The sequence below is a fragment of the Salvelinus sp. IW2-2015 genome, linkage group LG2 (assembly GCF_002910315.2).
Source record: "Salvelinus sp. IW2-2015 linkage group LG2, ASM291031v2, whole genome shotgun sequence".
Taxonomy (NCBI): domain Eukaryota; kingdom Metazoa; phylum Chordata; class Actinopteri; order Salmoniformes; family Salmonidae; genus Salvelinus; species Salvelinus sp. IW2-2015.
In genome coordinates, this window is record NC_036839.1 from 22,624,535 (window position 1) to 22,741,125 (window position 116,591).

Consider the following 116,591-nt stretch of genomic DNA (forward strand, 5'->3'; position numbering starts at 1 on the left):
GGCAATTGTTACTGGTTAAATAAGTAAAATGAATAAGGGCAGTGAGTTTGTTTGGCCCTTTTTTAGGCTGGCATGACGACATGTCAGAAGAATTCTTGAAAGTTGGAAGTGGTCATTTTATTTTTTCCTCAAGCAGGCTAGTTTTAACTCTGTGTAGTAAGACATTCCCTTAGCCTGTGCCTGTACAAGGACAAACAATAGCTGCTTTTCAGTGATTATGCAGTTTCATGAGTTGGTTTACAATACAGTCGTCTTGAAAATACCATATTTTTAAATACAGTACTAGCATATTCATGTCATATTTGTACATTTTACGTAGGGAAGTACGCAAAGAAACATGACGCAGGAAACACGTAAGCCTGACAAATTATGCAACAAAAAAGCAACCTGTGTATTAATAAATATTTAAAAAATTTCTATGAATTAAAGATTCATGCTTTCATGACAGTCGTGCAAAACCTCAACAAATAATTAATAATCTAGGATTACAGGAACCTGTTTAGGACAGGAGAAATGTACAGATAGTGGTTATTTTACTCATACTGGCTAAAACAGGGAAACGTAGTTCCTATGTTCTCGACAGAGACCAAGCACAAACTGTGCCCAGCTCTTTATTCTTTGTTAATCAAGGGCTCTTTAAAAGCGCAGAGTGTGTCAGGGCCAGAGAGGGGTTTGCCCTCCATTACTTGTCTGGCTCATCACTCTCTCCATCTCTCTCTCCCCATCGATTGGAAGAGCAGAGAAAAGAGTGCTTCTCATTGCTGTTAAAGGCCCTTTGGGGGTCCCAGAGGGACTCACATGGCCCTTCGATCAACTGCATCTAGGCAGCTAGTGGGGTTTGCTGATGAGCCCATTGTGTCTGCATCCCAAATGGCACGGAGTCTGCCTGCCCTGATGGTATGGAGCATCACTTAGCCATTAACTGATGTTTATTTAATCAACTCTGCTACACTGTAGGTGCTCGCCCCACTGTATGTTTCTGACTGAGTTCAAAATCTAGACACTGCACAGATGTTAGGTTATCAATCCATCGAGTTTCAATTATTAATTTTCACAGTTTTAAAGGAGAGAACCGACGATCTATATAACATACACTACATTCCGGTACACTAGCCTACATCTCTAAGCCACTATAGGGACTCGCAAAAGGAGACCAGGCCTACTTCATGTATATCGTGGAGACTAATTCACATGTAGCTTGTAATTCTTTCACAAAAACAATTCTCCAGTGTGAGGTAAAACAATACAAGATAGAAACCCTTTTTGTTTTCATGTAAAATGTATGAAATGTACAGGTTTGCTAAATGGTCCTAAACTATAGTACTCTGTTTGTGAACTACATCGGAAGAACAGTTGCACTTCTTTATGTAAAATAGATGAGTAGGGGGGATTGTTTTGGAACTTTCTTGGAAAACCTGCTTGCGAAGGTAGTTGACTATAATCAGTGCAGTGGTAGGCCTACTCAAAAGATAACACCACAGATTCTGTTTATTCTACACAGTAAATAAATACAATCTAGTTTATTTTCATAAATGTCTGACCAAAGTCTTATCAATGTACCTTCCAGTCATCTCTCTGTCTCTAATAATCTTCCCTCACCCTCACACCCTCTCTCTCGCTCAATCAGGTTTTAGCACTGATCCCGATTTGATGGGCTTGAGCCACTTACCGAGGACGCAGTGATCAGATTGAGGCTGATCAGATGTCACATCACTGTGGAAATGTCCAGTCTTAGAAAGCCACTTAACCTTCAGCCCACCCACTTCAATCCTCCCTGGAAATAATAGTGCAGGCCAAATAGCAGACCTGGGTTCAAATAGTATTTGAAATAATTTCCAACATCAACATACATTTGACCATACAGACAGCTAATTACTGCATCAAAATTGATCCCCTCTCTAAGAAACAAGATGTGGCAGACAGACAACTAATGCATATAGAGGTTTTAGTCCAGCACCACAGGGCCAGGACTCACTGTAGTTTGTTGCTTTCATGCAGTACGAGCGGTAGGAGACACCCTAACTCACAGTGGTTCCTGGTTTGTGAAGAAGAGGAATGTTTGATAGGAACATTTAGACAATGTTATAAATATGATGTAACACTAACAGGCAATTTCTCTTTTTGACATTAAAATACGTYACTTAAAAGCAATTGGGACAACACAATATATTTTCTTTGGGTTATCTACAGATTATTATTTCATGAAATACAACTAATGATGAAATGTGGTCTATTAAGGTCAATTAAAATACCAGTGAGTAGGATACAGGAACAGATATTGGGAAAACGCGAAAGGTGTCGATCCTCACGTTCACCCCTGATTAGACCCAATCCTGATCTCTCTCAAAGAGCTGTCACACTGCCCTTGATCCTCTGTATTACACAACAGACTTCACCTAGTGGACACACACACACACACACACACACACACACACACACACACACACACACACACACACACACACACACACACACACACACCTTGCGACGGAGAATGTATTGTACTACCACTTCATTGAACCTTAACAGCCCTCCAGTGGAAAAGCGATGTTACTACATCTACAAAGAGGGCTGTGGGCAGCAACACGTGCTAGCTGAAAAATAAGAAAATCGTGATTGAATGATGATCTATTAGGTAATTCAAAACTGTATTATACAATTAATACTCAGGACTGTAATTGGAAATGTGGATGTTTCATTGTGCAGATCTCAGTGCTAAAATCAACACCATCACCATGTGAGTAACAACGGACAGTGTTAGCTAACGTTAGCTAGCTAGCTAAATGTTTACCAGTTCATTATTTTAACCATAAGGACAAACATAAACCAGCCAACTAGCTGCATTTGATTAGCTAGCTATTAGCTAGGATCATAAAAATCGTGGTAAAAATTAATTAATATGTCTGTCAAAGAAACCGCCAGCTAGCTAGCCACTTTAAAAAGTGAAAGTGCTTCCGTTTTCCAGTTCTTACCATTTCCATACATGTTTTTGCTCATGAAATTCATAGCAAAGAAAAAAAGTTTCATAGCAAAGATGGTGGATAAATGAAGACAGTTCACACAGGCCGTTTACCATTGAAAAAAATGGTCAGTTCCGGTCTCCTTAACTGAGTGTGTCTCCCATAGACACCAAATGTAATAGCAGCTGGGTCTGGTTTACTTAGTTAATTGACTAAGTAGACCAGACCCAGCTGGTGAGGTGTCTTGCTTCCTCTCCCGTCTCTGATTCATAGCACACCTCACTTATTACGTTTCGGTGTCGAAGAACCTGATTGTCTGTCAAAATCAATCGACAGGTGGCGTGCACGTGCAATGTATTAAATAATCGCTTCACACCATATTTCCACTTCGACCAAGGTAAACTGACACAGGATAAATTGTCAATATTTATCGACAAACTAGTTGATATTCTTCGTTCCAATTATGTTTGTTAGCGCTATAAAGAATGTTGCTGCTTTTAATGTATTGCAAACACCTGTAAAAATAGTTTTTAGCTGCGTTAGGCTATATTTAGTAATGCCGTGGGGATGTTAGTTATTAAATGCTAGTTAATAACTAAATGACTAGTCATGTCCACATATATTCAAACCGCATCTATTAATTTATGGCCTTCGTCAAAGTGCATCAGCTCCATCTGATAGTTGGATGTATGTTTTTCAGAACATGTGGTATCCCTTCCCAATGCTCATGCCGTTGTCTCTGTCGCCGGAGCCACAGCGTCCATCAGATATTTCTCAAACGCCCTATGCATCAGGGATGATTCAGATGCATATGGTACCTTGTGACCAACGTTTCTTTCAAAATGCAATGAACGGGTTGGCTGGTAAGTCAGAGGGAAGTGCTTTTAAAGATGCAGTATGCAGAAATCGCGCCGCCATTTTCTGGTTGCAAAAATTATAATAGTTTGCCAAACTTCGTTTGTGACAAAACAAGTATTGGATAATCATTGTACTATACTAAACCGCTGTGAAATATATTTTAATTAAACCAAAAATATTGTATTTTCAGCTGTTTGAAACTGGTGAACAAGACAGAAAGTAAAATATGCAAAAATTAAAGTACAGATATAGAGCACAGAACAGATCTCTCACTTGACTTTCTTCCAATGAGAATGAAAGATTTATAACTCACATTTCTATGTGCATTTGGTCATGTCACCAAAAAATAACAAATTGCAGCTTTAAAACCACTGTTTAAAACCCCATCCTCCCAGTGGTGCAGCGGTCTAAAGGTTAGGGGAGGGTTTGCCCGGGGGCTTTCCTTGGCTAATCACACTCTAGTGACTCTTTGTGGCGGACCGGGCGCCTGCAAGCTGACTTCGGTAGTCAGTCGAAAGGTGTTTCCTTCGATACATTGGTGCGGTCGGCTTATGGGTGTTGAGCAGTGTTTTTTAAAAGCAGCGCGGCTTGTCCGGTCATGTTTCGACCTTCGCCTCTCCTGAGCCCATTGGGGAGTAGCAGCGATGAGACAAGATCGTAACTACCAAATGGATATCATGAAATTGCGGAGAAAAATGTTAAAATATTTTTTTTAATTAAGCATAAGAGGGATGCTTCCTCTTGCAACCCAAAACTCATAACCAATGGAATGCACTTTCACTTTTTAATTTGAGCTTTCCAAATTCATTACAAAATAATATTATGTCCAAACCATTTGTGTTCTCCCTCATTGCCTTGGGAAATGACATGCATTAATAATGTGCCTTTACCTCAATAGACCCTCCATCTTTGTCGATAGAGGACTGCAGGAAATTTCTTCTCAACAGGTATAGAGCATGTCTATTAGTCCCAGCACATTCTTTATGCTGTAATGTGAGAATCATGAACATGAAATAGTCTATTGTGCATCCCATTTCTCAACCCTTCTGCTGAAGTGTGCACTTGCACACACTCCCTTTCATGGATTTAATAATGGTTGAAATTCTGTCCAGCCAACACTTACACCAAGCCAATGCTTTTAAATTCAAGAATAGGAGTGTGCAAGTGCATACTTTGGGAGAGGTTTGGAGTATTGGGAAGCAACCTAGGTCTAACTCTGCATGTTACAGGTCTGTATTTGACCTGGTGAAAGTCACCCATTTCCTGGAGCTGACAGACCCCAAGCTGCTGGGTTGGTACTTATCTCTGCCTGTGGAGGACAGGAAGCTCATACAAGGTACAGTAGGGACCAGGGAAGGTTGTATAATAGACAAACAAAAACTCCCAATAGTGTCGTTATGGTTTTGCCATCAAATTACAAAACACTTGTATAGAATCCCTATCCAGGGCCACCAATTGACTGTAAAATATGAATCCTATTGACAGCCTACTTTCTGTAGTCTCAGTGAAAACTGAGCCACGTATTCATTGTCTTTCCCTTTCAACTTTCTGTTCCACAGAGGAAGGAGGACTCCATCGGTTTCTGCAGAGGCATCCGGCTCTGAATGTAGCCAGACAACTGGTTTATGTGAAACGTGAATTATGGCTCTGCTTGACTTTAACTGTTTTCTGTTGTAACCCTGGTTGAATTATCCTTGAGCACTGGCGTACCAGTGCTCATAGCATATGAACACATAAGCCATGTCAAAATGTTTAGAGTTAGAGGAAATGAGCTTTAAAACTGCAAAATTCTCTCAGCCTCATGGCAAAATGTGTAGATTAGCAGGAAATTAGCTTTTAAAACAGCAGGAAATTAGCTTTTAAAACAGCAAACTTTTCTTTCAGCCTCATGACGATGTGTAGAATATCATGAGATTAGTTATAAAAATGTACATTTTTCCTCTCTGCCCCATGGCAAAATGTGTAGAATTGCAGGAAATGTGCTTTAAAACGGCAGGTGTTTCTTTCTATCCCATGGCAAAATGTGTAGAATTACAATACATTTTTCTGAGAACATGGCCCCTTAAACCTTGCAGGGGGCCTTGTGAAACTGCGGTACACCACTGTCCCAGAAAAAGAACCTACATATCATAATTACATATACCTGTAAACTGTCTTTACTCTGTATATTAATAGTTGTATTATAATTTTATAACACTTTATATTTGATGTTACATTTTTTCTTTTGTGTACAGAACAGGTGAGAGGTTGCTGGAAACCGCCTGCTGTTACACAGACGATGTCTTCAAACCTAAACAAGTATGTTTTTTCTCCTGTCAATTCAGATAACTACATTTGTTGGTCACCAGGTGTGATTCTACAACCATTAGTTGACTAGAGGAAAAATAACAATTGTCATAAATTTTGCATGGTTTCTGCTGTTCTCAGATCCAGAAGGCCCACATTCTATGGTGTGATTCAGTGTCCCAACTGTGGAACCAGTTGTTCTTCAGGAGCTAAGATATGCCGACGCTGTAGCACACCTATCCAGAAGGAGATCCCGGCATGCCAGTCAGGTGTGGTTTAAAATCATAATTCAAAACATAGACTGTTATATTTGCTTTGTGTGGACAGATTTGTTATCTTGGAAGGAACATGCCCATTCATAGTCAGTCGTATACTAGTGCACAGTCAATGGGTAATATTAAATGTCTCTCATTCCACACTAGCAGTTAAGTAACAGTACTTTATGAATCCCACAGTTACATTGATTTCATCACCACAGCATAAGTTGTTTGCCTTTAGCTCTGTTTCTTTATTTTGATACAACCATGTTGTTGTCTTCCTCATAGAAGAGGAGAAAGAGTTAGGTCTTCTTCCCAACAACGTGAAGGAGGAGCTAAATCTGTTAAACTGTTCAGGGCACGGAGGAGTCCAGTCAGTCCAAGTCCACCACCAGGCGGAAGCAGGGGCAGTGCAGCAGTTCAGGGGATGTCAGCCTCAGTCCTTTACTACTACTACCTTCCCATCCACAACAGTGGACTGTCTGGTCAACCTTCAGGATAGCTTCCAGTCAGCCTGTGGTGATACCAGTGGCGGCCATATTGGAGCCACAGAGGATTCTCCAGGCCAACAGGAGGCGCACTTCTCCAAGGTCCAGCTGCTCTCTCAGCTGTGGGAGGAAGGGCGGTGGCAGGATGGCAACAACTGCAGTAGTGTGGGGGTATATAAGGATCCGTCTGCCCAGACTAGCTTCTCTCTGGATATGGAGCTGGAGATACAAAGCCAGAGAGGAATTAACAGGAGCCAGTCTTCCATCGAAAGCCAGGAAGGTGAGTCCATGGCCAACTCCATGTCCATGCATGACCAGATGGCAGACTTCCCCATTTTGTACCGGGAGACTCCTCCAGAGTACTACAGCTTCAACAGCACTAGGATGGACCGCACAGAGTGGAACGACACCAGCATCAACACCAGCCAGTTAGCGGAGCAGGACCGCGACGACTCACTATCACTCATGGCCACCATGGAGAGCACTGAGCAGCCTAGCAGACCAGTGGAGGTGGAGCCACCTGAAGCCAGTATGGTGTCTTCCTGCGCTGGAGACCGCAGCGAGCACTGTGATTGGACCTACGACAACTGCCCCGGCAACCTAGCAAATGAGGAAGAGGCCTCAAGATGCGAGCTAGAGAATAACAGTGTCGACTACCGGAGCCTCGTGAAAGAGGATGGGAGTATTCTTATGTATGAAGCAAGTAATGAGGGGACACCTGACTTAAACCTGACACCCCCACAAGGTCAAACCAAGAAGAACCAGTCCGGTTGGTCTAGAGAGAGTCTCAGTGCACCCCAAACCCTGAAGAAAGAGGAGCTGTCCATCTATGAGGAATCCTTCATGTCAATAAGCCCTGGTGGGGCAGCGGCGGCCGTCGTGACCACAACACAGCATGAGAACGGTATGTCTGCGTTCTCTCTAGTCAATCTGAACCAGACTTTTGATCTCTCGCCTTCACGGGTCACAGAAGCCAGACTGAGCACAGCCGACCATTCGACAAATACTTGGCCTGCCGTCGCTAAACATGATGTGTTGGTTGGTATTGACCACAGTCTAACAGGCTGCAACCAGAACACACAAACTCAGGGCACAGCTACAACTGACAAGTCTGTCATCACTGAAGTCCACATGGCAGACCTGGAGTATCTCACTGAGGTACAGTTAACGCTCCTCCTGTAATATTTATAGTCATTCAGATTTCCTTTTTACTGAAATACATTTCTTCAATATCTAAATGTCTTTAAGGAATTCATCAAGCTGAAATTTTCTCAAGAGGAGCTGAAAGAGCTGAAAGAGCAAATGACGAGGTATTTTAGACACTTAATTCTGTTATGTTATACGTCCACTTCAGATTTTTCTTAGAAAATCTCCATGGTTCTATTCTTCTATCTGCTGATGTGCTGACCATGGCTATGTCTGTTGCTGCCTGTATCAGCTCTGCAGGCGGTGTGAGTGTGAGAGATGGAAGAGGCTGCGACAATGCGGACCGTGGTGAATGTGACTGTGGCCAGCGTGCCACGCGGGCAGAGCTGAGCCTGCTGGCCCTGCAGTATGGGATGTGCCAAAGGCACTGCTGGAGACGCTACTACACCTCACCTGAGGGAGACCGTCTGTTCCAGGGGTAAGGGACAGGACAGGAGATATGACAGCTTGGCACCTTACAAAGTTGTGCAGAACTGTCATACATAATTTATGTCCAGGGTAAGGGACAGGAGACAGCAGGGCACCTCACAATTAAACTCATTGATTTATTCAATGAGTTTAAAATATCATTGGACATGTGTCTGTTAGTGTTATGTCTATCTGATCGTGCATCTCTCCTGTTGATCATTCAGTTAGGCACTATTATGGTCATGTAGCTGTTGAATACACTTGCCCTGTTATGGAAGCTCTAAAAAGCCTCTTAATTTAACATTTGTTTTTAGTCCAGGAAAGGCTTAATCTGGATCCAGGAAACCAACACTATATTATTCCTATGTTGACATTCCAGTATGTAAACTCAGCAAAAAGAACCGTCCCTTTTTCAGTACCCTGTCTTTGAAAGATAATTCGTAAAATCCAAATAACTTCACAGATCTTCATTGTAAAGGGTTTAAACACTGTTTCCCATGCTTGTTCAATGAACCATAAACAATGAACATGCACCTGTGGAACGGTCGTTAAGACACTAACAACTTACAGACGGTAGGCAATTAAGGTCACAGTTATGAAAACTTAGGACACTAAAGAGGTCTTTCTACTGACTCTGAAAAAAAACTGAAGAAATATGCCCAGGGTCCCTGCTCATCTGCGTGAACGTACCTTAGGCATGCTGCAAGGAGGCATGAGGACTGCAGATGTGACCAGGGCAATCAGACTGTCCGCAATAGGCTGAGAGAGGCTGGACTGAGGGCTTGTAGGTCTGTTGTAAGGCAGGTCCTCACCGGTAACATCGTCGCCTATGGGCACAAACCCACCGTCGCTGGACCAGACAGGACTGGCAAAAAGTCGCTGTTTTGTCTCACCCGGGGTGATGGTCGAATTCGCGTTTATCATCGAAGGAATGAGCGTTGCACCGAGGCCTGTACTCTGGAGCGGGATCGATTTGGAGGTGGAGGGTCCGTCATGTTCTGGGGTGGTGTCACAGCCCCAGAAGAGTGGAAGAGTGTGGTAACATCTCACAGCAATAACCGGCAAATCTGGTGCAGTCCATGAGGAGGAGATGCATTGCGGTACTTAATGCAGCTGGTGGCCACACCAGATACTGACTGTTACTTTTGATTTTGACTCCCCCTTTGTTCAGGGGCACATTATTCCATTTCTGTTAGTCACATGTCTGTGGAACTTGTTCAGTTTGTCTCGGGTTGTTGAATCTTATGTTCATACAAATATTTACCCATGTTAAGTTTGCTGAAAATAAACACAGTTGACAGTGAGAGGATGTTTATTGAGTTTATATCCCCACCCCCTGCCCTGTAGGACTGAGGGTCCTCCTGAGAGCCTGGTGAAGGTGCTGCAGGTCCTGGAGGTAGACTACAGAGAGATGAGGAGACAGGTCCTGTCAGGTATACCCCTGGACCAGCTCAGACCCCTGTCTGTCGACTCCCAGAGGATCACCTCAGGGACCAGCTACGTCCCCCAACATGTACATTCCCTCTGGTGCCCTTCCTTCCTCTCAGTACATCTTGTTGGTACTATGCAGGGTGGATCTCATGGTTGTTTTTCCCCTTTTCAGATAATTGACGAGTCTTTGGGAAATGCTCTGTCTGAGTATGTATTTGACGAATTGAATAATGAGTGAGTGAGTGAATGAATGAATGAATGAAGTTGGCTGTTTTTAAAAGTTTGTTTTCTATCCTCCAGTGCCTCAGGTAGGAGCTCCCAGCAGTTGCAGGTAGAGGATGCCCGCGTCGAGGACGTCAGTCTAGGTGGTGATGGACAGTTAAACAGACTGGTGTCTCAGTCTGTTTTATCAGTCCTTGGACAGGATGATGGGATGGTTGGCAGGATCAAGGCAGAAGGGCCTGTTGTTGTGCCCGTTGGTAACCCCAAGGCTGAGGACTGCAGGTCTGTGAAGGCGATCATCCTCCGACACCAGCAGCCTGAGGTCAACCGGAGGCCCAGGCCAGGTAATGAGACCTGTTTATTCATTCATCAATGGTTTATTTGAATAGGGAGGGATCGATACAAACACATTGGCTCATTGAATGTATAAACATACAATGCGTTGCACTACAGTGTTCTCAAAGCTGGTTCCGATCCACCTGGATTTCCGAACTCTCACACTCAACAGGTGGAACCAAAGACCACAACTCCAGCGAGGCGTGGTTCGATGCAGAGGAGGACCTTGAGCCTGATGGTGTAGTGCTGAAGGAAGGAGGTCTGGCTGAGGTCCTGGTGGAGGAAGGAAATGGCAAGAATAGGGTTGAGGGGGAAAAGCCGCATGACAGACATACCCCTAAAGATTTTTCGTTCACACTACCTACCGGTACATAAGGATTTCATAACACATTCATAACCCACACCTAACAAGTTCATAAGCAATGTTCATAAACATTAATTCATATTTATTTAGGAGTCGTTGGGGAGAAGGATCAGAGCTCCTTCCTGTGCGTCACAGACCTACCCAGTGATGTAACAGAGGTAAGCCTCAGCATGTGACAATGTCTTTAACTCGATCTTTCTTCAATTCCTTGCATCCGTTGCGTCAAACGTTTTGGAGAAGGTCCAAGGTCCCGTCCCTTGGACCTTCTTCAATGCTGTTTGAAAGGAAGCAAGGAGATTGGATGTGAGGAATCTGGGATAAAAATGGGAAAGTTAGAGTGATTTGGTCACCAGGGGCCAACAGACCCTAATACGTTTCCTGTCTGTCTTCATAGAGAGAAGTTATGCTCTGGTTTGAGAAGTATCAGGCATCTGAAGTGAGCATTTCCACCTTCAGCAACAACCTCCGGTAAAATAAAATCAGTGACCCTGTAGAATGAAACTAAGTTAAGGAATGTATAAGCGTTCCAAGGCAACTTAACTGTTACATCAAGATTTCGATATAATAACATCAACAGAATTTTGTATAAATATATTGTCCCCTCACATGAAGCAATGGAGTACATGTCAATGTTAACACCTCTCTCTGTTCCATGCAGAGTTGCCATAGTGACTGTGAGTGGTCCAAAGATGGCTGACAGTGCAGTGAGTGAAATGGACAGGTGCAGTATGCATGGACACACGGTGCATGTGGCGCACATCTGCAGCCCAAGCCACACTGGTAGCCAGAGCCAGGATCAGGGGCGGCAAACCCAGCAGCAGCAAGGTCCCTCAGCCAGCACCAAGGCAGGGCCCTCTGGAGACACCCCATGCACCCAAGACTCCAAGAGGAAAAACACCCATATCACCACCCCTCTGATGGTTAGGTTCTCTACAGTTTTTGTTTTGTTGTCAGGGATTGTAGATGGGAATATTATTTGTTTTCAACCTGTTGCAATGCGTGGATTGCTCCCAGATTGATTGGTCAATAATGATTGCTTCTCATGTCTTTGGTCTCTGTTTTCGTCTGGGGTCTCTCTCCAGCCCCTGCAGCTCAGCCTCCAGAAGAGGACCACCGTGTGTGACTCCCCCACGGCGTCGGGGACCTGTGTGCCCCAGCACTACGCCACCATGGGTAGCTTCGATACACTGATGGCCCGTTTGTCAGTGCGCCACCCAGAGGCGGGGAGGCAAAGGATTGTTGACGCCCTGCTGGAGCTGAGGGCCAAACACCAGGGGTTCCTCAGCGGCCTGCCTCTCAAGACCATTGTAAACATGACCTCTGACCTGTTGACACGATAAGGACTCCACTTCCTATTCTATTGTTGATATTTGCCTTTATTGAAACACAGGTTTGCCCAAAGCCAGGCTTTTGATTTACTTGAATGTAGTACACAATTTATCCACTGTTTTGTTTGTTCCTCACATAGGTAATGTTATTACTCTACTCTTTTGCTACAATACTTAGTGAATTATCTACTTTTGAACCTGAAACGTGCAAATTAATATTTTTTTTGTTTGCAAATTGTTAAATTACAATTTACTTGTTAACTTAATTCAAATCACGGTAGAATTGCAAAGGAGTTTTGCAGAATGTTTTATGTTCTGTTTCAGTTAAATAAATCTGAAAACCTGAAATGTTGTTCTTGGATATCAGGGTAGGTTGTTTTAAAAATAAAAAAATKGTTTTGTTCTCAACAGGACAATTTGCTTAATTATGTCTGGAAGTGTAGTTCACGTATCCTTCCAGATTCTACGATTTTCCCCTTTGTCCACCCTTTCAGTATTAGAATACTGTTATTGACAAAGCTACAGTGCCTTCAGAAAGTATTCATACCCCTTGACTTTTTCCACATTTTGTCAGACTGAATTCAAAATGGATTAAATAGATCTACACACAATACCCCATAATGACAAAGTAAGCATGTTTTTAGATTATAATTTTTTTCAAATGTATTAAATTAAATGCAGAAGTATCTCATTTACATAAGTGTTCACACCCCTGAGTCAATACTTTCTCGAAGCACCTTTGGCAGTGATTACAGCTGTGAGTTTTTCTGGTTAAGTCTAAGAGCTTTGCACACCTGGATTGTGTAACATTTGCCCATTTTATTATTTTCAAAATTGGTTGGTGGTCTTTGTTACAACCATTTTCAGGTTTTGCCATAGATTTTCAAGCTGTAACTCAGACACTCAGGAACATTCACTGTCTTCTTGGTAAGGAATTCGTGTAGATTTGGTCATGTGTTTTAGGTTATTGTCCTGCTGAAAGGTGAATTGATCTCCCAGTGTCTGGTGGAAAGCAGACAACCAGGTTTTCCTCTAGGATTTTGCCTGTGCTTAACACCATTCTTTTTTCTTTTCTTTTTAATACTCCCCAGTTCTGTACGATTACAAGCATACCCGTAACATGATGCATCCACCACTGAGTATTTTCCGAAGTCACTGTACTTAGCTGGTGTCTGCCTGTTGGATGTATAATTTCAGTTTGGATACTGTTGCTTTAATAAAAGAGACTTTAGTTTGGGATGTTGTGTGGATTGTGAATTTTGAGTTTCTCTCAGCCCCAGCTGGCCTTGATGTGCTTGTATAACATGCATAGGCATACATCTCTCTAACTGAAACGTGAGAATTTGCATGATAAAGGCCAGCAGGTGGTGCAAGCTTCCAGGTTTTGTTGATCGCTGAATACTAGACTGAATAATCTACTGAGCCAGGCCAGTGAGGTGTAAACCATAGGGTATTACTGCGCATGTTAAAGTGGTGCTGGTTACATGAGCTCCCCGATCATTAGTAATCAATCAAATTTATTGATAAAGCCCTTACATCAGCTGATGTCAAAAAGTGCTGAACAGAAACCCAGCCTAAAACAGCAAGCAATGCAGGTGTAGAAGCACAGTGGCTAGGAAGAACTCCCTAGAAAGGCAGAACCTAGGAAGAAACCTAGAGAGGAACCAGGCTATGAGGGGTGGCCAGTCCTTTTCTGGCTGTGCCGGGTGGACATAACAGAAAATGGCCAAGATGTTCAAATGTTCATAGATGACCAGCAGGGTCAAATAATAATACTCAGTGGTTGTAGAGGGTGCAACAGGTCAGCACCTCAGGAGTAAATGTCAGTTGGCTTTTCATAGCTGATCATTCAGAGTATCTCTACCGTTCCTGCTGTCTCTAGAGAGTTGAAACAGGTCTGGGACAGTTAGCACGTTCGGTGAACAGGTCAGGGATTTCATAGCCGCAGGCAGAACAGTTGAAACTGGAGCAGCAGCACAACCAGGTGGACTGGGGACAGCAAGGAGACCTCAGGGCAGATGGTCCTAGGGCTCAGGTCCTCTGAGAAAGAAAGCGAATTAGAGAGAGCATACTTAAATTCACACAGGACACTGGGTAAGAGAGAAATACTCCAATATAACAGACTGACCCTAGCCCCCTGACACATAAACTATTGCAGCATAAATACTGGAGGCTAAGACAGGAGGGGTCAGGAAACACTGGCCCCATCCGACTATACTCCCGGAAAGGGCCAAACAGGCAGGATATAACCCCACCCACTTTGGCAAAGCACAGCCCACACACCATTAGAGGGATATCTCCAACCACYAACTTACCATCCTGAGACAAGGCCGAGTATAGCTCACGAAGATCTCCCCCACGGCACAACCCAAGGGGGGGGTGCCAACCCGGACAGGAAGATCACGTCAGTGACTCAACCCACTCAAGTGACGCACCCCTCCTTGGGATGGCATGGAAGAGCGCCAGTGATTCAGCCCCTGTAATAGGGTTTGAGGCAGAGAATCCTAGTGGAGAGAGGGGAACCGGCCAGGCAGAGACAGTCAAAGGCGGTTCGTTGCTCCAGTGCCTTTCCGTTCACCTAGACCCTATGCACGCTCCATTGTATCTAACGTGTGGTAACATAATTTACATTTACATTTAAGTCATTTAGCAGACGCTCTTATCCAGAGCGACTTACAAATTGGATTTGTAATTTAACAGAGACAAGTGACTTCTGAATGTGCATCAATATATTTCCATCAATATATTAGCTGTATACTTGCTGGGATAATACATTTTTAGACTGGGCCAATAACCTTTTTGAATATTCTCAATTAGCCTATTCCCTTCAAATGGCAGTCAAGTAAACCCTTAATTGTGACCTATTATGCTATGGCAACCACACGGCAATTGGCTGCTATTATGTATGACGCATCGCGGAGTGCCTGGATACAGCCCTTAGCCGTGGTATATTGGCCGTATACCACAAACCCAGAGGTTCCTTATTGCTATTATACACTGGTTACCAACGTAATTAAAGCAGTAAAAACAAATGTTTTGTCATACCCATGGTATACGGTCTGATATACCACGGCTGTCAGCCAATCAGCATTCAGGGCTCGAACAACCCCGTTTATAATGACTGTTGTTGCGCTGCCTGGCAAACATGGATATGTGTCTGTTATCTGTGTCAATGCAACGTGTTGAAGTCATCTGAGGTGGTTAACAAACTAAAGGGTTAACCATAGAAAATGATAGAGGCCTCTAGTGGCCAAAAGGCAAATTTAGCATGGGTAGCACCATTGAGGGCTTCCACCGTGCTTCCGCCATTTTAAAGTAGTAAGCTGGGTGGGGTTCCTATTGGTTGTAGCCTCAATAGCGACGCCCATGCTGTCACAGGCGCTATAATGGCACCGATATGGAGACGACTCCTCTGTCTATCTCTATGGGGTTAATGAATGGGCGGAGACTAGCGGCTGGATTCGCAACTATAGAGACTGATTAACACACATTTGCTAGGGGAAAAACTATTCTAGTAAACTGAAATTATATTCTACATTTACACCGAACTTCTACTTTCAACTAATTTTGACAGGCAATTATTGCACAAAAATAAGGGCTCATAACCATTTGAAAAGTAATGGAAAACAATAACCAATGGTGTCAGTTATGAGTGATCCCCGGACATCATGGTAAACTGGCTCTGCATAACTACTTGCAAAAATCACAGCTTTTGACTCCTTAAACCCAACATTGAAAAATATTGTTTCGCTCCTGCTGTGCGGAATTCTTCAGAAGGACAATGAATTGTAATGTTTGTTTGGAGGTCGCGTTTACATTATGAGGCCGATTAGCTTTGCTGGAGTTCAAATGGACAAAGAGAGTGGTTCACTAGTCTTCACCGACCGAGCAGACAGAACCTGGATCTAAAGTGAGGTTCGACTGCCGACTTCAGTGCCATAACTTCACAAACATAGACTTTTGAATATCGGACCCACTGCGAGGAAATTATGTGGCGCCCATGGCAGTTGGTGTACCGTACAGCCTTTGGCTGCATGGTTCTGGAAATATTTATTCACAATGTTGCACAAGGTAAGAAAGTATTTTTTTCTTCTTGAAACTGAGGAGCAAAACATTATTCTCGAAACGTGTTCTTAATGGCCTATACTGGCTGTAATCCACGGAGAAGTGCTCTAGAAGACTAGTTTTCGTATGCAGTCGCTTGTTATAGTGTATTAAAAGTGGGACAATTGTTATAGTAGCCGTGAAATTCATGCAACAATGTTGCCATACACACTCGATTGTTTCCCTGTGAGAACTAAATAGCCTGTTGTGGTTGTCAATCTATTTCAAATGTTTGACACGTTGCATTGAAGTGTGAATCCATGTTTGAATAATAAAGGCTATTTCTAAACCAAGATCTTCGATCATAGACCTTTGAATCGATTTAAGCACTGTTTCACGCTGACGTGGAGGAAATTATCTCAATTGTAATTTGCCATATTCCACCTGCGCTTGAATAAGAAAAAAAACTAAATAATATGTGTGTATTACATGTATGTTCTCGTGAGTTTGATTGTCTGGAAATCTAACGTAATGAATGATCAACACTGTTCCAGAGATTCTGTTTGGTTACTTTTACTACTTTCTCATTAGGACTCAATGTTTGTATGAGTGGCAGCGCGACATCCTGTGAAGAATGCCTCCTCATCTCTCCGAGCTGCGCCTGGTGCGCGCAAGAGGTAGGGCATGTGCCTCACTCCTCCAAAGGGTTAGGTTTACTTACAATGCACCACTGTGGTGGTAAGATTAGTAATACTCTCACAAAATTTCAAAATGTGACATACTGAACCCAATAGCTGTTTTAGTGTGAGGTGAGGACTCTCATACTGTTGTGTACTGTTTAGAGTTCACATGCAAAACGAAAAGCTTTCATCACTCCTGAGCATGTTTAATGAGCCAACAGGATGTAGGAGTGCACCTGTGCAGTTCTAGAATTAGTGGTGTTCTCTGTACATGGTGGATTGTCTACACCTGCTTTCAGACCTACAATTGTCTCACAGAACAAAAATAAAAATGTACAAGATTCCCCCTATCCTTTAATTTCGCTTACCAATACTCAACTAAAGCTGAGAGGCAGACAAGTGTGCACTCTAGCTTTTACATTGCATGACAGGTGTCATTAGTTTGTTCTTCCCTCAGGAGTTTGGCAGGGCGAGGACCCTGACGTCGCGATGTGACCTGAGTCAGAACCTACAGAAGAGAGGCTGTGAGGCCCATAACATAGAGAGTCCTAGTAGCACAACCATGGTAGTGAAGAGCGAACCCCTCAGCTCCAAAGGCTCCGGGCCTACCCAGTATGATGTTATCCAGATCATGCCCCAGAAGATCTCCCTGAGTCTTAGACCAGGTAAGCCCAGTACTAGCCTAGTGATCCAGTATTGTTGTGCCATGTAGGCCTATGTCATGACAATGATAGACGAGTTGGCTACTGTACGCACAGTATGAGACCAGGTAAGCACAGAGAATCAACCCTCTCAGAGCACAATGTGTTGCCAAGGTAACAGTGTTTGAACCAAAGGTTGGAGAGACATGAGCTGTATATGGAACACTGTTTACATTTCTTTACTGAACAAAAATATATAAACGCAACATGTTACAGTTTCTATTAGGAAAATCAGTCAATTGAAATAAATTCATTAGGTTCTAATGGATTTCACATGACAGACATGGGCACATACATGGGTGGGACTGGGAGGGCATAGGCCCACCCACTTAGCAGCCAGACTGGGGATGCTGGCCCAACCGATCAGAACAAGTTTTCCCCCACAAAAGGGCTTTATTACAGATAGAAATACTCCTCAGTTTCATCAGCTGTCCGGATGGCTGGTGTCAGACGATCCCGCAGGTGAAGAAGCCGGATGTGGAGGTCCTGGCTGGCGTGGTTACACATGGTCTGCGGTTGTGAGGCCAGTTGGACGGACTGCCAAATTCTCTAAAGCGGCATTGGTAGAGAAATTAACATTTTAAATTCTCTGGCAACACTTCTGGTGGACATTTCTGCAGTCAGCATTCCAACTGCACGCTCCCTCAACTTGAGACAACTGTGGCATTGGGTTGTGTGACAAAACTGYACATTTTAGTGGCCTTTTATTTTCTCCAGCACAAGGTGCACCTGTGTAATGATCATGCTGTATAATCAGCTTCTTGATATGCCACACTTGGATTGGATTATATTGGCAAAGGAGAACTACTCACTAACAGGGAGGTAAAGAAATTTGTGCACAAAATTTGAGAGAAATAAACTTTTTGTGCGTATGGAACAGTGTCGATTTTAGCATGTAAATCTTGGTGGGGCAAAAACATATAAGTGGAATGCATGCCAGCAAAGCCACAACACTAAACAATACATGAATTGCATGATAACGGTGACAAAAGGTGCCCACATACTGTTAAGGCCTACATAAAGCTGTCCCAACAGCAGTCCCAACATCTTACCACTGCTACACCTGGCTATCAGCGAAACAGTTTAATTCAGCCTCATTTACTGCCTTTGAAAAAAACATGGCTGACTTGCTTAAACAAATGTGGTATATAATGACAATTGAGATGTACAAACTATGGCATAAGGGGACGACGAGCGGATGAGGCAATCCTTAATTTCGACTAAGACATTAATGAGCGAGATATACTTACTATGTCCATCCTAACTATTTGTTTAGCACTTTTGAAATGTACAGCAACAGAATTCAGAACATGGGCCGTTCTTAGTGTTCTCCCTGTACACCAAGTTAGAACCGTAGGATAAATAAAGAGTGCATATAAAGCAGACAATGAAAGCTCTTACAATATTCAATGATTACATTTCTCTAAAACCGGTTATAGGCTACATGTGCACCACCAAGTCAGAACAGTAGGCGAAATTAAGAGGGTTAAATAGACAACATTTTTAGGTTGACGCACATGGGCTACTAAGATCTTACCACACAACATACGCTTAGTATTACTTTCTAAGCTACAGTATACATATCTCCCTGGCATATTACATAATTTATGCAGCAACATAAAATACATTTTTGGACTCCCCTTGTGCTGTGCTAACTTGAACAGGAAGGTGGTGCGGCGGTCCTTCGTGGGCAAATTTTGTCATCGTAGTCTGGCATTCTCTGTATTTATGGTGCTTGCAGTAGATTTTCGACTTGATTCATGACTGCTAGCTAAGATTTTGAAAGTATGATGTTGACATGATCTGTCCAATCAAAGCTACTGTAGATGTCATTTTAACTGTGGCAAATAACCTTTAAAAAAAATAATATATATATATATTTCATCTTTATTTAACCAGGTAGGCCAGTTGAGAACAAGTTCTCACCTTGAGCCTTCTTGGATGGACACTTCTTATGTAACTTTATGGCAGCACATAAGGGGATAGCATTTTCTAGCTCTACCTTTAGACTTGGCGGTGACGTAGTGTGTGTGTGTGTGTGTGTGTGTGTGTGTGTGTGTGTCCCCCCCCGACCCCGATGAGTGACAGAACACTGCGCAACACTCTCTGCCTTACTCAAGAAAACAAAAAAGAGACCATGTTTGTATGCGGCTTTATTAACTCAATGATATATTTTTTTTTTTACATTGTTTGCAAACTGATATGTGACGTGTTAATGCCAAAATAACATCCAAAACAGGCAAGTCCCCCCCTCCCCCCAAATGTTGGTCTCAAATGACGGGTCGCCACTGGTATGGAACCTTTTTGGGATCTTTTATTTCAGCTCATGAAATATGGGACTGACACGTTACATGTTGCGTTTTATATTTCTGTTCAGTATAATTGGGGGAAAAGCCACTATTGTCTTAGAAAATATTAAGTCAACCCACTGTACAGGGAAAATGTAGGATGCTGTTTTGATTTGTAAACCTATCAAAGCAATGGCACAAATCAATTTCCCCCTCCCGCTAGGTGACCAGACATCATTCGAAGTGCAGGTGCGTCAGGTGGAGGACTACCCTGTTGACCTGTACTACCTGATGGACCTGTCTCTGTCCATGAAGGATGACCTGGACACCATCAGGAACCTGGGCACCAAGCTGGCTGACGAGATGAGGAAACTCACCTCAAACTTCAGACTGGGCTTTGGCTCCTTCGTGGACAAGAACATGTCACCATTCTCTTACACGGCCACCAAGTACCAGGACAACCCCTGCAATGGGTGAGAACTGAGGAAGGGCATTGTTACTGACTGCAAAGAGCACACTCATGTGTTTTTGGGTGATTTGTGAATCTAATAAGGAGTGCAGCTGAAATAATTTGGGTTCATGTTGTGATTTTGTGGATTTCATCTAGGATCAAGTGTAATATCAATATTTTAGTATGTATGTCAAGGTGCTGTATTTCTACTAAAATGGAAGTGAGGGCACTGCTTAGAAGGTCTTCCTCTAAAACTAGAGTAGTAGTGTGAGAGAGGGAAAGACTGTGTCAGTTCACTAACCAGTTTATATCTTCTTATATCATTCACAGTTCAGGAAAAAWTTTCTGTGAAAGAGGTAATTGACCCTGTCCACTCTGGTCTGAAATGATAGACTCCCTCAATGAGGATTAGAAAAATGACTGTATACAATAATTATTCAAATACTGAGCTGTAGAAAAAGAGATTGTTTAAGAAGTCATCTTTTTTTCTTTTCAAAGGTAGGAGTAAAAATTGACACCCCTGTTTTCAATACCTTTCTTTTATTTATTTAACTAGGTAAGTCAGTTAAGAACCAATTCTTATTTACAATGACGGCCTAGCAAAAGGCTTCCTGGGTCTGGTATTTAAAAAATTAACAAAATAAATAGGTGTGTGTGTATATGTATGACAAAACACACATCACAGCAAGAGAGACCTACGACGACAACATAGCAAGCCAGCAACACATGACAACACAGCATGGTACAAACATCGGGCACAGACAACAGCACAAAGGGCAAGATGCATCACACGAAGCAGCTACAACTGTCAGTAAGAGTGTCCATGATTGAGTCTTTGAATGAAGACTGTCCAGAGTGTTTGCCGCTTGTTCAAGTTGCTAGCTGCAGCGAACAATGCCTCACCCTGCGAAGATAACTGTACTGAGCTTTTTTCTAAAATGTTTTATGAGTTGAAGAACACATTGGGTCTGTTTGGACTGCTGCCTTAAATTCAAGATCTATTTTCATGTCATCTGACCATATATCCTGGTACTGCGTAAAGTTCATGATGCCATTAACCAATCCAAGTGCCAATGCCGTTTAGCAAACTTCCAGGCGTTTACACTTGTTTGATGACATGAGAATAGAGCTCTTTGGCAACGCACACCAGTGGTGGGTCTGGCATCGAAATGAGAATGCAGAAAAGAAAATAACCCCATATCTCCTGTAAAATATGGTGGTGGATCTTTGATGTTATGGGGCTATTTTGCTTCCGCTGGAGTGAGGCCCTTATTAAGGTTAACGGCATCATGAACTTTACCCAGTACCAAGATATTTTTGCCAAAAACCTGCTTACCTCTGCCTGGATGCTGAAACTGAAAATGCAAGTTGATCTTCCAGCAAGACAATAACACTAAGCACACACACAAATCCACAAAGAAGTTAACTTTCCACAATATCAACATTTTGCAATGGCCATCTCAGTGTCTGGACTTGAAACCCATTGAAAACCTGTGGTTTGAATTGAGGGATGTCTATAAGTGCAGATGAAGGATATCAAATATATAGAATGATTCTGTATGGAGGAATGATCTAACATCCCTCCCAATGTGTTCTCCAACTCATAAAACATTTTAGAAAAAGGCTCAGCAAGGTGAGGTATTGACAACAGCGGTGTCAATTTTGACCCCTAGCTTTTTGGAGGAAGAAAGTATACTTGTTAAGCAATTGTATTATCTAATTTCCAAATGTTTTTGAGCATACACTATAGCTCAGTATTTGAATTAAATACAGTCATTTTTGTTCATCTTTACCAAGTGATGCTGAGGCTTGTTGTGGATGATCCAATTTGTAAGTCGCTCTGGATAAGAGCGTCTGCTACATGACTTAAATGTAAATGTAATGATGATGGCAGGCAGGCAGGCTGAAAGGGAACAGAATAGAACATAGAGGTTGAAAGCAGCCGCCCACACATCACACACCACATTTGCCCCGGAGGTGAGATTACGCCGCACTTACTTAGTGCCATCATCACGCATCACTGCCCAACTAGGTTATGCCCTGGGTCCTGTGTGTGGACTGTGTGTCAGTCAAAGAGCCAGTACTGCAGGAAAACGTTAAAGGGGCAGAGGACAGATCATGCCGTCTGGGTCTCTCGTCCTCAACACAACTCTGCCCTTGCCAAAACAATCAAGTGCCCCAAAGGATATGTTTCCTCCAGGATGAATTGTGTGTTAGAATGTCACTGAGGTCTTCCTCTTGAGGAAACTGCATTATATCATGTTAAATGTATCCAACAGACCAATGTTGAAACAGTATTTGAAATAGTTTGCCTGGTTGAGAGCCTGTGTGGAGGTGCCAAATGGGCAGGGTTTGCACTATTTCATTGGTTCCACTGTGCCAGACAAGCTCAATCGAACACAGAAAACCAATACTATTTTAACCCAGGTCTGTTACATACATAGCATAATTTTATTTAAAATGTTCCCTCTCCACAGATACAAGCTGTTCCCCAACTGTGTCCCTTCTTTCGGGTTCCGCCACCTCCTCTCCCTGACTGACAAGGTGGATCGTTTCAACGAGGAGGTGCAGAAACAGATGGTGTCTCGCAACAGGGACGCTCCGGAGGGAGGCTTCGACGCCATCCTACAGGCTGCCGTCTGTAAGGTGAGCTGAGACCGGGGTGTGATTAATGGGATGTGACTGGCTGGCATGCCAACCTATAACCCTGACCCTAACCTTAATCGTAAACCTTAATCCTAACCCTGACCTAACCCTAACCAATCAGGACCAGATTTTCTGTCAGTCAAGTCCCTTTAGGTTTTCTCCTGTGAGCTGTCAGTCAGGTAGACATGATGGATTGAGGCCCTGGTTGTGTTCATTAGCACACACAATGGAATACGAAAATGAGCATTTATTACTGACTAAATGTAGGTAGTCCTCCCTGTTCTGTTCGTCCCCCCCCCCCCCCCCCAATTTTGTGCTTAATGAACACAAGTCCATTGGAGATTTATTTAGGGTTAATTGAGTCTGTTAATTCAAAGCACCTGGTGGTTGAACAGGATGTCTAGTCAGGTGCAGCTTGCTCAACAAGGAGACCACTCACTAACAGAAACAGGCCCAGTCATATCACAGTGTTGCGCTGTTGGCTGAGCGGGAGTTAATCGTTTTTACTGGAAGAGAATGACTCCCTCCCAACTCTACCATGTCATTTGGTGTAACAGAAACTTGGATAGGCAGTCTGTTTTGCGGTTGCGCCAATACTTTCTTGATATGTTTGTTTCACTCAGTTACGTTGTCAGAATATTACTTTGACTGATGAATCATTTGCATTGCTGACCATTGTAGAATATTCAGCTAAATCTGTGCCTCTTTGTTTCCCTGTAAAACAAAATATACATCAAATGGGCATGGTTGCATGACTGTCATACATACTAACTACAACTCCAGCCAAAACACACGTGAAGCATGGCAGGTTTGTTGAATGTATCTATCATTCCAGCATGTTATTCAGAAAGGGCCCTGTATGCCAACTGCCAACCCACATCTCTTTCTATTGTGTACTGCGGCACATAATATACTGGGCATCACAAATGGATGCCTTTTTATTCCTAAACACTGGTGAAAGGTCAGGCTTGTTTAGTGTTATGGCCTTACTCAGCACTGTGTTAAGAGACTAATGCTCTCTTTGCTGCTACACTTTTTTTGACCTCTGCTTTCCATTGATAATGACCTTGTTCTGGATAAAACACCTGCTACTCTCCTTGTTTATGTATGTGGTTGTCAAGCTTGTGGAAAGTGATAGTTTCCTTTCCTTGTAATGATAATGATGAAGTGATAGTGTTTTATAGGGGCAGGAAAGACTCTCTTTACAGCTAGTAGTGCAGAGCGATTAGTGCATTTTGAGGTCGATTTCAGTTAGACAATAATTGCATTATGTGGGTTGAATGCTGTAACAATACAGAATAATTTTTAAAAAGGTCCATGATGGTTGACTGCCCATTGCTGCTTATCACTTATTAACCATAATTTATTCACAATACTTTAATAAAATATTTATTTTATTTGATGACCATTCCAAATAATCTCATCTCTGTACAGCTGCTGCCTATGCTTTCTGACAAAATTACTATTTTAGTAACTAACAGGTATGTAAACATTTGTGCACAAAATTTGTGAGATATACGCTTTTTGTACATATGGAACATTTCTGGGATCTTATGTCAGCTGTGTTTTGCCAAGCTCTTTTTACATTGTAAAATATTTAAACACTTTATAAAGGCTTTATAGTACAGTTATATATCAAATCAATTTCAATCAATAATCTATCAAGGTTCAGTTAGAATGAACTTGTCTCTTTTTGTTGTTATCAAGCCTGTATTTCTGTCTTGATTTCATGGTCTGATCCCCTGTGCATTTACCAAAGTACAAAACTACATAGGGTGGCCGGTAGCCTAGTGGTTTGAGCATTGGGCCAGTAACGAAAGGCTGCTAGATCGAATCCCCAAGCTGACAAGGTAAAAATCTGTCGTTCTGCCCCTGAACAAGGCAGTTAACCCACTGTTCCTAGGCCGTCATTGTAAATAAGAATTTGTTCTTAACTGACTTGCCTAGTTAAATAAAGGTGTTAAAATTATAATTGCCTACTGTAAACTGGAGGAGACTAAAAGGCGCTGCATGGTCAATCCAACATCTGCATTGGCCATTCAGCATTTACTGCGATGCAGACGTCAGGGCTTTTTATCTTGTGCTTCTGGAGCAGAGCTATTGTGAAAGAAGTTGCCCCCACCTATTATCAACCAATCATGTCAATACGGAGCACTCCGCATTGTTACAGAATTTGAGAGGCGCGATACGGAACGGAGCTTGATTTAGCCTCTGCATGTCTCCGTATGCCACATTTTACGGATCAAGCATAAATTAGCTTTAATTTACACCTCAGTTAGGTGTCTCTAAAACTTTCAGTGAAGTGACCATCTCTTCCCTTGTGCAGGAGAGGATAGGTTGGAGGAAGGAGGCCTTCCACCTGCTGGTGTTTGCCACAGATGATGTGCCTCACCTGGCCCTGGACGGTAAACTGGGAGGTCTGGTCCAGCCCCATGATGGGGAGTGCCACATGAATGAGAAGAACGAATACAGCAGCTCCACCAAGATGGTAAGACGAGGCATGGTTTCTATAGAGCTATAACAGGGTTACTGTAGAGATATAACATTGTAACAGGGTTACTGTAGAGATATAACATTGTAACAGGGTTACTGTAGAGATATAACATTGTAACATGGTTACTGTAGAGATATAACATTGTAACAGGGTTACAGGGTTATAACTGTAGAGGACGACGTCAGTGATCTTCAGGTCAGAGCTCTAGAAAGATGCACGAATTTCCGACTTGGAATCTTTTCCTCCGGTGAGACTGACCAGAGAAAGGGGACACTGTCTTCCACCTGATGGCGAAACTCGAGTCGCACCGCATCTGCCTCATGCACAAATTCATGTTGTTCCTATGACCAGAGAAAGTTAAATATTCTTTAATATTAAAATCAACACAACGAGCTGCTAATAATAATAATAAAATGCAGGGCTATTGATACTTGGCTACTCATTCATTGCAGCTGCAGCCCGAGCGGAACTACAGAGAAGCGCCTTTTTGTAATAGTTTTGAATAAAAACAGTGACGTGCTGAATATAAATTTAAACATGAACTCACTCATAAAAACAGCATCTCTTTGCTGTATTTGTTGACAATCTCTCTGGCCATGGTTTTAAAAGTTATTAAATCTTATGTAGGCTAGTAGCTTATTTAAACTTGGCTGTGGCCAGGGTCACAGGCTGACTACACCGCTCGTGTCCTGTGCACAAGTGTTGCAAAATAAATGTAGTAATCTATATTATTCAATTATTGCACCCAAACTGCTTGTATGCCAACGAGCGTCTGTGTTGCCAAGGGCTAAAATAGAAGTCAGTTCTATTTGTGACACAGATTGTGCTGCAAGTCCTGCCTCTCCCATCTCATTGGTTTCTAGAAGCAGGTACCCACGTGCCATCTCCTCATTGGTTATACCCACGTGGGTGACCGAAAGACGAACGAGGTCGGTGGCGGTAATGCACTTTATTTATGAAAGTTGCCTATCGCAATATAAAGTCCAGAGAAGAAAAAGCCTGGAAGGAGGAGAGATAACAAACGATTCGGTTGACCGTTTGTGTGGATTAGTTGTCGGAGTAGAGGACCTTGTGCACTTCAGGTAAAATAACAACTCAATGTTTATATCCAAGGACAAATTCGCTAGCAACAGCAAGCTATCTAAATAGGACAAATTAGCTAGCTAGCGAAATTGCCATAAATGTTTAATGCTTTTCGACCTGTCGCCAAATTAATGTAATTGGTTCAGAGTTTGTTTTGATATTGTAATGAAACAGCAGGGAGCAGGTCTCGAACCTTCGACCTTCTAGCCCGAGGTCCGGCGCGCTATCGACTGTGCCGCAAAAGCATGCTCGTGCGGCAGTCGATTTCTGCGCTTATAAACCCAGGGTCGTTACAATATTTTAACCTGCGTGTCGTGATCGCGTTTGGTGTGGGGGGGACAAAATACATTTATGCACAATGGCGCACGCGTGCAGCCGGTTTGGGTTCGTGTCATGGAAGCTCCGTAGCCAAGGTGATTTGAGCTATGCGACGGGCAGCAGAGTAGGTGCACTCGATTTAGTCACAGATTTGCCGGTCCACCGGGTAGGCGGAGTTTGTCTCATGGGAACACTTTGCTTACCCGGTGCGCAGGACTTTTGAATCAAGTGCACCTACTGGTAACGACTCAACACGATTTAAAAAGGAGCGCAAGCCTTTATCGTTTGTTGGCTTTTCTACAGAAATATTTGCTGATCGACTAGGAATGCCTTGAAGATCGACTTGTCGACTGGTTTGGCGACCACTGCCCTAGAGTAACCATGTTACAATGATGTTATATCTCTAGAGCAGGTGTCGCCAAACCAGTCGACAAGTCGATCTTGGTAGCATTCCAAGTTGATCGCGAGGAGTTTTAAAAATCAGAGGGGGGAAAAATCAAATGTCAATGTTTTTATTATTTTTGAATTGAATTTCAAATGTGTCATGTGTGAGCCCTGTGTGTAGTTATGGTGGTCGAGGTGCGGGGAGGGCTATATCTGGCCAATCAAATCGTTTCTAGGTTTAATGTCTGACAAATGAAATCCCTGACTCCCTACTTAACTAGCACAGACACTTGTTGTGATGCTATCAAACGATGGCGGAGGCACAAAGGAAAAAGCAAAAAACTTATAATTTTCATTTAGAATGGGAACACGATGTTCTGTTCGTCGTTAAGGACAAAAGGATTTGCCTGATTTGTCACCAGGCTGTAGCGCTAGCAAAAGGGGATAATGTGGAGCTGCACCACAACAGCATCCACCCCAAGGTCAAAGACATTTACCTGCTAAAGAGCATGCTTTGTTCAAAGAAAATTGACCAGCTCAAGTCTATTGAAAGCACAGCAGTCGCTTTTTACCAAACCGAAAGGTTAAAGTAAGGCTGCAACAGAGGCATCCTTCCGTGCCAGCCATCTCTTGGCTAAACATAAGAAACCGTTCACAGATGGAGAGATATACAAGGAGGCAATGGCGGTTGCCGCCGAGACGTTATTCAAAGAATAATTTGAATTAAAAAACAAAGGACATTAAAATGGCTCAGCCACTGTGACAAGAAGGGTAGAGTCTTTATCGGATGACGTGAATCAACAAGTGCTCAAGGATTTATCACTGATTGCTTTTCGCTGAAATTTGACGAATCCCAGGATATGACTGCACAGCTGATTGTGTTTGTTCGCATGGCTTTTAAGGATTCAACTACTAAGGAGGCTTTTCTCACTCTTTTACCATTAAAAGGGAGGACAAGAGGTGAGGACATTTACGAGCGGTGACTTGATTCTCCACGCTTGCGTAAGGAGGTTGAGTCGCGGGAAAGTACTGCAGCGATTTGTTGACTTGCTGCCCGAGATCAAATCATTTCTGGAGTCACGAAATGAGGAACTGTCTGATGATGCATGGCTGCCAGACTTCCTCACGGACTTAACTGCAAAACTGAACGAGCTCAACTATGAGCTTCAGGGACAAGACAAAGACGTGGCACGCATGATCAGCGCTGTCAATGCCTTTTAAGGCCAAGGTGGGTGTGTGGGCATCTCAGCTGAGGAAAGGAAGGCTAGTGCACTTCCCAAACCTGAAGAAAATGTCGCTAAACATCGGAAACAGATGCTTTTCTCTCGCATGAATTCTGTGCCCACCTGGAGAAACTGGCACCCGAATTCAACAGGTGTTTTCAGGAGTTAAATGACATAAGGGAGGTTGTTGCATTTATCTCAAACCCTTTCCTCCCCATTGAGAGTTAGGAGATGTCCGCCAAATTCCAGCAAGTATTTGCTTTACCAATCGGAGTGCAAAATTACATTGAGTTGAAACCGAGATCAAGAGACAGACTTTTGGTGCTTTGTAAACAATGGCACGCTTAAGATGAACGCCTACTTAGGATCAACATATCTCTGTGAGATGGCTTTTTCACAGATGAAAATAATCAAGTCAAAGAACAGTTCTTGTCTAACTAATAGACATCTCACAGACAGTGTCAGACTTGCTATGTCAAACTATGAGCCAGACTACAGAGCACTTGCTGATAGTGTGCAATCACAGCCATCACATTGAATGTGTGTGTGTGGGGGGGGGGGGGATCTCATCCACCCCATCTGAGTGAGTATTGCCAGTTGAGAATCTGTTGTAGGCTCTATTGTTTACAAAAGGATATCTGTATTCTATGTTCAAAAAGGGAAAGTGAAACAGTACTGTACATGATTGGCTTAGGCCTGTAATTGACTGATTATTGAGGTTATATACAGTATGAATGGTGAATGAGTAATAGGCTTGTGGAAATATTGAAACATTTAACATGACTGTTATAAAAAGTTGAATAATATTTGCCCTTCTGATTATACTACTTGTATAATTACATGAATACTTTGCTTGTGACTGACAGGTACAAAATAAAGAATGTCAAAGTGGAACTACATTGGCTTCTTTTTTAGTCATTTTTTGCAAGTGGTAGATCTTGATTTACATTTGTACTTAGGATGTGATCTAGGCTTGAAAAGGTTGGTGACCACTGCTCTAGAGGCTATAACATCATTGTAACTGGTTACTGTAGAGCTATAACATATTAACATGGTTACTGTAGAGCTATAACATCATTGTAACAATGGTTACTGTAGAGCTATAACATTATTAACATGGTTACTGTGAGCTATAACATTATTAACATGGTTACTGTAGAGCTATAACATATTTAACATGGTTACTGTAGAGCTATAACATCATTGTAACATGGTTACTGTAGAGCTATAACATCATTGTAACATGGTTACTGTAGAGCTATATATTAACATGGTTAACTGTATAGCTATAACATTAACATGGTTACTGATGAGCTATAACATTAACATGGTTACTGTTAAGCTATAACATCATTGTAACAGGGTTACTCTAGAGCTATAACTCATTGTAACAGGTTACTCTAGAGCTATAACGTCATTTGTAACATGGTTACTCTAGAGCTATAACGTCATTGTAACATGGTTACTCGTAGAGCTATAACATCATTGTAACAGGGTTACTCTAGAGCTATAACATCATTTAACAGGGTTACTCTAGAGCTATAACATCATTGTAACATGGTTACTCTAGAGCTATAACGTCATTGTAACATGTTACTCTAGAGCTATAACGCATTAAATGGTTTCTCTAGAGCTATAAGTCATTGTAACATGGTTACTCTAGAGCTAAACATCATTGTAACAGGGTTACTCTAGAGCTATACATCATTTAACAGGTTACTCTAGAGCTATAACATTTTAACAGGTTACTCTAGAGCTATAACATCATTTTACAGGGTTACTTCTAGAGCTATAACATCATTAACAGGGTACTCTAGAGCTATAACGTCATTGTAACAGGTTACTCTTAGAGCTATAACATCACTTGTAACATGGTTACTCTAGAGCTATAACGCATTGTAACATGGTTATTAGAGCATACGTCTATGTAACATGGTACTCTAAGCTTAACATCATTAACATGGTACTCTAGGCAGGGTGTCAAAGTCAAATGGACGGAGGCCAAATAAAAAATTTTGCTACAAGCCGAGGGCCGGACTGTTCGAATGTTCATTGAAATTTTAAATGACGCATATAGTAGTGAACCTAATTGAACCTACTGAAAACCTAACAATATATTCCAATATGATCAGATAAATAAAGCAATATTTTCTTATGGCTCTGTCAGTAATCTTTATTTTCAACAGACACAAAAGACAAATTTCCTTTATATAAAAATCCCCATAACATGAACATTAAATGAAAGAAACCGGTATCAAGGCACCATCAGTAGCCTATATTTTCTATTTTAGCAAAAGTGGGCTAAATACTTCAAGACAAGAAAAAAATAATAGCAATTTTCTATCATCCACTCAACTGAAATATTTTTAAAATATAATTGGATTGAAATACAATAAAATAAAGTGCAAAAATCTATTAATCAAAAACAACACTTGTTTAAGGAGAAGTAACATGCAGTGAAAACAAATATTAAACTTTAACTTTTAAACTTGAACTGAGTAAAAACTCTAAATATGTGATTGCACAGTAATGTTCACTTGTTTGAGGTTGAGGGTGATACTTGGTGGTGTCCCATCTTTCCACAAGTTCATCAATGTTCGGGTAAGGCTCTGAGTGAGGAAATCCTCAGAATTGAGTGGAGGTGTTCAGCAGTAAGTCGACTTCTGTGTGATGTTTTGTTCAGGTTCATCAAAGAAAACAGTTGTTCACACAGGTATGTGCTGCCAAACATAGACAACGTTTGAGCAGCCTGGATGCGCAGCTGGGGCATTGTGTCGGGGAGGAAACGGGCGAACTCCGCAGCACCCACTGCCGCATATTTTGCCTCAGTGCATCATTGCATTGGAGGTCAATCAACTCCATTTGGAGGTTTGGTGGTGAGCTTTCCACGTCAACAGCAAATGGGTTACCGAGCAGTTCCAACCTGCTTTTTTGTGCTTCAAAGTCAGCAAATCGGCGTCGAAAGTCAGCGGCAAGCATACCTATTTTATCAGCCAACTGTGCGCTCGGGAACGCACTGGTAGAGAGCTTCTCTTTCATGGTCTGGCAGCTGGGAAAGTGGCTCAAATTTTCTTTCCGCATCTGCGTCTCCCACAGAGTCAGTTTGGTTTTAAATGCCTTCACTGTACTGTACATATCAGAGATGACATGATCCCGACCCTGCAGCTGCAAGTTCATTGCATTCAGATGACTCGTAATGTCACACAGAAAAGCCATTTCACACAGAACAATTCGTCTCGGAGTTGTGTTGTGTCTTTCCTTTGCTGTCCAAGAACAGACAAATCTCCTCACGAAGCTCGAAACATCTTTGAAGCACCTTTCCCTGGCTTAGCCATCGCACCTCTGTGTGATAAGGCAAATCACCATGCTCCGTTTCTAACTCCGTCAGAAATGCCTTGAACTGGCGGTGATTCAAACCTTTGGCTCTGATAAAGTTAACTGTGCGCGTGATGATGCTCATTACATGCTCCATTTTCAAGGCTTTACCGCACAACGCTTCCTGGTGTATGATACAATGATAAGCTGTCAGCTCACCTGTCGCGTTTTCCTCTTGCATCTTTTCCCGTATCTTCGCCACCAGTCCGCTCCTGTGTCCACACATCGCAGGTGCTCCGTCGGTTGTCAAACCCACGAGTTTTCCCAAGGCAGCTCCATCTCATTTACACATCTTGACACCTCTTCATACAAATCTGCCCCGTAGTTGTGCCATGCATAGGACGTAAAGCCAAAAACTCCTCTGTCACGCTTAGGCTGGAGTCCACTCCGCGGATGAAAATTGACAACTGGGCAATGTCGAAATGTCGGTGCTCTCATCCACAGCCAAGGAATATGCAATGAAATCTTTTCCCTTTTCACAAGCTGCTCTTTTAGATTGAGGACAACTGGTCTACTCTCTCGGCAATGGTGTTTCTGCTCAGACTCACATTTAAAAAGAGTTGCCTTTTTCTGGGCAAACTTCGTCACAAACTTTAATCATGCAGTTTTTGATGAAATCCCCCTCCGTAAATGGCCGGGCTGATTTAGCGATCTCTTCTGCCAAAATAAAACTGGCCTGACAGCAGCCTGGCCTTGTGATTTGGCTTTTTTGAACAGAGCCTGTCGAGATTTGAGGCCTCGTTTTAATTCCTCTGCCTTTTGTAGCCTTTGTTCCATGTCCATATTCTTGTTTTTGTCCGCGTGTTTCGTTTCATAAGTCGTCTCAGATTATCTCTTTCAGTACCGCCACACTTTCTCCACACAGAAGACACACAGGTTTTCCAGCTACCTCCGTGAACATATACTCCGACTCCCACCTTGTTTGAAACCCCGGTTCTCAGTGTCCACCTTCCGTTTTGCCATTTTTGATGGGTATCTGAAAGTTAATTTTACTGTGATGCTGACGACTGCTGTGCCAATAAATATTGAAATGAAGCAGCCTACTGCTCGGTGCGTCACCGTTGCATTGTGGGGAAATGTAGTATTGGTGCGTGTAAAAGATCTGCGGGCTGCCGGCTTGCTGCGGTCTGCGGGCCGGTTCTAATAATAAATCAAGATCATCCCAGGGGCCGTAAAAAACCTTCTCGCGGGCCGGATGTGGCCCGCGGGCCTTGACTCTGACATATGTGCTCTAGAGCTATAACTCAACAGTACTCTAGAGCTATAACGTCATTGTAACATGTTACTCTAGAGCTATAACATCATTAACATGGTTACTCTAGAGCTATAACTCATTAACAGTTACTCTAGAGCTGTAACTCATTTAACATGGTACTCTAAAACTATAACATCATTAACATGGTTACTCTAGAGCTATAACATCATTGTAACATGGTTACTCTAGAGCTATACCTCATTTTAACATGGTTACTGAAGAGCTGTAACATCATTTTAAACATGGTTACTCTAGAGCTATAACATCTTTTTTAACAGGGTTACTCTAGAGCTATAAACTCATTGTAAACATGGGTTACTCTAGAGCTATAACATTCAACTGTAACATGGTTACTCTTTAAATCACTGAAGCTGGAGACTCATTTCTCCCTCACTAGCTTTAAGCACCAGCTGTCAGAGCAGCTCACGGATCACTGCACCTGTACATAGCCCATCCAACTACCTCATCCCCATACTGTATTTATTTATTTATCTTGCTCCTTTGCACCCCAGTGTCTCTACTTGCACATTCATCTTCTGCAAATCTACAATTCCAGTGTTTAATTGCTATGTTGTAATTACTTCGCCACCATGGCCTATTTATTACCTTACCTCCCTTATCCTACCTCATTTGTACATACTGTATATAGACTTTTTCTACTGTATTATTGACTGTATGTTTGTTTATTCCATATGTAACTCTGTGTTGTATGTGTCAAACTGCTTTGCTTTATCTTGGCCAGATCGCAGTTGCAAATGAGAACTTGTTCTCAACTAGCCTACCTGGTTAAATAAAGGTGAAATAAAAGAAAAATAGAGCTATAACATCATTAACTGTAACATGGTTACTCTAGAGCTATAACATGACATTGTAACATGGTTAATATAGAGCTAGCTTATAACACAACTCGGCTATAACATCAAATGTTATTGGCTGCTAACACGTATTCTACAGATGCTATCTCAGGTGCAGAGAAATGCTTATGTTTCTAGCTCCAACAGGGCAGTAATACCAAAAAATACACACACATCCCAAAAATTTAAATAACGAAATAAAAAAATATCAGAACAATGTCAGAGTCCGGAATATAAATATGTATGTATGGACAGTATATGAATAGAAAAGGTGTGTACAGCAGTATACAACATGATTAGCTATGTTATTAAACACATACACACAAACACAATTATAGAGTACAGTCAAACCTCCCTATGCCTTGTAACCTATTTGAGATGGTTATTTTTTATCCACATTGTCAGTGTAATATATTACTAGGCTCAAATTCCCTACTGAAGCAGCAGCTCTCAAGAATATACTTGGTCCAGATGGATTGCTTTGAGGTAAAGCTAACATCAATGACTCAACCTTCCAGACACAAAGCATTTAACTGCTGGTCTGATTCTTTGATGATGGCCAGAGCCAGGCTAGATTTAGGTAAGGAGGAATGCAATGTAAACTGAGGTATGCTAGTTCCCTGAGTCTGCCTGGCTCTGCTCCTAGTGGAGGTCCAACTGACTTTATTGGGAACTCACTTCATCTTGTTGCTGCTGCTTATCTATGGACAGCCATAGGGTGCTCTATGTAAAGCTTTAATGAACTCAGGGAACTTGACTTAGTTGGGAGTTCGCTTAGTTGAGAGGTAATTTAGACAGCAGTTAGGGGGAGAGCTCAGCAGTCTTAAGCGAGGACATAAAGAAATGGTTCAAGCCACGTGAATAACTTTTTTGTTGTTTTGGAAATGAAGGTTTTGGATTTTGGATGAGACTGCATCACATAAACCGTGCAGAAAAATATCTAGTTTGTTTACATGGCTAGCACTATTTGAAGTCTGAAGAACTAATGCAATAAAAACCTAATAAACATCATGCTCATTTCAACCAATCCAACTCCATGATATGAACATTAATTAAGTGAATTAAAGTTTTTGAATTCTCTTGGAATCACAACGTTTTCTTCTAGTTATTTGCTGATCTGTTCTGCTGTGTGTCATTTGGTTCTCTGGGCTCGATAGAGTCATGTTACGTCTCAACACATTAAGTTCAGTGGAGGTACTCCAACACAAATCAAAGACTTCAACACCAATGGATCCTCAGCTTGTGTAATCCCCAAACAGGCTAAGTATGTTTACCCTCATCTCATCTGAATGTGGGATGGAAGAATGGATGCTTCCCAGAACAGCACTGTGTTTTTCAGGAAAACCGGTGAACCTCGCGGCTCATTTCAACTGTAAATCTCACTGTTGATTGATTCGTATGTACACAATGATAAAGGCTAATGAAGACAAAAAATCTGATCTGATTGAGATAAAGTGATTGCTTTTTAAATGCTTAAACATTTTCACTCGGTCATGCCTTGACTATAGTGTATCTTTGACTTAAGTGGAAGTTAGGATTCGCTCCTCAATCCACAGCTCTTGTGCAGAGCTGTAAATAAATATGTCTAAATCACTTCTGGCTTCTTTACTTCTTTCTGCTGGTGAAAAATGAAATGTCAGGGGACTCATGTAAAGACAATACTGGAATCAGAGGCGCAATGACTTCCCTTCTTTGGGTGAGCTAGAAGCTAAACTAATGAGAACTTGAAATGGCTCTAACATCCTCTTCCATGCATATCTATCTGTCTGTCTGCAGGACTATCCCTCTCTGGCCCTATTGGGAGAGAAGCTGGCGGAGAACAACATCTATCTCATCTTCGCTGTGACTAAAAGGCTCTATGTCATTTACAAGGTACATTTTTTTTTGTTATATAAGTTTATGTTCAGGATTGAGAGTAGCTGTGTGTATAGTGTGTACACGTTGGTGTGTACACTTCGGTGTGTATGGTAGCCTTTGATATTGTGTTAATTGCTTTGTTATATTTGTTTCTTTTAATTTAAAAAATAATATCTGATATTTATGTAGAATTTCACAGCACTGATACCTGGAACTACAGTGGAGATTCTGGATCAGGACTCCAAGAACATCATCCAACTCATTGTTAACGCCTACAATGTAAGTAAAGGAGCGTTCTCTCCCATTTAGAGCACAGGGTGTGTGTGTGTGTGCGCGCTTGAGAGGGAAAGAGAGTCTCTCAGCGGTCCTCTTCTGAAATGGATGTTGGTTGACAGTTGGCTGAACACGTTTTGAAACCGGGAAACAGACCGGTATACCCTGAACCTGTCATTTTTGTTTTCCATTGCAAAACTGTGAGGCCTACTGAACATGTCCCCGGTCTCTAGAGGACAAGAGGAAGTGTTGAATGTTTATGCTTTAGCATTGGATATGGAGACCCTCACCCTGCCCCTCTATTTGCTGTGGTGATATGGGGTTTACTCTACTCCTGGGTCACACTACGGCACTGTCTTTAACTCTGCACTAGCACTTTATGGTTACTGAAGAAGAAGCAGGTTTATGGTGCAAATCCTGCCTGAGACACTGTGGTGCTGCTACACCCCAGTCCCCTCCATACAGGAAATAGATTCCATTCTTCCAGTTATTTGAAGGAAGGGTTTTCAAAGGGCCTGAAAAGGGTTCTAGAAGGGATTCTTGTGTATTTTAAACACAAACGGCTATAGACTCGTGTGCTAGGAGATTTACATCTTGTCCTCGTTTACAGTTCACATTTATGGAAAGATCAACAAAAAATAGAACCACCAATCTTAAATTTATGGGTCATGATAAATGTATAATCTTCGTTCTACCAAAGTTAAGCAGGGGCCTCAAATGGTCTTGAATTATAATTTGACGTTAGTGTTTATAATTGTCACAGAAGACACTCTCTCATAATCCATTCTCAAAGCATGGAATCATCCTGTCTTGTATTATTGTGTTGTGGTCTGTTGACTAAAACCTGACCATAGATCACTGAGTAAGTACTCTGACACTGTGGCTCTGGTTTGGCTATTTAGGGATCTTAAAGTCACAGTCTGTGATTTGAGAGTGGTTTGGCTACATTTCTCTAGCCCCATACCTCAGCTTACCAAACAAAGTGGCAGTGAGACTGTTGAAATGGCAGATTTAGCCTTTAATGCACTGCAGGAAAGCAGTTATATAATTCACTTTTGTTGACTAGTTGAGAGAGAACAACATTTTAAGGGAAGAACCAATCTCTTTCTCCATGTATTTTGAATTTTTTTAAACCGAAGTATTTGCCTGTTTTTAGTTAACTTTCCCCCAAAATATTTTCCAATAAAGCTGTGTTTTTTTTTCAGTCAAGCATTTTTTCCTTCTGTGGTTGAGAGGAACTACAACTTGATTTTGCATAGTTAAGGACACGAGTTGAGTCTACAACTGATAATAATGGTATATATTTTTTTTTTATTAAAAAACTTTATTTAATAGGCAAGTCAGTTAAGAACAAATTCTTATTTACAATGACGGCCTACCAGGGAACAGTGGGATTTTTATTTTGTCAGCTCAGGGATGTCATCCAGCAACCTTTCGGTTACTGGCCCAACGCTCTGACCACTAGGCTACCTGCCACCCCTATATACCAAGTAGCCTACATTCTATTCACTTTACACAATGGGCAGATGGCACCACATTTGGTTTCTATCATAATTGTATATTTTTTGAGTATTGTGAAGTTTGAACACATAAGCATTTAGGTATTTCAACACACTTTGTTATCAGTTCATTGTGTTCTTTTTCCAATACAGACCAAAACAGGGCATAGATCAATCATGGGTATCTGTCAGTCGGTCATGATTCTGACTACCCCCTTTCACAGTTCTGTAGCTTTTATGCGCTGGAGTGAACACGCACATAAAGTACAGATAAGGCTGGCATGTAGCAGCAAAGCCACGCTATGGCACACACACGCACGCGCTCCACATCCATCCATGCCAACCGAACCGCTGTGGGTTTGGGGGAAGTTTACAAAAGACAGAATGAACTGTATAAATCTTGCTTAACCAAGGCATTTTACGCTCTTTCCAATKATCTTTTTCTCTGTTTTCCACCCTGCCTGCTAACAGATTAAATAACAGGCTCTTACTGGTTTCATTCTAAAATGCTGAGTTGTGGTGGTTCTGAGTGGATCCAGTGCCAGGGGTACTGGAAGCATTTAACATTCAAATAGTATGGAAACCACCAGGGAACCTCTGTGCCAGCTCTAATATACAGACATACTTTAATGCTCATGTGATCTATTGAGTTTGAGTTTATTTTATTTTTACAGGGACAGTGCACATTAATCAACGGTTCGTATTGATAGGAGTCTTTGCTCAGACTTGTTTGGATAGTTGACCAGTGGACCATCTGTCTTGTTTTCAAATATATGACATATTTACTACTTTGATGCAAATGTCAAAGTACTTATTCATAAGTGTGTGTCTGTCGATCTGTATATGTGTCTGTCTGTTTTTGTGTTCAAGGCATATGTATCTGTGAGTTCATCCAATCTCTCTCTCTCTCTGTCTGTGTGTCCTCCCTCCAGAACATCCGGTCCAAAGTGGAGCTGACTGTGTGGGATCAACCTGAAGACCTCAGTCTGTCCTTCACGGCCACCTGTCAGGACGGACAGCCCCTACCAGGCCTCAGGAAGTGTGCCGACCTCAAGATCGGAGACACGGTGAGTCTCTCAGACCTCCTGGCTTCCTATGGATTTGCACTATCAGGCCAAGCTGGAAAGTCAAAATTGGCTATATCGTGAAAATGTATATAAACGAAAATATGCTTTTTGGTCTTCATCAAAAGTTAGGGTTGGTTATAAAATCAGATCTTTAGGTCTTTGTAGTTTGCAGCTTTGCCTGATAGTGACTAGTGAACCTTTCCCAGCCTGCCTAATGTACAGGTGATCTGACTGTCATGTCATGGACAACATGTGAACGATGCAACACAACTGTAACAGGATGTAATTCCAGCCTGTGGACAGATGCATCATGGGGTATTTGCATTAAGGCTTAGTTAGCCCAGTGGCATGTCTCTCGGCAACACTGACAGGAATATCATGGATATCATCCACCCAGCCAGCGAATGACTGACTAAAGAAAGCAAGTTGTGACTTGGCAGCACAGTGTGACTTTTCAATCCTCTTCAGTTTGCAGTTCCTGTTTGGTTAAATTAAACTGCAGTTGCCGGGAGACTAAAGGAGCGATATCGGCCATGTCTTAGACTCTGAGAAAAAGAGAGATTGAGTGAGAGAACAACAATGTTGTTGCTTTGCTTACTCTCTTTAACAGTTARCATATGTGTGCGCTAAAATTTGACCCTGCTTAATGTATTTGATATGAGCAGACCATGACTGAAATAATGCAAACATATTCTTTCCCTTGGAAGAAAGCAAACTGGGGGTGGCAAAAATGCTTCTGTCTGTTTTGGAAAAAATATTAGTCATGGTGTCCATCCCTTCTCTGGGACTCCAGAATGTCCTGTCTCCAACCAACACACACACATACTCTGTCAACACACGGCTGTCTCGGCAGATACTGGCCATTCTCAAGGCAAGGGTCACCCTCTTCCTGGGATAGCAGTGGGAGTTTGAACTGACTCAACTTATTCTTGGCTTCTGAACACTGCAATTGGAAATCAGTTGTGCTTTCCAAATAGCCCTCCAAATAAGCTATTTTGGATGGCTTTGGATGAAGTAGTCTATGGGTGATGTGGCATCAGTAGCCTCCACAGAAAGCATTTTAGTGTGAGTAGACCTACGTATAGGGGGGGGGATAATAATTTGGCATCGGAATAATATTTTAGCTGGCTTTTTAATTGGGTTCCAACATGTTCTTRCCATTTAGATGGAATGCGTTCTTCTCTTCCTTTGTTTCAGCTAACAAAACTCTAAGAAAGGTCAGGTGACGTGAGATCACTGCACATCTTAATTGCTTTGAATTCTGCACTGCTCAAATCCTCAGGCCCCAATGAGGATTTGTACAGGATCTATTGAAATGCTCAGCAAGGGGCTACTTTGTACACTCCACCACGCAGAGATCCGACCCTGTGGAATTCTTCTTCCCAAAGCCCCAGTGTCTCCCTCACTGATTCCTTATTTGTCTTAATTGAATGTAGGAAATAAGGATGGTGTGTGGGGATGGAGGGTGAATGAATAATAGTAGTGAATGGGGGAATCACATCTCTGCATGGCCAGGGTGATGGGTCTAACTCTGTCTTTTGTTCTGCAGCGGGGGTATTTTCTCTGCAGGCCTCTGAGTGCTAATCTGTCCTCCTAAAAAGGTGAGGAAAGAGGACGCGAGGAATAGAGGGAGGAGGAATTGGGAAAGTTCCCGGGTGTCAGTCACAGGGTCTCTGGCTGCAGCCTTGCTCTGGGGCCTGAAGCTGCATGTCAATGTCCTCACTACAAAAGTTAGAGAAAGAAGGGTTGGTGAAACCAGAGGCGATTTTAACGAACAAAGACAACGTGGTAACAAATGTGTGTTAGACCCAGTGTACAAACTTAAGCCCACCTTCCTTTCACTGCGACACTCTCAAACCTTAAAGAGTACTAAATATTTCCCATATAGATGTAGGATCTTAATTTGACCAGTATAGTCCATAATGTTGCTTGATCCGTGTTTAGACTATTAGCTGACAAATTATGCTACATGAAAAGTGCAATGTTAATATAATTGTGTCTTAGTGTGGGTTGTCACTGAATTTCTGTAAATCATGAAGCTCATCTGCATTTCTCTGCAACAAAATTAAGATCCTGTACAGTACCTTCAGAAAGTATGTAGACTTATACCTGTAGACTTATTCCACACGCTGTTGTTACAGCCTGAATTCAAAATGGACAAACAAACACCCCATAATCACAAAGTGAATGTTTTTAGAAATGTTGGCAAATGTATTGAGATTGAAATACAGAAATATCTCATTTACATAAGTATTCACACCCCTGAGACAATACTTTGTAGAAGCACCTTTGGCAGCAATTATAGCTGAGTCTTTCTGGGTAAGTCTGTAAGAGCTTTCCACACCAGGATTGTAGAACATTTGCCAATGTATTATTTTCAAACTTCTTCAAGCTCTGTCAAATTGGTTGTTGATCATTGCTAGACAACCATTTTTAGGTCTTGCAGTAGATTTAAGTCAAAACTGTAACTCGGCCACTCAGTAACATTCACAGTATTCTTGGTAAGCTACTCCAGTGTAGATTTGGCCTTGTGTTTTTAGGTTATTGTCATGCTGAAAGGTGAATTGATCTCCCAGTGTCTGGTGGAAAGCAGACTGGACCAGGTTTTCCTCTGGGATTTTTGCCTGTTCTTAGCTCCATTCCATTCCTTTTTTTATCCTGAAAAACTCCACAGTTCTTAACGATTACAAGCATACACATAACATGATGCAGCACCACTAGGCTTGAAAATATGGAGAGTGGTACTCAGTACCACTCAGTAAAACAAAGGTGGTGGGGGGAGGTTAATGTAAATAGTCCGATTGGCCATTTCATTAATTGTTCAACAGTCTTATGGCTTGGGGGTAGAAGCTGTTAAGGAGCCTTTTGGTCCTTGACTTGGTGCTCCGGTACCGCTTGCCATGCGGTAGCAGAGAGAACAGTCTATGACTTGGGTGACTGGAGTCTTTAAAAAAATTTGGGGGCCTTCCTTTGACACTGCCTAGTATATGGGTCCTGGATGGCAGGAAGCTTTCCCCCAGTGATGTACTGGGCCATATGCACTAGAGGTCGACCGATTAATCGGAATGACCGTTTAATTAGGGCCGATTTCAAGTTTTCATAACAATCGGTAATCTGCATTTTTGGACACCGATCATGGCCGATTACATTGCACTCCACGAGGAGACTGCGTGGCAGGCTGACTACCTCTTATGCGAGTGCAGCAAGGAGCCAAGGTAAGGTGCTAGCTAGCATTAAACTTATCTTATAAAAAAACAATCAATCTTAACATAATCACTAGTTAACTACACATGGTTGATGATATTACTAGTTTATCTAGCTTGTCCTGCGTTGCATGTAATCGATGCAGTGCCTGTAAATTTATCATTGAATCATAGCCTACTTTGCCAAACGGGAGATTTAACAAGCGCACTTGCGGAAAAAAATTCGCACCATTTGCACCAATGTGTACCTAACCATAAACATCAACGCCTTTCTTAAAATCAATACACAGAAGTATATATTTTTAAACCTGCATATTTAGTTAAAAGAAATTCATCTTAACAGGCAATTATTCAACTAGGGAAATTGTGTCACTTCTCTTGCGTTCTTTGCACGCAGAGTCAGGGTATATGCAACAGTTTGGGCCGCCTGGTTCGTTGCGAACTAATTTGCCAGAATTTTACGTAAYTATGACATAACATTGAAGGTTGTGCAATGTAACAGGAATATTTAGACTTATGGATGCCACCCGTTAGATAAAATAYGGAACGGTTCCGTATTTCACTGAAAGAATAAACGTTTTATTTTTGAAATTATAGTTTCCGGAGTTGACCATATTAATGACCTAAGGCTCGTATTTCTGTGTGTTATTATGTTATAATTAAGTCTATGATTTGATATTTGATAGAGCAGTCTGACTGAGCGGTGATAGGCAGCAGCAGGCTCGTAAGCATTCATTCAAACAGCACTTTCGTGCGTTTATGACTTCAAGCCTATCAACTCCCGAGGTTAGGCTGGTGTAACCGATGTGAAATGGCTAGCTAGTTAGCGGCGTGCGCGCTAATAGCGTTTCAAACGTCACTCGCTCTGAGACTTGTAGTAGTTGTTCTCCTTGCTCTGCAAGAGCCGCGGCTTTTGTGGAGYGATGGGTAACGATGCTTCAAGGGTGGCTGTTGTCGATGTGTTCCTTGTTCGAGCCCAGGTAGGGGCGAGGAGAGGGACGGAAGCTATACTGTTACACTGGCAATACTAAAGTGCCTATAAGAACATCCAATAGTCAATATGAAATACAAATGGTTTAGAGAGAAATAGTCCTATAATTCCGATAATAACCTCAACCTAAAGCTTCTTACCTGGGAATATTGAAGACTCATGTTAAAAGGAACCACCAGCTTTCATATGTTCTCATGTTCTGAGCAAGGAACTTAAATGTTAGCTTTTTTACATGGCACATATTGCACTTTTACTTCTCCAACACTTTGTTTTTGCATTATTTAAACCAAATTGAACATGTTTCATTATTTATTTGAGGCTAAATTGATTTGATTGATGTATTATATTAAGTTAAAATAAGTGTTCATTCAGTATTGTTGTAATTGTCATTATTACAAATAAATTTAAATAAATTAAATTAAAACATCGTCCGATTAATCGGTATCAGCTTTTTTGGTCCTCCAATAATCGGTATCGGTATCGGCGTTGAAAAATCATAATCGGTCGATCTCTAATATGCACTACCCTAGTAGCGCCTTATGGGCGGATGCCGAGCTGTTTCCATACCAGGCGGTGCTCTCGATGATGCAGCTGTAGAACGTTTTGAGGATCTGGGGACCCATGCCCAATATTTTCAGTCTCCTGATGGGGAAAAGGTGTTGTCGTGCCCTCTTCGCAACTGTATTGGTCTGTTTGGACCATGATCGTTTGTTGGTGATGTGTTGTCCTGGCACCACACTGCCAGGTCTCTGACCTCCCTATAGGCTCTCATCGTTGTGTGCCATGACCACTTCATGGCTAACAACGTGAGTGCTACGGGGCGGTAGTCATTTAGGTAGGTTACTTTTGCATTCTTGGGCACAGGGACTATAGTGGTCTGCTTGAAACATGTAGGTATTACAGACTTGGTCAGGGAGAGGTTGAAAATGTCAGTGTAGACACTTGCCAGTTGGTCCACGCATGCTTTGAGTACACGTCCTGGTAATCCGTCTGGCCCCGCAGCCTTGTGACTGTTGACCTGTTTTAAAGGTCTTGCTCACATCAGCTACGAAGAGCGTGATCACACAGTCGTCCGGAACAGCTGGTGCTCTCATCTCATGCATGCTTCAGTGTTGCTTGCCTCGAAGCGAGCATAAAAGGCATTTAGCTCGTCTGATAGGCTTGCATCGCTGGGTAGCTCGTGGCAGGGTTTCTCTTTAGTCCGTAATAGTTTGCAAGCCCTGCCACATCCGACAAGCGTCAGAACCGGTGTAGTAGGATTCAATCTTAGTCCTGCATTGATGCTTTGCCTGTTTGATGGTTCGTCTAAGGGAATAGCTGGATTTCTTATAAGCGTCCGGAGTGGTGTCCCACTCCTTGAAAGCGGCAGCTCTAGCCTTTTTAGCTCAGTGCAGATGTTGCCTGTAATCCATGGCTTCTGGTTGGGATATGTACGTACTGTCACTGTGGGGGATGACGTTGTCGATGCACTTATTGATGAAGCCGGTGACTGAGGTGGTATACTCCTCAATGCCTTTTGATGAGTTCCGGAACATATTGCAGTCTGTGCTAGAAAAACAGTCCTGTAGCGTAGCATCCGCGTCATCTGAGCGGTTTCCTCCCTCCCCGGCAAATGAGTTAGGAAGTGCGCCTATATCTTTGTAGTGAATGGGTGTATTGATACACCATCCAAAGTGTAATTTAATAACTTCACAAGGCTCAGAGATATTCAATGTCTTGTCTACCGATAGGTGTACTTTTTTGTGAGGCGTTGGAAAACCTGGTCTTTGTGGTTGAATCTGTGTTTGAAATTCACTGCTGGACTGAGGTACCTTAAAATGATCTGTATGTGTGAGGTACAGAGATGAGGTAATCATAAAGTTACGTTAAACACTATTACTGCACACCGAGTGAGTCCATGCAACTTATGTGTCTTGTTAAGCAAATGTTTTATCCTGAACTTATTTAGGCTTGCCATAACAAAGTGGTTGAATACTTGACTCAAGACAGACTTTGGTGATTAATCTGCTGCTCTCTCCGTTCCACTCCTCCATTCCATCCCTCTCTCACAATCACAGCAGTAATGTCCTGGGATTTGGTTCCCTGCCTTTTTTATCCAGCAGCTTTATCTCATGGTTGCTAGTTTCCCTAACGAGCCACATGGTTAAAGGAGATGGGTTCCTCGTGACTCACTCCCCTAAATCTCATTACCTCATTAGGAAGAGCACTGTGCTGTAGTGGAAGAGGCAAACAGCAGACAAGCAGTTCTTCCATGTGTTATGTGGGCCCTTCCTTCCTGTGGACTCTGATTGGAGGCTTATCTAGTACTCAGCAGGAACATACCACAACTCTGCTTTCATGTCCTGTTCTTCTGCCATGCTGTGCTTGTGGATGACAATAGCTTTGTTATTGATGTCGTTTTTTTTTTTACTCGTGTTTCTGTATTACCTACAGACATTCATCACTTACTAACTAGATCAATGGTTTGGGTTGGACAGATGATGCAGGTTGATGTCATGAGTGTTTACTCCACACACAGCCACACCCTCATATTGTACAGAGTTTCATATTAGTCAGCGGCTCACCCAGTAGGGTCTGTGGTACTATGACCTCTTCACCACTAAGCCTGTTGATGTTCACTTCTCATTGAAAGAGGAAGGGAAGATGGAAGACATTGATGGCCTAGGAGACCCATAGAGAGAGAGCGAAAGGTCCTGCATTCTGAGTGACAGGCCGATGCTCTTTTTCTCTCCTGAAGACTCAGATCGTTGCGTGCAGAGCTGCTGCCAACATCAACATGGCCCAAGCATCTGAGTGTTTGGCTTTGGGGCTGCAGTCCAGAGGGCTATGGCCTTCAGTCTTGGGAGATAAACTTCAAAGCACAGCATTTGCCCCCTCACATCCCTGCCTCTCCACCTCCAATGACCGCTCTGGGCTCAACACTGCCAAAGGGCACATAGGCTACCTGTAGACGTGTGTGCGCTTCTTCACTCATCGAGAACCACTGGGAGAAAGAGAATGATGTGGAAGAGTGAACCTTATGAGACCTACGTCATGGAAGGACATCCTTCCTGAAATACCCCTACAGCTGCCACAGATTAGCTTTTCTCTATGCTAAAATATTTCTGTGGTTGAACGTATCCATGCTCTCATCCAGAGCTCTGTTATGTATTGAAAAGTTAACCACATTTCATATGTATTCTAATTGATGTTATTGAAGTCGGTCCTTGTGTTTTTCTTTGGGCAGAATTACCCAGTTTTAAAGATGTTTTGCCTCAGAGCGTTGTCCAATGCGCCAAAGGTTATATGGAAGGTGATGATATATCAACTGACATATATACTGTACATTGCAGTGTTGTAGATTCATGGTAGTATCAGTTTAACTGGAGGAATTCACGCCATTATCCCATCTAAAGGGAGTGAAACCACAAAGAATAACACACTGCCTCATCTACGACAGGCAGTCGCACGCACACACACACTGGAGATGGTTGCTGTGGCAGTTGAGCTACAGAGATGGAAACAGTAATGCGCTGCAAATCAAATGTTATTTGTCACATGCTTCGTAAACAACAGATGTAGATTAACAGGGACATGCTTGCTTCCGGGTCTTTTTACAACAATGCAGAGTTAAAGATAAAAAATAGAATTGGTGACACGAGGAATAAATACAGTGAATAACAATAACCAGTAAAAATGACATGGATCGCGGGTTAGTGATCGCTGATCTGGGGCCGATTGCACCAGTTGGTTGTAAGTGGGTCGTATCTCTACGTTCGACATGCTCTACGTGGACGTAAAGATTATACCTGTTGCATCACCTGGGCGTAAGCCCTTCTATGAGCTGTGCCTGGGCGTCAGCCCTTCTATGAGCTGTGCCTGGTGGTAGCAGAGCGGCGTCAGCCTTCTATGACTGTGCCTGGGCGTCAGCCCTTCTATGAGCTGTGCCTGGGCGTAAGCCCTTCTATGAGCTGTGCCTGGGCGTCAGCCCTTCTATGAGCTTGCCTGGCGTAAGCCCTTCTATGAGCTGTGCCTGGGCGTCTCAGCCCCTCTATGAGCTGTGCCTGGGCGTCAGCCTTTCATGAGCTATGCCTGGGCGTAAGCCTTCTATGAGCTGTGCCTGGGCGTCAGCCCTTCTATGAGCTATGCCTGGGCATAAGCCCTTCTATGAGCTATGCCTGGGCGTAAGCCCTTCTATGAGCTATGCCTGGGCATAGACTCTACGCCTGGTCGGGAGGCGGGACTATGCTATTCTTTTTGTACATACCAGAAAGAACAATCTATATTTCTAAAGGATGTGAGTCTCGTGTTCATATTTCACAGCCTCCGGCTTTTCGAGTTGCCTATGCGCGAGTCAATAGCAAAATAATACACTTGATTTATGCTACATTACAGCATGCAAAATGTGTCTGATCGGATATTAGAAAACTAATAGATGAGCTGCCACTCCACTTTTATAATAACTCATATCTCATTTACATAAGTATTCACACCCCTGAGTCAATGTCAGAATCACCTTTGGCAGCGATTTCAGCTGAGAGTCTTTCTGGGTAAATCTTTAAGAGCTTTACACACCTGGGTTGTACAATATTTGCCCATTTATTCTTTAAAAAGTTCTTCAAACTTGCTGTTCAAATTTTGTTGATCATTGCTAGACAACCATTTTCAGGTGTTGCCATAGATTTTCAAGTAGATTTAAGTCAAAACTGGAACTCGGCCACTCAGGAATATTCACTTTCTTCTTGGTAAGCAACTCCAGTGTCGTTTTAGTCTTGTTTTAGGTTATTGTCCTGCTGAAAGGAGAATTATCCTGAACCAGGTTTTCCTCTAGGATTGTGCCTGTGCTTAGCTCCATTCAATTTATTTTTTATCCTGAAGAAAAGTCCCCGGTTCTTGACGATTACAAGCATACCCATAACATGATGCAGACACCACTTTGCGTGAAAATATGGGATTGGACCCGTAATATGTTTGGGGTAAATCCAATGCAACACACTTTGTATTTAGGACAAAAAAGTAAATGGCTTTGCCACATTTTCTTCAGTATGACTTAAATAAAGGTACTTTTTTTTTTTTTTTTTTTTTAACTAGGCATGTCAGTTAAGAACAAATTCTTAGTTACAATGACGGCCTACCCCGGTCAAACCCGGACGACGCTGGGCCAATTGTGCAACGCTCTATGGGACTCCCAATTACGGCCGGTTGTGGTTCAACCTGGATTCAAACCAGGGAATGTAGTGTTGCCTCTTGCACTGAGATGCAGTGCCTTAGACCGCTGTGCCACTCGGGAGCCCCATGCCTTGTTGCAATATTTTCATTCTGTACAGGCTTCCTTTTCACTCTGTCAATTAGGTTTGTAACTACAATGTTGTTGATCCATCCTCAGTTTTCTCCTATCACAGCCATTAAACTGTAACTGTCTTGAAGTCAGCGTTGGCCTCATGGTGAAATCCCTGAGCGGTTTCCTTCCTCTCCGGCAACTGTCTTCTTTTTTATTTTTTATTATTCCCATCTAAAGAAGGTTTTCTTCTTTGCGAGGTTTTGTGAGTCCATGCAACGTATTATGTGACTTGTTAAGAACATTTTTACTCCTGAACTTATTTAGGCTTGCCATAACAAAGGGGTTAAATACTTATTGACTCAAGACATTTCATGTTTTTTTTTTTATTCATTTGTAAAAATAAAATAAAAATAAAAAATAAAAAAAAACACTACCCCATAGTGTCAAAGTGGAGGTGTGTGTGTTTAAGCCAGTGACAAAACATCTCAATTGAGCCCATTTTAAATTCAGGCTGTAACACAACAAAATGTGGAAAAAGTCAAGGTGTGAATACTTACTGAAGGCACTATAGCCTAGGCTACTACGCGAGTGAGGAGCAAAATAATCCACTTGTTTATACTAGGCTACCTTAGACTACATAACATGCTAGCAAAAGGTTCTGATAATGCTGTTAGATGAGCAAACTAGACTAGATTATCATTATGAACACTGACCTCAATTTGACTAACATTTTCCCAGCCTAATTATAATCAAATATCCAAACAGACATTCCGGTAAACAAAAATCTTGACGATTGATTTATAAAGACTATTCCCCACGCTTGTCATAAAACAGCGCGATAATATTGTCCCAATGATAAGGGGCTGAAATTATAGTTGACCACACGGCTATTGCTTTAAAGTATTGAAAACAGTTCAATGACTTTGGGAGTTTCAGTAAGCAACAATATGATAAATGCCTTCAATAGCATTAGCCTACTTTATCCAATAACTTCATCATTCAGTGATATTCATTCCACAGTAATTATTGATTGATTGATCCATCAAGGTATGGTTAAGAAAACAACATGCATGCATAGTGGGTGGGCTTTGAAGTGATGGGACATGCCTCGCAAAGTTTAAAACTGCCACGAGAACAGTAACAGCCTAGTAATGGGTGCTGCCTAGCAACCACCATTATGAAGCATCAAATCTCGTGCATTGCTTAATCATTGCTTACGCTGGATTTAGCTACGACTAGTCTTTTTGGTTGGTGCAGCAGGTGTAAATTCTGATCCCAAAGTTGGACGTAGATACACCTGACCTAGCATTTTAAGACTTTTTATTTATAATTTTTTTTACACCCAACTGGTGTCTGGCCCCTGGTGTCCAAAAGCTATTTTCAGTCATAACAAATGATGGTGGAGACGGTGTTAAAAATATTTTTCAGCATAAAAAAAACACATATTTGARAATTATTCCGGAGTCCATAAAGCATCTGCTATCCACTGCAGCACCATCTTCCAATCAACGTAACTGTTGAGACAAGCCAATCTAAAGGGAGGGTGGAGTTTCTGTCTTGTTCAGACTTCCTTCCTCAGAGCAATCAAATGGGTGGAGGTCCTGTCTGTGTCATCTGCTGCTTGAATTGGCTGTGATTAATCAACTAACTGGCTCAAAGCCACAAACTGTCCTCTGATCGCTCTCCTCTGATCGCGCTCTCTCGATCTCTCGCGCTTTCTCTCTCTCTGAGATAATTCCACATGTATAAACACAGCTTGCAGGTCAAATGTAGATCACAGCCAAGCCTTAATATGAGCAAAATGGGTTTATCTGGAGGTAGATGGTGTAATTGTGATGGATCCAGATTGAGACCATTTTAAAATCCAGTTATGAGTATGACGTAGGTTTGTGTAAAACTCCTTGATTGAGAAATTCTCAAATTGTGGCAATTTGTGTAATTCCAGTCCATATACTAACCCTGTTGTACTGTTCTTCTTTCTTCCAGGTGTCCTTCAACGTGAGTGTGGACGCTAGGAGCTGCCCCGCCCCTGGCACCCAGCAGAGATTCACCATCAAACCTGTGGGCTTCAAGGATCGTCTGGAGGTGTCAGTGGACTACCGCTGTGACTGTGGCTGCACCGACTGGACCCAGGCTAACAGTAGCCGCTGCAGCTCCATCGGACAGTACACCTGTGGTACCTGCCGCTGTGACCCGGGCTACCTGGGTGCCCGCTGTGAGTGCCAGGAGGGCGAGGCTGGCAGCAAGTACCTGAGCGCCTGTAGAGAGGAGGAGGGGAAGCAGATCTGTGGTGGGAGAGGGGAGTGCAGCTGTAACCAGTGCCTCTGCTACGAGTCAGAGTTCGGGAAGATCTACGGGACCTTCTGCGAGTGTGACGACTTCTCCTGCGCCCGACACAAGGGCATCCTCTGCTCAGGTAGGTGTGCAAAGAGAAGGGAGCACTGCCGCTACTTCGCTCTCCAAATTGCTGGATCTCCTCTCTACTTCTGCATGTGTACAACATAAATGATTCAGACATACACAGTAGTGCTTCGTACAGTACCTGATACATGTGCAGAAACACTAGAGTCCTAGATGTGTCGCTATTGAGGGTGTGTCTAAGTTGGCTTGTGCTGTCATGTTGATGCTAAGAGATGCATTCAATTMATGTTTATTGATCTACAAGGCTGTACGATAGTAGTGAGCAGGTGGGATGTTGTTTCCAGGGTCTGTTCCCACATCACTCTGGTCTGTGTTTATTAGGCAGGTTGGCATTTATTGAGATGACTCATGTACTGGAGGCAGCTCTGCAGAGTGGTCACTAGCTGGCACTACCAAAAAGTCATATTGATTTTAAACCTAACCTTTACCACACTGCTAACCCTAATGCCTAACCTTAAATGAAGACTAAAAAGCTAGTGTTTTTTCATGAATTTTTATTGCCAATTTGTACTTTGCAGCATGCCCGTGTAGTGGAAACCACTTAGTTCTTTCTGCCTCCAATGCAAGACTCATGACAATAAACGTCAACCTGCATTTATTAGAGGAAAAGCAGCCTGTTCGTGGTGCAGCGTTGAACACAGCCCTGCAGGTCTGCTACTATTTTGTGTGTGTGAAAGGGTACTTTTTGTGTGTGTTAATACTAAACCATACATGTTCGGGGTGTTTTTTTTATGATAAATGTCTCTTGATTCTGAATTTCTTCTTCGGGAAAGGTAAAGTGCTCAGGAACAGCTGCTGGGAGCTAGTTCGTTGTGCAGTTCATGTTTTACTATCTCTAGCTGAGCTGTGTTCTCTGGGTGCTTTGGGACCCTGGAGAGTTGGGGTGGCTGTGTGCAGGATTCAGGAATGAATTCTAGAACCAGACCACCAATATTTTTTCTCCCCAACTATTCATGTGCTCTATTGATTAAATGTGCATGTGCTGATGTTGACCACAAATCCTGTTTTCTCCTGCCTGAGGGTCTTGCTTGCTTTGAAGCCCATGCCCTAGTTTTCTCTCACACTGTCCTGGGCAGCAGGCAGGGTTGCTAGCTGGGAGCAACTTAGTGACATACTAAACAGGCTGTCCTATTGGATTCCCAGAACATCGGGTCCAGTCCAAGTAGCCTCTGTGCGTTTTGGGTCGAGACCTGCTGGATGTTGGCCAAGGGCCCCTGGCTCATCCCCAAGCTAACRGCTGTTCCACCAAACCACAGAGGGAGCTTTGTAACAGAGGCCCTGCTCAGTGCCTTGTGTATTGCCAAATACAATGCATGGGTCTATACTCAGTTAAAATGCCTTGTTTCGTTTAGTCAGCAGGACCAAGCAGTGGACAAACACAAAATGGACCATTTGTTTGTCGGTTGGTCGGACCATGAGTAGGSCCTTAGGGTAGGATGATAACTGGAAGGGGTGGGGTAGTAATTAAATCTTAACAGTCCAGTATGCTCTGTGGCCCCCCACATTCTCTCTCTCACACACACACGTGCGCGCACACACACCTCCTCGCTGTGCATGGTTGGCTCAGTCTATAATGAGTTCCTAATGAATCTGAATGAATGTCCTCTCTCCCACACTTCTCTGGCACTGTTACTTAATCGTGTAATAAACAGTGTTGTAAAATAATTCTGTATACCACCATTGGTCCCCTAAACCCACTAATGGTTATGGGGAGGTTCAGACTCTGTACAGAGTCCCATTCTCCTCCTGTTACATGCCATGTATACAGTATTGTGCAATAGGTTAGATTGGTTACGCTGTGATGATAGCAGCTCATTTGCTCTGTGTTGTGCTAGGAAGAGAAGCTGGTTTGGATTGAACTGCAGGATCCAGACTGATTAACTGCCGGAAGGCATTGGTCATTATTAAAGAGGAAATAAATTGGTGCGTTGTCCTTGGGTGGGTTCTCATTTCTAGCTCAAAGCATTTAAAATCTCCCAGCCTTTTCATGATAACCGCATTGTCTGCAAGAAATCTTGAAGTTTATCTTGTTGTTTTGATACGCTTGTTTTGAATCAAAGCACTGTATCTACTCACGACCACTCATGCTGTAAAAACAGTCCAGTTCAAAGTGAATGGCACAGATCCATATATAGTAATAGCATATTTGCATATAGTCCTACTGCAGCTCTGATTGGTTATGGCACACCGGTCTGTGTAGAGTACGGGCCGGCCTGAGTTGTGCCTGTCAATGCAATAGAATCCTACTCCGATGCGCTCTGCCTACAACAATCTCTTGCATAGTTAGTTTTGCATACTAAGTCTTGCTTAGACCACAAGCATTTCGCTATACCCGCAATAACATCTTCTAAATTTGTGTATGCAACCAATAAAACTTGATTTAGTAGGTTGCTTTGAAAGTGACTAATATTGCATTGATTCGATTACAATTGCCACAGTAAAGGAAAATATTGATAGTGTTAACTAACGGGGAAAACTCTAGAAAGTTGTGTGAAGTTCAATCTCGTGCTTCTCTGGGTTCTCTGATATTTCTTCTGCGCGGCAGTGTATTAGCCAGACCTACATGAAGCTGAGGGGGTCAGGGGTTAGGCTAGAGACAAGTGTAGCAGCCAGGCCTACATGAGGCTGAGGGGCTCAGGGGTTAGGCTAGAGACCAGTGTAGCAGCCAGGCCTACATGAGGCTGAGGGGGTCAGGGATAAGGCTAGAGACCAGTGTAGCAGCCAGGCCTACATGAGGCCTGAGGGGGTCAGGGTAGGCTAGAGACCAGTGTAGCAGCCAGGCTACATGAGGCTGAGGGGTCAGGGTGGGCTAGAGACCAGTGTAGCAGCCAGGCCTACATGAGGCTGAGGGGGTCAGGGATAAGGCTAGAGACCAGTGTAGCAGCCAGGCCTAATGAGGCTGAGGGGTCAGGGATAAGGCTAGAGACCAGTGTAGCAGCCAGCCTACATGAGGCTGAGGGGGTCAGGGTTGGCTAGAGCCAGTGTAAGGCAGCCAGGCCTACATGAGGCTGAGGGGGTCAGGGATAAGGCTAGAGACCAGTGTAGCAGCCAGGCCTACATGAGGCTGAGGGGGTCAGGGGTTAGGCTAGGGACCAGTGTAGCAGCCAGGCCTACAGGAAGCGGCTCCTTCTTACTAGGGCCTTGACTCTTTTCCTTCTCCTTGATGCTTCCCTCCGTCTAATCTGATTACTGTGTCACGGCCAAAATGCACACCAGACCAGGAACCAAGAATATTGGTTCCTGCTTACTCACTAAAAGACAGCTGTGGAGAGAGACAAGAGTGGGTCCCACTCTTCTTGTAAATAGAGCTCTGAGGTTATATCGTAGTACTACTACAGTACACAATCATTCTTTTTTTTTACTGCAGTTATAAATACACAGATATTTGACTGTGCCAACCTGTACCGTCCTCTCTGTGTTTCTGGAATGTAGCTATGTCATTGAGCTTTTACCAACACTATTTCACTACCTACTGTTTTTGAGTATGTTGTTTCCTTCTGCTCTTTGGAGGAAAGGAATCTCTTCCTAGACTCCTTCTTTGATAGCTTTAGCAGCCATGCTCTTGTTTGCCCTGGCCCTCTGAGTAGAGTGAGGAGGACCGATAGATGGAAGCCAGGCACGCTCCACACCCAGCTGTTGCTGTTGTCATGTCTGTGCTGCCTGGTGCTGTGGTGATATAATATAGCACCAAGCCAAACCTCCCATAGAGCCTAACCGCCTACAGTCTGGTTTTTCTGGCCAGTGACTGTCAGTGTGGCTGTGTCATCAGCTGTACATGCCTGAACCAATTACACCCACATCGAACCCATGATTCAATCAACTGGTGTATTTAATGTAGTTGGCAATAGGTCAATACAATATTGGAAATATCCACTATAATAGTAATTTATCCCACAAAATGGCCAAACTGCTAATAATAAAGCTCAGACATAGAGGTTAGCTATTCAYAGCTTAATTTGAAGTTGATAGTTAGAAATAGTTTGAGAGACTGATGTGTTTTTAGATAGAGGGAATATTCACTATTGATATACGGAACTAATGGTGCCTAGAGGTTATGTGGTTGTTTCTGGACAGGGCTGATTGTGTGATACTGAGCTTACAGTCAAAGAACCTCTTGTGGCTGTGCAAGGGCAACCCTGTTCTTGTGAAACTAAGACGGTGGCCTGTAGAATGAAGGTCAGGGGCATTAATCAGTCTCTGAAGTTAGTAGATCTGGCAGGGGCAAGGATAGGGGAGGAGTGGTGTCAGTAACCTCCCACAAGGGCCACGCTGTGTGCATGTGTTTGGTCTGCTGACCTGTGCTCAGACTCTCTGTATTCTCATACATTCGTAACCTCAGTGTCTTCTGCAAGGCCAGACTCTCTGCCCTAAGGCCTGTGCTGAGTCTCTGTCAGGATATCTGGAGGATTAAGTAGGTGTAGATAGATGGGTACTGTATGGATAGAATTAGTCTTTGTATCACTTACAGTAAAGTATGAAAGGGTGATTACCAGGGTGTGAGAGAGTTAAAATATGTTCATAGAGGCAACAGTAAACTTTCTTTCTTTGCGTCTTTCTGTGTACGCATGGATCAGCTAAGTCTGTGTGTGAAAGCCATTGGCTGCCTTTGACAAGGCCTGTCTCAGTAAACCTAGACGCTGTAGTCTTCTGCTCTGTCACATCTACAGCAGGTTCTCAGTAACAATCTAACTGCTCAATAGCACCAAATGCCAGGAATAGCTTGGCTTCGTTTCCAGACCGCAAACCCTTTCTCTCCATAAATCGGCAGCCTCGGATTCTTGTAGAAGCTGTGTAGAGATGGAGGACAAACAGTAAATGGGAACATGTGTTTATTAATGTGTGTGTGCCTGGCACGACTGTGACTTTGCCTTATTGAAATGAAAGCATTTAGCGGGCTTCCAATCTCTCTCTGACATGATTGACCTATTTTGCAAAATAGTTAGCGTAGACTGTAACTAGTCCTGTGTTTGCAAAACATCTGGCAAATCCAAGCACTTTGGTTTTATTGCTTGATGGTCAAAATGTTGTGGAGCCGTCCTATATCCTACAGCTTCTTCTATTCTCCTCCTCAGCTCTTTAATTTATAGACACCGCTAATAGAAAATGCATTTTTAGATTGCGGTACTGCTGTCTGGCCTAMTCTGATTGTATGAAAGGCCTGCAGCGATAGCTGGAACATGGACAAGTTGAAACAAAGCTAATACCGGTACTCAAGATGTCCCAATAACATCATGATTTGTAGCTCCTGCTACTACCTACTGTAGCACCTACTCACTGCCCAGTAGTAGTCTGATTTCACTCAATCACTTTGATATTTTTGACTGGAACATAGTTTGAACAGGATCTCAGGTTCTACAAGGCTGAAGCAGCAGTTCATTAAACATTTTGGCACAGCTGTGGAGTCGGTTAGTGTTTTTATTTGTAGTTCGTTGAACACACAGCAATTAGTAGTCAAACTATTCTGGGTTAATGCTTGGCAGACAGCCCAGCATGTAAACTCACTACGGAGCTCAGCAGTGCGCATTGAGCAGAAATGTGCCTATCATATGAGCATGCGTGCGTGTGCATCATTCCGTGTGTGTTTGGATTTTGTCCCTCACCCCATATCTCCCTCTCCCTTGCTAGACGGAAGCTAGCTCTACGGCACCTAGGTTCCTACTGCTGCTCAGTAGGCTAGTAGCCCCCTGACCCAAAGCAAACACAGGATGACACCTCAACCCCCCTCAAACCTGACTGAGCCTGACCATGATAAAGAGCCAGGATTGTCCTTCCTCCACTCTCTCCTCTAACTAATAAATACTATACAAGACTCTCTTCCTTCCCATGCCTGCTCTGTTTGGGGCCTCTTGCCCCATAGAACTACTTCAGATACAAGGATTCCCTCCCCGTGTAGTAAAGAACCTATTCCCCTCAAAGCACTACAGGTGTTGCTGCTGGAATCCTACAGCTCTCTCAGCACCATCTTGATGTATTTGATGAGTGGTACGCCGAGGCTGCGTCCCACATAGCCCCCTTTTCTTTTTATATTGCACTATTTTTGACCAGGGCCCATTAGGCTCTGGTCAAAAGAAGTGCACTGTACTATATAGGAAATAGGGTGCTATGTGGGATGCACCCTGAAACATGCATACTGCTGGGCTTCCAGAGGAGAGACACTGAAATATTTAGTGAAATATGCAGAGAACACGTGACACAGAAAATGGGGTCAGATCTCATCTCAGAGCTTCTCTTTTGTCCAATGTACTTCTGTAGTGGTGAGAGGGTTAAACTCTGCTCCCCAGGACCTCTCTGTACACATTAACCACTGTGGCCCACAGGGCATGTTCTTCCATGTTTTCCATCATGTCAAGGATCTGAGGTTACAGGACAGGCAGGAAGCAGAATAGTGTAGTTTCTGGAATCCACACCACACTCCCCTTCTCTAGATATATCTAATTATATTACAATGGCTGCAACTGACTTCACCTCTTTGTCGATACATGTATGCAGCTGTGATTACCATGGCTACCAAAGGTCATTGTTATTCATGCTACTCCTACTGTACATTATATGTGTGGAGCTCTGGGCAGGTTGCCAATAACTCTCTTACATTACTCATWCCAYGTGTATATACTGTATTTTATACCGTCTATTGCACCTTGCCTATGCCGCTCGGCCATCTCTCATCCGTATGTACATATTCTCATTCACCCCTTTAGATTTGTGTGTATTAGGTAGTTGTTGGGAAATTGTTAGAATACTTGTTAGATTTGTGATTATTAGGTAGTTGTTGGGGAATTGTTAGATATTACTGCGCTGTTGGAACTAGAAGCACAAGCATTTTGCAACACTCGCATTAATGTCTGCTAACCAAGTCTATGTGACAAATAAAATTTGATTTGATAACTTGAAATAAGTGTGCATATGTCATCTGATGGATTTGCATCAAGCTCCTAGTTGCTTGTTGTCGACTTCAGGTTAGGATTGGCCCTTTGTTAGGGAAGGAATTCTCTCTTATGGCGTGTCACTTGAAGGTGTAATTTGCACCACAGTTTAATAACAATCCCTTAACGGCAGATTAAAGCATTTGCACCTGAGCAAAGTGAGTGACTTTATGTTCACCCCAAACGTCAGGTGGGAAGAGTTAACAGTATTTGCTTTTTATTTTGTTGGCTCAACACATGTTTTAAAAACGTTTTCTGAACTCTTCTGTCTTTATGACGTGGCTGTATTCTGGGTGGTGCCTGGAGCCTTCCAGAACTCCATACAGTCAGGTTGGAACAAGACTTTAATTGCTTGGAGGAAGATAACAAGCCACAGCTGTATAAATGGTGGTTACTGTTGGAGGTCTATGGCACCGGGGGTCAGAGTGCTATATAAAGGAAATAAATGGAGGAAGGGGAAAGGAAAGCCTTCTTCCAGGCTCTGAGCTGTGGAGTGGACTACTGAGAGGAGACTACTTTCCAATTTACACTGTCAGTGTTTACTCTCAGAGAGAGAGAGAGGAGGGGGAGAGCAGGCCTGTAGATTTGTGATAGATGGATGGATTCATGTGCCTGTTTTTTTTCTCCCTCAAGTGAGTACCAGACCTACTCGGTTCAAATAGTATTAGAAATATTTCAAATACTTTGAACATATATTTGAACCTACTTTGCGTGCAAGATGGACACGGTTTTCTCCAAAAATACTATTTGAATCCCACCAGATCTGATGAGTACGGTCGGTGCCACTCTCCATGGTGTCTGTCTGTCTGAGCTCTGAGGCGTCTGGCTGGGCTGTATACAGTAAATCTCTCTCTCTCTGCTGGTCTTGGCAGCCTCTACCTCTGACTCTGATCACAGACACAACGCTCCCGGCATCACTGCTCCTCCTCCAGAATAGAATCCTGTCTAACACAGAAGCGCATTCGGTGCATGCCGAGATGTTGTACATTCCCATTCATGATCCTCCTGTGTTGCGGTAAAAGGGGATCTGGGACCTGAGAGGCAATTAGCTCATTATTTTGACCTATGACTATTGTTCTGTTCATGTTAGAGGAAGTCCCATCACTCCCATGTGTTTCCTGCTGAATGAATATATTGTAGTGTAAAGGTCAGCACAGGCTTCTGAGGAGGGAAAGAAATATGCTGCCTTAGCATGTCAAACACACACACTGGAGTGTGTCAAATGCCTACTCAATAACATGAACACCATGTTGCCAGCACCCGTAAATGATAGAGACAGCCAGGTTATAGACCTGTGAAACTGTTCACGGTTTACTTCATGTGTTCTAACTATAGAATCAAATCCATCAATATGGTTCTAACCCTGCCAGGTGTGTGTGTGTATGATAATCATAAGGTTGCAAAGCTGTACTTGTCCTTTGGTGTTTTCTTTATTAGCTTTTGGTCCCAGTGTTATTAGAGTATTCATAGGGTTGTGGGTGGTGACCAGTTCAAAGGCCTAAACATTATTTTCATGCCCTGTAACTGCTGTTGTCTGGTGACTGGTACAGTAGGCATGTGATGTTTGTCATCTGTGCTGACTCGGGACAAAACAGTCAATGCCAGTAGTTATTTAAAATGCAACCATCCCTCTACTGTGTGTGTGTGTGTGTGTGTGTTTCTAGCGTTTTAAGAGCTCTTTGTACTGGTTGTTTCACAGTTGAGGTTTGTCAATGGTCTGGTCTGCACTGTATCAAATATTGTTTTCACTGACACAGGATATTTCAAAGTAGTGTTATTATAAATCATATGAAATCCTCTGCACACAAAACTAAGCATAGCTTCAATTAAATGTAGAGTCATCTGATGTAGCCGTAGTGACTATAGTTATTTGAATACGTCTCCTACCCCACACATCTTACAGAAGTTTGACTGTATTTTCTTTATTGCTGATGACGACCCAAGCTTGACTCAGCATACAAGCGGCAGCTTGTCTTGGCCTGCCTGCATGCTTAACAACACACTTCTCTGTTGAGAACTGTGTTACTGTTGTCCTCCGATGGAGAAGAGAGGCACAGACGGGCCAGTTGTTGTGATACTGTCTTGAAGGAGAAGAAATTGTCATGTCTAATAACTCCTATTGTGCTGAAGGAACATCAGAGCAGACTAAAATACAGAACAATACATTAACTCATAMAGAATGGCACCCACATCAGAGCAGACTAAAATACAGAACAATACATTAACTCATACAGAWTGGCAYCCACATCAGAGCAGACTAAAATACAGAACAATACATTAACTCATACAGAATGGCACCCACATCAGAGCGGACTAAAAATAATATGTTGGAGCTCAGTGGGCAGCATATGGGAACAGTTTGGGAGGCAGGCCCTAGCTAGAGAAAAGGGGTGAATTGAGCCAACTGTGTGGTAAGGAACAGTCCTCCACTAGACTAGTGTGTCACATCTGGGTCCATACTCCACGGTGCCCTTGGTGCCCTTGGTAACTGAGAAACCTAGAACCATATATACAGTTGAAGTGGGAAGTTTACATACACTTAGGTTGGAGTCATTAAAACTCGTTTTTCAACCACTCCACACATTTCTTGTTAACAAACTATAGTTTTGGCAAGTCGGTTAGGAAATCTACTTTGTGCATGACACAAGTAATTTTTTCAACAATTGTTTACAGACAGATTATTTCACTTATAATTCACCGTATCACAATTCCAGTGGGTCAGAAGTTTACATACACTAAGTTGACTGTGGCTTTTTAAGTTGACTGGAAAATTCCAGAAAATGTCATGGCTTTAGAAGCTTCTGATTGACTCAAATGATGTCAATTAGCCTATTGGAGCTGTACCTGTGGATGTATTTCAAGGCCTACCTTCAAACTCAGTGCCTCTGCTCTGTCTCTTATACACATCTAGATGTGTATAAGAGACAGCCATGGGACCACGCAGCCGTCATACCACTCAGAAAGGAGACGCGTTCTGTGTCCTAGAGATGAACGTACTTTGGTGCGAAAAGTGCAAATCAATCCCAGAACAACAGCMAAGGACCTTGTAAAGATACTGGAGGAAACGGGTACAAAAGTATCTGTATCCACAGTAAAACGAGGCCTATATCGACCTGAAAGTCCGCTCAGCAAGGAAGAAGCGACTGCTCCAAACCGCCATAAAAAAAAAGCCAGACTACGGTTTGCAACTGCACATGGGGACAAAGATCGTACTTTTTGGAGAAATGTCCTCTGGTCTAATGAAACAAAAATAGAACTGTTTGGCCATAATGACCATCGTTATGTTTGGAGGAAAAAAGAGGATGCTTGCAAGCCGAAGAACACCATCCAAACCGTGAAGCACGGGGGTGGCAGCATCATGTTGTGGGGGTGCTTTGCTGCAGGAGGGACTGGTGCACTTCACAAAATAGATGGCATCATAAGGAAGGGAAATTATGTGGATATATTGAAGCAACATCTCAAGACATCAGTCAGGAACTTAAAGCTTGGTCGCAAATGGGTCTTCCATATGGACAATGACCCCAAGCATACTTCCAAAGTTGTGGCAAAATGGCTTAAGGACAACAAAGTCAAGGTATTGGAGTTGCCATCACAAAGCCCTGACCTTAATCCCATAGAAAATGTGTGGGCAGAACTGAAAAAGCGTGTGCGAGCAAGGAGGCCTACAAACCTGACTGTTACACCAGCTCTGTCAGGAGGAATGGGACAAAATGTCAAACTTATTCTTGGAAACTTGTGGAAGGCTACCCAAAACGTTTGACCCAAGTTAAACAATTTAAAGGCAATGCTACCAAATGCTAATTGAGTGTATGTAAACTTATGACCCACTGGGAATGTGATGAAATAAATAAAATCTGAAATMAAGAATTGTCTCCTATTATTCTGACATKACACATTCTTCAAATAAAGTGGTGATCCTAACTGACCTAAGACAGGGAATTTTTACTAAGATTAAATGTCAGGAATTGTGAAAAACTGAGTTTAAATGTATTTGGCTAAGGTGTATGTAAACTTCAGACTTCAACTGTAGCTCCTTCCTGGGCCCTTGACTAGGGATATATTAGGCCTTGGTAACATTTGAACCTCTGTTTCTGCGAGGATCATCGGTCCAACTCGGCAGTGCCTCTGCTTCTCCTCTGGTTTGTGTTTATCTGTTGAACCGTTGTCCTATGTTCTGGATGTTGAGAGTAGCACAGATGTTGTGCTGTTGACAGCGCCTGGCTGACCCTCTCTTTTTCACACACACACACACACACACACACACACACACACTCTCCTTACAGTGCCTGGCTTAGAGGAGCATGGCAGAGCACTATGGGTCTGACTGTCACAGACACACACACTACTGCCCTCCCTCTCACTGACAGAAAGCATTAGCTTCTCCCAGGCCCAGCCAGGCTCTTCTGTGTTAAACTAGGCCATAGCAGCACTCTGGCTCACTCACTCACAGTCCTACCATACATAACACGTTCCTCTCAACTCGGCCGGCGTTTTCCTCTGTCTACAAGTCACACCGTCAAAATTCTACTTCTCTATCTCACACGGCTGTCAGTGTCTACGTTCACTCTTATTCTGTGATGTTTTAGCTGTTCCACCTCATAGGACACGGCAAGGCGGATTTGCCCTTCCTCAAAACAGTTAATAAAATGTGGTATTTCCCTATGCTAAAACTGTATTAATGACCATTCCCCCACTGCAAAGGTAGCATTTTTTCTCCCAATGTAGCAGCAACAAATATGAGCAGCGCTGACCTTGAGGTGTTGGGAGTCAGGAGGGAGGCCCCGTGTGTCTCTGACTGTAGTCTATGGCGCTGCTGCCCGCCTGTTCCACTGCTGCCCGCCTGTTCTGCTGCTGACTGCCTGCTCCACTGCCTGCCTGCCCTTCTCTACAGAGGACATGCGGATTAGCAGCTGATAATGCCTCATTCAGACCAGGTTTTTCAGGAAAATGGTATTACCTCTTGGTCTTTTGACTTCTGATTGAAGGCCTGGGGTCGTAGCATAGACCCCACTCTACGAAATATCTTAGTAATGTCACTATAAACCCCCAAAATATGCTGAGTTTTTAAAAAAGTTTATCATTTTTAATGAATGAACTTTGGGATTGAAATGTATTGTGTGAATATCAAATCTCAGCAAAGTTTGCTTCACTGAAGTGGAAGAGCTCCTGCTGATCTGTTTACAGAGGCCTCTGTCACATTATTGACACTTTCCAGAGCTTAGAGTCTCTCTCTCTCCCCCCTGTAGTTTTTGTTGTTTTCTCCCCCCATTGTGAAACCATCTCTGTACTCTTTGGCAGCGTGCTAACCATCTGGGAATGCGGTGCTCTGTTGTTGTGATGTGATGGGGAATTGGGAATGTCTCTACATTGGAGCCGCTTAGCAGCTGTGCTCTGACTTCTTCTCTCTGTTGGGTTTGGATGGTGCGTTTGTACAGCAGCCAGAAACTCAACGCCTGCATTTGTACAAAATAAGTTCCAATCTCCTCAAAGACTTGTGTACAGGCAGATTGTTTGTTTGCGTCTCCACAACAGGGTCCTTTATAAATTAACCATGCAAAACAAATGGTGGAACCACAAACCACCATAGCATAACCCTGGACTGAGGTCAAACAGACCAAATACATGCTGGGATTGGAACGTTGTTTACCTTTTTGTTCTACTTTGATATTGGACAACAAAATGAGTCACTTACTCCATCTGAAGCCAGGTCTTTGGACTGTAGAGACCAGCTCTTTGTACTCTGCGACTGCGACACATATAACCTCTTTTGAAAACATAATTAAGCCGTGTGGTTATGGTGATATTGTTCTGCTTTCAAAGGGATCATTTTGAGGCAGTAGACTTCCCAAGCAAAGGGAGTGGCCCAGTGTAATAATGGATGCCTGTAGCTCTTTGAAATCGGGTTTCAAACCTACGACAGTAGTTCTCACTTTGTCTTTCAATCTTCTAAAATAGGATAGCATGATTGACTCTGACTCCACCTGTACTTTACAGACGTTTTGAAGAGGGATGAATGTAGCCTATTACTAATTCTCTTACTGTACATCAAGATGCTCCACCATAAGGGGCTCCCGAGTGGCGCTGCGGTCTAAGGCACTGCAGCTCAGTGCTAGGGGCGTCACTACAGACCCTGGTTCGACCCCCGGGCTGTATCACAACCCGGCTGTGATCGGGGGTCCCATAGGGTGGCGCACAATTGGCCCAGTGTCGTCCGGGTTATGGGAGGGTTTGGCCAGGGTAGGCCGTCATGGTAAAATAAGAATTTTGTTCTTAACTGACTTGCCTGTTTAAATAAAGGTTATATAAAAAAAATATCCATGACAAGGCCTTTTCCCATATCTAGAAAAGAGATTATAAAGAAGTTTAAAGATGGAATCCGCATTAGGGTAAACAGCAGCACGGTCCGGCCCAGCACCTTTGTTATTGTTTTTGTTTTGAGGACAAAACGGAGGTGAGGTGCGTGGAGCAGGGTGGTCAAAAAGATTCCAGTACATCATCTGCTGTTCTATTGCGTGTTCGATGATGTCAGAGGGGATAAACACAGTATTCGCTGTTTGCGCGTCTTTGTTGTTGTAATATCCCAAACGAACTGACCGTTTAAGGATTCCAGCTTTAAACAGGCGCCTATGACTCCAGTATACAGTATGTCTTTATAGCTTTAGTCTGGGACACTGTGGAATGCAGCAAGGTCCATTCTTTACATCTCATTCTCCATCTCGGCTCCATCAATTAGCCATACCACTCGAGCGCAGCAGGGCCCAGCTTCCATCCTTACCTATTGGCTTATTTAATAAAATAATACTTGCTTCCTCTCCTCAATCTCTCACCATCTCAGCCCTAGCATGAATCAGCCCTTCCACCCTGGGCCGAGGTTTGACATCATCCAAATGTTTTCTTTTCCCCATCAGTGACTACCTATCCTCATTCCTCACATCACTGTGCTCAACTGAGAGAAGGAACTTCAGAAAGTGTGTTTCCTACTGCTACACCGGAGTCACTGTCTGTGTGACTATCAGCATGGGAAGATTCTAGTATCCCTGTGTGGCCATGGCAACTCCAGATAGGGGATGTGTAATCTTGGTTTGAGTTTTTTAGGGTCCTTCTACAGAGCAGGAAGCCAAGACAGAGTTGTTGTGAAAAGACTGCACAAATAATAGTTTGTGTGTGGTTGCGTTCTGTGTGGATAGTATATGCACTCTGTTTCGTTTTAAACCCATAGAAATGACTGTTGTCAAGTCAATGACGTCATGTATGCTTTCTATTGACACGAGCAACAACACATTTGTGTGTCATCAACATGGGACTCGTGTTGTGCAGTCCATGTAGTGTTTTTGCTTTTAACAGATGTTTAAAACCTTTCTACTCTTCAGTGGTAGGGCTTAACATTTTAGTGACCCATTTTGTTTTTAAAGCTGTACTTTTTTTCATTAAAATACTATTTTGGTCCATATGAGCAACAGAATCAAAAGCAGTAGAGAGCTACAGTTGCCGCTTTCAACCAGCCCCAGGCTCACAGCAGTTCTAAGTAAGTTGAATGATTCCTTCTCTTCCTGTTGTGTTTTTCTCTCTCGATCTGTCTGTGTGTCTGTCTGTGTGTTGTGAGAAGGACAGAGGGCAGTGAGTCAGCAGGAGTTTAGACAGTCTCAGGCAACAGGAAATACTGTATTTGGGAACACAGCAGTTGGTCCAGACTTCAGTAATAACTCGGTATGGGAAACATTGTTTATTTTGGAGCCTCTTATGAAGCGGCCTGCATAAACTTTACATTTCTCTCATTTGTTTTACAGTTGAATCTCTCCACTCTATCGCACTTCCAAATCCATAGGCCAAAAGTGCATCGACCATTCTCTAACTAACCCACACTTACCTGCCTCTCTAACACTTCTTAGGTTCCCTATTATCCTGCTCTGAAGTCAGCCAATCAGCCAACCTTATACTCAACACATTGAAACCCTATACTTCACCTATATATCACCTTATATTCCAGGCCTATATTTTCAGTGCTAACCCTGAGGGAGGGAGGCAGCAACACACTCAGCCCAACCTGCCACTTCAGTTGTTTGAATGACTTTCTCTCTCTCTCTGGGGCTTGGTAGATCTGCACTCCCACACGTGTGATTTGGTTGCTTTGACTTGGCTTAGTGCCCTGGACTGAGCTAAGCTGGGCTTTGGCTGTGAAAGGGATAGATGACACATTGGTTGGTCCTTTTCTGCCTGTATCTCGCTTGTTGTTCTCTGTCAGAAAGAGAGCTGTTCTTTAGCCAGAATGGCAGTGATGCGAGATGTGCATTAACTTGACTCAGTGACCTGAATCCTGACAGAGGAGAGAGAGACGGTAGGGGGGGGAGGGCGAGAGTGAGAGCTTGCAGAGCTGGGAGGAATGGCCTCTGCAGCAGCATGCCAAGCTTTGTCTGACTGGGATGAAGTGGCTCGGGTTCTCCCCTCATTATGGCTCGGTTCTTCCCTCATTATGGCTCGGGTTTATCTGAGGACAAGCCTGCATCCCCAAGTCTGCATCCTGATGGGCCCTCGTCAAAAGTAGTGAACTAAATAGGGAATATGGTGCCATTTGTGACACAGCCTCTGTTTGATCTCTCTGCCTGGCGTGCTGGCCTGGATGTCAGGATGACCAAGTCATTAGAGGGGAAAAGATAAGCAAAATATAAACTGCTGAATAACAACAATAGTACAAGGCTACGATGATTAACAGCACCAGACCAGTACCCATGCATTATGCCAAATGCACATCTGTTTCAGGGTGTGAGTGGAATTAGGTGACGATTATGGAATGGGTGCTAGTTACGTACAGTTGGGTATTTTTATAATGTATTGCTACATTACCCGTATGCTTTCTCAGTGAACTCTGTCTGCAGCTAGATAAAGAGCATGTCTGTTGGTGACCCATTTCCAATGGAGAATCGGACCCATAGAGTTTTAGATGTACTGTAGCCCTATCTGATTGTATGCCCATAGTAACCAACCAAATGATGTGAAGGGTCATTCAGGGATAAGGATTATTAGTAGGGCTGTGTGACCATGATGATGAGTCCACACCAGTACTGACCTTCAATCAGAAGAGAAATTGTCTAGATGCTATCAGAGGAAATACTTGTACTGCTTTGAGTCCATTTTACACCAGCTGACATTAAACCAGCTCTACTGATCCTCATCGACATGTTCTAGGCTTTCTGCCTCCTCACTCTGTTATTTAAAAACACTCTTTCTCTCACAGACAAACACATACGCACGCACACACACACACATCAACAGCATCCTCCCGGATACCCTGGACCCACTCCAATTTGCATACCGGCCCAACAGATCCACAGATGACGCAATCTCAATCACACTCCACACTGCCCTTTCCCACCTGGACAAAAGGAACACCTATGTGAGAATGCTCTTCATTGACTTTAGCTCAGCATACAACACCATAGTGCCCACAAAGCTCATCACCCTGGGACTAAACACCTCCCCCTGCAACTGGTACTGGACTTCCTGAGGGGCCGCCTCCAGGTGGTGAGGGTAAGCAACAAGTCTGCCATGCTGATCCTCAACCCTGGGGCCCCTCAGGGGTGTGTGCTTAGTCCCTTCCTGTACTCCCGGTTCACCCACGACTGCGTGGCTAAACACGACTCCAACACCATCATTAMGTTTGCTGACGACACAACAGTGGTAGGCCTGATCACAGACAATCATGAGACAGCCTATAGGGAGGAGGTCAGAGACCTGGTAGTGTGGTGCCAGGAAACAACCTCTCCCCCAATGTGAGCAAGACAAAGGAGCCGATCGCGGGTTACAGGAAACGGCGGGTCCAACAGGCCCCCGTTAACCTTTCTAGCGCAGGCGATCCACTAGCGACTCACCTCGACAACATCCGGTGAAATTGCAGAGCGCGAAATTCAAACTACAGAAATATWAATATTTAACATTCATGAAAATACATGTGTAATACATCAAAATAAAGCTTAACTTCTTGTTAATCCAGCCGCTGTGTCAGATTTCATAAAGGCTTTACGGCGAAAGCACACCATGCGATTATCTGAGGACAGCGCCCCGCATACAAAACCATGAAAAACATTTTTCAACCAGGCAGGTGCGACACGAAAGTCAGAAATAGCGATATAATAAATGCCTTACCTTTGAAGATCTAATTCTGTTGGCACTCAAAGGTCCCAGTTACATCACAAATGGTCCTTTTTGTTCGATAAAGTCCTTATTTATATCCGTAAAAACTCAGTTTAGCTGGCGAGCTTCAATCAATAATCCACCGGTTTCCCTCCTTCAAAATGCATACAAAATGAATCCCAAACGTTACCAATAAACTTATCCAAAAAAGTCAAACAATGTTTATAATCAAACCTTAGGTACCCTAATACGTAAATAAACGATACAATTTAAGACGGAGAATAGTATGTTCATTACCGGAGATAAATAACAAAGAACGCACTTTCCTTCACGCGCATGGAAACACTACAGCCAAAATGGGAGCCACTTAGAAAAACTACAACTCCTAGCAAATTCTTCGAAAAACCAGCCTGAAACTCTTTCTAAAGACTGTAGACATCTAGTGGAAGCCCTAGGAACTGCAATCTGGGAGGTTTTCGCCTTATAATGAAAGTGACAGCCACTGACAACAGTGGTAGGCTGAATTTTTGGGTGGGGGGGATTTCGGGGTTTCGCCTGCCATATCAGTTCTGTTATACTCACAGACCATTATTTTAACAGTTTTAGAAACKGAGTGTTTTCTATCCAAATCTACCAATTATATGCATATCCTAGCTTCTGGGCCTGAGTAACAGGCAGTTTACTTTGGGCACGCTTTTCATCCGGACGTCAAAATACTGCCCCCTAGCCCAAAGAGGTTAACATCGATGGGGCTGTAGTGGAGCGGGTTGAGAGTTGAAAGATCCTTTATGTACACATCACCAACAAACTAACATGGTCAAGCACACCAAGACAGTCATGAAGAGGGCACAACAACAGCTTTTCCCTCTCAGGAGACTGAAAAGATTTGGCATGGGTCCCCAGATCCTCAAAAAGTTCTACAGCTGCACCATCGAGAGCATCCTGACCGGTTGCATCACCGCCTGGTATGGCAACTGCTCGGCGTCTGACCGTAAGGCGCTGCAGAGGGTAGTGCGTACGACCCAGTACATCACTGGGTCAAGCTTCCTGCCATCCAGGACCTACAGTTGAAGTCGGAAGTTTACATTCACCTTAGCCAAATACATTTAAACTCAGTTTTTCACAATTCCTGACATTTAATCTTAGGAGAAATTCCCTGTCTTAGGTCAGTTAGGATCACCACTTTATTTTAAGAATGTGAAATGTCAGAATAATAGTAGAGAGAATAATTTATTTCAGATGTAATTTCTTTCATCACATTCCCAGTGGGTCAGAAGTTTACATACACTCAATTAGTATTTGGTAGCATTGCCTTTAAATTATTTAACTTGGGTCAAACATTTCAGGTAGCCTTCCACAAGCTTCCCACAATAAGTTGGGTGAATTTTGTCCCATTCCTCCTGACAGAGCTGGTGTAACTGAGTCAGGTTTGTAGGCCTCCTTGCTCACAAACACTTTTTCAGTTCTGCCCACAAATTTTCTATGGGATTGAGGTCAGGGCTTTGTGATGGCCACTCCAATACCTTGACTTTGTTGTCCTTAAGCCATTTTGCCACAACTTTGGAAGTGTGCTTGGGGTCATTGTCCATTTGGAAGACCCATTTGCGACAAAGCTTTAACTTCCTGACTGATGTCTTGATATTGGTTCAATATATCCGCATTATTCTCCTGCCTCATGATGCCATCTATTTTGTGAAGTTGTTAGAAGTCCACCTAGGTGTCTTGATTGGGGCTGTACCAAATGATTGATGTATTAGAATAATTGATTATGCTTATGTTGTATTAATAGAAGGGGAGGGGTTATAAGACCCCTCCCTCTTTACATTTATAGGGTTCTAGACTACAGATTAACAATATCTATACAGTACATTATGATGTTTTAATATTGTTCCACAGTTGTTTTCTAGTTCTCGCTCTCTCTTTCTTATAAAGAGACCCCTCTGAGAAATGTGTGACAGACAGAACTCTGTAGGGGAGTGTAGGGGAGAAAACTACTCAGACATTGCACTATAAATCAACTTGGACATTTACTGCTAAGCTTTTAGATAACACACTAAAAGCCTTGTTTATATAGCTTTGTAGGCATGGTTTTGGTCTCATGAGTAAAAGATAATGACGTAGGCAGTGACATCACGAGGGCTGGATTTCGGGTTTGATAAAATAACATGGGACCTTTTCTTTGATGCAGAATTTACTCGGAAACATGCGTGCTATGTTACTGATTGTCAACTTCTGTCTGCAATTGCATTAATAAAGGTTTTTTAATGATTTAATTAAAGATATTGTCATAATGCTAATTTCACCAATGAACCAATGATTGACAAGGAAACAGGAACGAACGCTAACAAAGTGCACCAGTCCCTCCTGCAGCAAGCACCCCCACAACATGATGCTTCCACCCCCGTGCTTCACGGTTGGGATGGTGTTCTTCGTTTTGCAAGCCTCCCCCTTTACCCTCCAAAAATAACGATGGTCATTATGGCCAAACAGTTCTATTTTTGTTTCATCAGCCCAGAGGACATTTCTCCAAAAAGTACAATCTTTGTCCCCATGTGCAGTTGCAAACCGTAGTCTGGCTTTTTTATGGTGGTTTTGGAGCAGTGGCTTCCTTGCTGAGCGGCCTTTCAGGTTATGTCGATATAGGACTCGTTTTACTGTGTACTTTTGTACCTATTCCTCCAGCATCTTCACAAGGTCCTTTGCTGCTGTTCTGGGATTGATTTGCACTTTTCACACCAAAGTACGTTCATCTCTAGGAGACAGAACGTGTCTCCTTCCTGAGCGGTGTGACGGCTGCGTGGTCCCATGGTGTTTATATTTACGTACTATTGTTTGTACAGATGAACGTGGTACCTTCAGGCGTTTGGAAATTGCTCCCAAGGATGAAGCAGACTTGTGGAAGTCTAAAATAAATTTTCTTAGGTCTTGGCTGATTTCTTTTGATTTTCCCATGATGTCAAGCAAAGAGGCACTGAGTTTGAAGTTAGGCCTTGAAATACATCCACAGGTACACCTCCAATTGACTAAAATGATGTCAGTTAGCCTATCAGAAGCTGTCTAAAGCCATGACATAATTTTGGGGAATTTTCCAAGCTGTTTAAAGGCACAGTCAACTTAGTGTATRTWRACTTCTGACCCACTGGAATTGTGATACAGTGAATTATAAGTGAAATAATCTGTMTGTAAACAATTGTTGGAAAAATTACTTGTTTCATGCACAAAGTAGATGTCCTAACCGACTTACCAAAACTATTTCACAGTAAGGTCTGCACTGTATTCTGCGCATGTGACAAACTTTGATTTGAGACGCACACACAATATTGAGAAGGAGGGAATAGGGGAAACCGCAGCACGTTAGGACATGCCTCAGTGTTTGAAAACAATATCGTAGAGGCCACGAGGCAGTAGTCAGTGTGTCATGTAGACAGTCAAGTGAGCGWTACCCAAACAAACCTCCAAGATGAATCTACTGTAGCGCTCTCCAACCCTGTTCCTAGAGAGCTACCATCCTGTAGGTTTACACTCCAGCCCCAGTTGTAACTAACCTGATTTCAGTTTATCAACCAGCCAGTTATTCAAATCAGGTGCGCTAGATTAGGGTTGGAGCAAAAACCTTCAGGATGGTATCTCTCCAGGAACAGGGTTGGAACGCCCTGATCTACTGTAACATTGCCACTCACACTATGAATTTCCCAGCAATGCCCTCTGTTTAAAGACATGTTCCCAGGCCTCGCTCACAGTGACTCAGCCACCGGGACCAGGAGGTACACACCCTGGTTGTGCTACTGGCCGCCATCAGTGACCGTTGTTGGGCGCGGCAAAGACATGATCATAAACCACAGGGATGATTAATCTGACCAGACTCAACTTTTCCACCTCTTAAAATATGGTCCTTAAAAACAACACCAATCCTATTAAGACATGTTCTGGTACATTGGTGACTAAAAGTATTTAGTATTTTCACTTTGGGCTGGATGTGTAGTTCATATATGCATAATCTATGAGCAAAATTACTTTCTTCAATTAGCCACGAAATCCTTATTACCRTGATTTAAGGGTGTAGTGTGTCTAAAACAATGTGAACATCCTACTCAGACAGCACTAATTACATTTGTTAGGCGTTCCACATTCTCTAGGCCCTGTCTGTCAGTCGGCATACATCTCTACTGTACCACAACAGAATGGAATCCTTCTGTAGATTCTAGAACAAGCTTTAAAAAACAGCTCCATAGATGAAACATCACACTGTACGCTAGCAGTTTACCATCATTGTGATTGCTGCAATGTTCAGACTCGTTAGTTAGCCCCATGTTGTTCAACCTTTAAAGTTTATTATAGTATTAGGCTTTCTTAATATTTAAACCCAGTGGAATTCTCCTGCCATTAGAGGGGACTAGGCTAAAACACCTGGATTAGGAAAGATCTCTCTATTCTACCTATACTGAATAAAAATATAAACACAACATGTAGTGTTGGTCCCATGTTTCATGTGCTGAAATAAAAGATCCCAGAAATTGTCCATATGCACAAAAAGCTTTTCTTWAAAAAAAAAATGCACAGTAGATTAATGTTTTACTTTGATAAAGCTTTTACGGGGTTATTTCTCTTGTCTGAAGAACCCAGCCGACTGTGTGTTGTTACTGTGAGATCTGCCCTTAGGCCCCCCCAACACACACACACACACACACACACACACACACACACACGACCGCTACTGATCTGTGATTAACTCCACTCTGACATCACACCCTTAAGGCTTAGCTTCACCTTGGGCTGCTTCCAATGTCTGTTTGTTAGGCTTGCATGCTCGTTGTTGGTTCTAGAGACCTAAGTCCCAACTGGAATAATTGAAAGTACTCCAGTTGTTCATGACTGATGAAATCAAATGTAACCTTTTTATTTAACTAGGCAAGTCAGTTARGAACAAATTCTTATTTACAATGACGGCCTAAACCGGCCAAACACGGGCGACGCTGGGCTAATTGTGCGCCCTATGGGACTTCCAATCACGGCCGGTTGTAATACAGCCTGGATTTGAACCAGGGTGTCTGTAGTGACGCCTCTAGCACTGAGATGCAATGCCTTAGAGGGGCCCGGGGGCAAGGAAGAACACAGCTTTTGCGATCCATAACAATTTGGGTTAAGCCAAATAATTGTGAATGGTTGTATTGTCTATAGATTGTTCAAACATTAAACTTTCTTCCCAGTTAGAATGTCCTTTTGTAGAATGTGTAGGTGTATGTTTTTTACATTTTCTCTAATCAGCAGTTAAAACAATAACAAAGCGTCCTGCCGCCTGGGCTTGGAGAAATGTGTCCATGCTCAAATTCATGTCAAGGACAGACCATCGATGATATCAAAATGATAGTTTTAACCATGTTTTGAGGATATACAGTGTTTTACATTTACTTTGTTTACAAACATTGGATAGAAACACGTTTTATTTTGCGTTCTGATGGGGTTCGACAGTTGAACTAAGCGTTTATAGTTATGTTCTTCAAGAATCAATAGGTACATATCATGCATTTATAAGACCAAATGTATGTATCAACTGCATATTGCCCCTTTTTAAAGCTCCTTGGCTCTACCATATGGACCTGTGTTTAATACCGCTTGAAACTGTGTCTGTGATGACTGTCCTCATAGTCTCCCCCTCCTTACCTCCTCTCTCTTCTCAGGTCACGGAGAGTGCCACTGTGGRGAGTGTAAGTGCCATGCGGGCTATATCGGGGACAACTGTAACTGTTCCATGGACACGTCTTCCTGTGTGTCTGATGACGGGAAGATCTGTAGTGGGCGAGGCAGCTGTGCGTGCGGGCACTGCCAGTGTACAGAACCAGGGGCCTTCGGGGACACCTGCGAGAAATGCCCCACCTGCCCCGATGCCTGTGGCACCAAAAGGTACGGGACAGAGAGGAAGGGATGTGTGGAGGGAAAGAGGGAAGGCAAGAAGAAGAGTAGGGAGGGAGAGCAGGGTAAACCGTGTCCGTGGGTTTCTAATGTGCACCTGAAGCTGTGATTTGACCTATCATGGTAAGACGCATATCATCCATTACCATACATTAAGGTACAAAAAGGATTTAAGACACGTATAACTGTCTAGATGATTTCTGTAAAGGGTCTGTCAGAGTACCAAACGTGTACGCGGATGCACAGCAGTGTTCCAGGAATATTAGACAGTTGGCTTTCCATATTTTCTAATTCTCAGGGCAGCTCATGCAATTTAAATGAATAGGGGAGGCATACCGGAGATGCTTTGGTGTGGAGTTGTGAGGATGTGCGCTTTTGGGCTGCGCGCCCCCCATCGATGGTAGTCTCAGAGCCACACAGCTATATCACAATGGGATGCCAGACTATCGTGTCTCAGCGACTGTGGACTATGATTTGCGCTTCAGAAAGATATTAAGACGGCTCCCATTCCATTGGCGTCCCCCGAAAAAGCAAAAGGTTTACGACCCAAACTCCTCACTCTAATCACTCATCCTATATCAGGAGCAGAGCGTATCAGCAGGCTATCCCAGGGAATGTGTTGCTATCAGTCACAGTTGTACCCTCCCAGCATGCTCCTATACTCACACATGGCTCTCATTTCAGAGGTGAAAGGTGTGACCCTTGACCATAAACTGACCTTAAACTCGAGGCCTGGTCACCTCTGTGCTCCTGTAAACACGGCATGTATGATGTATGTAATTATGCCACGCACGGTCTCTCTTGTCGCTCTGTCATCYWTCTCTCTATCTCTCTCCACTCCAGGGAATGCATCGAGTGCCGGCTTTTCGACTCCGGAAGACTGTCCGACAACCAGACCTGCCAGCGGCTATGCAAGGACGAGATCATCACTGTGGAAACGCTTAGTGAGTAAACAAAACACTGACTGACTGTGGTTCCCCTCTCTAATATCAGCCGGCCAGCAGAGAGAGAGACACACACACACACACACACACACACAGAGGAGTATCAACATCTGTGATTAGCGTCTGCAGCAGTTTGTTGTTGATGCATTACAGACGTCTTCCCTTGTTCTAGTTTATTAGCTCTCTCCCACTCTTATTGTGCACAGCCTTGCCAAAACACGGTGTATGTACCGTTTGAGCTGTTTTAGCTAATGTGACATCACCCAGCTGCTCTGACGGGTTAGCTCAGACCAAAGTAACGCACGCTTCTCCAACCCACACACACGCCCATATGCCTCATCTGTAATTACTTATGAAAATAAATATACCCTCTCCAGTCCAGAGTGGGTGTCTGTTTGTTATTTTCTGGCGAGTGTCAGTCTGGGTCTCTAGTGGCAGAGCGGACGGACCTCTTCTGYTCTGTCCTCCAGGTAGCAGCTTATAATAACGGGCAGCGCCATGCAGCCAAACCCATCATTTGGTTCAAAGACAYGCAGCCCCATTAAAACATGATGCCCCCTGCCTACTCCCCAAATACCTCACCCTCTAAACAAACATGTAACTCTACCTGCACCCATAACTCTAAACTGTCATCACGTGCTGTCGTCTTTTAAAACCCACAGGTCTTAAGTGGAACATAGACAGTCCCAGGGTTTGGTCTGTCTGGATCCCTTCAGCATTTTGCATTGCGGGGGATAGTTAACTAGGAATGTTTTAATATGATAATGTTGCTTGTGGGGACATTGTGATGCTGAGATTGCAATAGGGTGCCGTTTCAGACGCACCATGGGCTCTGGATTTAAAGGGATTGTTATATCTTAAGGCCCTCCCTTCACTGTCGCTCTGTCCTCACTGTCCTAGATCTGCTCTGTTTCACTGCTTTCTCTCACTCTGCTATTCCAACCATCTGACCTCCCCTAATAGACTCTGCATGTACATTCCGGAAACTTCTCTCCCGCCRAAAAAGCAGAGAGGGGAGAAGAGGCTGAAGGGAATCGAGGGGAGATGGAAGACGGTGGAGGGGGTTAGAGCTAGTTTAATTCCTCAGTCCCCAAGGCATTTAGAATATTTGAATGATAGAGTTCACAAAAACAAGGACAAAAAAGCAAAGCAAATGGCTCTGTCCTTACTGTGGAATGCGATCAATCCCTTATCCAAGAGTGATTTCACAATAAAGCAATGCATCTGGATACATTTTCCCACATTGTTGTGTTGTTGGAGCTCTCACCATTCTCTTGTTTTCTTTCTTCTGTCTTTGTTTCTTCTCTCAGTAAGTTTCGCCAGCTTTTTTCTTACTTGTGTCTCAGCAGTGCCCATCTCTTTTTTTGTCCTCTTACAGAAACGGAAGACCCAAACGCTGTCCTTTGCTTGTACAAGACGGAGAACGAGTGTGTGATGAAGTTCATGTACTCTGAACACGCCAATGGCATGTCAGTCCTCACCGCGCTCAAAGAGCCAGGTCAGTACTGATACAGAAGACATGGACATAACATATCAGCCAGCTGCTTCTCTTCACATTCAAAGAAATGGAGGATAAAACAATAACAGAGAAGGCCATGTGTTGCAGTATGAAATAGTGTATACCATGTCTGTTTGTTATTATCTGGAGAGTGTCAGTCTAGGCCTCTTGTGGACATGCACTCTATTGGACAATTGGGTTATGATATTAGATCTGTTTTTTAACAGCTATTCTGTATAATTGTTTGACTCTTTCTTGCATCTCCCTTTGTCTATATTCCTATCTATCCCTCTCTTATATAATATTATATATATATATATATATATACACTGAACAAAAATATAAACGCAACAATTTTATAGGTTTTACTGAGTTAGTTTATATAAGGAAATCAGTCAATTTAAATTAATTCATTAACTAGGACTGTCTAGGAATGTATGGATTTCACATGACTGGGAATACAGATATGCATCTGTTTTTCACAGATACCTTAAAAAAAAGGTAGGGGCGTGGATCAGAAAACCGGTCAGTATCTGGTATGACCACCATTTGCCTTATGCAGCGCAACACATCTCCTTAGCATAGAGGCTGTTGATTGTGGCCTGTGGATCCAGAGCATCCCAAACATGCTCAATGGGTGACATGTCTAGTGAGTATGCAGTTCATTCAACAACTGGGACATTTTCGGCTTCCAGGAATTGTGTACAGATCCATGGGGCCATGCATTATCATGCTGAAACGTGGATGAATGGCATGGCAACGGGCCTCAGGATCTCGTCACAGTAACTGCATTCAAATTGCCATCGATAAAATGCAATTGTGTTCGTTGTCCGTACCTTATGCCTGCGCATACCATAACCCCATAGACCATAGACCACTCTTATGGCGGCTTATGGTAGAGAAATTAACATTCTATTCTCTGGAAACAGCTCTGGTGGACATTCCTGCCRATTGCACCCCCCCTTAAAAACTTGGATTATCTTGGCAAAGAAGAAATGCTCACTAACGGAGATGTAAACAATTTGTGCACAACATTTGAGAGAAATAAGCCTTTTCTGCGTATGGAACGTTTCTGTGATCTTTTATTTCAACTCATGAAACATGGGACCAACACTTTGACCATGGTGTTTATATTTTTGTTCAGTGTATATGTCTCTTTATATATTTCTTTGTGCATTTTCTTAGTTCCTGTGTATATCTGCTTTTTAATAATCTTTGTTTGTTTGTCTCCCCTCCCGTCTCCAGAGTGTGGCGCAGCGCCGGATGCCTTGACGGTCCTCCTGGCGGTGGTGGGCAGTATCCTGCTGGTGGGCATTGTGCTGCTAGCCATCTGGAAGCTGGTCATCACCGTGCACGACCGGCGGGAGTTTGCCCGCTTCCAGAGCGCCCGCTGCCGCGCACGTTACGAGATGGTGAGGAGGATGACTATCCTATTTATAACAGTGATTTACAGTGCCTTCAGAAAGTTGACTCTTTCAACATTTCGTTGTTACAGCCTGAATATAAATATTTTTGATGTCACTGGCCTACACACTATGTCAAAGTGGAATTATGTTTTTCGAAATGTTTACAAATGAATAAAAAATGAAAAGCAGAAATGTATTGAGTCAATAAGTATTCAACCCCTTTTGTTATGACAAGCCTAAATAAGTTCAGGAGTAAAAATGTGCTTAACAAGTCACATAAGTTGCATGGACTCTTTGTGCATTAACAGTGTTTAACAGAATTTCTTTATGACTACCTCATCTCTCTACCCCACACATACAATTATCTGTAAGGTCCCTCAGTTGAGCAGTGAATTTCAAACAGATTAAACCACAAAGACCAGGGAGTGTTTTCCAATGCCTCACAAAAAAGAAAGCAGACCTTGAATATCCCTTTGAGCATGGTGAAGTTATTAATTACACTTTGGATGGTGTATCAATGCACCCATTCACAACAAAGAAACAGGCGTCCTTCSTAACTCCATTGCCGGAGGCCAATTGTGACTTTAAAACAGTTCAAGAGTTTAATGGCAGTGATTGTAGTTACTCCACAAAACTAACCTAAATGGCAAGAGTGAAAAGAAGGATGCATGTACATAATGAAAATATTCCAAAATATGCATTCTGTTTGCAATAAGGCACTAAAGTAATGCTGTATAGAAATTAACTTCATGTCCTGAATACAAATTGTTATGTTTGGGGCAAATCCAACACATCATGGAGTACCACTCTTCATATTTTCAAGCATGGTGGTCGCTGCATCATGCTATGGGTTTGCTTGTCATCAGCAAGGACTAGGGGGTTTAAAAAATTAACTAAATAGATCTAAGCACAGGCAAAATCCCAGAGGAAAACCTGGTTCAATCTGCTTTCCACCAGACACTGGGAGATTAAWTCACCTTTCAGCAGGACAGTAACCTAAAACAAAAGGCCAAATATACACTGGCGTTGCTTACCAAGACGACATTGAATGTTCCTGAGTGGCCTAGTACCAGTTTTGACTTAAATCAGCTTGAAAATCTATGGCAAGACTTGAAAATGGGTGTCTAGCAATGATCAACAACCAACTTAACAGAGCTTGAAGAATTTGAAAAGGAATAATGGGCAAATATTGTACAATCCAGGTGTGCAAAGCTCAAGACTTACTCAGAAAGACTCACAGCTGTAATTGCTGCCTAATGTGGTTTTACCATGCATTGATTCAGGGGTGTGAATACTTATGTAAATTAAATATTTCTGTATTTCATTTTCAATAAATTATCAACAAAAATCGAAAAACATGTTTTCACATTGTCGTTATGGGGTATTGTGTGTAGATAAATGGGTGAGAAAATACATCCATTTTGAATTCAGGCTGTAACACAACAAAATGTGGAATAAGTCAAGGAGGGGTATGAATGCTTTCAGAAGGCACTGTACATATAAACAGGTTGAATTCATATGTGACTGAGCCACATTAGTTATGGGAGTCAATGAGGACTATCTATTACACTATCTATCAAATGAAAGGCTGTGTGAATTGCTGTGATGACTGTTTTGGGACAAGAGTAGGTCTATATAAGTTATGAGACTTGCATGTCTGAGAAGGATAGGATATAAGCACATCCCATTTGAAATGCCAAGTTGTGGAATGTATTGTTGTCTTTCATCTCATTGTGGTGTACATCTAATGTACTTTTGGAACAGTTTCCATGTATCATAACACTGAAGCCATATGTGGGAACTGGGGTAGGAACAAATATGTATTTCAAAGTTTTATTCCCCACGTGCACAGGATACAACGGGTGTAAAACAGTACAGTGATATTCTTACCTTGAGCTATTTCCCAACAATGTAGTAATACTAATAATATAAACTCAGCAAAAAAAGAACCGTCCCTTTTTCAGTACCCTGTCTTTCAAAGATAATTCGTAGAAATCCAAATAACTTCACAGATCCTCATTGTAAAGGTTTTAAACTCTGTTTCCCATGCTTGTTCAATGAACCATAAATAATTAAGAACATGCACCTGTGGAATGGTCATTAAGACACTAACAGCTTATAGACGGTAGGCAATTAAGGTCACAGTTCTGAAAACTTAGGACACTAAAGAGGCCATTCTACTGACTCTGAAAAACACCAAAATAAATATGCCCAGGATCCCTGCTCATCTGYGTGAACGTGCCTTAGGCATGCTGCAAGGAGGCATGATGCAGATGTGACCAGGGCAATAAATTGCAATGTCCGTACTGAGACGCCTAAGACAGCGCTACAGGGAGACAGGACAGACAGCTGATTGTCCTCAGTGGCAGACCACGTGTAACAACACCTGCACAGGATCGGTACATTTGAACATCACACCTGCRGGACAGGTACAGGATGACAACAACTGCCCGAGTTACACCAGGAACGCACAATCCCTCCATCAGTGCTCAAACTGTCCGCAATAGGCTGAGAGAGGCTGGACTGAGTGCTTGTAGGCCTGYYKTAMRRCAGGCCTACAAGACATCACCGGAAACAACGTTGCCTATGGGCACAAACCCACCGTCGCTGGACCAGACAGGACTGGCAAAAAGTGCTCTTCACTGACGAATCGCGGTTTTGTCTCACTAGGGGTGATGGTCGAATTCGCGTTTATCGTCGAAGGAATGAGCGTTACACCGAGGCCTGTACTCTGGAGTGGGATCGATTTGGAGGTGGACGGTCTGTCATGGTCTGGGGCGGTGTGTCACAGCATCATCGGACTGAGCTTGTTGTCATTGCAGGTAATCTCAACGCTGTGCGTTACAGGGAAGACATCCTCCTCTCTCATGTGGTACCCTTCTTGCAGGCTCATCCTGACATGACCTTCCAACATGACAATGCCACYAGCCATACTGCTCGTTCTGTGCGTGATTTCCTGCAAGACAGGAATGTCAGTGTTCTGCCATGGCAAGCGAAGAGCCATGGCAAGCAACCTGTTGGATCGGAGGGTGAGGGCTAGGGCCATTCCCCCCAGAAATATCCGGGAACTTGCAGGTTCCTTAGTGGAAGAGTGGGGTAACATCTCACAGCAAGAACGGTCAAATCTGGTGCAGTCCATGAGGAGGAGATGCACTGCAGTACTTAATGCAGCTGGTGGCCACACCAGATACTGACTATTACTTTGATTTTGACCCCCACTTTGTTCAGGGACACATTATTCAATTTCTGTTTGTCACACATTTGTGGGACTTGTTCAGTTTATGTCTGTTAACTTATGTTCATACAAATATTTACACATGTTGAGTTTGCTGAAAATAAATGCAGTTGACAGTGAGAGGACGTTTCTTTTTTTGCTGAGTTTAGAAAATATTATAAAACATTTAAGTATGAATAAAAACCACACAAGAACTACGATGAGAGTTAAAGAAACAAGAGAATGCAATTTTGTCATTTCACTTTGCCTATAAGAACCATGATGAGCACGTGCAGGTCTGGTTAGGCTAAACTGTATCGCAGCCTATGAGATAATCTCAATTGCTTGCATCCCCTCTCCCCTTCTCCTCAAAACACATTGGAGGAAAAGGTCAGAGGATAGGGACCTCTGGCTTTCTCATTCAATGGGTTTTGAGSAGATATGAGAAGTATGCAATTGAGATTCACCCACTGACTCAGAGTAGCCTTTCATCAGTCTACCAAAGGTTGCATCTTTGCAGAAAAATGTATGTCCGGTAGCTTACAGGCTGTCAGTAGCTTGCAAGTAGATACTGAGAAATAATCAGTAGGCCTAATATTGCATGATTCATTCTACATTTTTTCCATCTTTTTTTCCTAACAATAGGTTAAATTCCATTGTTAAAATGTCTTCATTAAGTTACAAATGTAACAGTCCTGGTTGAACCCCATATGCGGGTGCAGGTAGCCTAGTGGTTAGAGCGTTGGGCCTGTAAACAAAAGGTTGCTAGTTCAAATCCCCGAGCTGACAAGGTAAAAATCTGTCGTTCTGCCCCTGTACAAGGCAGTTAACCCACTGTTCCTAGGCCATCATTGTGAATAATACACTGCTCAAAAACATAAAGGGAACACTTAAACAACACAATGTAACTCCAAGGCAATCACACTTCTGTGAAATCAAACTGTGACCATGACAATAAATTTCACATGCTGTTGTGCAAATGGAATAGACAACAGGTGGAAATTATAGGCAATTAGCAAGACCCCCCAATAAAGGAGTGGTTCTGCAGGTGTGACCACAGACCACTTCTCAGTTCCTATGCTTCCTGGCTGATGTTTTGGTCACTTTTGAATGCTGGCGGTGCTTTCACTCTGTGGTAGCATGAGACGGAGTCTACAACCCACACAAGTGGCTCAGGTAGTGCAGCTCATCCAGGATGGCACATCAATGCGAGCTGTGGCAAGAAGGTTTGCTGTGTCTGTCAGCGTAGTGTCCAGAGCATGGAGGCTCTACCAGGAGACAGGCCAGTACATCAGGAGACGTGGAGGAGGCCGTAGGAGGGCAACAACCCAGCAGCAGGACCGCTACCTTTGCCTTTGGTGCAAGGAGAGCACTGCCAGAGCCCTGCAAAATGACCTCCAGCAGGCCACAAATGTGCATGTGTCTGCTCAAACGGTCAGAACAGAACTCCATGAGGGTGGTATGAGGGCCCGACGTCCACAGGTGGGGTTGTGCTTACAGCCCAACACCGTGCAGGCGTTTGGCATTTGCCAGAGACACCAAGATTGGCAAATTCGCCACTGGCGCCCTGTGCCTCTAAACAGATCAAAGCAGGTTCACACTGAGCACATGTGACAGACGTGCAGTGGAGAGCCGTGGAGAACGTTCTGCTGCCTGCAACATCCTCCAGCATGACCGGTTTGGCTGTGGGTCAGTCATGGTGTGGGGTGGCATTTCTTTGGGGGCCGCACAGCCTCCATGTGCTCGCCAGAGGTAGCCTGATGCCATTAGGTACCGAGATGAGATCCTCAGACCCCTTGTGAGACCATATGCTGGTGCGGTTGGCCCTGGTGTCCTCCCCTAATGCAAGACAATGCTAGACCTCATGTGGCTGGAGTGTGTCAGCAGTTTCTGCAAGAGGAAGGCATTGATGCTATGGACGCCGTTCCCCAGACCTGAATCCAATTGAGCACATCTGGGACATCATGTCTCGTCCATCCACCAACGCCATGTTGCACCACAGACTGTCCAGGAGTTGGCGGATGCTTTGTCCAGGTCTGGGCAAGGAGATCCCTCAGGAGACCATCCGCCACCTCATCAGGAGCTGTTCCAAAATTCTGAGGCTGTGGCTTAAATGTCCATCCTGCCTCAACATGTGCATGTTAATGAACTGACCAATTTTTCAAACTTTCTGTTACTCTCTCCCCTTTTCTCTCTCTCGCTCTCTTTCATCTCTATCTCTCTCAAGGCCTCCAACCCCGTCTACAAGCAGCACATCTCCAGCCACCCAATAGAGACAGACTTCATTATGTATGGCAAGTCTTACAACGGAGCAGCCCACTGACCACCTCCCCATGGGGGTGTTGGTGGGGCGGGGGCACGGCAGGACCGGTCCAAGTAGAGAACCAGGAGGGGTGGGAAATGATTAAATAAACTTAACCATCTATCTGATCTGCCAAGGACTTATGACAAACAGAAGTAAAAGTAGTAGTCTGGATTGTTTCTGGGGACTGTGGCCTTACTTTTTTCTCTCTCTGACTGAGGAGAAACAAAGTGACCAACTGCCATGAAGTAATGAGATATGACTTAAAGCTCTAGGCTGCTCTGTATGATTTACTGATGTCAGTAGAATACAGCCCAGAGGACAAGCAACAACATTCTCCTGGTCTGGAAATTGTTTAGAGGACAGAGACAATAATCTGTGATCCTCTGCGTCATCTCTCTAGCTAACAAGCGGATGTTATATAAGCAGAATGAACTATGTAGACAGAACAATGAAACCCTATCTGTCACTGACAATTTGTGTTAAATTGCCAACCTCACATCACAAACCAGGGTTTCTCAAACTCTGTCCTCAGTACCCCAAAGGGTGCAGATGTTTGTTTTTTGCCCTAGCACTACACAGCTGATTCAAATAATCAACTAATCATCAAGCTCTGATCATTCGAATCAGCTGTGTAGTGTTAAGGAAAAATACTAAATGTGCACCACTTGGGGTTCCGAGGACCGAATTTGGGAAACGCTGTCATAAACTATAACATCTCCTTCACATAAACAGCAATATTCATTGTACAGACAGCCAAGGCATCGACTTATATTTGTATGTATATTTTTTTTACTCTTAAAAATGCCTTTCCTGACACTCACTATGCATCCTCCTTCATAACAAATGGAAATATGAATTAATGTACATCAGCAGGAGATTTTCAGGTTTATGAGATAATAACATCAAATTTTTTTGTGGACTTTGGCATCATGGTACTAACATTAAAAGAGCAGTAGTTTTCTTACCCTTGTTTTGCACAATAGATTATATTATTAGGAGAGGCTCAAAGTGACTAAGAATCTCCATCTATTCTCATTGTGTTTGTATTATTGTAGTTGTTACACTCCATATGCACTTCTTTCTCTAGTCTTGATCTATTGTTTGTGCCGTGTCAGCACCTATTGTCATTGCCAAACAAATAGATACATTTGGATACAGCACAAACAGATCTGGGACCAGGCTACTATTCAGTATGACTGGAATAACCCTGCTCTCTGTCATGGCTACATTACTTGCACTGTGAGTGTGGGTGGGCGGAGAGACAGGGAACGTCTCTAAGCTCTGTTGACATGGGACATAACTCTCCCTCACCCATTCCAACAGGAAGAAGCAGGCTAAAACATGCCACTGGAGTTATGAAAGGGCTACAGTATGAGATGGGAGGGAAGACTTCTCATTAAATGTGTTCCATGGCCTTTTTTGTGATGGTGAGCTAGGCTTGAGAGTGTGCGAGAGAGAGCGGGAGACGATGGACGAAAAGAGTGTGCGCACTAACGTTTACGGATGTGTGTGTGCCAAACGCAATAAGAATCCCATAAAAACAATCTGCTTACTTGTGTGTCTTGGCACCATGTGAGGAAATGCATTAGCCCTTTCCTGTACAGCATTGATAATTCACCATTAGAAACCAATAGATTTACAACACTACTATGTGTATATGTCATTCTGCACACAGAGCAGGTATTCACAAAACAGCAATAAATGGATGACTTAAAAGCAAATATATCCCATTTATTTGACTTTTACTCCCATGGTGACMCTCTTGCAATATTTCCCCCACCCTTGTCCAGAATCCTCCACCTTTTATTTGTTTTACCTATGCATAGTTTCACCTGTACATAAATCATGAAACTATACTTCCTAGCAGCAGCATATTTCCAAATAACAAAAATAAACAGCCAGTTTGTTATTTTTTGAGCGAAATGAACTGCTAGTATTGGAGGGTGACTGAATGTTAAGAGAGGCATGAATGAATTGGGGGTCTGTCTTTGGCTTAGACCTCAGGTGCCAGGGAAGCTGTGTCTGTGCGTTCATGTGTTCAAACACATCTGTTCTCACTCTCAACCAATAAGCAGCAGTCTACTGCCATCATACAGAAACACAGAGGAAAGGTGGTCTGGTATCCCTTTGATTCTGTCATTTACATCTTGGTTTCTGCTGTCGCCCATGACAACCCTCACCATGTGCTTCTCTCCTCAGCTAACCCAGATTTGTATTTTAGCAGCTAAATTAGTTGCATAAATTCAGATTTTTTTTTCAGAGCTGCAAATAAGACTCATAGAAGAACTAACAACCCAAAGTAATGTCAATAAACACATGGAATATGTGTTCACCCTATTTGTTATTCAGTTTCCCGAGAACTTGATGGTTCACATGAGCTGGAAAATGCATTCTATTTCCCTGCTAACTTCATAGTTTGGAAGATCCCAAGTATACAGGGAAGGGGGTGGGACTAACGCTGGGATATGGAACATGTCTATGGGACTGGAGGGGCTGTTATTTCAGCCTGAAGTGAGGTCATAAATTCCCCCCCCCCCCCCCCCCCTTGGTGTTTTGGTGGGGGCCTCATCCCCCGCGAGGCAGGGCCCAGCCTCAGTCCAGGTTTCAGCTGTCGGAAAAAGTAGGTTAGCGTGTTCATTTAGTATCTCTGCCTTCTGAACAGGGACACAGGGCACAGTTAAAATGGAGGCTATAGGGACTTCCAATACAGTCAGTGCACTTGTTTGTTGAACAGTAAAGAAAATAATGCCTAATGCTTCAGAATGATCAGGCCCAATCAGCAGGTAGCCTCTGTGGACTGGAAATCTAGCCTTGTTAACACAATCAATACTTTAATTAAGCACAATCGAGCTGGCCCGGAGTGTGATGTAGACTGACTGTGGGTCTGGAGGGGTATAAGGAGGGGCAATGAATGGGTTGTTGAAAATAGAAGTCAATGGTAATGGAACCAATACATCAGTGACTCCTGATAGATGCCATTCACTCCTCAGTGCACATGATTGGGAAATGCATGCTGGATAAGATGTTAGATGTAAACGGCATTACATCATTGTTACATCATTGTTACATCATTGAAATGTATTTTCCAATGTTATTGTGAGCAGGGAGGGAGCTCCTGCAATAGTCTTTAGTGTGTAGAGAAGAGAAGTAGATAAGCTTGGAAATCTGTGTGTGTGTGTATTTTGGAGGAGGGTAGCAGACTAGTGGTGTGAAAGTGTGTCTTCCATGCACCCATCCCCTTACCTCTCATCACACTTTGACAAACCTGAAGCTGCTCCCATTGGTCAGCTGACCTTAGACTTCTACCATGTTTCTATTCTTCATTCACATATGTCCCCCTTTCGTTTTTCTTTCTCTGCTGTCTGTATTGCTCCCTTTCCTCTTTCGCATGTTTTCGCTCTCTTTAGACTACACATCCTCTTTCCAGCCCTCCACTCTTTGTCTTGTTCCTCTTCTCCACTTCCCATCTCACCTCAGATGTGTCAAGATGACCCAGTACCGTCTCTAATCCTTACAGCCTGAGGGAGAGCACTGACCGCAAGAAACACTGGATGCTAAAAAGACAACTCGCAGCACAAGCTATTTACCATCTGGATGTGTCTGCTATTTTCATTGCTGTTGCTAACTGGCTCTAACAGCATGGGGCCCCGACCACGTGATGCATCAGTTTGGTTGGGGCCAGGCAACCTGCACTCCGTGATTGTCAATAACTGACAATCACTGACACGACTGGAATTAGAGGAATGTTAAATAAGCTTCTCAAAAGCAAGACACTACCATTTTATTCCTCGGGAGGAAATTCCACATAACTCTAACTCATCACTCAACTGTCTGTCATAATGTATCTTATCAAAAAAGGGGAAAGCACATACACAAAGTCAACTCTCTCCCATTCTAACACCTTTTTAATGTATCCAGTCAGTGCTTCTAACATCAGGAGGCTTAAGAAATTTGGCTTGGCCCCTAAGACCCTCACAAACTTTTACAGATTTACAGTTGAGAGCATCCTGTCATGCTGTATCACCGCCTGATACGGCAACTGCACCGCCTGCAACTGCAGGTCTTTCCAGAGGGTGGTGCGGTCTGCCCAACGCATCACCGGGGGTACACTGCCTGCCCTCCAGGACATCTACAGCACCCGATGTCACAGGAAGGCCCAAAAGATCATCAAGGACATTAACCACTCGACCCATGGCCTATTCACCCCACTACCATCCAGAAGGCGAGGTCAATACAAGTGCATCAGCTACTATCTCAAGGCCATCAGACTGTTAAATAGCCATCACTAGCCGACTACCACCCGGTTACTCAACCCTGCACCTTAGAGCCTGCTGCCCTATGTACATAGACATGGAATCACTGGTCACTTTAATAATGTTTACATACTGTTTTACTCTTTTTATATGTATATAGTGTATTCTACTGTATTTTGGTCAATGCCACTCCGACATTGCTCATCCTAATATTTATATATTTCTTAATTCCATTCTTTTACTTTTAGATGTCTGTGTGTTGTTGTGAATTGTTAGATACTACTGCACCGTTGGAGCTAGGAACACAATAATTTCGCTACACCCGCAATAACATCTGCTAAATATGTGTATGTGACCAATCAATTTGATTTGATTTATAGTTGTCACTATCCTAAAACGGGTGGGGGGACCTACGAGGTCCTGAGCCTGCTGGTTTTCTGTTGTACCTGATAACTAATTGCACACACCTGGTGTCCCAGGTCTAAATCAGTCCCTGATTAGAGGGGAACAATGAAAAAACGCAGTGGAACTGGCTGARGTCCAGAGTTCAGTTTAAGGGGTGTAGAGAATGATGAACACTTCACAGTAAAGCTTATCCACTATAGAACTTCATACTGTACTATAGAAATAAAAYAAAAAAGGGATATATTTGAGGGTTTTATGTTGACCTTTCAGCAGCACAAAGGCCTTTCTCTAGACCAGTCACAATGAACAATTATGTGACATATTGTAAATAGTGTCAGACCCCCCATGAAGTCAAACTAAGCTACTGTAATAATATAATTAAGCCAATTTATTAACCCATTCTTCTGGAATTAAACGTTGACAGGGTCATGCAACTGTTGCAGCAAGCATAGCTAGTTTTCTCTCTTCTTCACAGCTTTGGAGGGTCCAGGGGGAAAAGGTTCTGCAGTAAGAAGGGTTGTTCGGTAGGGATTAGCATCTCTTTGTGATGTAAATACTCTGTAAACTATGGCCTAGTTCCCATGTCCGTACCAAAGACAATAGAGGKACCAGGAGGTTTTAACACGCATGCAGGCAGTGTGTGCCAATCATCACCGGGCTCCTGTCCACACCATTGGCATCCACACGCTTCCATKCTTATCCCGCTGTGCTCCCATGCCCAGGCCCATCATGCCAACTATGATGTAGTGTTCAACAAAGCATGTTACAAATATCCATCACAAAGGCCCTGTGAGCCATAACGAGCACATTATTTTACCAGAACGTCATGCTTTTGTGAATTTGAATTGTCCCCCTGCTTGTGAATGCTTGTATTGTCTSCCTGCATCATTCCAGATGTGAGCGATAAATTACATTAATTACATCTACTTTCATAGATGTTGACACACATGCACGCAGATACACCCAAATACACACACACACAATCAAACAGGTCCAGTTAAACTAACACAGCGGTAACATAACCTTTGACCCGAGTTAGGTARCATTATCCTGACCATTTGTGTCTTAGTTCATATCAGATTCACTTATATGTCCTTGGAGTGAAATGACAGGTGTAGATCGACCTAACAGATACGATAGAGAATAGATGTAAAACTATCCATGCAAAAACCATGCCGTAGCCCTCTCCAGTGAGGCAGGCAGATCTGTTATCATGTGGCTCCACATGCTGGACATTACAGTACATGACATCTCTGGAGTAACCTAATGTTTAATGACTGACTCCCCACACTCTAATATAAAGTGTATTTTGTTGCCATCTACTGGATGGAGTGAAGTAGTAGTAAGTGCTTGATACTTTTGTTAACGTAATAATCTAARCCAGGGGAGGGGTTCTACTAAACTATGGGCGGTCTCCCAGACAGGGTTTAGATTAAGCCAGGAGTAGGCCTTAATGTGTACTATTTAAACTAGGACATTTAAGTAGATTTCATGAACTTGGCTTAGTTAGTCAGAGACTATGGAGTCCTCGAGTAAGGTAAGTAAACCTAAATGAGAACACCTGGGTTAAACCTGATTATGTTAAGTATGAGCACATGCTGTTGGTCTAATGGTGCTCATAAAAACCTGGACTGGAATATAAAACACCATTACTGGTGTGAATCTTGAGACAATGGCAGAGGCAAAAATAATTAGTTGAAAAAACTTTAGTGAGTATGAAAAAACGCTACTAAAACAGAAAAAGAGTGGTTGGGCTGCAATTTGCAGTGAATTCAATGCAAATGAAAATGTAAACACAAGAAGAGTACAGCAACTTCAGGTGAGATATCTTCATTATTATCAGTATTTCACATTTCTCATATTCATATTTTTGTGACATCACTTATATTTAATGATATCTGCCTTTATAGACTCTGTGGAAGAACCTTAAACTGGCTTTAAAAAAAGAGAATGCAGAGATCAGAAGAGAGCGATTTACTACTGGTGGTGGACCACCAAAAAAAGACAAAACTGATGAATTGAGTGACTTGCTGTCTGGAGTAATAGGGCACCAGCAACCTCTGGATGGTACACCAGATGATGACCATTTGGACAGTTCAGATGAAGAACTGAGCACAAATGGTACATATACCAAAGAAAGTAAATTGGTTACTTCCTTTAGTAAATATATTCCACTGTATGTGTCAATCTTTATTCTTCTTTCATTCTAAGGACCATATGAGTTTATTTGTGCTTCTAACGGTGTTCTTTTTCCAGAAGAAGGGGATCTGAACAGGTTGAAAGAGCCAGTGCACAGTGAGTGTGTACCCTCCACATCTGCTATAGCATCCCTGAGAGAAGGTGCTGCCACCACCTTTCAGCAGAGAACAAAAAATATGACCATGCATGAAAAGTTAACCAGAGAATTTTATGAGCATAAAATGAAATATCTGAAGGAAGAACATGAAATGAAAATAAGAATTATACAGGTTAAATTGGATATGAAGTTGGAAGAGAGCAGTATGATCCAAAAATTATACAGTAATGAGACAATTATTATTAAAACATTTTATTTTTTGTCATTTGGATATTCATGAGTGAGAGTATTTTAATCACCACAAACTACATTTTAAACCAGCCTTGATTTAGTCACTCATTTAATTTTGCTGCACACTATTTGAATTTTGTACAGAACCAACATTATCAAAGCAAAAATAAGCCATAATGAATACATTCCATATTTAAATGTATCTCATCTAGTTGATGTGCTGCAATGTGAAAGCAACTCTGTGTGCAAGTCCTCTTTGGTCATTGCCTGCCTCAGCCATGGGCATATCTGCTTGATCCTGACCTTCCATCGGAGGACAGCAGTGCTGCTTCAGGTAGTTGTGCAGCACAGCTGTAGCAATGACACCTTGCAGCATCTTCTTGGCTTGAAACGAAGTGTATTGCGTAAACATTGCAATCTATTTTTCCATACTCCAAACATACGCTCRACCATCGCTCTCGTGCGGATATGAGCTGTGTTGTATCTTTGCTGCTCAGCTGTTGTGGGATTTATGTATGGAGTGAATAAAAAGTTACTCTGACCATATCCTCTGTCACCTCTTTGAAACTCAGCACACAATGAAGAGGTGAGAAAAATCCTTGAATCGTGAGTTGCACCTTTCCAACGGGCAACAATGTTTGAAAACTGTAAATTAGGAGTGGTTTTACGGTTCCTGTAGACTCCTCAACATCAGGAGTTGATGGACACTTGATGGGAACATGACATCCATCTATACAGCCAATCACTCCTGGGAAGTGCCCATATTTATAGAATTGCACTTTATAGTTGGCTTGGCCAGTAGCATCAGGAAACTTGATGTAAAGACTCCTCAGTTCACAAATGGCCCTGCAGACGTTGTGAACTATTCTACACACAGTTGCTTCACTGGCACCACACAAATCACCAGTTTCATAATGAAAGATTCCAGATTCCAAAATCCTCAAAGTGATCAGAACTTGGAGAGAATTGGGTAAAGGCCTTCCTCTTTTAGACAGAGAGGAAAGTCTAGGCTCAAGAAAATATATTATCTCCAATGCATTTTCTTTGTACATATGAAAGCGGTCTCGAAAAGCTYGAAAGTAATTGAATGGATTACTCCTATCCACAGGTACTTGTGTGGCTGGCCTCTGTAGTGCATGTTGGTCTTCATTTAGATATTCCAAATAGCCCATGCTCCCTCACAAAGAGTTGTAAGCAGAAGTTAAACCTCCCTCTTTGAAGGATTMATTTAAGCTTCAATTTAGTCCTAGAGTAGCTCTAATCCTCCCTCTTGCAATCGGCTTTGTTTAGTCCAGAACAGGCTAAATCTACAACTATTTTAAGATAAGTCTGTGCAAGTCACTTTGAGTTAAGACAGCTCAAACAGGCATTTTAGTCTGGGACTAGGCTTAAGCCTTGTCTGTGAAACCGGCCCAATATGGAATTGTTTTAAGATCATACCAAGGATAATTTATCTATTTGATTTGTAATTTTAAGACCCCTTGAAGTATCAAAGAAAAAAAGAAAAAAATGATTTGATGAAAATTGTATTTTGGCTTTACCGCTATTAGACCATACAAATGCAATGAATAACAGATTCACTACATGGAACAACAGATAATAAATAAAAAGGAAGTTTGTTCTGAGGTGACTGTCCTATATATCTGAAAGATATATCAGGAAACATATGTATTTTTTACATGTATTTAACCCCTTATTTTTGCCACTAAACAGTCTCCATATATACTTCCAAACTTTTTTTCAACTGGTACCTGGGGACCTTCAGACGAGTCTTGTGAGGTCTGTGGTCGTCCCGGAGCAAAACAACCGACATGTACACTACCGTTCAAAAGTTTGGGGTCACTTAGAAATGTCATTGTTTTTGTCCATTAAAATAACATCAAATTCATCAGAAATACAGTGTAGACATTGTTAATGTTGTAAACGACTATTGTACCTGGAAACAGCTGATTTGTAATGGAATATCTACATAGGCGTAGAGGCCCATTATCAGCAACCATCACTCCTGTGTTCCAATGGCACGTTGTGTTAACTAATCCAAGTTTATAATTTTAAAAAGGCTAATTGATCATCAGAAAACCCTTTTGCAATTATGTTAGCACAGCTGAAAACTGATTAAAGAAGCAATTAAAACTGGCCTTCATTAGACTAGTTGAGTATCTGGAGCATCAGCATTTGTGGGTTTGATTACAGGCTCAAAATGGCCAGAAACAAAGGACTTTCTTCTGAAACTCGTTAGTCTATTCTTGTTCTGAGAAATGAAGGCTATTCCATGTGAGAAATTGCCAAGAAACTGAAGATCTCGTACAACGCTGTGTACTACTCCCTTCACAGAACAGCGCAAACTGGCTCTAACCAGAATAGAAAGAGGAGTGGGAGGCCCCGGTGCACAGCTGAGCAAGAGGACAAGTACATTAGAGTGTCTAGTTTGACGAACAGATGCCTCACAAGTCCTAAACTGGCAGCTTCATTAAATAGTACCCGCAAAACACCAGTCTCAACGTCAACATTGAAGAGGCGATTCCAGGATGCTGGCCTTCTAGGCAATTTTATGTTATTTTAGAGTATTTACTTAAGGTCTTCAAAGCCAAACAACAACGCAAGGGCACACGAGAACACTAAACAAATCATGAGACCTGAGCAACTGGCCCAGTCCACAGAAGAACCTAAATAGTCATCCAGCAGGTGATCCCAATAAGCCCAATCAAGGTCACCTGGATACTAGAAGTAACCAAAGGGTGCTCTCCAGTGGCAACCTCAGGTAGTACACTCAAAGGAGAAAACCTGACCTGTGACAGGTCCCCCCCCCCCCCCCCYCMAVGAMYGGCTCCCAATGGTTCACCAGGGGTAGCTGAACGTCGACGGAAGTCCTGAATGAGTCCGGGGTCCAGAATGTGCCGGGCCGGAACCCAAGAACGTTCCTCAGGCCTGTAACCCTCCCAGTCCACGAGATACTGTGTCCCTCACCGGAACTGACGACTGGAGAGGTTACGTCGCACAATGTAGGCTGGCTGTCCTGCAATCATGCGAGACGGAGGTGGAGGCCGAGTGGCCGGAACCAGAGGACAGAACACCACAGGCTTGAGTTTGGAGATGTGGAAGGTGGGATGAACCCTCATGGACCAGGGAAGACGAAGGCGATAGGCCACTGGATTAAAGCGCTGTAGAACCTTGAATGGCCCAACGTATAGGGGAGCCAACTTCCTAGATTCCAGAAGCAGATAGAGGCAGATCCCTAGTAAACAACCAGACCATCTGTCCTGGACGCAGGAGGGGACTCGGGYGGCAATGACGGTTGGCCTGTCATTGAACCCAAGCTGAGGACCTCAGGAGCGCTGACCGAGCCCTCTTCCAGGTCCGGCGGCAATGAGAGATGAGGCGTTGAGCGGACGGAACCATCACTTCAATCTCCTGATCTGGAAACAGGGGGGGCTGGTAACCGTACAACACCTGGAATGGTGACAAGCCAGTGGAGGAACACTGGAGAGTTGTGTGTATACTCCTCCCAGGGAAGGTGCTGACTCCAAGTGGCGGGGTTGGCGGACACACAGCATCGTAGGCGGTCTCCAGATCCTGGTTCACCCACTCAGTTTGACCATTGGACTGAGGGTGATAACCTGAGGACAGACTGGCTGATGACCCCAGAAGAGTACAGAATGCCCTCCAAAATCTGGAGGCAAACTGGGGGCCCCGGTCAGAGACTATGTCCAGAGGAAGTCCGTGAAGGCTTCGGACGGTAAGATAACGTGAATCTGAACCGAGTCGGGGGTTGAGGCGTTTAGCCTCCTGGATGTAGGCCAGGTTCTTGTAGTCAGTCCAAATCGTMAAGGGATGTTCCGAGCCCTCCAACCAGTGCCGCCACTCCTCCAAAGCCAGTTTGACCACAATAAGCTCCTGATTGCCAACATCATAGTTCCTTTCCTCTCATAGCGCCTCCTCAATATAACTGTTCATTGCTGCAGTCTCTGGACCTGAGAGAATACAGCCCTCCTCTCGGAGGATATGAAGGAGAACCATAGCCAAATTAAGAACCCTGACGGGGTACAGGACAAGCAGGCCCAGCATACGGCAGTGGAACAAATGAAGAATCGACTCCCTCAATGAGGCACAAAACACTGGAACCAACTCGGAACCCCTTGAAGCCGGTTGTCAATCCAGATGGCCAGAATGATAATCTCCTCCAGAGTGTCAGGGTTGCCCCTTGAAGCCAGTCCGTACTTGAGGGCCTCGCGGAGTCCGTTCAGAAAGACTGATTGAAGTGCCTCTATATTCCAACCACTCTCAGCGATGAGCATCCAAAAGTCAACAGCGTAATCAGCTACGCTCCGGCTGCACTGCCAAAGCACAATGAGTGTTTGAGCAGCATTCCCGCCACTGATGGGGTGATCAAAAACCCTCATCTCCTGGGTGAAGCTTTGCCAATTGAAACAAATGTCTGATTGCTGCTTGGATACTAGAAGTAACCAAAGGGTGCTCTCCAGTGGCAACCTCAAGTAGCACACTCAAGGGAGAAAACCTGATCTGTCACAAGTTAGGTTATCGACTTCAGACCCAAGACGCTTGTGGGGGTTGTAGAGCAAAACGTAGAGCAATAGAATAATCATTTGTAGGCCCAACCATTCGGACGCTACAGACTATTTTATGACAAAACACGGCTCTAGCTCTGTCACATTTCACCGCAGATGCAGAGGTACGATATAGTGGATTGAGATAGCTTAAACTGACAGATTTTTATGGGGATTCTTTTATTATGCTAATTAGATTTTTGCGGGTGCACGGACATCAACTCTAAACGTCTGCCACTGGCAGTGTTACAGATGGTCTGGAGAAAATAAACCTCTGACAAGTTTCAGGGAAAGCACATGTGCACCCATTGCCCTGTTTTACATTTTTGCCCATGAATTTGCATCATACAACCCAGGATCTTAAATATATATATATTATTATACATGTGTTAAAAGGAATTTAATCTGTTAAAAGACAAGTTGCTGCTGACTTTCTGTTGAACTCCTCTCTTGGAAAAACCACACTATGGCAGATGAGTCTTTAGCTACAGTATCCCCCATGTTCTCATCAGGGATGGCAAACACAGAGGGACCAGCCTTGGCCTGGTGGATTAATAATATGCTATAGAGAAAGGATTCTGTATGTTTGACTCACTGTCCGCATGCCATATGGTCTTCGGTCCTGGGTTCAAATAATATTTGTTTTCATTCAAATACTTAAGATGCGCTCGATTCAGCTTTACTGGCACAATGGAACCAATTGAATAGTCCCACCAGGCATTCTAGCAGGCTGAATCAAACATTCAAAGTATTTGAAAGAAAACAAATACTATTTGAACCCAGGTATGTGTCAAGCTGCAGACTGTGTGTTGTGAACCAACAGAGAAAATGTGAAAGAGAGAGACAGCGCACCACCACCAGTTTGGCACGCAACGACGGCAGGATGTTAAGTCATGGAGCTGCAACACAGTAAAAGCAGCCTGCAAACAAAGACTCCCTTATCCCTCTCTCTTCTACACCCGACCTCCTGTGTTTCATGTTGTCGTGGCTTTACTGGGCTATAGTACACAATGGCCGCACGGGCCTCGCACGGGCCCTGCCAGAGGGAGTCCGGATGGTGAAAAGAACCTAGAATGTGTCAAGCCTAGAATGTGTTTGACATGTAGTGAGATGTAAATATTGTACAGTATAATTGTCGCACACACCCAATTACCAGACCGTGTGGGAGGCTATAATTATAATACAGTTACATAATCTGTTTACCACATACTGCAGATATACATAAGAGACCACTGCATTTGTCTTATGACCCAAAGTAGCACCAGATGACATAGTGAGAGAATGAGAGAATGGGAGAATCAGAGAATGAACAAGTATTTAAAAAGCTGTCCCTGTGTGTGTATTTGTAGGAATGGAGGGTGGATATAGTTTTAACACGGTTAAAATACTGAGATTTAAAGGACATTAGGGACTGTGGGAAAGTATAGTGAGGGCAAGCACAGGGGGAAATTGTAGTACAGTCAGTGGTGGAAAAAGTACCCAATTATCATACTTCAGTAAAAGTAAAGATACCTTGATAGAAAATGACTCAAGTAAAATTCAAAATCACCAAGCAAAATTCTACTTGAGTAAAAGTCTAAAAGTATTTGGTTTAAGTATCAAAAGTATATGTAAATATATAAATAATTTCATATTCTTTATATTAAGACAACATGATTTTCTTGTTTTTTAAATTTACAGATAGCCATGGGCACACTCCAACACTCAGACATAATTTACAAATCAAGCATTTGTGTTTAGTGAATCCACCAGATCAGAGGCAGTAGGGATGACCATGTTCTCTTGATAAGTGTGTGAATTGTACCAGTTTCCTGTCCTGCTAAGCATTCAAAATGTAGCAAGTACTTTTGGGTGTCAGGAAAAATGTATGGAGTAAAAAGTACATTATTTTCTTTAGGAATGTAGTGGAGTGAAAGTAAAAGTTGTCAAAAGTATAAATAGTAAAGTAGAGATACCCCAAAAACAGACTTCATTAGTACTTTAAAGTATTTTTACTTAAGTACTTTACACCATTGAGTACAGCAGTGGTCAGACAACCTACCATGCCCTTACCACCGCCCTACTTGTACCAAAGGATCCAAATCCCTCAACTGGGGTCAGAGTTGACTCTCTAGTAGCCCCACCCCCAGATGTTTAAGTGTCTTCTCAAGCCTCTCAGTCTCTAAAGAGTATACAGTGTGATGTCTGGCAAAGCGAGACCAGCTCCTCAGTTTCATACCGCATAGAGTCCAACCTTAGTAGGATTTATGCCTGTTGAAAACAGCTGGACACTAAGACCTAAAGTTTTTTTTTCGTGTCAAATTAATTTTATCTTATAACAATCATGTAATTACAACACTTTAATAACATGTTATCTCTGAGATTCTGTGTTTGAGGATAACACATACCAGTACTGATCCTTTCAATTTTGAAGGCAAACTGTTACAAAACACACAATTCAATGAAAAATGTAAACAGGGCAGATCATTTACCATTCAACTTTATTGCCTAAGCTGCGAGTAATTGTGGTTAATGGTTCTGTATGTCATATATAACGATGATCAAAGTCCTTTAAAATTTCGACAGTATCCAATATGGCAATTACTGTGTCTGAGCCAGAGTTTCCATGTGTGGGTGTAAATGGAAGAGACACTTGTGGGAATTGAGAAGGTTCAGCTCATTTCTTGTAACTTGTCTGGAACCAGTTCAGAAGAATCATCATTGCCTTTAGCGCTGACTCCAACAAGTTCAAACTCAAATTATGCTGAGATTGCTGAATACTGAAAAATTGGTCAATTGCAGAATGTCAGAATAACCCAAAGAATATCATAGTATAACCCACACTTGAATATCATAGTAGTCTTGAACAACCTTGTCAAACGGCCTCATTCTTAGCCAGCAGTGTTCAAAGTTCTCTGGTCTGGAAAATACTGGCCTGATATTATTTATATGTTAGTGTTAACATACCAACCAATAGAAAGATTCATCTTGATGGTTGAAGGGAAAGGTTCTTAGACCGTATATAAATGCCTTTCTACGCAGCATTGGTAGACAGAGAATTCCCAGATAATTTTCTAATACCCACCATTTTAGCCTTTAAATACCAGGATATATATGTTACCATTTTATCTATTGACATCAGATCTGCAGTAATTATCCTGGTTAGCATGAAAGAAAGTCCCACACCCCAAATAGGCCTCTGTGCCTCCTATACCTCTGAGATATTAGATATCAACTTTTTTGGGAACCTATCTAGGCAACCTGATAAATGGAAATGTTATTTTCATACAGTAGCACATCCTTTTTTAAAGTGCACCCTTCAACAACATACTTCCAGCAATAAATCTGTGAATATTTATGGTCTAAGCCTTGGTAAGATAAAGCAGAAGATCAGATAACCTTACCCTCTATTAATCAGTTGCCACTGCCAAAGAGGGTGATAAGGTAGCTGAAACATCAATGGGGACATTTTAGCCATTGTGTCCCCTATAGGCCTAAAAAAATGATTAAAGAAGTGTGTTCTTTTGCATGAACACATTGTTTCGTGATGAATATGGATGTCTTTATGCCTTAACTCATAAAGTCAGTGACACATTAAACATCGGTATAACCTATCATGTCATAATGCTTAACACAGACTCTTTTAAATCCAACACAGGTCATGGTCCCCCACTGGTAAATTCCCATAAATCTATGTATGGTCACTTCTCAGTGTTGGGCAACGTATTCTCATTACCTTGACGCTTAGATTTGGCAGAGCGCGCCGCTTGGGCAGTCTATTTAAAAGGCCAGTCGCCAGATGAGCAGCAAGCACAGCGCGAGCGGTAGCAGCTGGCGAGAGGATATCAACCCGCAGCGCACAGCTCTGTTCTGTTCAGRAGGAGGATGCGCATCTTCGCTGTCATCTGGGCCATCTGCTTCTTCTTGAAGGAAGTGCAAGCGTGGGGCTTCAGAAATGGAATCTTTCATAACTCCATATGGTTGGGTAAATCATGCTTTCTTTTGTGATATTGGAGTCATTACTTTTCCTACAAGGATAGGCTACTTTTGCAACTGTTAAACATTCCAACAACTGCGGTTGGAAACATTGTCTTGCTGTAGGACGTTCTCCTGAAAGATTTATGTGTAGTGTTTTACAATATTGTTGTGGAATGTTCCGATGTAACGTTTAGCACAACAATGACACTGAATCTTTCAAAAAGTGTGGTTTTCTTTTGTTTTGGTTGCTTGGACATAGGCCTATAAGAGGCGTCGGTTTCTCTTTTTTACATGTTATTTTACAATGGCCCACCCCGGCCAAACCCTACCCTAACCCGGACGACGCTGGGCCAGTTGTGCGCCGCCTATGGGACTCCCGAACACGGCCGGTTGTGATACAGCCCGGGATCGAACCCGTGTCTGTAGTGACGCCTCTTTGATGTGTCTACAAACTTAGGCTAATTATCATTCCCATGTGTTAGAAAAAGTTTAACTTTATATGTTCACTTCTCTAACAGGTCTTTATCTTCAACATAATCTCACAATCCTGCACAACATAGGCTATTTATATATATTTTTTTTGCCTAAAAACATTTAGCATTAATTAACCCTGATAACACTTTGTCTACATAATTTTTACGGTTATGTTGTAACGTTATTACATTGCACATATCACAATGATGTGTGTTTGGGTAGAGGTCACAGTTGGAGACGGACAAATTTACGACTGTACACACGCATGAGCCTCTTGCAAAGCATGACTTAATTTTGTCTAAGGGACGAAAAACACACATGAACAAGAAAGTTGTGCAAACTTCTGTTCTTTCAGTGTTTGTTAGGGCATAGCAATGAAAAAATAGGACAGAATGTTATATCAGACTGGACATTTCTTGTGTAAAACAGACAGACCCAGTCCTATTACATCTGCCCTTGACACATTCAGTTTATAGACCAGTCTGATTATTTTCTAATAATATTATATTGAAGACTGAATTTGGCCCAACCCATAGCTGCAGGAATCAAGGGTGCTGAGGCTGCTGCAGCATCTCCCAAAAATACATATAGATATTTTTTTCTCACAAAAGTGGTGGACTATTTATAGTCCTATAGTTTTAGCAGACCAATATAGCCCATCTGCAGCACAAGCAAAAACTTTTTTCCCACCCCCAAACTACTTTCAACGGAATGTGTCGTATAGGTTACTTCTGATAGAGTTAATGAGCTCGACTTGCCCATCAGGCCTACACACATCTGGAACACATAAACTAAACTGCATGTTTTCAGTAATATATCTTGTAACCCAAACCCCCTATATCATTTGGTTAGACTAATAGTGAGACACACCACTCTCTAGGATTATAATGAAAATGAGGTACCACCTCACAAGGCATCTTGGAGGAAGAGGTTGACTAGTAGTTGCAAACATTGACTCGTAGCTAACTTGGACTGCACTCCAAGTCCTACAAGGTCATGCATGCCTGATGTCAAAACGGGTTCAAAGGAGGACCCCCCATGGGGAAGCACAGGAGTATGACCACTCCCAAGAAGGAGATTACAAACACTTAGCGTCTGTCCTAAGGCTTTCTATCCAACCACAACACGTTACAGAGTTGAAAGATGTTGGCTTATCCACCGTGGGTGTTTCATGTTTCTTTTCTTCCTCTATGAACTTCTTAGTCTGTATGCCACTTTGCTTGTTCTAGCTCCCTGAGAAGGATTTCCCCAATCTTGTTAAACATAATATTTTCCACTTGTTTTTCTGTTGCCTGGATACGTATCTTTGTGGTTGTGGCAGTGGGACACTACACAGGCACTGGCAGCATATCTGTCTATCTGTAGTGCTTTGATAGTGATAGCAGTGTTGACTGACTGAGTGGGACGTATTTTTTTCTGGACAGAGCAAGCTGCTGGAGTCTACCACAGGGAATCGCGTAAAGGGAGATACCAGCTGACTTATAAGGAGGCCAAGACAGTGTGCAAATACGAAGGAGGAAATCTGGCCACTTACGATCAACTGGAGGCTGCTCGTCAAATAGGTTTACAATAACTTCCCTATCCTCCCAATCCCCCCAGTCCCTTCTTGTCCATGTCCTCCATCTCTCTCTCCCTCCCCCTGCGCTCTCTCTTTCTATCTCTATCTCTGTCTCTTTCTCCCCCCCTCTCTCTGAATTTACAAGGAAAGAGTCTGGAGGACTACAACTCAGAAGCAGCATAATGTTGCCAATTGGATTCTGTCAATGTCAATACAGACTTTCAAAATAAGCAGTGGCAACTAATAAGTGGCCCCTGAGCCCTGAGTTTACAAAATGCCATTATCACTGTTGATTAACGATGCCTTACAGTTTGCCTAAGAGCACTTATAATTAAACAGTTTAAATTATCCGACCATGTGTTCACTGGACAAGCAATGCCAGGAAGAAGTGTGTTTATCTTGCCTTTCTCCCATGAAATCAATCAAAGATGTCTTGCCACTGCACTACAGCCTGTTGCTCTGTGGGACTTCAGCCGGTCCCAATCTGCTCCCTATCCTTTCCCCTTGGCCCTAACCCTTCGATGTCTGTAGATCTGAAAGGTATATAAGCAGTATACTGCAGGGGGGTGTTGTTTTCACCATATTCCCTACACTTTACAGATCAAACATCAAAGGTTTAGGGTCACGGAGAAGGGTTATAGGGAGTGAATTGGTACCAGCTTGAGACGTCTCCCCAGTATAGTAAGAACAGTAACACCTGCCTGGCTGGCTTATGTTAACATTAACATGGCAGACAAACTGTAGCCAGACCAGACCCTGTCTTGGGAAACCACCACTTGTATGTCTGTGGTTAGAGCAGAGCTGCCCCATGGCCAATTATCCTAGGAGGTCTGAGTTTGTCTCCCCTGCATTTCCTGACTGACTGTGGTCCACTGATTGTGACTGGAGGCTTTTTTTAGATACATTGGAGTTCATTATGCGTTACCCCCACCACCCACCACCCATCACCCACCACCCATCCACATCCCCACATCAATGGTCCGCTTGTAATTGCAGATGCAAAGTCAGTGGAAGGCACATTTTTGACAGGGACCGTAGCATTTCCAAAGACAGGGTTTTGTTTTGAGAATACGAGCATGACGAATGGCTTGTGGTAACCCAATATGGCCATGGATCTTCTGTAAGAGTGTTTTATCTGTGGTACTAAGAGGGGGATGCTAGTTCTAGAAACCAAGATCTCTTATGATTTTACCAATATGACACTCTTAGCCCGAAACTTTGCAAATTCAGTTTCTTACCAGGCTAACTCTTTGTCCCTCATTCCTAGGTTTTCACGTGTGTGCGGCTGGGTGGTATGACAAAGGTCGTGTAGGCTACCCTATCGTCAAAGCTGGTGCCAACTGTGGTTTTGGGAAGGTTGGTGTCATCGACTACGGGTACAGGCTGAACAAGAGTGAAAGATGGGACGTCTACTGCTACAACCCCAACTGTGAGTAGTGAACAGACCTGGTTTCAAATTATATTCCAATCATTTCAAATTCTCGATCTGTGATTGATTGAACTTGACTGTTGCAAATGGAACCAATAGAACATTTTTAAAAGTGCAAACTTCACCCTCCTGATTCTCCAGGCAGGCTAAAGAAAACGCTCAAAGTATTTGAAAGATTTCAAATCATATTTGAACCCGTCTGCTTGCATGACAAATGGAGGTTTAGGCAATCCTGGGTGTGTTGGTTTAACAGTTTAATCAACCATGAGTCTCCACCATATGAGATGAGTGTGTGGTTGAGTCAGACAGACATTGGTTTCTAAGGGGCGAGGTTAAGGACACACAGGGTCAGAGTTGTAAAGTTGATTGTGGTCCATGACATGTAGGCTAACGTACTAGTGGGACACATTGATGACTGTACATGGGCAGGGGAGTTGTGGTTTGGATAAAGACTCCATAAGGACTCCCAACATGAGTAAGGCAGGACACTGGAGTACTAACAGTGATAAGTGTAACTGAGATAGTCTGGCCTATGAGTGATGGGGTGACGTACAGCTGTAGACACTCCAGATGATTCACCAAGCCTTGCAGATGAAGCGAGACCTGAATGCCTTTGAGCTGTCATGATGGACGACAGGAGGGAAAATAACACCAACAGCCAACTAAATGTTAATTCATTTCATAAAGATTGTCTCTGACTGGGCTCATACATGGAGATGAAGATTGTTTTCTTGTTGAAAGATATTTAGCTTCCTATCCATCTCAGTATATCTGGAAAGGTTTGCAAAAGCAATATTATTAATATAAACACCCGGCATAACTGCCTGTGACATTTTTAAGAGGTTTGGTAAGGTTTCAGGAGTGTCTCTAAAGTGGTGCATCCATGCCAATATGCTTCTGGAGAGAGCCAACAGAGGCTGGACTGTTTAATGGTGTCTCAGTCTTATAGAATGGTGTGGCAGATAAWTACACAAGTCTATGGGTGAGGCAAAGAAACCCCTCTAGGTGTGAAGCCAACAATGAACACTAAATATCCAATGACTGGGACTTCTCTCTAGACGATGAACATTTTTGTATTGTAGAATGACGAGGCAAAGCAACACGTTGAGGTGTAAATCCAACAAGGAACACACTGAACTCTTAATGCTCTGTCTTGTCTGTAGATGATATGAAAATCTAATACTTTACGCCATGTGGTAAGAACCCAGTCTTTAAACTGTAACTTTTTGGGACATACAGTCGTGGCCWAAAGTTTTGAGAATGACACAAATATTAATTTCCACAAAGTTTGCTGCTTCAGTGTCTTTAGATATTTTTGTCAGATGTTACTATGGAATACTGAAGTATAATTACAAGCATTTCATAAGTGTCAAAGGCTTTTATTGACAATTACATGAAGTTGATGCAAAGAGTCAATATTTGCAGTGTTGACCCTTCTTTTTCAAGACCTCTGCAATCCGCCCTGGCATGCTGTCAATTAACTTCTGGGCCACATCCTGACTGATGGCAGCCCATTCTTGCATAATCAATGCTTGGAGTTTGTCAGAATTTGTGGGTTTTTGTTTGTCCACCCGCCTCTTGAGGATTGACCACAAGTTCTCAATAGGATTAAGGTCTGGGGAGTTTCCTGGCCATGGACCCAAAATATCGATGTTTTGTTCCCCCCAGCCAATTAGTTATCACTTTTGCCTTATGGCAAGGTGCTCCATCATGCTGGAAAAGGCATTGTTTGTCACCAAGCTGTTCCTGGATGGTTGGGAGAAGTTGCTCTCGGAGGATGCCCCAAACAATCGGAAAGGGGATTCATCAGAGAAAATGACTTTACCCCAGTCCTCAGCAGTCCAATCCCTGTACCTTTTGCAGAATATCAGTCTGTCCCTAATGTTTTTCCTGGAGAGAAGTGGCTTCTTTGCTGCCCTTCTTGACACCAAGCCATCCTCCAAAAGTCTTCGCCTCACTGTGGGTGCAGATGTACTCACACCTGCCTGCTGCCATTCCTGAGCAAGCTCTGTAGTTGTGGTGCCCCGATCCCGCAGCTGAATCAACTTTAGGAGACGGTCCTGGCGCTTGCTGGACTTTCTTGGGCACTCTGAAGCCTTCTTCACAACAATTGAACAGCTCTCCTTGAAGTTCTTGATGATCCGATAAATGGTTGATTTAGGTGCAATCTTACTGGCAGAAATATCCTTGCCTGTGAAGCCCTTTTTGTGCAAAGCAATGATGACGGCACGTGTTTCCTTGCAGGTAACCATGATTGACAGAGGAAGAACAATGATTCCAATCACCACCCTCCTTTTGAAGCTTCTAGTCTGTTATTCGAACTCAATCAGTATGACAGAGTGAACTCCAGCCTTGTACTTGTCAACACTCACACCTGTGTTAACGAGAGAATCACTGACATGATGTCAGCTGGTCCTTTTGTGGCAGGGCTGAAATGCAGTGGAAATGTTTTTGGGGGATTCAGTTCATTTGCATGGCAAAGAGGGACTTTGCAATTCATCTGATCACTCTTCATAACATTCTGGAGTATATGCAAATTGCCATCATACAAACTGAGGCAGCAGACTTTGTGAAAATTAATATTTGTGTCATTCTCAAAACTTTTGGCCACGACTGTACAGTATGTGGTAAGACCTTTATCCAGATATTGTAAATAACACTTATACCTCATTTTACAATTCATCATGACAAAAGAGCTGTATTGGGACCTGTCATGATGTTTTCATGGTGGAGAATGATACATGACCACGTTTGGAGTTGGCACCACATGTGACGACCGTACTCAACATGGAAGAGGTTGCCTCATTGGATGAGATAGCTGCCTTAAGATACTATCTGTGTCCCAAATGGCACCATATTTCCTTTTTAGTGCACTACTTTTTGACATAGCACTCTGGTCAAAAGTAATGCACAAAATAGGTAATAGGGTGCCATTTAGGGCACAGCCGCTCATTTTCCCCATAATTGCCTGTGACTTAGAGGATGTATGGTTCGCATTTCATCGATGAATTGCATAAAACAGCTCCTAAATACAATAATTTTCCCTTTACAAATCCAAGGGATCTAAATCAAATCAAATCAAGTTTATTTTATATAGCCCTTCGTACATCAGCTAATATCTCGAAGTGCTGTACAGAAACCCAGCCTAAAACCCCAAACAGCAAGCAATGCAGGTGTGACAGCATTAGAAGCACGGGGGCTAGGAAAAACTCCCTAGAAAGGCCAAAACCTAGGAAGAAACCTAGAGAGGAACCAGGCTATGAGGGGTGCCAGTCCTTTCTGGCTGTGCCGGTGGAGATTATAACAGAACTATGCAAGATGTTCAAAATATTCATAAGTGACAAGCATGGTCAAATAATAATCATGAATAATTTTCAGTTGGCTTTTCATAGCCGATCATTAAGAGTTGAAAATAGCAGGTCTGGGACAGGTGGCGGTTCCATAACCGCAGGCAGAAACAGTTGAAACTGGAATAGCAGCAAGGCCAGGTGGACTGGGGACAGCAAGGAGTCCATCATGCCTGGTAGTCCTGACGTATGGTCCTAGGGCTCAGGTCCTCCGAGAGAGAGAAAGAAAGAGAGAATTAGAGAGAGCCAAGATTTTCAAAATGTCATAAATGACAAGCATGGTCAAATAATAATCAGGAATAAATATCAGTTGGCTTTTCATAGCCGATCATTAAGAGTTGAAAACAGCAGGTCTGGGACAGGTAGGGGTTCCATAACCGCAGGCAGAACAGCTGAAACTGGAATAGCAGCAAGGCCAGGCGGACTGGGGACAGCAAGGAGTCATGCCCGGTTTGCCGTGACGTATGGTCCTAGGGCTCAGGTCCTCCGAGAGAGAGAAAGAAAGAGAGAAGGAGAGAATTAGAGAGAGCCAAGATTTTCAGAATGTTCATAAATGACAAGCATGGTCAAATAATAATCAGGAATAAATATCAGTTGGCTTTTCATAGCCGATCATTAAGAGTTGAAAACAGCAGGTCTGGGACAGGTAGGGGTTCCATAACCGCAGGCAGAACAGCTGAAACTGGAATAGCAGCAAGGCCAGGCGGACTGGGGACAGCAAGGAGTCATCATGCCCGGTTTGCCGTGACGTATGGTCCTAGGGCTCAGGTTCTCCGAGAGAGAGAAAGAAAGAGAGAACGAGGAGAATTAGAGAGAGCTACTTAAATTCACACAGGACACTGGATAAGATAGGAGAAGTACTCCAGGTATAACCAACTGACCCTAGCCCCCGACACATAAACTACTGCAGCATAAATACTGGAGGCTGAGACAGGAGGGGTCAGGAGACACTGTGGCCCCATCAGAAGAAACCCCCGGACAGGGCCAAACAGGAAGGATATAACCCCACCCACTTTGCCAAAGCACAGCCCCCACACCACTAGGGGGATATCTTCAACCACAACTTACAATCCTGAGACAAGGCGAGTATAGCCCACAAAGATCTCCACCACAGCACAACCAAAAGGGGGGGCGCCAACCCAGACAGGAAGATCACGTCAGTAACTCAACCCACTCAAGTGACGCACCCCTCCCAGGGACGGCATGAAAGAGCACCAGTAAGCCAGTGACTCAGCCCCTGTAATAGGGTTAGAGGCAGAGAATCGCAGTGGAGAGAGGGGAACCGGCCAGGCAGAGACAGCAAGGGCGGTTCGTTGCTCTAGAGCTTTTCATTTAATTTAATCCAAAATGCTCATTTAATTTTCTTAATTCAAATGACAAAGAAGTCTCTTTTCCCATTTCTAACTTCATTCAGTGGTCACATCACAACACAAGCAGAACTTCCCTATATTTTAATCTATCATAATGCGTATGATGATAGCACATGTAGCACACTGATGTAAAACACTGTGAGTTTTATTAAACTTGTTATGTCTACAGCATTACTATTAAGAGTCTAGTAACAGCCATTGTGCAGAATATTCTCTTCACTTTATTATTTACAATCAGCTAAGGAAAGTGACTAATTGGAAGTCCTCTGTAATCTAGTTTAGTTTATTATATTGTTCTTTCTATTTGATCTGTTACACTATATCTATAATTTCTAATACAACATTTCCTCATCCTGTCTCCTCCTCTCTCATGATCCACAGCAAAGGAGTGTGGAGGAACTCTGACAGACCAGCAGAAGATCATCCAGTCACCTGGTTACCCAGAGGAGTACCAGGATGAGCAGATCTGCTACTGGCACATCCGTGTGCGCTATGGACAGAGGATACGCCTGCACTTCCTGGAGTTCGACGTGGAGGAGGACACGTCCTGTCTAGCAGACTACCTGGAGATCTATGACAGCTATGACGACGTCTCTGGCTTCGCCGGAAGGTGAGGATCCAGCTTTTGATTCAGTGTGCCTTTGCATTAAGTTTTAGTTAGTTGAGTTTATATTGTATGGTTGATTCATGGTTGTTACAGTCTTATCCAAGATGTCAGAAAGTTGCATTGTACTAAATTTATGGATACTCACATAGACTCATAAGACTCTCTTTCCACACAACATAGTGTCATAACATAGGCCACTGTCCTCTAGTGGTGTTTCGTATGACCATTTTGTCCACATGTTACTCTACGATCAAATAAATATATTTATTATTTCCAGGTACTGTGGAGATTACTTACCAGATGACTTAATTAGCACAGGTATGAAACAAACGCATTCCTATTTTATTACCATATTATGATGAATATTCATTATTATAGATCAAGAAGTCACTGTATATTTCTGGCAAGGATTAAAGCAAATGTACACAAGACGGGGTGTGTTGTAACTTTTTTGGTACGGCTGTGCTGCGGTTGTAGCTATGAGGCAAAGCCCTTTTTTAATCATCAATTGTTTATCGATTTTTAGTTATAATGGTTTTCTTTGATAAACTATGTCCACATTTCAAATATCAGGACAGGAGGTATTATCAGTACTTTATACACATAGCAATATATCCATTTATCCATTTAGACTTGAAATCACTGGCCACTTTAATAATGTTTACATATTTTGCATTACTCATCTCATATGTATATAATGTATTCTATCCTATTCTACTGTATCTTAGTCTATGCCGCTCTGACATTGCTCGTCCAAGTATTTATATATTCTTAATTCCATTCCTTTACTTTAGATTGTGTGTATTGTTAGATATTACTTGTTAGATATTACTGCACTGTTGGAGCTAGAAACACAAGCATTTCTCTACACCCACAATAACATCTGCTAAACACTTGTATGTGACAAATAACATTTGATTTGATAAATCCACATAGCAAATATCCAAATGTCACCTTTCACCGTTTCTCTCTCCCACAGGGAATGTGATGACACTAAAGTTCCTGTCCGATGCCTCTGTAGTGGCAGGAGGCTTCCAGCTGGAGTACATTGCTGTGAACTCTTCTCTCCACCACTTCCAGAATGACACCAGCTATTACTTCACTTGACAAATTCTTTAATAGATGCTTTTTTATGTTAATGTTTCCTATTGTATTTATAATGTTGTCGTTTTTACTCATGTAATTGATGTGTGTATCCTTGTTGTCATCAAGGGAAAGCAAATAAATGCTGTATTAAATGTATAACCTCACTTGTTGAATGTTTTATTTTATTTGGGTTTTGTTGAGTATGTCACTACTGTACTTCAGTGTGTCACATGTCCCTCCCGATCCTTATCATTGTTTGGGATGATCATTAAAGTTTGAATGGAGTTATTCAGTAAATAATGTTGTAGCACAATTTTGGGATGTTCAGTGAAATAAATTTTCACCACCAATTTGGGACATTGTCAATGGAAAGGCAATACACGATTCCACAGTTACCTGATTAGGCTTATATAGCACAGCGTAATAGGTAGTTAGTTATCAGTATCTTTGGATATAGGCTTTATTATTTTGCAAATGTAGACTAAAATTTAAAAAATAAAAAGGGCATTTGCAGGTATTGCATTTATGCTTAAAAAATATGAAATATCCTATATTACAAGAAGAGAAAGATATATCACATTTGAAAGGGGAAACCTTTAATTTTGTGAAAAGTATATTAGGATATATTGCTATGTGTATAAAGTACTGATAACACCTCCTTTCCTAACACCTCCTGTCCTGATATGTGAAATGTGGACACAGTTTGAGACTACGATCAAAGCATTTCAAGAAACAGAATATTTTGTTTTCTGCTCAGAGTGGGCGGTCCGTGCGTCGGGTCATAGGTGATTTTCAGACAGCGTACTAGTTTCGCGCCAGCGTTTTCGCGGGGAGAGGAAACTACACTGGGAGAGTCAGAGAGAAAGAAAATACGTAAACTATTGCTGAAATAAGATAATATCGCGTATACTTGCAGTATATTATTGGCGTTCATGGTATCATTTTCTTTGATCGTTTGTGTTCTTTCAGGAATTGCAAGGTGAGGAAGTGCATTTGGCTGTGTTTTGTTTGTATTTTCGCGCGATCCGAGGGAGTGACTTGCTAGAAATAAAATACTCGTGGGCAATTGCAAGTTAGATAGTTAGCTACCTGTATTAGTTTTGACAGTATTTCCATTTAAATTATTTAGTAAGTTGAGAATGTGCGTATATTTGGTATTATATATATATATATTTTTGTAGATGGCTAGGTAGCAAACCAGTTAGCTAATTTTGTGGCTAACTTACCTAGCTAACCAGCTCACTTCAGATAGTTTTGAGCTAATAAAAAAAAAAAAAAAAGTTAGTATTAAGCTTATAGGTGTCCAGTCCTGTATGTTGACCAGCTACTAATGCCCTCTACTTAGAAGGGTAGCGTTAGYTAACTAAGGATTGAAGAGTAAGTACAGTTCAGGGATGTTTTGATTCTGGCAGTGATGTCCAGCCTGACCCCTCAGGCTGGGCATGGAAGGATGGAAGGATACACGCTTACCCGTTCAACTCACAGCAACTGTGTCAAACAACATGCACATATCCAAATCAAAAATATGAATCCAAAACTCATACAATAAACTGACAATTATGACCTGTCTACCTCTAGTTATCTAGCAACCTAAACAAAAACACCTGTTGAGGTAGAGATGGAACATTGTCACAGTGCCTCTCTCAGCGTCTGCTGCTGGTATTGGTGAATGTTGTATTTCAGGGTTTTAGGTGGATGGATATGTGGGTGGCTTTGGGTTGATTGTTTGTCCCTTAAAGACACACAGAGATGAATAACAGTGTTATTATTTTCTCCTCTCTGACTGGTAGGGTCTGAGGAAGGAGGATGGATAGTGGATTGCCTCAGGTTGGCTGTAGGTTAAGTAAAAGTAGTTCTTGAGTAAAAGTAGCTAGTGTTAAAAACATCCTCTCCCAGCAGGGTTTGAGTGAGAAACCAGGATGATGGCGATGGTGCCTCCGACCAGCTCAGGTCTCCTTCCTCTGCTGGAATCTCTGGAGGATAGCACAGCTGGACAACCGGAGCAGACAGACGCCTACCTCACTATTGCCAAGTAGGTGCTTTAGTTGGACATGCGTAGCCTGTAAGGTGACGTTGTTATCCCTAGATGCTGAKCTAAGGTCATGTCAGGTGTATATTCTCTCTAATGAGCTATGGTAGGGGGTAGATCTGTGTCTTGTGTAACTCTATATAAGATGCCAAATTTTCTATCGTAAATGTACACTGTAATTCCTGGGTCTGATTTGTCTTTTCAGTCGTCTCAGTGGAGATGATGGAAAGCAATTCCTCTCTGCAGTAGTAAAGCACTTTCCACGTTTGGGTAAAACTTTCCAGGTAAGTGCTTGCTTTATGTGAAGAATATTTATGAAGCAGTACATTTCCTTTTTTATTTAAAAAAAAACTTTAAWTAACATAGGGATGCTGTCTTAAATGTCCAGTTGTAAAGCTATTGTCATGTTGTTTTAGACCCACATCTCCAGTCAGAATGCAGAGCTGAGCCAAGCTGCCCTGCAGGCCCTGGGGTTCTGTGTGTTTCATGTCCACGTTGTCTCTGCTATCTCAGGTACTGAACAAGTAGAACACTTCATAGGTTTACATGGGACAAGTGCAACTGGCACAGATAAGCCTAGTCCTAGACTAAGAAGCAGTAATCCAGATGTACATTGAAACTACTTTGTACTCCAAAGGTAGACTTAATTTAGACCCCAATAGAATTCAAGAATGCAGCTGTAGATTACTGAGCATTTTCTTTTTTTCTCACACATTTCAAACAGACATGGCTCAAAAATAAGTTACTTGTCATTGTCATTTGTTGACTTTGTTTTAAAGAGCACAACCTCTTCTTTGATATGACCCCACATTCATGTCAAGAGGAATAACACTAATTTTGTCTCCCTTTATGTAATGACACTCACTATAAAAAGAATAACACACAACTTAAACCCTAGATTAATGAAATTAAATGACTCACTCAACATTTACATTTACATTTAAGTCATTTAGCAGACGCTCTTATCCAGAGCGACTTACAAATTGGAAAGTTCATACATATTCATCCTGGTCCCCCCGTGGGGAATGAACCCACAACCCTGGCGTTGCAAGCGCCATGCTCTACCAACTGAGCCACACGGGACCGGGACACGGGACTCAAAATGTATTAAGTATAATATATTGTAAATATTATTTACATATATGAAAAATAATCTATAATGTGACCTGAGTACAATATTTATAAAGTATTTCAAAACCCACACAAGGTAGGCTATTTGATCGGCAACGATTCTTACGTCTGTAACAATGCAGAAATACAAACAATTATTMAAACTATTTCAAAATGTAGATAACCTCTCTCAATAAGATTTAGTACAGACCAGGCCTGACACGAAAGGTAGAAATAGTAACTTTGACGACAATTCAGTGAATGCAACAAGTATTAGACAGACAGACCGATAAARAGAGAAGATACAAAACACAACTGTTCAGGGACAACAACAAAAATTTACGCAATTTCCCTAATAAGATTTGTAGGTTAAATTCATATCACACTGTCACTTGAGTGTTTGGATTTAGCCTACAACATGCCATAAAACGTATTGAAGCATGGCCCCATCCTACAAAGTGGCAGGTGTATAAAGTTGAGCACACAGCCATGCAATCTCCATAGACAAACATTGGAAGTAGAATGGCCTTACTAAAGAGCTCAGTGACTTTCAACGTGGCACCGTCATAGGATGCCACCTTTCCAACAAGTCAGTTTGTAAAATTTCTGCCCTGCTAGAGCTGACCCAACTTTAAGTGCTCTTGTGAAGTGGAAAGTGGAAACGAAACAACAACTGCTCAGCCGCGAAGTGGWAGGCCACACAAGCTCAGAAAACAGGACTGCTGTGGTGCGCATAAAATTCTGTCCTCGGTTGCCACCATCACTACAGAGTTCSAAACTGCCTCTAGAAGCAACAGCAGCACAAGACCTGTTCGTTGAGAGCTTTATGWAATGGGTTTCCATGGCCGCGCAGCCGCACACAAGCCTAAGATCACCATACGCAATGCCAAGTGTCAGCTGGTGTGGTGTAAAGCTCGCCGCCATTGGACTCTGGAGAAGTGGAAACGCGTTCTCTGGAGTGATAAATCACGCTTCACCATCTGGCAGTCCAATGGACAAATCTGKGTTTGKTGATTGCAAGGAGAACACTACCTGCCCCAATGCATAGTGCAACTGTACACATTGGTGGAGGAGGAATAATGTTTTGGGACTGTTATTCATGGTTCGGGCTAGGCCCCTTAGTTCCAGTGGAGGGCAATCTTAATGCTACAGCATACAATGACATTCTAGATGAGTCTGTGCAACAGTTTTGGGAAGGTTTTTCATTGCTTCAGCATGACAATGCCCCTGTGCACAAAGCGAGGTCCATACAGAGATGGTTTGTTGAGACCCCCCCCCCACACACACACAGTAAACAGAGATCGGTGTGTAAGAACTTGACTGGCCTGCACAGAGCCATGACCTCAACCCCATCAACCACCTTTGGGATGAATTGGAACACCGACTAGGTTTAATCGCCCAACCTCACTAATGCTCTTGTGGCTGAATGGAAGCAAGTCCCAACAGCAATGTTCCAACATCTAGTGGAAAGCCTTCCCAGAAGAGTGGAGACTGTAATGGCAGCAAAGGGGGGACCAACTCCATATTAATGCACATGATTTTGGAATGAGATGTTCGACGAGCAGGTGTCCAYATACATTTGRACATGCAGTGTAGCTTGTCTTTGTATGGCGAGAGTGAGATGATCAAGTGACAGCGAGTGACGCATAATGTTGCCTCCAATTCTTGTTTTCTTGCCTGACAGCCTAACTACAGTGTTCGCCAGTGTTAGTTGATTAGTGACAAAGCTGGGACAGTTTCCAACTGAATTGTATCGGTAGAAACGTTACTTGGCTATTTAAACAAATATCACCACAACTCTATCATATGAGCTCCACTGCGCGGGCGTCAACCATAACACGACAGCTAAGCTGTCAAATAATAGGAAAACAAGGCAATGTATAGCCTATGMATATCTTTACCTAGCGAACAGGACAAACCATGACTTAAGCCCAACAGATAAACACAAACTACTTTAATCTCMATTTTGGTGGCTTGCTAGCTGGTTGTCTGTATGGCTGACTAGTGAAAGTGACAGCTGAGCTCAGCATTMATTTACCGCCACAGTACTTTTCTTGCCTGACAAGCAGCGTGGGCTCTTTCCATATGAATTACATTGGTAGAAACAAGACAAAACAACCAATTAGTTAGCGGAGTATATACAGCCTAACACTGCAGCTATTCCCGTGAGACAGAGAGCAATCATTTGAGCTCCTGCTCCACCACTGATGTGCTCACCTGTCTGTACCAAACATGTGATCWTGACAGGATTTGCTAATTGGAGAGCAGCATCAAACATCAACAACACCAAGCATATATCTGCTGTTGACTTATTTCACTCACCTCGACATCATCACTTTCAAAGTGCAAAGACGTGTCTGAATCCGTATCGCCAAACGACATAGAATACAGYCTCTTCCACTGTGAAAAGTCGTGGCCACTCCGTCATTTTGAGTAATTAAGTGATGTTATTTATTTTAAAAAGTCAAATGAAATCATGCCCTGTTTCTGGTTGATGACGTCAGCCACGGGTTGTTAGCAAGTACATTTTCCCGATAATGACACAGATMATTTTCTTAATCTTTGTTCTGGAAACACACCTGTAATGTATGATAAGGATGAAGATAATGTGATTTGTAATCCTCCCTTTTCCCACAGMTAATTTTGCAGAGGAAATATTGTCAGCACTTTCCTCTCTGGTGGTGAAGTCCACAGACAAGAACACATGCACACGAGCATTATGGGTAATTTCCAAACAGAACTTCCCTACAGAGGTGGTGGCCAAGAAGGTTCCAGAGATCCTGAGGGCCCTGGAGTGTGTGCGTTCGAGAGAAGACATCCAGTCTGTAGTTATGGAGCACGAGTCTCTGAATGTTGTCATAAGGTATACAAACSCACCCACTCATGTACTCCTACCTCGTAATCAATAGCTTTGGTTGGGTTTATGACCCTCGTTTAGGAAAGCACCATTTAATGGTTTAGTGTGATACTGCTCACACTAAGCAGATGGATGTTACAGTACTTTACTTTGCTCAACATTCTGTCTCTGTTTTGGCTTGTGTTCATAGCTCCTGGGCTGGAGGAGACTGGCCTGACTTTATTTCAGTGATCATCAGCACTTTCTCTGTCATGACACACTCTCTCTGTGGTCAGTTTGTTGGAGCAGGCCTCAGCCCAGATGGGTGAGGATGCAGTACAGTGGGCCAAGCTGGTCATCCCCCTGGTGGTCCACTCAGCTTCTAAGGTGCGCCTGCGGGCGGCAGCAGCCCTGGAGATGGGCCTGCCTCTACTTCTGGAGAAACAGAAGGAGGTGGCTGCCATCGTAGAACCTCTCATGTCCTCAGTGAGTCTTTTTTACTCTGTCGTTGTGTCTAGGCCAGGTTACTGTCAAATCACTTTGTGACAACTGCTGATGTAGAAACGGCGCTAGAAATGCGTTTGATTGAAATGGAAGGTTTGGAAATGCAGCACATCAAACGCAGCATGTTTCATGCAGGTTTCTTCACATTCTGACATGTATCTTGTTTCACTCCAGAAACTCATCCCAGAGCTCCAGAAACTGTTCTCCACGAAGAACGAGACCAATGTGCTGAAACTCTGGCCGTTGTTTGTCAGGCTCCTGGGGAAGGTAAGGCTTGGTCATTCTTTATGGTTTGAAACCTGTACCATTTACTACTTAYTCGCTACTTATCAAATKAATTTATATAGCCCTTCTTACGTCAGCTGATATCTCAAAGTGCTGTACAGAAACCCAGCCTAAAACCCCAAACAGCAAGCAATGCAGGTGTAGAAGCACGTGGCTAGGAAAAACTCCCTAGAAAGGCCAAAACCTAGGAAGAAACCTAGAGAGGAACCAGGTTTGGCTGCAAACTTTCTACTTTTAAACTCGAACAAAACAGAGATGCTTGTTCTAGGTCCAGAAACAAAGAGATCTTCTGTTGAATCTGACAATTAATCTTGATGGTGTACAGCCGTCTCAATAAAACTGTGAAGGACCTCGGCGTTACTCTGGACCCTGATTCTCTCTTTTGACGAACATATCAAGACTGTTTCAAGGACAGCTTTTTTCCATCTACGTAACATTGCAAAAATCTGAAACTTTCTGTCCAAAAATGATGCAGGAAAATTAATCCATGCTTTTGTTACTTCTAGGTTAGACTACTGCAATGCTCTACTTTCCGGCTACCCGGATAAAGCACTAAATAAACTTCAGTTAGTGCTAAATACGGCTGCTAGAATCTCTAGAACCAAAAATGTTGAATCAATTACTCTTCCAGTGCTTAGGCAAGGGCTGATTCAAGGTTTTACTGCTAACCTACAAAGCATTACATGGGCTTGCCTCCTACCTATCTTTCCGATTTGGTCCTGCCGTATATACCTACACGTACGCTACGGTCACAAGACCAGGCCTCCTATTGTCCCTAGAATTTCTAAGCAACAGCTGGAGGCAGAGGCTTCTCCTATAAGAGCTCCAGTTTTATGGAATGGTCTGCCTACCCATGTGAGAGAACGCAGACTCGGTCTCAACCTTTAAGTCTTTACTGAAGACTCATCTCTTCAGTGGGTCATATGATTGAGTGTAGTCTGGCCCAGGAGTGTGAAGGTGAACGGAAAGGCTCTGGAGCAACGAACCGCCCTTGCTGTCTCTGCCTGACCGGTTCCTCTCTCCACTGGGATTCTCTGCCTCTAACCTATTACAGGGGCTGAGTCACTGGCTTACTGGTGCTCTTCCATGCCGTCCTAAGGAGGGGTGCGTCATTGAGTGGGTTGAGTCGCTGACGTGATCTTCCTGTCTGGTTGGCGCCCCCCTTGGGTTGTGCGTGGGGAGATTCTTTGTGGGCTATACTCGGCCTTGTTTTCAACTCTCTAGAGACAGCAGGAGGGTAGAATACTCTGAATGATCAATATGAAAAGCCAACTGACATTTACTCCTGAGGTCTGACTTGCTGCACCTCACAACTACTTGTGATTATATTTCATTTGACCATGTTGCATGGTCATTTCATGACACATTTGAACATCTTGGCCATGTTCTGTTATATCTCCACTCCGGCAA

General features: G+C 42.9%; 4 protein-coding genes across 12 annotated transcripts in view; all 4 read left to right on the top strand.

The window, feature by feature from the left end:
- The first annotated feature begins 3,271 nt into the window (after positions 1–3,271).
- LOC111977037 (RNA-binding protein 44) lies at positions 3,272–13,381 on the top strand. 7 transcript variants are annotated; one of them, XM_024006328.2, is made up of 18 exons: positions 3,272–3,357; positions 3,661–3,823; positions 4,717–4,765; positions 5,048–5,154; positions 5,378–5,452; positions 6,053–6,116; positions 6,246–6,373; positions 6,650–8,007; positions 8,098–8,159; positions 8,288–8,473; positions 9,811–9,976; positions 10,067–10,101; positions 10,195–10,460; positions 10,625–10,819; positions 10,907–10,974; positions 11,211–11,284; positions 11,475–11,736; positions 11,899–13,381. In XM_024006328.2, exons 2-18 carry the CDS (start codon positions 3,664–3,666, stop codon positions 12,154–12,156), a joined length of 3,513 nt encoding a protein of 1,170 aa, XP_023862096.1. In that variant the 5' UTR covers positions 3,272–3,357; positions 3,661–3,663; the 3' UTR covers positions 12,157–13,381. The 7 variants fall into 7 exon arrangements, with proteins under 7 accessions (XP_023862096.1, XP_023862066.1, XP_023862087.1 ...); XM_024006298.2 differs by having other exon boundaries at positions 9,811–10,101; XM_024006319.2 differs by having other exon boundaries at positions 9,811–10,101; positions 10,625–10,744.
- Positions 13,382–15,578: 2,197 nt separating this feature from the next.
- Positions 15,579–83,803, top strand: itgb5 (integrin, beta 5). The gene is made up of 15 exons (XM_024006355.2): positions 15,579–16,215; positions 16,780–16,865; positions 17,326–17,533; positions 20,081–20,330; positions 22,786–22,954; positions 25,281–25,442; positions 35,717–35,812; positions 35,987–36,076; positions 38,502–38,636; positions 50,077–50,506; positions 73,241–73,463; positions 74,316–74,416; positions 75,795–75,914; positions 77,160–77,326; positions 82,762–83,803. Exons 1-15 carry the CDS (start codon positions 16,134–16,136, stop codon positions 82,855–82,857), a joined length of 2,415 nt encoding a protein of 804 aa, XP_023862123.1. The 5' UTR covers positions 15,579–16,133; the 3' UTR covers positions 82,858–83,803.
- A 14,553-nt stretch (positions 83,804–98,356) lies between these two features.
- On the top strand, positions 98,357–108,581 carry LOC111977076 (tumor necrosis factor-inducible gene 6 protein). Its single transcript, XM_024006369.2, has 6 exons — positions 98,357–98,553; positions 100,445–100,582; positions 101,846–102,007; positions 107,106–107,334; positions 107,609–107,649; positions 108,311–108,581. Exons 1-6 carry the CDS (start codon positions 98,454–98,456, stop codon positions 108,436–108,438), a joined length of 798 nt encoding a protein of 265 aa, XP_023862137.1. The 5' UTR covers positions 98,357–98,453; the 3' UTR covers positions 108,439–108,581.
- A 643-nt stretch (positions 108,582–109,224) lies between these two features.
- The window catches only part of LOC111977079 (telomere-associated protein RIF1), a 31,351-nt gene continuing 23,984 nt past the window's right edge, over positions 109,225–116,591 (top strand). For 2 of the 3 annotated variants that reach the window (XM_024006383.2, XM_024006399.2), the window contains exons 1-7: positions 109,225–109,396; positions 110,317–110,449; positions 110,652–110,730; positions 110,863–110,959; positions 114,194–114,419; positions 114,689–114,878; positions 115,071–115,163. In XM_024006383.2, coding sequence (XP_023862151.1) covers positions 110,337–110,449; positions 110,652–110,730; positions 110,863–110,959; positions 114,194–114,419; positions 114,689–114,878; positions 115,071–115,163 — 798 coding nt within the window. In that variant the 5' untranslated portion in view covers positions 109,225–109,396; positions 110,317–110,336. Of the gene's footprint in view, positions 109,397–110,313; positions 110,450–110,651; positions 110,731–110,862; positions 110,960–114,193; positions 114,420–114,688; positions 114,879–115,070; positions 115,164–116,591 lie in introns of all 3 variants that reach the window. The other variant, XM_024006391.2, reaches the window with a different exon arrangement.

What these genes read in the sequence shown, in the direction of transcription:
- LOC111977076 (XM_024006369.2), top strand. Translation starts at nt 98,454, where the DNA reads ATGCGCATCTTCGCTGTCATCTGGGCCATCTGCTTCTTCTTGAAGGAA. An exon ending in TCATAACTCCATATGGTTGG is followed by an intron (nt 98,554 to 100,444) that starts GTAAATCATGCT and finishes TTTTCTGGACAG; the next exon opens with AGCAAGCTGCTGGAGTCTAC. An exon ending in AGATGACTTAATTAGCACAG is followed by an intron (nt 107,650 to 108,310) that starts GTATGAAACAAA and finishes TCTCTCCCACAG; the next exon opens with GGAATGTGATGACACTAAAG.
- LOC111977037 (XM_024006298.2), top strand. Translation starts at nt 3,664, where the DNA reads ATGTGGTATCCCTTCCCAATGCTCATGCCGTTGTCTCTGTCGCCGGAG. An exon ending in TTGGGAAATGCTCTGTCTGA is followed by an intron (nt 10,102 to 10,194) that starts GTATGTATTTGA and finishes TCTATCCTCCAG; the next exon opens with TGCCTCAGGTAGGAGCTCCC. An exon ending in ACCTTCAGCAACAACCTCCG is followed by an intron (nt 11,285 to 11,474) that starts GTAAAATAAAAT and finishes TGTTCCATGCAG; the next exon opens with AGTTGCCATAGTGACTGTGA.